This window comes from Erinaceus europaeus, chromosome 4 (assembly GCF_950295315.1).
Source record: "Erinaceus europaeus chromosome 4, mEriEur2.1, whole genome shotgun sequence".
Taxonomy (NCBI): Eukaryota; Metazoa; Chordata; class Mammalia; order Eulipotyphla; family Erinaceidae; genus Erinaceus; species Erinaceus europaeus.
This window is the reverse complement of record NC_080165.1, coordinates 53486806-53628817: the sequence shown is the minus strand read 5'-3', so window position 1 is coordinate 53628817 and position 142012 is coordinate 53486806. Positions and strand designations below refer to the sequence as shown.

Below are 142012 nucleotides of genomic sequence, written 5' to 3'. Positions count from 1 at the left end.
AAAGTTCATTCTTAGTTTTCCAACAGCTCTCATCCCTTCTTCTTGCACACACAATTCTTGACCCATCTCCTCAGGGTCAGTTTAAAATGGAGCCTGTTCACGGTTGTTTTCATAGAAAACAACCAGTGCCAGGGATGCAGGGAAAGAAGGTTGGAAGAAGGTGACAGTACAGTCTAGGTTCCACCAAAGATAGGTCAGGTGGAAATTCACAGAATCCAAATGAAAGGGCTGGTGGCTTCACAATGACATAGTCTGACTAAAAAGGGTTACAGTGGTCCCTCAGAGACTTTAAAGGGTATCTACTGGGCCAGTGTCAAACCCAACACTGGGAGAAGGATGGGGAGGATCAGGTAGGTGGTCCTGTGCAAAGTTTCACAATTCTTCCATGTTGGGGGAAAGCTTGAGGGCACCAAAGCCACTCAATTTGGCAGAAAAACTACTCGTGTTGGGAAGTCATAAAAATGCCACAGACACCAAGAAAGGCTACGAGGGGATGCACAGTTTCACAAAGCACAATGATCACAGACCATAGCGGTGGGGATCATGCTACTGACACAGAAACTACAAAATCCAAAAGCAGGGTAGAGTGGCCTTTTAGGGAGTAACTCTGTAGCAGTCATCCAAACTGGACCCCAGGTGAGACAACCTGGCGAGTTTCACGGAGCAGCTGACAACATTGGGGTCAGAGAGTGTCACACAAAAAGGACTTAAAACAAGCAGCTAGAAGAAGGGAATGGTAGGAAACTGCTCTTAGGCTTCCAGGGATCAAGGGTAATACTGGGGACTGGGTGGACAGATGCACAAGAAACAGCACCAGAGGTTTCCTGTTCAGCAGTCTTTTGGTGAGGGATCCAGAAGGCAGTTGGAGGGAGCAAAGATGGGGATCCTGATGGTGAGTCTCTGGAGGCTGGATCAGAAGAGCACACACTGTGCACCAGTGATAAAACACAACTCTGAATCCCAAACGAGGGAGGTGGTAGTGGACGGGGGTGGGCATCACTGACTGAGGGTGGTGGGTGAAATAGCCTCACAGTAGCCATCATAGGACTACAGGGAAATATATGGCCACCAGGGCCCAGAGGCTTCCTTCCAGCATGGATGGGAAGGCACAGTCTCACAGAGGAGGTCCATTGACGCCCGGGTGGTAGAAGGCACAGAGGTCTTCATATCGACAATGGCCCTTTGTGGCAAAGTGTCGGCAGACAGGGCGGCCAGATTTGTCTGTGAACAAGTAAAAAGTGGGAAGTTTAAAATTTGAATAAAAAATACAGATGTTAACAGAAAGCAGAGACAGAGAAGGCAGTCAATGTCTGTCTAACTTTCTACCACTTCCAGATATTTCAGAAGAGTTGTTATTTTCTAAGGGAGGAAACATTCAGGGTGACTCCTACTTCTAAAGGACAATGAACAGCCCAAAGAAGAAGTCAAGGATACTCTGGGAATTAGGTCATATAGGATTATGGGTATTAAATGTGCACAGGCATGAAAAAAAAAGACCTCACCTTCCACAAGCTGGGGTCCATCCTTGGGTGGGCAAGTATTCTTGATAACAGACCAGCTTTTGAGCCTTCGAGGATTTCTCTGCTCTTTGTGAAAGCCTCCCCTGGAGGGACCCCCATGGCCTGGTCCAGGAAAAGGAGGTTCAGCATTGACTCCCCACCAACCACGACCATATGGGCCAGCCCTGGGACCTAGGCCTCCCCGAAATGAGCCTCTACCCCGAGGAGGAGGTGGGAGACTCAGCAGCGGTGGAATCATTGGTCCCCTTGATTCTGGAGGACCTCTGTGAAAAACTGTAAAAAGTGAAAGACATGGAAAGGTAATCAATGGATAGCTTAATCGTGGTAAAGACCTGAATTCTTTTTTTTTTTTTTTTTACACTTTTCAGTAAAGAACAATGTACATAACAAAATACTCTACTTTCCAGTGCACAACTTAATTATCATGAGGTAAACCTACATTTCCACCACTCAAATGAAGGATAGTCTTATTAGCACTTCAGAAGTGCCCCACCTCCTTACTCACTCATGCTCTACTATCCTGGCTCTACCACCATAGGTTAGTTTTCATGCCTGTTTTTGAACTTCATATAAAAGGAATCAAATCATACAATCTGCATCCTTTAGTCTGGTTCAACACCATGTATGTGAGATTCATCCAGGTTGCCCAGAGAAAAGGTTTTTTTAAATTTTATTTTAATTAATGATAAGAGAGGGGCCAGGAAGTGGCCATAGGGTTAAGTGCACATAGTACGAAGTGCAAGGACCCACAGAAAGATCCCCGTTCCAGGTCCCAGTTCCCCACCTGTGGGGGGTGTGTGTCACTTCATAAGCAGTGAAGCAAATCCTCAGGTGTCTATCTCTCTCTTTTTAAAATTTATTTATTTATTTATTATTGGACAGAGACAGAGAGAATTTGAGAAGGAGAGAGATAGAGAGGCACCTGCCGGGGAACGGGTGGTGGTGCACTTGGTTGAACGCATATGTTATAGTCAAGGACCCGAGTTCAAGCCCCTGGTCCCCACCTGTAGGGGAAAAGCTTTGCAAGTGGTGAAGCAGTGCTGTAGGTGTCTCTCTATCTCTCTATATCCCCTACCGCCTCAATTTCTGGCTGTGTCTATCTAATAAATAAAGATTAAAAAAAAAGAGAGATAGGGAGTTGGGCGGTAGTGCAGCAGGCTAAGCACAGGTGGCGCAAAGTGCAAGGACCAGGTTAAGGATCCCAGTTCAAGCCCCCAGCTCCCCACCTGCAGGGGAGTCCCTTCACAGGTGTGAAGCAGGTTTGCAGGTGCCTATCTTTCTCTCCCCCTCTCTGTCTTCCCCTCCTCTCTCCATTTCTCTCTGTCCTATCCAACAACAACGACATTAACAATAGCTACAACAATAAAACAAGGACAATAAAAGGGAATATATAATAAATAAATATTAAAAAATAATTTTAAAAAAGAGAGAGAGAGCCCTGCAGCACTGCTTCACCACTTGTGAAGAGCTTTCCCCCCTATAGGTGGGGACCAGGGGCTCGAACCCAGATCCTTGTGCACTTAACCAAGTGTACCACCACTTGGCCCCTTTTTCTCTTTCTCTGTTTTTCCTTTCCCTCTAAATTTCTCTCTGTCCTATCCAATAAAATGGAAAAATAAAAAAAAAAAAAAAAGGTCACCAGGAGCAGTGGATTCCTAGTATAGGCATTGAGCCCCAGTGAGGCAAAAAACAAACAAACAAACAAAAAAAAACCCCTTGAGGCAAAAAAAAAGAAATATATATATATATATATATATATATAGAGAGAGAGAGAGAGAGAGAGAGAGAGAGAGAGAGAGATGGAGAGAGGAGAGAACCAGAGTACCATTCTGCAATGCCAGGAATCAAACTCAGTCTCTCATGCTTTTATGTCTAGCATTTTAGCCACTGTGCTACCTCTCAGGTCTCATGCTTATTAATTTTCATTGTAGTATAATATATGATTACATGCACAAAGAACAATCATTCTACTGACCATGGACATCTGCAGTTTCTGCTTTGGAGTTATAGTGAAAAGTGATGCTATGAATAGTTTTAATGCATGTTTTTTGCTACATATATGTGTGCATATTTGTTTACTAGAGCACTGCTCAGCTCTGGCTTATGGCAGTACTAGAAATTAAGTCTGGCACCTTGGAGCCTCAGGCATGAAAGCATGGCCTTAAATCTCATTCATGGGGAGTCTGGCGGTAGCACAGAGGGTTAAGCACACATGGCGCAAAGTGCAAGGACCTGAGGAAGGATCCCGGTTCGAGCCCCCAGCTCCCCACCTGTAGGGGCATTGCTTCACAGGCAATGAAGCAGGTCTAAGGTGTCTGTCTTTCTCTCCCCCTCTTCTCTCCATTCTATTCAACAATGACAACATCAATAACAACAACAATAACTACAACAATAAAATAAGGGCAACAAAATGGAATAAATATTAAAAAATATATCATTCATGTTGTAAAATGAGGGGACATCCCACCTTTTGAGGGCTGAATAGTAACTGGATTCTAAGGATATATCAAGTTTTCTTTATCTTTTTTTTTTTGTGTGCCTCCAGGGTTATTGCTGGGGCTTGGTGCCTGCACTACGAATTCACTGCTCCTGGAGGCCATTTGTCTTCTTTTGTTGCTCTTGTTGTCTATTGTTGTTGTTATAGTTGTTGGATAAGAAAGAGAGAAATGGAGAGAGGAGGGGAAGACAGAGAGGGGCAGAGAAAGATAGACACCTGCAGACCTGCTTCACCACTTGTGAAATGACCCCCCTGAAGGTGGGGAACCAGGGGCTCGAATCCGGATCCCTACACTGGTCCTTGCGCTTTGCACCATGTGCGATTAACCTGCTGCGCTACTGCCGGGCCCCCATTTTCTTTATCTTTATCCATTTGGATTGCTTCCACCTTTGATTATTGTTTATAATGCTGCTATAAACATGGATGTACAAATATCTCTTCAAAATACTCCTCAGTAGCTTAGGAGATAGTGAAATGGATAAAACATTGGATTGTTAAGCATGAGGTCTTTATTTGATCCTTGGCACTGTATATGCCAGAATGATGCTCTGGTTCTTTCTTTTCCACTAATTAATAAGTAAAAAAAGATTTTCATGTCTGAAGCTTGGAGGCCCCAGGTTCAAATTCCCAGTACCACCATAAACCAGAGTTGAGCAGTGTTCTGGTCTCTTTCATTAGTATATATATATAAAATTAACGAGAGCTCTGCTCAGCTCTGGTTTATGGTGGTACAGGGGACTAAACCTGGGACCTTAGAGTCTGTAGCATGAGAGTCGCTTTGCATAACCATTATGCTATCTTCCCCACCAAATAAATATTTTGAAAGAGATACTGCTTCACATTCTTTTCGATATATATGCCCACAAGTGAGATTGCTAGACTATATAGAATCTTTATTACTTTTTCTTAAATTTTACTTAGTGAGAGGCCAGAGCACTGCTCAGTTCTGGCTTATAGTGGTACTAGTGAATAAACCACAGTCAAAATTACAATAGCTTTACAATAAAGTCTTTATGTTCACAGTAAATCTTTGCATTTTAAGACTGATTGTAATGTCTCACTATGATCCTTACATTTTCACATAGTGGTATAGGATGTTTATTTACACACCATTATAGGGATTCTATCTAGGAATATATTGACTCTAGATCAATTTGGTAGGAATTTACATTTTGGGTGGGGGTAGATTGCATAACGATTATGCAAAAGAGACTTTCCTGCCTGAGTCCTAAATTCAATTCCACCACACACACCCCCACCCCATAAGCCAGAGCTGAGCAGTGCTCTGGTTAAAAAAAAAAAAAAAAAAGAATTAACATCTTTATAACACTGAATTTTTTAATCTTTCCCCAATGTTACTACACATCTCCCGATTCATTTAGGTACAAAATTCCTTTTAATTTTAAGTCTTTCCTGGATTTTACTGCCTCCCCTCTCCCCTTTTTCAGGACCCAATCCAAGGATCAAGATTCCTCCCTTCTCACCTGACTTGGGATCACCAGGCTTCCCATTGGTCATGGGGGGAGGGCCCAAAAGGCTGGGTGGTCCTAAGAAGAGACATGAAAATAAGATAATCAGAATAGTCTAAAGGATTGATGGTGGTACTTTCTGTTCTATTTCTTACTTTCTTAATCCACCAATAAGGTCAATTATATATGTCAGCAATTGTTGGAGGCTCTTCCCCCACCCCCCATCTCGATGTCCTTTCTTCTGCAGAGTTCTTATGGTTTGATAAACGTGGAGACTACTCCATCAAGAAGTCTTTTCAAATTGCTTTTAGATAATGACAACTTTCTCGTCTCTTCCGTGTACACCGTTGCAATCCAAACCACCACAAGTGATTACAGAAGTAATCCTCTCTTTAACTGCTGGCCAACGACATAGCTTTAGCCCCACATGGCAGAACGGTTAAGAGATGGAAGCCCATTCATCTTGCTTGTGAAAATCTGATCACAAATTGTCATCCCAGTCAGCGAATCTGACACCGCTCTAGGGCCCCTCTCCTCTGCCATTCTGCGGCTGCGCACACGGGCTCTTTATCCTCTCTCTTCTAGCTTATCTAGAAAGGTTTGGGGACCGGATTGGAGCTAAGGGTCCCAGCAGAAGCCTTCTCCTGGTTCGGGGTTGCACCTAGGACACTCCCCACGCCCCCACCTGCACCAGCGCGTGCGCCCTTCCTCCTTCCGTTAGCGCCCCCTCCTCTGCACCTCTTCAGCTCCTAACCCCTTGTCCAGACCTGCTGACAAGACAGGTGCACAGCCCTCCGGAGCTCCTTACCAATGGGACCCCCATCCTCCTCGTCTCCAGTCTCTTCCCGCTCGGTCAATCCGAGCTGCTGCTGCGGCGGCTGCTGCTGATTCTGCTTCTTTCGTTTCGGCATCGTGGTTGCGGCAATGGCTGCAGCGGGATTTGGAGGGCAGTGAGGAAGGGGCACGCTGGTATTCTGTTTCCGCTTCCGGGGGGCGACAGACAGTTAAGATTGAAGCTCCCGCCATTTCATTTCCGGCAGGTTGAGGGGACCCTTTGTGCGGCATTTTGACATAAGTCTCCTCTGCAAGGCGTTTTAGCAGCTGCAAACTTTCCCTTTGCTGCGCCTCTATAAAGGCTTAAAATAAATTCCACTTTTTTCTCTCACCGGACCTACACCCCCCCCACCCCCATACGCACAACCAGTTCCTCGCGGTGTTCACCTGCTCCCGGGCCAGAAGGCCAAAGAGAAGACTGTCGCATCCCGAAAGCGCCACATCCGGTTCCCGGTTACTATAGTAACAGCTGCAGGCACAACTTTCGATCTCATTCCAAAAGTCTTTCGCTCCTCGTCCGCGCTTGCACTGATGATCTGTCAACCTGCTCCTTATATACGTTCCTTCCAGGCCTCTGGGTCCCAGCAGGGCAGTGCCCAGGACACTTTATCCCGCCACCCTCCCCTCCGATCTCTGAGTCTGTCCCCAGTGGAGCTCATCAACTTGGGTTCACCCACTGGACGCACAGTCACGACTTTCCACTAAGGTCTAGTGAGAGCCTCGGTAAAGTCGCTTCTAGGAGTCCACGCCCCTCTCTCCCCCTAGGCGGTAGGCCCGCCCTCCTCAGGCCTCCCCCTCCAGGTGAGTGGTAGCTTCTCTCCCGCGCGCAAGGTGGTGATGACACGCGCCCCCCCTCCGCCGGCGGCGAGTTGGTAGCGCCCGTGACGAAGTTTGCCTAGTCCTCCCACGCGCGCCGCCTCTCCAGCCGCCGCGGCGACCTCGCCAAGCTACTGGCTCTCACGTGCCAGCAGCCCACTCCGCATCATCTCTCGTCTCGCTCCCAGAGGGAAGCGACTGCATTTCCCGCCGGCCGCCTTCCACCGGGGCTGCGGAGGAGAAGCGACTAGGCCCGCCCGCTGACGTCACCCTGTGGCTCCGCCCCCTGTAGGGTCCCGGGCCCTTGCGGCGGGGCTGCCCCGGGGGCGGGGGGCCGGAGTCAGTTGAGGCAGCGGAGCTCGGCGGAGGGTGGGCCAGGTGAGCTGGTCCAGGCCATGCCGAGGAAGAAGCCCTTCAGCGTGAAGCAGAAGAAGAAGCAGTTGCAGGACAAGCGCGAGCGGAAGCGAGGTCAGTGCGGGAGCCGGAGGAGGGGGCGGGGCTCAGACTCCCGCACATCTGGAAGGAGGGGTGTGCCGGCTGCGCCTCTGGGGGGCGTGGGAGGGGGTGCAGGCGGCGCGCGAGTGCGCGTGGGCGGCCGCGGAGGGGATTCCCTCGCTGCAGCCCCCTAGGTGCAGAGGACGTGGGGCAGGATGGAGAGTGGGGGAGGGGAATGCCTCCAGCACGAACGGGGCGCCGTCCCCACAGATCCCTGGAGCTGGAGGGAGCTCCCCCACCCCCACACACATCCGCGAGGGTCCTGGACAGGGTGGTTAGTAGGACAGGGCCTCAAAAGCATTGGTGGTGAGGTGACGGGGAACCAGCCGACCCGGGAGGGGGGCCTTTGGGTGCATTGGCGCTGGCGTCACTGGCTCCTGCACGCAGGGTTTCAAGATGGACTGCGATCCAGTTCCAACAGCCGCAGCGGGAGCCGGGAGCGGCGGGAGGAGCAGACGGACACCTCGGACGGGGAGTCTGTGACCCATCACATCCGCAGGCTCAACCAGCAACCAGCCCAGGGCCTGGGCCCTCGTGTCTATGACCCCAATCGGTGAGAGTGGTCTGGGGGAGCCGAGTCCGACTTTCCCGCCCACCCGGAAGTCGGAGCACTGGGGCAAAGTTAGTTGCTGGTGATAGAAGCTGGAATGCAGTCCTCTGCAGGCCACTACCCCCCCCCCCCCTTGAGGAAGGGCTGGAGGGGGCTATGAAGGGTGAATATTGCATGAAAGAGGGATTTGTGGAAGGCCGGCTCAGAGAAGACGTGGTGAAGAGCTTGAAGGAGAAAGCTTTGTGAAGTTGGCTGCCCAAGAGGGAGTTTGTAGTTACAGGTTACGATGGGTACTGTGGTCCCTGTACCCCTAGATACCGACTGCATTTTGAGCGAGACAGCCGAGAGGATGTGGAGAGGAGAAAGAGAGCTGCTCGGGAACAAGTTCTACAGCCAGTCAGTGCTGAATTGCTGGAGCTGGACATCCAAGAGGTCTATCAGCCAGACTCAGGTGAGTGGGAGCTCAGTCCCTGCATGCTTGGGACAGTAGCCAGTGGGGAGAATTTGGAAGAGTTAAGAACTGACTGTGAGGAAGGAGGGGTCTGGGATGCACCCTTGAGTCCTAAAACTGCCCTGAGATTTACTTGGACTTTTTTGTTTTTTCTAGTCCTGGACTTTCCCCGACGCCCTCCTTGGAACTATGAGATGACCAAGGAGCAATTAATGAACCAGGAGGAACGGAGCTTCCAGGACTATCTTGGGAAGATTCATGGGGCTCACACTTCTGAGAAACTCAGCTACTTTGAGCACAATTTGGAAGTAAGCATGGTGTGGGTGGAATCAGGGCTGCGGCATAGTGACCTGTGTTCATACTGAGGCCAGGCAAGAGGACTCTGGACTCAGGCTTTCTTCCACTGATTTTGTCTTTGCAGACATGGAGGCAGTTATGGCGGGTATTGGAGATGTCTGACATCATCTTGCTGATCACTGATATTCGACATCCAGTGAGTACTGGAGAATGAAGACTTCAGTCCTTTGTTCATAGGAGTTCCCATTCTGCCTTTGGCCAGCTGACTATCCCCTCCTTTACTTGCTTTGAAGAAAAACTTAACATCTTGTTCCCGGTCCACCAGTTTCATCCAATACAAAATCCCAATGTGGAGCTCTAGGGTATTCTAGCTAGACAGCTCGGGGCTTCCCCCTCCCTGACTACATCAGTTACCACAGGGATCAGCCTTACGCAGATTGCTAGGGTGGAGATTAAGGTTTGAGATTTTGCTCCTGGGTGGTCCTTGTATGAACCTGCTCTGCTACTTCACTGTTGTCCTCCAGTGGGAGAAAGGGAGATCTGTGAGGACACTTGTATAGCTGATCTCTAATAATACATACACAAACATTTCTGTGCAGACTCCCGAATATATATATGTGTGCACTGATGTATAGTAACACGTGCTCAACACATAAGCAGACATTTTCACGCCCATATATATATATGCACGTCTACATACAAAAAGGGAATGTTGATTTCTACCCGATGTCCATCCCAGCCTTTTACCCCAGTGTGCTAGGTGTCACTTTTTCCTTGTCTTGTTTTTTAGACTATTTCTGTTCCTAATTGAAACTTGTAAAAAAAAAAAAAAAACCCAGAGAGAAATGCACAGGTGTTACTTACCCCTACCTTGTTTCCAGTTTAGTTTGATTGATTTATGCTTTTGCCTCAGGATCTGCTACAACTAGGGTATTGTCTCTGAGAAGTATGTACTTGGTGATTTGGGGTGGGGGGGGGGACTGGAGGCAGAGTACTGTTGGTTGCCTTCTCATTGTTCTGTTTTCTTACAAACTTCACCCCAGGTTGTGAATTTCCCACCAGCATTTTATGAGTATGTGACTGGAGAACTTGGGTTGGCCCTGGTGCTGGTCCTGAACAAGGTGGATCTGGCTCCGCCAGCTCTTGTGGTTGCCTGGAAGCATTATTTTCATCAACACTACCCCCAACTCCACATCGTCCTTTTTACCTCTTTCCCGAGGGACCCCCGAGCCCCACAGGACCCTAGTGGCGGTGAGTGGGCAATGTGGAGGGCAGATGGTGATCAGGGCAGTAGGAGACAAAGATAACTAAAAGTCTTGTTGACAAAGGGGTGGCTCATTTTTGGCCAAAGATTACTGAGAAAGATGGCATGCATTAAGTCCCAAAGTGTGTGCTAATCATTTTGTGCCTTCATCTCAGTCTTGAAGAAAAGTCGGAGGCGGGGGAGAGGATGGACTCGGGCCCTGGGGCCAGAGCAGTTGCTGAGAGCTTGTGAAGCCATCACTGCAGGGAAAGGTATGTGCTCCTTAGATAAAGCTATAGAAGGGCACGGGGAATTCCTGAGCTCTGTTACATCTGTCTCCTTTTTCCAAAGTCAACTCCATTATGGACACAGGTGAGAGGCCAGGGGAAGGATTGAAGCAGGAGCAGACTGACATGGTGGGTTAAGAGAGGCTGCAGATAGAAGCCCTGTTGCCTTCAGTCTTCCCAGTACTTTCTAGGAATTCATACTGAGAAATGTGTGAGTAGACATTGGTAATAGCATAATGGTTATGCAAAGAGACTTATGCCTGGGGCTCCAAGTCCCAGGTTCAGTCCCTTGCACCATCAAAAGCCAGGACTGGTAAAAAGGAAAAAAAAAAGTAAAGTATGAGTCTAGTCTAGTTTATCTAGTGAAGGCTTGGGAATCAGCTGTGCAGTTTGGCACTTCCAACTCCAGAAGGCGCCGGGTACATTAGCAGTTCCATAAGCCTTGTCATCATCTGCAAGCTCTGCAGAGAACCTCTTCATCTTCTTTCCTCAACAGTGGACTTGAGCAGCTGGCGAGAGAAGATTGCCCGGGATGTGGCTGGGGCTACGTGGGGTAATGGCTCTGGGGAGGAGGAAGAAGAGGATGATGGGCCGGCAGTCCTGGTAGAGCAGCAGACTGACTCAGCGATGGAGCCGACCAGCCCAAACCAGGAACGCTACAAGGATGGAGTGGTGACCATTGGCTGTGTGGGTAAGGGAGCAGCAGTCATGTCTTGCAGAAGAAGAAAGTGGCCGGGACCCCTCTGGGTATAGGGTCTTGGAAGGCAAAGTGCTATATAGTAAAGTGATCATGGCGCTTCTGAATGAAATCCCACCTCTTCTCAGCTATAGTTGACTTTGAGCAAAAAAAAAAAAAAAATTTTTTAAGATTTTATTTATTTTTGAGAAAGATAGCAGGAGAGAGAAAGAACCAGACATCACTCTGGCACATGTGTTGCCAGGGATCAAACTCGGGACCTCATACTTTAAGAGTCCAAAGCTTTATCACTGTGCTACCTCCCAGACCACACAAGCAATTTTTAAAATTTTATTTATTTATTTTTGCCTCAGGGTTATTGCTGGGGCTCAGCGCCTGCACTACAAATCCACTGCTCCTGGAGGCCATTTTTCCCATTTTGTTGCCCTTGTTATTATTATTGTTGTCATAGCTGTTGTTGTTTGATAGGACAGAGAGAAATGGAGAGGGGAGGGGAAAACCGAGAGGGGGAGAGAACGGTAGACATCTGCAGACCTGCTTCACCCTTGTGAAACAGCCTACTTCAGGTGGGGAGCAGGGGGCTCGAACCGGGATCTTTATACCAACCCTTGCGCTTTGCGCTATATGTGCTTAACCTGCTGCACTATCACCTAACCTCCCAATTTTGAGCAGTTTTTTTTTACCTTCTCTAAATTTAAGTTACTTTGATTTTTTTTTTTTAATATCTTCTTTTTTTTTAATTAATTGATTTTATTTTTGAGAGAGAAGCAGAGAGAGAGACACACACACAGAAACACCAGAGCACTGCTCAGCTCTGGCTTGTGGTGGTGCAGGGGATTGAACCTGGGATTTAGAAGCCTCAGGCATGAGAGTCTGTTTGCATAACCATTATGCTGTCTCCCCTGCCCAAGTTACTTTGATTTTAAAAATGAGGATGGTGAGGTCAGCAGGTGGCTCACCCAGTAGAGAGCACACGTTACCATATATAAGGATCCAGGTTTAAGCACTTGGCAACCACATGAGGGTGACTGCCAGGGGACAACTTCACTAGTAGTGGAGTAGTATTGTAGGGTCTCTCCTCTCTCTGTCTCTCACCATGTATCTAGGTGGAAATAAGCAGTATGGTCACCAAGTAAAAAGGGATGGTACAGGAACTGAGCCCCAGTGATAACCCTAGCAAGCAATAACAATTAAAAAGTAAATTATAGTAAGAACTTAGATAGCATTAGTTTAGCTTTTTTTTTTTTAACATTTTTTATTTTGATGAAAGAGAAAGATATACAAGTCACCAGGACACTTTTTTTTTTTTTTTTTGCCTCCAAGGTTATTGTTGGGGTTGGGTGCCTACACTATGAATCCACTGCTCCTGGAGGCCATTTTTTCCCATATTGTTGCTATTGATGTTGTTGTTGGATAGGACAGAGAAGTCGAGAGAGGAGGGGAAGACAGGGGCGGGGAGGGGAAGACAGGGGAATGGGGAGAGAAAGATAGACACCTGCAGACCTGTTTTACTGCTTGTGAAGTGACTTCCCTGCAAGTAAGGAGCAAGGGGCTCGAACTGGGATCGTTACTCTGGTCCTTGAGCTTTGTGCCATGTGCGCTTAACCTGCTGCTCTGCCGCCCGATCCCCACCCATGGCACTGCTTAGCTTTGACTTATGGTGCTGCAGAGAATTGAACCTGGGATTTTGGAGCCTGAGGCATGAGGGTCTTTATATAACCACTATGTTACCTCCCCAGCCCATGTTAGTCCCCCACCTATATTACACCCATTAATTTTATTATCAAAGATACTCTTTGCCTAATTAAAAGATTTATCTCTGTTTTTGGTGAGAGAAAAAGGAATATACAATTAAGACCCATTTTGGATAAGAAAGGTGAGAGGTGTGGTCTGGGAGGTGGCACAGTAGATAAAGCATTGGACTCTCAAGCATGAAGTCCTGAGTTGAATCTCTGGCAGCACATGTAACAGAGTGGTAGCTGCTACTTTCTCTCTTCCTATCTTTCTCATTAATAAATGAATAGAATTGTTTTAAAAAAGAAAGGAAGAGAAAGAGGGTGGGGCCAGGTGGTAGTGCATCTGGTTAAGTGCTCACATTACAGTGAGCAAGGACCTGGGTGGTAGCACAGCAGGTTAAACGCATATGTTGCAAAGTGCAAGGACCCATATAAGGATCCTAGTTTGTGCCACTGGCTCCCCACCTGCAGGGAAGTCACTTCACAAGTGGTGAAGCAGGTCTGCAGGTGTCTGTCTCTCTCTCCTCTCTGTCTTCCCTTCGTCTCTTGATTTCTCTCTGTCCTATCCAACAATAACAATAACGACAACAACAAGGGCAACAAAGTGAGGGGGAAAAAAGGCCTTCAGGAACAGTGGATTCATAGTGCAGGCACCAAGCCCCAGTGATAACCCTCGAGGCAAAAAAAAAAAAAAGACAGAAGATAACATCAAAACTTTCTTCATTGCAGTAGGCGGCTCACTGGACCATGCACATGGCAAAGCAGTGCACTATCCAAATGAGCTGTCTTGTCACAGGTGCCTCATCCCTTTTTTTTTTTTATTGTTTTTTATTTGATAGAGAAATGGAGAGGGGAGGTGGAGATAGGGAGAGAGACAGACAGACCACTACAGACCTGCTTCTCCACTTGTGAAGCTTTCCCCTGGTAGGTGGGAACCAGGGGCTCAAACCCAGTTCCTTGTGCACTGTAGTGTGTGCACTTAACCAGGTGCGCCACCACTGCCTGCCCCCCCCTTTATTAAAGCTTTATTTTACTACATGTGAGAACGTTTCCAGTAAGAGAAGAGAGAGAAGCCAAAGCATCACTCTAGCACATTTGGCGCTGGAGATCAAACAGAATTTCAGTGATTATATTAAAGGGTTATGAAAAGGAGTAAAGAGTAACTGGAAGGGGCTGGGTGGTGGCGCACCTTCCCATCTGCAGGGGAGGAGCTTCATGAACAGTCAATCAAATGCTTCAGGTGTCTCTGTTCTCCTCCCCCACTCTCTTCCCCTTCCCTTCTCTTTCCCTTCTCAGTTTCTCTCTGAACTGTCAAATAAAAGAAGTGGGGGGTCAAGCAGTAGCACAGCGGGTTAAGCGCATGTGGTTTGCGAAGTGCAAAGACTTGCTTAAGAATCCTGGTTCAAGTCCCCGGCTCTCTATCTGCAGGGGTTGCTTCACAAGCAGTGAAGCAGGTCTGCAGGTGTCTCTCTGTCTTCTTCTGTCTCCATTTCTCTCTGTCCTATCCAACAACAACGAAATCAATAATAATAACCACAACAACGATAAAACAACAAGGGCAACAAAAGGGGGGGAAGCCTACAGGAGCAGTGTATTTGCACTGAGCCCCAGCAATATACCTGGAGGCAAAAAAAAAAGTGTGTGTGGGAGGTGGGGTGGGAGAAGAAAAAAATGTTCACTGGGAGCAGTGGATTCGTTGTGCAGGCACTGAGCCCTAGTGAAACCCTGAAAGCATTAAAAAAAAAAAAGACAGGTTTTTATAGTATCAGCTGGGAATACTGAGACAGGAAGATTGGAGGAGAGCAGGCTTGGAGGGGATGCATTATGGTATCAGAAATTGAATTTGAGAATCTTTTTTAAGTATCCCAAGCAGAGACAGGGCTATATATGACCTTGGGACTTGGGGGAAAGGATTATAGATTTGTATTTGAGAGGAATTTAAATTTGGGGAGCTATTGGCAGATAGTTTTCTTCTCCACTCCCCCCACCATAAACTTTTTTTTTTTAATTTCTTTTTTATTTAAGAAAGGATAAATTATCAAAACCGTAGGGTAGGAGGGGTACAACTCCACACAATTCCCACCACCCAATCTCCATATCCCATCCCCTCCCCTGATAGCTTTCCCATTCTCTATCCCTCTGGGAGCATGGACCCAGGGTCGTTGTGGGTTGCAGAAGGTGGAAGGTCTGGCTTCTGTAATTGCTTCCCCGCTGAACATGGACGTTGACTGGTCTCTGGGGAAGCGGAGCTCCAGGACTCATTGGTGGGGTCTTCAGTCCAGGGAAGCCTGGCCGGTATCCTGATGGCATCTGGCACCTGGTGGCTGAAAAGAGAGTTAACATACGAAGCCAAACAAATTGTTGAGTAATCGTGGACCCAAAGGTTGGAATAGTGGAGAGGAAGTGTTAGGGGGATACTCACTGCAAACTCTAGTGTACTTCTGCTTTCAGTTATATATTTTGCACTAGTTTATGGATACGTGTGAACATATGCTCTCTCTCACAGAACCTGGTCTATATCTAGGTTTTGGGACTTTGTTAGAAAGTGAATCACCTGGGATGGAATTAGAGAATACAATGAAAGGAAAGGTCTCACCTGAAAAATGAAGCTGAAGGGTTGTCATTCTACATGTGAAGTCTCTGGACACAGTCTGAGCTGAAGCATGTTGAGGTGGCAATCGTTGCGTTGATTAGGTTGCGACCGGCAGATGCAATATTATTTGATATGGATTGGGAGAGGCATGGGGGAAATATAGGCTCTATAGTGGAGATGTGAGGTTCTGCTGTCTTAGGGTTCAAAAAAACAATGGATAGTTAATGTTATAACATTATTTGGTAATTGGGTTAACTTTGAAAAGTCCTTTTGTTAGGGTTTGCTGTATAGTACCCAGTATCTTGTATATAGCTGTGCCATTGGTTGCTTCTGATCTACTTGGTCTAGGCTTTTGAGAGAGTCCGCATATCAAATACACAGCCTATATATTAAAAGACTCAGTCTGTATTTTAAAAACTTCAAGACATACAATTAATTTTCCCCCTCATATTAATTAGTGATTTATATGACTACACTTCACTAGGAGTGTACATAAACACCATTCCCACCACCAAAAGACTGTCCCACCCCACCCACCTACCCCCACACCCCATCGGCCCAGGAAGCTGCATATCTACCCCTCACCACAGGGTTTTTACTTTGGTGCCCTACTTTCAATTTAGTCAGGTCCTGCTTTTAGTTTCCCTTTCAGATCTTCTTTCTCAACTTCTGTTGATGAGTGGGATCATCCCATACTCATCTTTATCTTTCTGACTTAGCTCACTTAACATAATTCCTTCTAGCTCTGTCCAAGATGGGTCAGAGAAGGTGGGTTCATTGTTCTTGATAGCTTTTATTTATTTATTCCCTTTTGTTGCCCTTGTTTTATTGTAGTTATTGTTGTCGTTGTTGGATAGGACAGAGAGAAATGGAGAGAGGAGGGGAAGACAGAGAGGAGGAGAGAAAGATAGACACCTGCAGACCTGCTTCACCGCCTGCGAAGCGACTCCCCTGCAGGTGGGGAGCCGGGGTTCGAACCGGGATCCTTATGCTTATGCGGTCCTTGTGCTTTGTGCCACCTGCGCTTAACCCGCTGCGCTACAGCCCGACTCCCCACCATAAACTTTTTAAAAAGTATTTACGGGTGCTGGGCAGTGGTGCAGCGGGTTAAGCACACAAGGCGTGAAGCACAGGGACCTGCCTAAGGATCCTGGTTTGAGCCCCCGGCTCCCCACCTGCAGGGGGAGTCGCTTCACAGGAGGTGAAGCAGGTCTGCAGGTGTCTTTCTCTCCCCCTCTTTGTCTTCCCCTCCTCTCTCCATTTCTCTGTTCTACCCAACTACAATAACAGCAACAATAAACAACAAGAACAACAAAAGGGGAAATAATAGCCTCCAGAAGCAATGGATTCATGGTGCAGGCATATCCAGAGATAACCCTGGAGGCAAATAAAAAAAAATGTATTTACTTATTTATGACAAAAAGAACCAGAGCATCAATTTGGCATGTATGATGCCAGGGAACAAACTTGGGACCTCATACTCGAGAGTCCAATGCTTTATCTGCTGTGCTGCCTCCTAGGCTGCCTTTAAACTGGAACTTTTTATTTTATTATTTGCTTTTCATACCCCCCTTTTGTTGCCCTTGTTTTTATTGTTGTAGTTACTATTGTTGTTGTTGTTATTGATGTCATCGTTGTTGGATAGGACAGAGAGAAATGAAGACATAGAGGAAGAGAGAAAGACACCTGCAGACCTACTTCACTGCCCGTGAAGCGACTTCCCTGCAGGTGGGGTGCCGGGAACTTGAACCAGGATCCTTAAGTCGGTCCTTGCACTTCGTGCCACTTGCGTGCACTTAACCCGCTGTGCTATACCGCTTGACAACCCCTAGGCTGCCTTTAAAAAAAAAACAAACAGGGATCTGCTAAGCTCCAGCTGATAGTGGGGCCAGGGACTGAAAGTGAGACTCTCAGGCATAAGAGTCTTTTGCATAACCATTGTGCTGTCTCTCCAACTCTATAAATGTTATTTAAAGCTATGGGACTGGGTGAGATGTATAAGAGGAGGTAGGTGGGGAAGAGAAATTCAAATTGTATTTAGAGACTGGGCAAAGAAGAGGAAACCAAGAGAGTGTTCTAGAAATCAGATTAAAAAAAAAATCTTTGGCAGTGAAAGGAGGGCTCAAAAGGTCAAGTGTTATTGATAGGAGAAGTGAGATAAGAGCAGAGACTTAGGGGCCAGGCGTTGGCACAACTGATAGAACACTTAAATTACAGTGCACAAGGACCCAAGTTCAAGCCCCTGGTTCCCACCTGCAGGGGGAAAGCTTCACAAGTGGTGACGCAGGGCTGCAGGTGTCTCTCTGTCTCTCTCCCTCTCTATCACCCCTTCCCTCTCAATTTCTCTGTCTCTCTCCAAAAATAAATAAATAAGAGCAGAGAGTTGCTAAGCAGGCTTGGCAACATGAAGATCAGTTGTTTCCCTTGAGTGGAGAAGAAAAAGCCAGATTGTGGTAGACTGACCAGAAATGAGCCACAACATGGTGAAACCTCCCTCATTTAATATGGTATGGGAAAGGAGCCAGAATAACAGCATCTGTAGTTCCATTTGTGTAAGTTCAAAAGCTGTGAAATTGAGCAGTACCACTTAGAGATACACAGATCGTAAAAAAAAAAAAAAAAAAAAAAAAAAAAAACAGCAGTAGTGGAATCCCTTACAATTCAGGATAATGCTCACATGTGCAAAGGGAGAGAGGGTCATGATCAAAAAGGGACAGAAAGGTGAGCCAGAGAGCACATTTTCTTGTGTAAGGCTTTGGGTTTGATCCCAACATCAAATAAAAGCAAGAAGGGAGGTGGGGGTATAGCATAATGGTTATGCAAAGAGACTTTCATGCCTGAGGCTCTCAAGTCCCAGGTTCAATCCCCCACACCGCCATAAGCCAGAGCTGAGCAATGCTCTGGTTAAAAAAAAAAAAAAAGGAAGAAGACAAATCTAGAACATCATAAAAAATGACAGAGGAATGAAGGGGAGATAGCATAATGGTTATGCAAATAGTTCTCATGTCTGAAGCTCCAAAGTCCCAGGTTCAATCCCTTGCATCACCATAAGCCAGAGCTGAGCAGTGCTCTGGTGTTTCTTTCTGTCTATTTGCATCTGTCTCAAAAAAATTAAAATTAAATAAAAAATGACAGAGTGACTAAGATAACTTCCCCAGTAGGGCACCCAGCTTACATGCCTGAGGCTCTGGGTTCCATTTGTGGCATCACAGATGGCAAGGGGGGGTGGGGAGGGCTCCGTACATGATGGAGTTGCTCCTCTTTCTGTCTAAAAAAGAATGAAAAAAAAAAAAGATTTGAGCCTGAATGCAGCTCAGGAAGTGGTGCAATAAACTATTGAACTTACAGGCATCAAGTCCCTTGGCATTGTATGTACTAAAGTGATAGCTTGATTCTCCCTCTCCTCTCTCCTCTCCTCTCCTCTCCTCTCCTCTCCTCAACTCTCCTCTCCTCTCCTCTCCTCTCCTCTCCTCTCCTCTCCTCTCCTCTCCTCTCCTCTCCTCTCCTCTCATCAACACATAAATAAATCTTTAAAAAAGAATTGACCCTGGGAGAACACTCAGTGGTAACATAGCATGTGCATGAGAATCTAGGGATAATGGATATATCCACATATATATTTTATTTAATATATATATTTAATATAGTATGTCAGAGAGAGACCAGAGCATTGCTCTGATATGGACTTGGGTTCTCACACATGCAAGTCCTACATCTGCCATATGAAACACCACCCCATCTGTAAAATGACTTTCCAGGAAAAGGAGTGGAAGAGGGCTGGGAGCAGGAAGGTATGTAGCACTCCCATAGGGTGCCAGGGCTTGAACCTGGGTTATACACATGGCAAAACAACAAGGCAATTCCCTACTCAGTGATTCTTTGATTCCTGCCCCCTTTTTTTAAAAACCATTTTTTAACGAGGGAGAGAGATCCAGAGCATCACTGATCACCAGCCTGGTGTATTTGCTACCAGAACTTGATCTTGGGATCTCATATATACAAGCTCTGTGCTGCACTGCTAAGCCACCTCCCAGGCAGCTCAGTGCTCTTTTGAAAGGAGACGCTTTTGGTGTGTTGTGGAAAGAGCTCATTCAGCACAGTCCACATCTTTCCCAGTTGTCATTTCAGCTGCCCAAGAGCAAGTGCTGAGTAGGCAGAGTGGCAGTTGACAGTTTTGCTGGATGAGTAAGGTAGAGGGAAGAGCTAGGATTAGGAAGTTCGAAGTCTGTGGGAGGGACTTGGCTGTGGGGAATTATGGGCTCTTAAGTAAGAAGATCCAAGTTGGATCTTAAATCATGTTTCTGTACTATAGTAAGGGTCAAATTGTGAATGGAGTGGAGGGACCAGAATGATCTGAAAAGAGGAACTGTCAGGGCAGAGAGTGAAGTACTTATAATTAAAATTGTGAGATGTGCAGTGACAGGCCCCACATTTGCCCAAGGGAATAGATAGCTAAAGTGAGGTGAGGAAAACAGTCTTTGGAAGGATGTTTCTGAGGCTGAGCGGCCTACATGCTGACCAGGAGACTTGTGCAGACACTGGTCTTCCAGAATAAAGATGGTAGTCATGACCCCCCAGGGTTTTCCAGTATTGTCTCTAGAGAAGTTGTGATAATTAGGTATGTGTCTCACTGGAATTGTGCCCTATGTCTACTATAGACACAAAGCTACACAATTATAAAGTTGTGGTTTTTTTTTGTTTTGTTTTTTTTATCAGAGCACTGTTCAGCCTTGGCTTACGGTGGTATGGGGACTGAACCTGGAACTCTGTAGCCTCAGGCATGAGAGTCTGTTTGCGTAACCATTATGCTATCTACCCTCCCTCCAATTATAAAGATTTTTAAAAATATTTTATTTATGGAGGCCAGTGGTGGTGCACCTGGTTGAGCGCACATGTTACAATGCGCAAGGACTCATGTTTGAGCCCCTGATCCCCACCTGCAGGAGGAAAACTTTGTGAGTTGAAGTAGTGCTGTAGGTGTCTCTCTGTCCCTCCCTTTCTATCACCCTCTTGATTTCTGGCTGTCTCTCTCCAATTAATAAAGATAATATTTTTTTTTTAATTTGTTTAGTTGGGGTAGAGACAGAAATTGAAAGGGAAGTGGGAGAGGGAGAGAGACCGACACCTGCAGCCCTACTTCACCACTTGTGAAGCTTCCCCCCCAGGTGGGGACTGGAGGCTTGGACTTAGGTCCTGGTGCCTCGCTCTAATGTGTACAGTCAACCGGTTACAGTTTAGAGACTGATTTGTCATTTTTCAAGGCCATACCGCTTCCTTTATTTCTGAATCTTAGTTCCCCTTTGATCCATAGCTCCAACATCACTTCTTGCCCACTGCAAAATAAAAGCTAACAGATGGGGGCCAGAGCGCATGTGGTGTGAAGTGCAAGGACCTGCGCTAAGGATCCTGGTTGGAGCCCCTGGCTCCCCACCTGCAGGGGAGTCGCTTCACAGGCGGTGAAGTAGGTCTGCAGGTGTCTATCTTTCTCTCCCCCACTCTGTCTTTCCCTCCTTTCTCCATTTCTCTCTGTCCTATCCAACAATGACATCAATAACAAAAAATAATAATAATAATAATAAAAAACAAGGGAAACAAAAGGGAAAAATTTAAAAAAAAAGATGGCTGGGAGGTGGCAGGCCTAGTAGAGTGCACATGTTACAGTACACAAGAGCCTGGCTCCAAGCCCCCAGCCCCTGCCTGCAGTGGGGGAAGCTTCATAACTGGTGAGGCAATACTGTAGGTGCTTCTCTTTTTCCTATCTATCTCCCTCTCCTCTCACAATTTCTTTCTGTCTCTCTCCAAAGTAAATATTTTCTTAAAATGAAAAATTATTAAAAAAAAAAAAAAAAAGCTAACGTACATTTTCCTTACCTTTCTCAGGTTTCCCCAATGTGGGGAAGTCCTCACTGATCAATGGGCTGGTGGGAAGGAAGGTTGTCAGCGTCTCCAGAACCCCAGGCCACACCCGATACTTCCAGACCTACTTCCTCACTCCCACAGTGAAGCTTTGTGATTGCCCTGGCCTCATATTCCCTTCCCTTCTGCCCCGGCAGTTGCAGGTATGAAAGCAAAGGAAGCAGGGAGGGAGAGAACCTTCTGGTAGTAGGTGGAGGAAGATGCTGAGCACTCTTGTTTCTTTCAGGTTCTGGCGGGGATCTACCCCATTGCCCAAATCCAGGAGCCGTACACCGCCGTGGGCTACTTGGCCTCCCGAATCCCACTGCAGGTCCTGCTCCACCTGCGTCACCCAGAGGCCAAGGACCCCTCAGCAGAACACCCCTGGTGTGCTTGGGACATCTGTGAAGGTGGGTTTTATGATTTGGCTTCTTCCATTGCCCCTTATTCTGTCCTGCTTTGTCTCTGCTTAGAGGTTCTTATGTGGACAGAGCAGCTGGCTTGTCACCCCTAGATATCTGTCACAGGGCCAGCAAGACCTCCAACATGGAGAGTTCTGGAAGAAACTGAAAGGACTGTTATTGCAGTGGGTTGATGGTATGACTGGGTGTGATTGTTTCTCTCATTTCCCCTTCCAGCCTGGGCAGAGAAACGTGGTTATAAGACAGCCAAAGCAGCCCGAAATGATGTGTACAGAGCAGCCAATAGCCTCCTGAGGCTAGCAGTGGATGGTCGCCTCTGCCTGTGTTTTCACCCCCCAGGATACAGCAAACAGAAAGGTCGGTCAGAGCACCAGTGTGCTTCCTTAACCCCTGCTGTGGTGCAGGTAAGAGAATGTGGGCTTTGTGGTTGCTTGGAGCAAGGAGAAACCTGGTTTCTACCTGTTGGTCAGTGTTGTCACTTAGAATCTCTGATGAGTTTGCCTCATCTGCCCAGCCAGGGCAGTGGTTGTCCATTGGCAAGGTGGTGGTGGTAGACTGGAGTTAAGATGTGGCTGACTGGGAGTCGGGCAGTAGCGCAGCAGGTTAAGCACACGTGGCACAAAGCACAAGGACCAGCATAAGGATCCCGGTTTGAGCCCCCGGCTCCCCACCTGCAAGGGAGTCGCTTCACAGGCAGTGAAGCAGGTCTGCAAGTGTTTGTCTTTCTCTCCCCCTCTCTGTCTTCCTTTCCTCTCTCTGTCCTATCCAACAACGATGACATCAATAATTACAATAAGGGCAACAAAAAGGAATAAGTAAATAAATAAAAATTATTTTAAAAAGATGTGGCTGACTGAAAAAATTAATAAATGCCACCTTTCTGTGGCCTCCATTCTTGGTCTTGTTTTGGTTCCCCAGGCACCTGGGAGTCCCATCCAGAAACCTCGGAGCTGGTGATTTCACAAGGCAGAGTGGGGCCAGCAGGTGATGAGGAAGAGGAAGAAGAGGAAGAGCTGAGCAGCTCCTGTGAGGAGGAAGTTGAGGAGGACCGGGATGCAGATGAAGAGGGGGAAGGTGATGAAGACACCCCAACCTCAGTTCCAGGGTCCAGCCTGGCTGCTCGAAACCCTTATGCTCTGCTGGGTGAGGACGAGTGCTGAGTCCCTACCCAATGCCATCGTCTTCATCCACTTTGCTTTTGGACTGTCCTGGGAGTGTCTCCCCTCTGCTGCCCCATTTGTGAATAAAGATTGTCTGCTTTGTAGCCCCTTCCCCAAATGGACTGAGGTGAGAGCAGCTGTTTCAGCTGTGAGAGGTTTTTCTTTTCTTCTTGTGTACTACCTTTGACAAGAAAAAGTTCTCTTGGGAGTTAATTCAGTGGTTCTAAGTCCACAAAGCGTACTTTCCCTGCTTACTTTTACACTTACATTTTAGGATTCCCATATCAACATGAGAAGGAAAGGTCACTCCAGGCTTTTTCAGCCTAGTCCAAATCTAAGCTTGCTTTGCATTGGTGCAGCAGCCTTGTGTGCCCTCTGCTGCCAGACCTGGTTATACCATGAGTTTCTGGAAGAAGAAGCTGCTCGGCACAAATTGATACAACTCTTTTTTTTTTTTTTTTTTTTGCCACCAGGGCTGTTACTGGGGCTGGGTGCCTGTCCAACAAATCCACCACTTCAGGTGGCCATTTTTTCTTTCTTTCTTTTTTTTTTTTTAACTTGAACATAGAAATTGAGAGCAAGAGGTTACAGAAAGGGAGAGGATGGTCCGGGAGATGCCGCAGTGGCTGAGGCACTAGACTCTCAAGCATGAAGTCCTGAGTTCAGTCCCTGGCAGCACATGTACCAGAGTGATGTCTGGTTCTTTATTTCTCTCCTATCTTTCTCATGAATAAAGTCTTTAAAAAAGCAAAGAAAGGGAGAGGAAGAGACACCAGCAGCACTACTTTATCACACATGAAGCTTCCCACCTTATAGGTGGGGAGCAGGGGCTTGAACCTAGGTCCTTGTGCATGGTCATGTATATGCTTAACTGGGTGTACCACTGCATGGCCTCTGGTTTATCACTATTTTTTTTTTTTTTTTTAACCAGAGCACTGCTAAACTCTGGCTTGTGGTGTGGGTGGATTGAACCGGGGACTTTGGATCCTTAGGCATGAGAGTCTCTTTGCATATTCATTATGCTATCTACCCTCCACCATTGCTATTACTTTTATTATTACTATTATTTTTACCAGAGCACTACTCAGCTCTGTTTTATGGTGGTATAGGGGATTGAACCTGGAACCTCAGAGCTTCAGGCAGAGTCTGTTTGCATAATCATTATGCTATCTCCCCCACCCTGGTTTCCCTATTTATTATTTTTTTAATCTTTTATTCATTTATGATTAGATAGAAACAGAGAAATTGAGAGGGGAGAGGGAGATAGAGCAGCTGAGAGACACCTACAGCCCTGCTTCACCACTCATGAAGCTTTCCCCCTGCAGGTGGGTACCACAGACTTGAACCTGGGTCCTTGTACGCTGTAATGTGTGTGCTTATCCAGGTGCACCACCGCCTGGCCCCTTTTTCCTTTTTGTTTTACTAGAATACTTACCAGTTCTGGTTTATGGTGATGCTGGGGATTGAATCTGGGACGATTGGTGCCTCAGGCATGAAAGTCTTGTGTAACCATTATGTTGTCTTCCCAGCCATGGGTATGTAGTATAAATGACAATATATTCACTACCTCCATGTGAACAGACGTGTACACCCTGTTCACTGTTTGGGGCTTATACAGAGGCTCTCAATCACATTCACTCAAAATCATTAACAGCTGACACATGTGAAGGGAACTCAGCTCCCCCACTGCTTTTCTCTGTCACTCCCACTGGACACCTCCACACATACCATAATCACACTGCAAGTCTTACAGAGTTTCTTTCCAAGCCCCTTCCCCTAGGGAATCTGCACGTCTCTTTTTGTACACTTGAGACTACCCCCTGTAGCTCCTTCAATTCTACCTGTAAACTACCCCCTGTAGCTCCTTCAATTCTACCTGCAAACTACCCCCTGTAGCTCCTTCAATTCTACCTGCAAACTACCCCCTGTAGCTCCTTCAATTCTACCTGCAAACTACCCCCTGTAGCTCCTTCAATTCTACCTGCAAACTACCCCCTGTAGCTCCTTCAATTCTACCTGCAAACTACCCCCTGTAGCTCCTTCAATTCTACCTGCAACCACCTCCAAAGGTAGAAAAAGTAGGGTCTATAGTCTGAAATGTCTACAGTAGTCTTGTGGTCTGGGAGGTGGTGCAGTGAATGGAGCACTGGATTCTCAATCTTGAGGTCCGGAGTTCAATCCCCGGCATCACATGTACCAGATTGATGTCTGGTTCTTTTTCTTTCTGCCTATCTTTCTCATAAATAAATTCTTTTTTTTTTTTTAAATCTACAATAATCTCTCCAAAACAGTCCATATAGATGTTCTTCAGGTGACAGTTCATAGCCACATCAAACTACTGTAGCTGTTTCCCATGCAGTTGCTTTGTGCCCTCCCCTTTTTTTAATGTCCAAGTTTTCCTGACCACTTGGATGGGAATACTCTAAAATTTTATTTGTGTATTTTTTTATTGAGAGTACCAGGGTTTACTTCACTGGCACATGTAATGCCAAGGATTGAACTCAAGACTTCATGCTTGAAAGTCCAATGCTTTATTCACTGCTCTACTTCTCCAACCACTTTGCCCATTTTTTAAAAAAGGATTTATTGAGGAGGGGGTAGATAACAATGGTTATGTAAAGAAACAAGCCTGAGGCTTTGAAATCCCAGGTTAAATCCCCAGCACCATCAGCGGGAGCTCATCAGTGCTCTGGTTGAAAAAAATAAAGGGGGGGGTGCAGTGGGTTAAGTGCACATGGCTTGAAGCGCAAGGACCGGAGTAAGGATCCCAGTTTGAGCCTCCCACTCCCCACCTGCAGTGGAGTTGCTTCACAGGTGGTGAAGCCGGTCTGCAGGTGTCTATCTTTCTCTCCCCCTCTGTCTTCCCCTCCTCTCTCATTTCTCTCTGTCCTATCCAACAGTGACGACATCAATAACAACAACAATAATAACTACAACAATAAACGGGCAACAAAAGGGAATAAATAAATAAAATAAAATAAATAAATTTTTTTTTAAATAATTTTTTTCCATTTATTCCTTTTGCCCTTGTTTTATTGTTGTTGTTATTGATGTTGTTGGATAGGACAGAGAGAAATGGAGAGAGGAAGGGAAGACAGAGAGGGGGAGAGACAGACACCTGCAGACCTGCTTCACTGCCTGTGAAGCGACTCCCTTGCAGGTGGGGAGCTGGGGGCTCGAACCGGGATCCTTCTGCCTGTCCTTGCAGTTTGTGCCACGTGCACTTAATCCGCTGAGCTACCGCCTGACTCCCATAAATAAAATTTAAAAAAAAAAAAGGCTTGTCTTGACAAGGACAGCACTCAGTCATTCATACTGCAGTCATCTGAAATGTACAATTGGTTTAGCTGGGAGTGCTTGTCTGTCTTTCATTTTTATTTTGCCTCTAGGGTTATCACTGGGGCTTGTTGCCTGCACTTTGAATCCACTGCTCCTGGGGGCTACTTTTTCCCTTTTAGTTGCCCTTGTTGTTTATCATTATTGTTGTTGTTGTTATTTCTGTCATTGTTGGATAGGACAGAAAGAAATCAAAAGGAGGGGAAGACAGAGAGGGGGAGAGAAAGATAGGTAAAGATATAGACCTGCTTTAACTTGCAAAGTGAACCCCCTGCACGTGGGGAGCTGGGGGCTGGAACTGGGATCCTTACTCCAGTCCTTGTACTTTGCACCGTGTGCACTTAACCCGATGTGCTATCGCCCGACTCCCAGAGTGTCTTTCTTACCAGTGTCCCCCCAAGTCCTTGCTTTCTAGTTCTCTCCCTTACAGCTTAGTTTTGGAAACTGCTATCTTTGCTTCACTCTTAACCACCAAAGCCTTGATCAACAAACACACCAGCTCTCTCATCCTACTGTAGTCTAGGTTTCCATGTAGGGACATGAGTCCTCGCTTCTTATCCCTTCACCCCTTGGTTCTGCAGCAAAGTGGAGGGGGCCTCACTTTTGCCTCTCCTGTCCTCCATAAGGCACACACACCCTTTGTATTGTGAATAGACCTAGTGAGGAGCTGCAGGACCGTCTTAGTTGTTCCCCCTACTCCATAGCTCCCTGTACCCCTTCATACCAAGTACCCATACTTTCATTTTTTTTCAGATTATTTATTAGAAAGGTAGGAGAAGAGGGAAAAAGAACCAGACAGTAATTACTCTAATACATGTGCTTCCAGGGTTGATTTGAACCCAGGAACTCCTGCTTGAGAGTCTAATGCTTTATCTACTGTCTGCCTCCGAGACTATTGCACCTTCTACCTCCCAGACCATTGCACCTTCATTCTTGCTGCTGGATTTTAGAGCTAGAATTTATTATTATTATTATTATTATTTTACCAGCGCGCTGTTCAGCTCTGGCTTATGGTAGTGCGGGATTTAGCCTGGGACTTGGAGTTTTCGGCATGAGAATCTGTTTGCATAACCATTTTGCCATCTACCCTCTTTCCTAGAGCTAGAATTTTTCTTTTTTCATTTTTTCATTATCTTTATTTAGTGAACAGAGACAGCAAGAAATAGAGAGGGAAGGGGATGATAGAGAGGGAGAGAGACAGACACCTGCAGCCCTGCTTCACCACTAGCAAAGCTTTTCCCCCTACAGGTGGGGACTGGGGGCTCGAACCCAGGTCCTTGTGCCACCCCCTGGCCCCAAGAGCTAGAATTTTTTAAGGGCTATGATTCTCCTAGGCAGTGTGGGCATTGAGCAAACCAAGACCAAATGAAGGGTCTGGCAATTAGGAGACTCCGCAGTGGATTCACCTGTTCTCTAAAAGGAGCTGAGACTCAGTATTATGAGATGCAGTGGGTGAGTTGGGCAGTAGCATAGTGGGCTAAGCACACGTGACACAAAGCACAAGAGATGCAGTGGCTAGAAAGCAAGGAGGCTAGTTTCCTCCCTTGGAACTGGTACCGTTTCCCTTGGAAGCAGTCAAGGACTTTCCTCGAGGGAAAGTAAAAGTGAAACTGACTTTTTTTTAAAAAAAATATTTATTTTTTGTTGCCCTTGCTTTTTATTGTAGTAGTTGTTGTTACTGATGTCGTTGTTGTTGGATAGGACAGAGAGAAATAGAGAAGGGGAAGATGGGGAGAGAAAGATAAGACACCTGTAGACCTGCTTCACTGTTTGTGAAGCGACTCCCCTGCAGGTGGGGAGCCAGGGGCTGGAACCTGGATCTTTACGCCGGTCCTTGTGCTTTGGGCCACTTGGCGCTTAACCCGCTGCACTACTGCCCAACTCCCTGTTGCCCTTTTTTTTTTTTTTAACTGTTGTAGTTATTGTTGTTGATGTCGTTGGTGCTGGATAGGACAGAGAGAAATGCAGAGAGGAGGTGAAGACGGAGGGGGAGAGAAAGACACCTGCAGACCTGCTTCACCACTTGTGAAGCAACGCCCCTGCAGATGGGAAGCCCGGGGCTCGAACCTGGATCCTTACACCAGGTCCTTGTGCTTCGCGCCACGTGCGCTTAACCTGCTGCTACTGCCCGACTCCCTTTCTTTTTCTTTTTACCAAAGCACTGATCAGCTCTAGTTTATGGTGTTGCGAGCATTGAACCTGGGATCATTATGCAAAACTGACTTCTGTGTAGGTATTTTAAGACTTCTAGGCCAGAATTTCTTGCTTAAGCACAGAGGTAGTGTTTGAACTTTCTTGAAAAGTAAAAAGTGTCCTGTGCCCCAGCCATCCTCTACTCTTCCAGAACTGCCAGAACTCACCTAGCACAGAGCTGCCAATGTAAAGTCCAAATCTAGAATAAAACTGACCTGACCACACTTCCAGTTCTCCATATGAGAGTCTGCGCTTCTGTCCCCATCACTCTCATCCCCTAGTCACACTGCAAGAAGGACCTCTTGGGAGTCGGGGGATAGTGCAGCGGGTTAAGCCGTAGGTGGTGTGAAGCACAAGGACCGGGCGTAAGGATCTGGGTTTGAGCCCCCAGCTCCCCACCTGCAGGGGAGTCACTTCACAGGCAGTGAAGCAGGTCTGCAGGTGTCTATCTTTCTCTCCCCCTCTCTGTCTTCCCCTCCTCTCTCCATTTTTCTCTGTCCTATCTAACAACGACGACATCAATAGCAACAACAATAAAAAACAAGGGCAACAAAAGGGAAAATAAATATAAAAAAATTTTTTTTTAAAGAAGGACCTCTTTTGCTGACATCCCAACTGAGAAAAAAAAAGAGGGGCCTGATGGTGGCTCACCTGGTTGAGTGAACATGATACAATGCACAAGGACCAGGGTTCAAGCCCCCGGTCCCCACCTGCAGGGGAAAAGTGTTGCTAGTGGTACTGCAGGTGTCTCTTTGTCATTCTCCTCTATCTCCCCTTCCCTCTCAGTTTCTGGCTGTCTCTATACAATAAATAAAGATGATAAAAATTAAAAAGAGAGAATAAGAGGAAGAGGAGCTGTGCTTTGGGTTACCAGAATCAGTCATTTTTTAGGCTAAGCTGAAAGATTGTTACAAGAGCAAATTCTCAATTGCACTGTAGGAAAGAAGCCTTGTTTATTCTGAGCAAATCTGCAGAGCTCAAAGTAGATGATCTCTAGAGGGTCTGGATCAGACAGCCTTCTGTAGTGAGACCAACTGTTTAACCATAACTGACGGAATGAATGCCCAGGATGAATTTTAACCTGGTATAGTGGGTTAGGCCCTGGAGTAGAGAGGAAAGTCCAGGTCCAAGAACATAAAAGGAGACTGGGTTCAGTTTTTAGCACTAGAGGATCTTCAGGCAGGAAAACCTGAACTGGAGAGGACACTGTATAGACTGGAGTTTCACATCTGTAAGTACAGATGACTGGCTGGGATTTTGCTTCAGTCCTCTTGAAATGAAAAATCTATAGGCTCCTGGTGGACGCCCACTTCTGCATTTTAGCATCTGAGTGGCTAGTTCTGATGGTAGCCAACCTGCTCTCAACTTTGTCAGCAGCTTGATTGATATTGTTTCCTTTTTTTAAAAAATATTTATTTCCTTTTGTTGCCCTTTTTCAAAATTTATTTAAGAAAGGGGACATTAATAAAACCATAGGATAAGAGGGGTACAGCTCCACACAATTTCCACCACCCAATCTCCATATCCCATTCCCTCCCCTGATAGCTTTCCCATTCTCTATCCCTCTGGAGTATGGACCCAGGGTCCTTGTGGGTTGCAGAAGGTGGAAGGTCTGGCTTCTGTAATTGCTTCCCTGCTGAACATGGGCGTTGACTGGTCGATTCATACTCCCAGTCTGCCTCTCTCCCTAGTAGGGTGGGTCTCTGGGGAAGCGGAGCTCCAGGACACATTGGAGGGGTCGTCAGTCCAGGGAAGTCTGGTCGGCATCATGCTGGCATCCGGAACCTGGTGGCTGAAAAGAGTTAACATACAAAGCCAAACAAATTGTTGAACAATCATGGACCAATCATGGAATAATCATGGCTGATGAAGTGTTGGGGGGTACTCCGTGCAGACTCTTGTGTACTTCTGCTTTCAGGCACATATTTTCCCTGGTTTATGGGCATGTGTGAATATATGCTCTATCTCAGGGGACCTGGTGGACCACCTGGAATGGAATTAGAGAATACTATGAAAGGAAAGGTCTCACCCGAGTGATGAAGCTGAAGGGTTGTCATTCTACACCTGAAGTCTCTGGACACAGTCTGAAGTGAAGCATGCTGGGTGGCACTCATGTTTTTTTTTTTTTTTTAATTGTAGTTGTCGGTGCTGGATAGGACAGAGAGAAATAGAAAGAGGAGGGGAAGACAGGGGGAGGGAAAGATAAAACACCTGTAGACCTACTTCACTGCTTGTGAAGCGACTCCCCTGCAGGTGGGGAGCCGGGGGCTCCAACTGGGATCCTTATAGGGGTCCTTGCTCTTTGTGCTATGTGCACTTAACCCGATACGCTACCGCCTGACTTCTCGATGGACATTGTTTCTAAACAATCAGCTTGTGCCGCGCCGAGTATGAAAGCTATAAAAGCTGTGTGCCAGGACGAACCGCGCAGGTCAAAAGTATCTCCCTGGGGGGAGTCGGGCTGTAGCGCAGCGGGTTAAGCGCAGGTGGCGCAAAGCACAAGGACCGGCATAAGGATCCTGGTTCGAACCCCGGCTCCCCACCTGCAGGGGAGTCGCTTCACAAGTGGTGAAGCAGGTCTGCAGGTGTCTTTCTCTCCCCTCTCTGTCTTCCCCTCCTCTCTCCATTTCTCTCTGTCCTATCCAACAACGACAACAACAATAATAACTACAACAATAAAACAACAAGGGCAACAAAAGGGAATAAATAAAATAAATATTTAAAAAAATTAAAAAAAAAAAGTATCTCCCTGCCCTCCACGTGGTATTGGCCTTAAACTCGTCCTTTGGATCTGCTACATCTTAGAGTTGTAACCTTCAGAGCTGTTCCTCGGATATTTCCGTAAAACCGTGTCCCACCTATTGTCCTGGTAACTTCAGTCTCATTACAGAAGAGAAAACTTCAGAATGAAGGAGTTGGGCGTCCACTGGTCCTAGAGGCATTGCCTATGATATTTTAAAATGTAGGTGGGAGGGAGCCGGTGGTGGCGTACTCAGTTCTAAGTGCATATGTTACCTGGACTTGTGTTCCAGCCCCTGCTCCCCACCTAGGGGGGTAGTTTAACCAGCAGTGAAGCAGGTGTCTAGGTGTTGGTATATTTCCTCACTGTTCAAATTCCCTTGCTTCTGCAGGCACATGGAGATGACCTCCCTCATATTTGTTGCTTCTCCCATCTTCCCAAGGACACACCCTTTGGTCTTGAGAAACTAGCAGCTGGGCAGTCTGAGCCAAAGGCTAGGAAGTGGCCGTCCCATACTTCTCTACATAGCAACTAGCCATCCCCACACCAATTATAGGATTTTTGCCTTAGAATAAGTAGTGGCTATGATTCAAATGGGAGGTTTGAGGGTTAGGATCCTCTTCCATGGGATCTTCCATGTTTTCTTTTTCAAAATAGTTTATTTTTTGCTTTTCCCCCTTTTGTTGCTCTTATTGTTTTATTGTTGTTGTAGTAGTTATTGTTGCTGTTACTGATGTCATTGTTGGATAGGACAGAGAGAAATGGAGAGGAGGGGAAGACAGAAAGGGAGGAGAAAGACACCTGCAGACCTGCTTCACGGCCTGTGAAGTGACTCCCCTGTAGGTGTGGAGCCGGGGCTCGAACCGGGATCCTTACACTGGTCCTTGTGCTTCGTGCCACATGCACTTAACCCGCTGTGCTACAGCCCGACTCCCATATTTCTTTTATTTAAAATAAAATAAATATAGAATTCTCTAAGAAAGCTTATGCCCTTGCAGAAAGCCTTGGAGCTTGAGTTCCTAATGGGCCTTATACTGAGGAAGCAAGGCCAAGGGGCACTGGAGTCAGCGTCCTGGAAATAGGAGTTGCTTAGTGGGGCCAAGCAGTCTATGGAAACCAGGAAATCCTTGAATTGGGGGAATACAAGGTTGTAAGGACAAAGAGAGAGTAGCCATTGTCAGAGAAACAGAAATAGACAAGCAGAAAAATGGAAAAATTAAGAACTGAAATGGTCACAGAACAGAATCATACAAAGTTAAACATAATTAAGCTTTATTTATTTAGAAGATGGGTGAATTCATGACTGGTGACTGGAGCTTTGAGGCTGCACTTTCTCCTCAGGAAAGCTGGCTGGAAGAGGGTGGACTATGTTTCGCAGAGGCTGTGGTGATTTACTGAGATCTAGGGAGATAAGTAGCGTTAGTTTGGTTATTATTTTTTTTTCTTTTGGCACCTTTCACAGGAGCCCAGAACTCCCTTATTTGTCCTCATTTCTACACTCATTATCCCTAACCTCTAGCGGTAGGGTAGCTTCCCCATTTTTTTAAAAAAATATTTTATTTATTTATTAATGAGAAAGATAGGAGAGAGAGAGAGAGAACTAGACATCACTCTGGTACATGTGCTGTTGGGGATTGAACTCAGGACCTCATACTTGAGAGTCTAGTGCCTTAGGCACTACACCACCTCCCGGACCACTTCCCCATTTTTCTCTACACATCTCACCTGCCTGGTTCCCCAACTGGGCTTCAGGCCGATCTCCCCAGAGTAGATGTTCAGGATCGTTGAGAAATCGTTGGCTGCGTTGGCATGTTAAGCAAGTCTGCACTGTCCAGCGCTGTCCCTTGCAGCCTGGGTAAAGGTAGGGGAAAGGAAGAAAGTGCCCAGGGTCAAATAAGAGAGGTCTCTTGCATCCAATTTTGCCTTCAGGACTTTTCCACTTAGTAATTCTACCTTTCCCCCACTAGGAATGCAAATATGATGGTGTCAGGTCCCTGCACAAACTATAACTTCTTGGTACTAATCTTTTAGTCCAGGGCCCAGATTGTGGTTCACCTGGTAGAGTGCACATGTTACTACACATAATGACCCAGGTTCAAGTGCTGGGGTCCCTAGCTGGAGGGGGTTGCTTCATTAGTGGAGCAGTGCTGTAGGTGTTTCTCCTCTCACCCTCTATCAAAAAGAAAAAGGCTGGGCGGAGGGTAGATAGCATAATGATTCTGCAAAGAGACTCTCATGCCTGAGGCTCCAAAGTCCCAGGTTCAACCTTCTGCACCCGAACACCACCGTAAACCAGACTGATTAGTGTTCTGGTATTAAAAAAAAAAAAAAAAAAAGCTACTGGAAACAGTGGAGCACTAAGGCCCAGCAATAACTCAAGTGCATAAGAACACACACACACAATCAGTGCCCAACTTCGCAGCAAGATTCTTTAAGATGTGCTATTTCTGTCTCGAACCTATTTTGCCTTCTAATTTGAAATTTCAGCCTCCTGATCACTCCTTTCCTTGACAACACAATTTAAGGATTCCTCACACATGCCTAGAATTTATATATATCCCACTCCCTCTACTTATCACGAATCTTGCCACTGAAATCAGTAACGTAACATTTTATTCCTCCAATTATAACATCTACATCTTTATAAGCTATATTGGTGGGAGTCAGGCGGTAGCGCAGCCGGTTAAGAGCACACAGAGCAAAGCGCAGGGGCCAGTTTAAGGATCCCGGTTGGAGCCCCCGGCTCCTCACCTGCAGGGGAGTCGCTTCACAAGCGGTGAAGCAGGTCTGCAGGTGTCTATCTTTCTCTTCCCCTCTCTGTTTTCCCCTCCTCTCTCCATTTCTCTCTGTCCTATCCAACAACGATGACAACAATAACAACAATAATAAAACAAGGGCAACAAAAAGGAAATAAATATTTAAACTATATTGCTTCTTAGTTTGTCCAGTGAGATCATGTCAACAAGAAGTGAATACTGAGTGAATTAATAGGAGGACTGTCTTCCACGAGATCAAACAACATGTTTTGCATGGTGGCACTGCCTCTGATAGTCTAAAGGCAACATCTTTTCCCCACTGTCAGTTACGGTGGGAAAGCCAAGCGCCAAGTTGAGTGGAGTCGCATCTTCAGAGCAGGAGAAAGCGGCTCCGGCACGTCCTACAATGTCACCCAACTAAAGCGAGAAGCCGCCGCCTCCCTCGGCCGAGCACTCACGTCTCTGGCGCTGCGTGCAGGTCAGGCCCGGGATAAGGAGGGAAGAGCAGCCACGGCAGAGAGTCCTCTTCACCGAGGGGTCTCTGCGGGCAGAGAAAAGGGTGATCGGGCCTCGCGCCCCGGCCCCACCCTCCCAGCCCCGCCGGGCGCCAGTCTCACCGCCGCAGGACGAGCCGCTTCGCGATGGTCCTCTCCGTGTGGCAGTAAAACCTCGCCAGCGCCTGGTTCTCCGGGTTCTGTGCGAGGACGCAGTGGGCGGCCTGAGGCAGGAGTGTGGTCACCAGCGGGCAGCTGCACCCGGCCGCCCTCCGCGCTCGCACCCGCACCCCGGAGACTCACCTGGTAAAGAAAACTAAGTCTTTGGAAGGCCTCGCGGTCCTTCACCGACCCCGCCATCTGCACCGCGAAGGCTCCGCTCTGTCCGTGGCTCCGCCCCGCCCCAGCGTCCGCGCACAGCTTTCTGGGAAGTGTAGTTCCTGTGTCCGAGCAGCGGCGGCCAAAGCCCCTACTCTGGTGCCACCCAGAGACTTCAATCCCATCGCAGCTCTGAGTCCTTCGAACTGTTTTATTTTCTTTCTGATCTTCAAGAGTGATCAGTTATACTACCTAGAGAATGGTGCAGTGGGGCCAAGTGGTGGTGCACCTGCTTGAGCGAACATATTACAATACGCAAGGACCAGGGATTGAGCCCCTGGTGCCCACCTGCGGGGCGAAAGCTTTGAGTGGTGAAACAGGGTTGCAGGTGTCTCTCTCCCTATCTTCCCCTCTTCTCAATTTTTGGCTGTCTCCACCCAGAAAGATAAATTATGGTGGAGCTAAGAGAGAGAGAGAGAGAGAGGGAGTGTGTGTGTGTGTGTGTGTGTGTAATATTTTCCGAGATTGGTCTCTACGCAGACAGTATATGGCGGTAAGGGCCAAGGAGATGGAATAATGGCTATGCAAAAAAGACTCGTGCCAGAAGTTCCTACTTAGGTTCAAAATCCCAGTACCACCATAAAGCAGGACTGAGTAGTGTTTTTATTTATTTTTTTAAAAAGGGGAGGATGGTTATTTACTTATAATTAAACAATTTACATGCAGCTAGATCGTCTATCCTACTCTTTTGAAGCCAAAGGTAGATGTCTGTATTTACAGACATAAAGAACAGAGGTTAAACAAAACAAAAAGCAAAAACGCAAGAGTGAGCCTGGGAAGGTAGCACAGTGGTTTAAACAATAGATTTTTGTGCATGAGGCTCAGCTCCCAGAAAGTTAAGCTAGAATTGAACAGTGCTCTGATGGGGTAGAATATTTAAAAGGACCACAAGGCAAACAGAGAGAGAAATAGCACTTCTGGCCCTGAGAAAAATCTTTTATCAGAAAACAGTGAATGGCTTACCAAGTCTTTTCCACCTACCAAAAAGACATTGCCTGTTACACAATGCTATATATATTACCAGAACACTGCTCAGCTCTAGCTTATGGTGGTACAGGGGATTGAACCTGGGACTTTGGAGCCTCAGGCATGAGAGTCTCTTTGCATAACCATTATGCTATCTCCCCCTGGCCCTTGTTCATAAACTCTTTTACAGTTGCATCCCAGCCCTAACACATTCATTTCACCAATCTCCCATTTGTTTGACATCCTGTGTTGACTGCTGTGTCATAGTGAATGACCATGAATTCCTTTTAAAAAATTAATCTATTGGTTTAAATGTCTGTTTCCTCTCTGTCCCAGGACCTCATTCTGTATTTCATTATCCCCAGGCCAACTCTTTCAGATATATAGAGTCACCACAGAACCAGAACCTTCCCCAGTTGGCACATCCATGTGAATCTTTTCAAAATTTTTTTTTGTGGTCCAGGAGGTGGTGCAGTGGATTCTCAACCATGAGGTCCTGAGTTCAATCCCCGGCAGCAAATGTACCATAGTGATATCTAGTTTTCTTTCTCATGAATAAATAAATTATTTAAAAAATATATATATAGATGCCCATGGGCAGGGATAGATAACATGATGGTTATGCAAAGAGACTCTCATGGCTGAGGCTCTGAAGTCTCAGGTTCAGTCTTCCCCACCACCACTGTAAGCCAGGGCTAAGCAGTGCTTTGGGGAGAGGGGGAAAAAAAAAAATATATATATATATATATATATATATATATATATATATGCCTAGAACAACCCGACTTCAGTCAATTCAGAATGTGTTAACACCAGTAATTTTTACACACTGACAAAGGTTGTTGTCAAATCATCACACAACACAGATCACTTCAGTGGATCCTTTGTTCCATATTATGTTTACCATCCAAAGCATTTTTCCACAAAGAACCACAGTCAAGGCACAAAGGTAAGAGGAGAGTCTGGACAAAGTCCTGTTGAGGTGGTAGGAGAAACTGAGACACCCTTAAACTGCAGTTTCTTGTCCCAAACGTCTGTAAACTGCTGATCACCCAAGTAGCAGATAATCTAAGTCATCTTAATCTGGTTTGGCATGCAGTGCTTGACCTGTGTTTGGACAACAAAAGTACCTTACTGGTTGTTTATTTTGGCCTAAAAATTAATTAAAAATGATTTACATTCTCTGGTAGAGAAAGTGGCAGAAGGTGAGTGGTAGGAACAATCAACAGATTGGCTCTTGTGAAGGCTAGGTCCAAGGCCAGAAGCACACTGACAAAAAAGAAATTACTGATCTGGCCTTTACCACACACACATTCTCTTCTACCCTGTCTGAGGGTGAGGAAGACTCCATTTATTTTTTCCCTCTCTAGTTTATATACCTTACTCAGGTAACAAAGCTGACAATTTGGGACTAGCTACTTACTCAGTAACATTCTCTAAGGATTTTGAGTAGAAATACTTTCCTCTGTCCTCTAATACCGATTCTTTTCTTCCCAAGTTCCCTTGGGAACACAGTGACAGACTATTTTGTAGGATCTCTGGCACCTCACCTACGGAGAGGAGTAAGGTGACTGACTTCTTGGAGACAATCAGTTATTAGGAACAGGTGATAAGTCAGCTCTGTTGAAGACTGAGGCTGGGACCTAGATATTCCTCTCCTTTCTCCTCACTCTCTCCTCCCTACACCTCTACCTTTGACCAATCCTACCTACACCTATGGCAATCAAAGAAATATCTCTCCTCTCCTATATTCTTTAGGTATCAGTTCCTATAGCTTTTCCAGACCTTCCTTCTCACGTTCTTGATACCCTCAGAAAATGCCCTCCACTTCTAGGCCTATAAAAACAACTGTGGTTCATCATGATTCAATCTAGAGGCACAACAGATTGAATTCTCAATAGTGTTATTCTGGGTCAAAGAACCTCTTCCGGGATGTAGAGGGGCTTGAGCAACTCAAACCCTCCCATAGACATTTTATTCTTGGAAAAGCTCTCCTTCCCCAACCTATTCTTGAGCAGTAGAAACCCTGATGGACCTCAGGGAAGATGACCCCCTGGAAACCAGCTCTCCACTCTGATAGGAGGGAGATTCAGTTGTGTCCAGTCCTTTCCCCACCCCCACACACAAACCATTCGAGAAACCAATGTGTTTCTCCTAGACGGTTCAGACTTGGAGCCAGGTAGACATGAAGACATTCCAGCAGGTCACAGGAAGGAAGGACCACAGCTCTTTTGACCCTTCTTTTAGCCCAATTATTACCATGTCTCTGCCTGTCACTCCCAATCTGTTGGGGGCCTGATGGTAAGTGGTGCAGCATTCTTCCGACCAGCCCGAATGCCTGGGTAGAAGAGAGGCCAAAGTTTCTCAGTAAAAGTATCAGTGAAGGTGTAGATATGAGAACGATCTGTGACGTTGTAAAAGGATAGCGTGCCGGCCTCATAGTCTAGGAATATGCCCACCCGCTTAGGTTTCACCTTGATGTGCAAAGGGGTAAAAGGTGTGGTGGTGGCGGCATATTTGTCCCCATTCCATAGCCGTACCCGCCAGTAGCCAGTCTCAGGGAGTGGAGTCAGTTCACCCTTCCTGCTCACAGAGTCCCGGCAGACTCCCACTGCCCAGTGGGTCTTGTCACCCACTTCCACCTCCCAGTAGTGTCGACCTGAGGTGAAACCCTCAGTTGCCAGGACGCAAGGGTAGAAGGTGAAACGCCGTGGTGTATCGGGGAGATCCCGTAGTCTGGTTTCCACAAACTTGACACTCTTCCGGTCTTCTGACAGGACTAAGTTAGGATGAGCAGTCTCAGGGTCGAGGGTCACATCCGCTGGCGGGAGAAGCCAGAGTGGGGAGCTAGATGAGGATGGGAATAGCTAAATGTCCCTGCCTCTCTCTTTCAGCCTGCCTTTATAGAGCCTGTTCTCTTAGAGGTACGTAGAAAACCATGGTTTGGCCTACTTCCCCAATCTGTGGTATCACGAAAGGAGAGGAATAATGGCTTCATTTGTCACTCTGGCCCTAAAAAATAAAGCTAATAATCTTGGCTCGCAAGGGTTGATGCCTTAGCTTTTGTGTGATCTTCCTGCTATCCACCTCTGATATCTCACCTCAATATTCTCATGTTATATGGAGGGAAGTACAAGACACAGTCAAAGGACCAGAAAGAATACAGAATAAGAAGGCATTATGGTCAAGAGGTAGAGTGATTGTATATCTTTTTTCCTGACACAGTACTAGTTTGTGACTATTTTCTTTGAGAAATTATTATTAGGACACTCCCTTATATTCTCAGGAAGGAATGAAGCAGTTTAAGCAAATTATTTAATGTCTAGAGATGATGAGAGAGAAAGGGAGGGGGGATGGGATAAATGGAAGCCCAAATATAGTAGGATCTAAAGACTTTCTTCTCTCTCCCAATTCACTCTGCTAGTTTCCTTAAGGGAACAACTCACCAATTAGTTGTTTAAGAATTTTCCTTAGGGCAAAGTACTGTCGGGGAAAACTGCTGAAGTTTTTTTCCAGCTCTATGGATACTGATGTCACCTCCATGGTTTTCACCTTCTCACATCTAGGAGGGTAGAGAGAGAGGAGGAGAAAGGGCAAGGTCAGGGTAAGCTCCAGTAGGGAATATTTAGATGTTGACACCTTTAAGGTAGAAACCAATTTTTTTTTCTAGCTTCATATGCTCTTTTCTTCTTCCCTGATGATAGATTTTTTTTTTTTTTTTGAGGGGGGTTGGAGAGCAGTCTATAGAAAAATCACAGTCCCTTGAACAGATCCTTAAGAATGACTCTCAGGTGGTCTGGGAGGTGGCGCAGTGATAAAGCTTAGGACTCTAAGCATGAGGTCCTGAGTTTGATCCCCAGCAGCATATGTGCCAGAGTGATGTCTGGTTCTTTCTCTCTCCTCCTAGCTTTCTCATTAATAAATAAATAAAATCTTAAAAAAAAAAAAAGCTGCCAAAGTTTAAAAAAAGAAAAAGAAAATTAGAGAGGCTTAAAATACTAGTTCAAACATTAAAAAAAAAAATGACTCAGGGGGCCAGGTGGCTATTTGCCCGGTAAAGTGCAAACAATACAGTGCGCAAGGACCCAGGCTTAGGCCCCTGGTCCCCACCTGCAGGGGGAAAGCTTCATAAGTGGTGTTAACAGTGCTGCAGGACGCTCTCTGTCTCTTCCCCCCACCTCAAGTCTTTTAATTATCTTTATTTGTTGGATAGAGACAGTCAGAAATTGAGAGGGGAGGAGGAGATAGAAAGGAAAGAGATGGAGAGACACCTGCATCACTGCTTCACCACTTGCAAAGCTTTCCCCCTGCAGGTGGGGACAGGGGCTCAAACTGGGTCCTTGTGCATTGTAACATGTGTGCTCAACAAGGTACATCACCTGGCCCCTCTCTCTTCCTCTCTATCTCCTCCTTTTCTCAATCTCTATCCAATGTATAAATAAAAATGTTCTTTCTTTTTTTTAAAGAATGACTCAAAATAAGAACAGAAAGGGAAACACAAAGCAGAACTTGGAGTGGGTTTGGAGTATTGCACCAAAGTAAAAGACTCTGGGGGGAGGGTGGATTCTCAGGTCCACCGCAGGGGACTGGGGGTGGGGAACAGTCCTTATGTGGTGAGAATGGTGTTAAAATATATATCTAGGTGGTAGCGCAGCGGTTAAGCGCAGGTGGTGCAAAGCACAAGGACCGGCATAAGGGTCTCGGTTCAAGCCCCCGGCTCCCCACCTGCAGGGGAGTCGCTTCACAAGCGGTGAAGCAGGTCTGCAGGTGTCTATCTTTCTCTCTTCCTGTCTCCCCCTCCCCTCTCCATTTCTCTCTGTCCTATCCAACAACAAAGCATCAATAACAACAACAATAATGACTACAACAATAAAACAACAAGGGCAAAAACAAAGGGAAAATAAATTAATTAATTAAAAAAATATATATATATACATCTAGGGAATCGGGCGGTAGCGCAGCGGGTTAAGTGCAGGTGGCACAAAGCGCAAGGACCGGCGGAAGGATCCCGGTTCGAGCCCCTGGCTCCCCACCTGCAGGGGAGTCGCTTCACAGGCGGTGAAGCAGGTCTGCAGGTGTCTATCTTTCTCTTCCCCTCTCTGTCTTCCCCTCCTCTCTCCATTTCTCTCTGTCCTATCCAACAATGACATCAATTACAACAACAATAATAACTACAACAATAGAACAAGGGTAACAAAATAGGATAAATAAATAAATATAAAAAATTAAAAAAATATATATATACATCTTAAAAGAATCTTGGGGGAGAGCATAATGGTTATAAAAACTTTTTCATGCCTGATGCTCTGAGGTCTCAGGTTCAATCCCTAGCACCACCATAAAGTCAGAGCTGAGCCATGTTCTGGTCTCTTGTCTCTCCCTCTCTCTGAACTGCTCGCTAAAATAAAATAAAATATTTAAAGAAAATAACTATCACAACTTTCGGGGGGGGGGGACTGTATTATTTCATGCAAACACATGATTACAGTCTGTGTTCTTTACTGACCCAAATATGTCTTCCTCCCATCTTGCTTGGACACAATTATAGGTACAGATAAGATCTGTTTCTACATTTTCTTGGTATCTTCTTCCTTCCTTCTCAAGGAAGACTTGATGCTCAAACAGGAAAAGGTAAGGGACTATTACCCCTAGTGGTTTGCCCTCTAACTGGCCTCATAGACACAAAGGACATTCTTCCATATTCTACCCATACAACATAATCTTCCCATCCTTGCTTCCCCAGTTCCTTACTGTACTCAAGTCTGTAAGCTAAGACCTAACTCACTCAAAGAGATAAAAGAATCACTTACTTTTCCAGGGTATTTTTGACATCCTAGAGGGAAGGAGAAAAGAAAGCAATATTGGTCCTGGTTCAAGGGTGCTAGAAGCAAAACATCCCCCCTACTCCCCAAAGTTTTAGATTTATAAAGTAGGTGCAGGTCCCACTAAGGGTTACAATGCAAAGGGTCCAAACAGATCTGAGTCTATGTCTCCTAATCTGCTTCCCACTTTAAACTTTTGATAGTTATGACTCTCAAGATGATTTCTTGTGTGTTTATCTTTGCTGATCAAGGGCACTGGGAGCTCAACGCAAGGGGCAGGGATTGTCTGCTTTTTACTCCTCCCACCAAGTACTGACCACACAACTACTTCTTGGAAATTAGTACAGATAGCTCCAGACTGGTGTCACAGGAATGAACGAGACTTTTCTATTGTGACACTGGCTCTAAGTATTAATAGTGTGCCAAACTTGACTTGTGAGTACATGGGGTCCAGAGTAAAAAGACAAATCTCTTTAATGTACAAGGCAAGGACCCAGGTTTAAGCCCCCAGTCCCCACCTGCAGGGGAGAAACTCCATGAGGTGAAGCAGTGCTACAGGTGCCCTCTTCTTTCTTTTTTAAAAAATATTTTATTTATGCACTGTTTATTGGATAGAGATAGAAAGAGATAAACAGAGGCAGAGAAGATAGAAAAAGACACACACGCACACGCACACGCACACACACGCAGCACTTCCTTTACCACTCATCAAGCTTTTCCACTGCATGTAGGGACCAGGTGCTTGAACCTGGATCCTTGTTCATGGTAACATGCACATTCAACTAGGTGTGCCACTGCCTGGCCCCAGTGCCTCTTTCTCTCTTCTCTTCCTCTCTCAATTTATATCTGTCCTATAAAACAAATAAACTAAAAAAAAAAAAAAGGAAAGAAATTAAATATTTATCTATATAAAAAGTAGATGCCAAGCAATACATAACATGCAGATAAGGCACAACAAGGTCTCTGATTCAAATGCTGGTAATTTGATATTTTACAATAAGAAGTTTCCTAGGGTGGGGGTAAATAGCATAATGGTTATGCAAAGAGATTCTAATGCCTGAGACTCCAAAAGTCCCAGGTTCAATCCCCTGCACCATCATAAACCAGAGCTGAATAGTGCTCTGGTTATAAAAAAAAGAAATGTTTCCTACACTCTTGCTATCACTGTTCATCTGCTTAAGAGAACAAATCATCTCAAATATTTAGAAACATTTTTAGAAATAACATTTATTTATTCAGAGAAAGACAGGAGGAAAGAGAGAAAGAACCAGACATCACTCTGGTACATGTACTGCTGGGGAATTAAACTTGGGACCTAATGGCTGAGAATCCAATGCTTTATCCACTGTGCCACCCCCCAGACCACTAGAAGCACTATTTACATCTTCAAAGAAATGCATTATTTCAAGTATCATTCAACCTACATTTCTATTCTTTTCATGTACTAGTACATCAAGTTCTAGGACTCAAAATAATGGTAACTGGAGGCTGGCGGTGGTGCCTCAGAGAAGCCTTTCTGTAGAGAAAGCTCCTTTAAGTATATCTGGAATAAAAAATTGAATTTAGAGGAACGGAAGAGTGAACATCCTAAACTGACAGAATGGCCTGTGAGGGGCAGGGGTGGTGCACCAGTTAAGTACATACAGTACTACCATGCACAAGGACCAGGGTTTGAAACCCCTGCTCTGCACTTGCAGCAGGGATGCTTCACAAGTGGTGAAGTAGGTCTGCAGGTGTATTTATCTATGACCCTCTTTATCTCTCCCTTCCCTCTCAATTTCTCTCTGTCCTATCAAAAAAGAAAAAAAGAAAAAGGCCTCCAGGATTCATATTACATTTAGCTCAAGCGATAACCATGGAGGTTAAAAAAGAAAAAAAAAGTACACACAAAACACCATTCAGAATGGCCTCTGTAAACCTAAGCTGTGACTGATTGTGGGGCTATGTAGGGATAAAGCCCGAACCTTAAGCATCTCGAAGCCAGACTGTAAGCACTTGCCCTCCACTTCTGCAGCCAAGTGGGCCAGGTCCCGGCGTTTGTCTCCGAGGTGAGCAGCATTTTCTCGGAGGCGTTGTAAAATGTCTTGTTCCTCCTCTTCTAGTCGTGAAAGCAACATCTGCTGTTCTTCATCTAGTCGTCTGTGAAGCTCTTCAAATTCCTTTAAGATCTGTTGTCGGCGACTCTCCACTAATCTCTGAGGAAAGAAGAGTATTATGTTTAGCTGGGCCAGAGGGACATGAATGCCTTTATGCTCCCAGCACATACATGAATTAATATAGATTTCTAGTGCCACTAGAAGTAACAGGACAATTGTGTTTCCCTCCACTGGAATTTCCCTTTCTTAGAGAACAGTCACTGTAACCTCTAGAGATAACCTGGAAGCAAAGATCATAGGAGAAATAAACATTAAAGATATACCCAACGAAAAGGTGATATCAAAATATATCAAGAACTCACACAACTCAGTAACAAAAATCAAGCAGCTCTGCTCTAAGTCACGATGTATCACTTCACATCTGAGTTATTTTTGCTTCTTTTGTAGATCTGTACCAGTTCTGCATAGATGCTTGATATCAGTCCCTTGCCTGATATGTGATGTGCAAATATCTTCTCCCATTTACTTGGTTGTCTGGTTATCCTTGTGTAGTTTGCTTTCAACGTGTAGAAGTTTTTAGTTTTATGTAATCCCATTTATTTACTCTTGCTTTCATTTCCCATGCCCAGGGGATTGTCCTCAAATACATCTTTGATGTGAAGGTCCTGCAAAGTTTAGTTTCACCAATATTTTCTTCTATTAATTTAGATCTATTATCTAGATCTTTAATCCATCTTGATTTGACATTGGTGTATGGTTTCTATATGTGGTCGGCCAATTTTCCTAGCACCATCTGTAACGTGTGCGCTTAACCAGATGCACCACCACTGGGTCAGCACCATCAGTTAAGAGACCTTCTTTACCCCAATGAATGGTTTTGGCACCTCTGTCATATATTTTGCAGTTATCATGAATAGTATGTCTAACTTACAATATCTATAAGAGTCTTTTACAATATCTATAAGATTCACCAACATTCAACTGTGTCACTCTATTTTGCTTTTCACTTTCCTGTGTCTATTTTTCCCTATTTTTGTGTTCCTGGTTCTATTCTAATATTGATCATGTCATTAAAAGATGGAATTCCTTTGCTTCTTTCCTTGTGGGACTTCTCTCAGTAATTCTTTTTTTTTTTTTTTAAATATTTACTTTTTCCCTTTTATTGCCCTGGTTTTATTGTTGTAGTTACTATTGTTGTTATTGATGTTGTTGGATAGGATAGAGAGAAATGGAGAGAGGAGGGCAAGACAGAGAGGGGGAAAGAAAGACATCTGCAGACCTGCTTCATGGCCTGTGAAGGGACCTCCCTGCAGGTGGTGAGCTGGGGGGTCGAACAAGGATCCTTATGTCGGTCCGTGAGCTTAACTTACTGCGCTACTGCCCAACTCCCCTCAGTAATTCTTTTAAGTCAGGTTTGATAGTGGCAAATTCCTTTGGTTTCTGAATGTTTTAAAAGATTTATTGTTTCTCTCTCATACTTGAAGTTTAGCAAGATACAGAATTTGTCACTGACAATTCTTATCTTTTAATACTTTGAATATGCCATTCCAGTCCCTCCTTGCCTCTAGGGTTTGTGATGAGAAATCTGATGACAGCCTGATAGTTCTATCTTTGTGACTTTATCCCTTTCCCTGGCAGTCTGCAATATATATATTTTGTTGCCCTTGTTTTTTTTATTGTTGTAGTTACTATTGTTGTTGTTATTGATGTCATCATTGTTGAATAGGACAGAGAAATGGAGAGAGGAGAGGAAGACAGAGGGGAAAGGAAGATAGACAGCTGCAGACCCGCTTTACCGCTGTGAAACGACTTCTCTGAGGTGGGGAGCCCGGGGCTCAAACCCGGATCCTTATGGGCCCTTGCGCCATGTGCGCTTAACCTGTTGCACGCCGTCAGACTCTTAGTCTGCAATATTTCTTTCTCATCTCTGGTTTTGGATAGCTTTATAATATCTTGGTGTGTGATTTTGGATTCAAAAATTTAGTTGTGTGTTCATTCAACTTCTTGGATTTTATTTTTAACATTGCTCAGGTATGAATATTTTTCCTTCTTTAAAATGTTGTAATTATCTCTATTTATTGGATACAGATGGTCAGAAATTGAGAGGGAAGTGGGAGTCGGGAAGAGAAACAGAGAGACACCTACAGCACTGCTTCACCACATTAAACTTTCTCCTGCAGGTGGGGACTGGGGGCTTGAACCCAGGTCCTTGTACATTTTAAGATGTGTGCTTAACCAGGTGCACCACTAGCCCCAGGTATGGATAATTTTCTGCTAAAATTTCTTTGAATATGTTTTCTACCTCTCTCTCCTTCCTTAGTGATACCAGTATCTCTGATATTCATCTTTCTGATGAAATCTGCTATTTCAGAGAGAAGTGCTACATTTTTGTTTCCACTCCAAGAAATTTCAGTTCAAAGTATGGCAGTTGTGTCTTCTAGAGTTGATATATATATATATATATATTTTCAATATTTATTTATTCCCTTTTGTTGCTCTTGTTGCTTTATTGTAGTTATTACTGTTGTTGTTGAATAGAACAGAGAGAACTGGAGAGATGAGGGGAAGACAGAGAGGGGGAGAGAAAGATAGACACCTGCAGACCTGCTTCACAGCTTGTGAAGCGACTCCCCTGCAGGTGGGGAGCCAGGGGCTCAAACCAGGATCCTTATGCTGGTCCTTGTGCTTTGCGCCACGTGCACTTAACCCACTGCGCCACTGCCTAACTCCCTTAGTGTTGATATTCCTTTTTTTATAATTTTTAAAATATTTATTCTTTTATTTCCTTTTTGTTGCCCTTGTTGTCGATGTCATTGTTGTTGGATAGGACAGAGAGAAATGGAGAGAGGAGGGGAAGACAGAGAATGGGAGAGAAAGATAGACACCTGCAGACCTGCTTCACCGCCTGTGAAGCGACTCCCCTGCAGGTGGGGAGCCAGGGGCTCGAACTGGGAACCTTACGGCGGTCGTTGCTCTTTGCGCCACATGCGCTTAACCTGCTGCACTACCACCTGACTCCCAGTGTTGATATTCTTTCCACCACCTGATTAAGTCTACTTCCGAGGCCTCTTACCTCAATTGTATTCAAAGTGTCCTTCAGGCCCTGCAGTGTTTTTTTCTTTTGATTATTTTTTAACTTTTTAAAAATATTTATTTTCCCTTTTGTTGTCCCCCCCTTTTTACTACTGTTTAGTTCTCTTTGTTGTTGTAATTGATATCGTTGTTGTTAGATAGGATAGAGAGAAATGGAGAGAGAGAAGGGGAAGACAGAGAGGGGGAGAGACACCTGTAGACCTGCTTCACCACAAAGCGACTCCCCTGCAGGTGGGGAGCCAGGGGCTCAAACCCGGATCCTTACGCCAGTCCTTGCACTTTGCGCCACCTGCGCTTAACCTGCTGCACTACCGTCCAACTCCTGCAGTTCTTTTTTTCTGTATTCTGTAATTCTTTTGTAAAATGATCACTGAGTTCTTGAATGTTAACTTTAATTTCTTGTTGTGATTTTATAATGAGTTTTCTGAATTGTCATTTTTTTTTAGATCCCTGTCCGTCTGGTCATTTGGCTTTTCTGTCATTGCCATCTATATTTCTGTGTTCACACTTACTGTTCTTTTCTTGTTGTGCCAGCAGCAGGCGCTAAAGTGTTTGATTTCCCTTTTTTTAAAAAAAATTTTTGTTTATTTTTATTTATTAATTTCCCTGTTGTTGCCCTTGTTGTCTTTTTATTGTAGTTATTGTTGTTGTTATTGATGTTGTCATTGATAGGACAGAGAAATGGAGAGAGGATAGGAAGAGAGGGGGAGAGAAAGATAGACACCTGCAGGCCTGCTTCACTGCCTGTGAAGCGACTCCCCTGCAGGTGGGGAGCCGGGGGCTCGAACTGGGATCCTTACACCGGTCCTTGTGCTTTGGTCCATGTGTGCTTAACTCGCTGTGCTAATGCCCAACTCCCTTGATTTCCCTTTTTATATATCTTGGTGGAAAAGGAGAGATTTTATCCTGAGTGAACAGGCCAGATCAGTGTCCCTGATGCCCATATAGGGTCTTTCTGCTGCTGTTCCAGCCTCTGTGAGGCAACAGCATTGGAAACACAAGAAGTCACAGCTATAAACTGTTTTTCTTTTTTAAAAATATTTATTTATTCCCTTTTTTTTGTTGTTGTTGCCCTTGTTTTATTGTTGTGGTTATTCATGTTGTTGTTATTGATGTCATTGTTGTTGGATAGGACAGAGAGAAATGGAGAGAGGAGGGGAAGACAGAGGGGGAGAGAAAGATAGACACCTGCAGACCTGCTTCACTGCCTGTGAAGTAACTCCCCTGCAGGAGGGGAGCTGGGGGGCTTGAACTGGGATTCTTAGGCCCGTCCTTGCACTTTGCGGCACGTGCGCTTAACCTGCTGTGCTACCGCCCAACTCCCAGGTTATTTTTTAACAGTTCTTTGTTGCTTAAACTTGGAAGGATCAACATGCCTTTGGCCCGAGATTTGCTGCACCTGTCCCTGGACAAAGAAAAGAAAAAGCATAAAAAGAAATGACTGGTTCAAAGCCCAAATTCTTACTTTATGGATGTGAAATGTCCAGATTGCTACAAGATCACCACGGTTTTCGGCCACGTGCAGACGGTGGTTCTCTGTGCTGTGCCAGCCGACGGGAGGCAAGGCCAGACTCACAGAAGGGTGTTCGTTTAGAAGAAGCAGCACTAATGACCAGGCAACTCCCAGAATTTGTGTTACATCGCCGAAAGCCTTATCAGTTTAGTAATTCGATCAGTATAGTGTAATTACGTTTAATTTTATAAGGTATACAATAATCTCCTATTTTGGTGTCAGTTTTTCAATAAAGTTTTGACTATGGGCAAAAAAAAAAAAAAAAAAAGGTTAAACAAAAGCAAAATCCTGAGGATCCAAAGTCCCAGGTTCAATCCCCCACACCACCAGAAGTGAGAGATGAGCAGTGTTCTGGTAAACAAAATAAATAAAACATATATTAAAAAAGAAAGAAAAGTACATTTATGTACTTTGAAAACAATCACTTTAATTGGCTTTGTAGAGTTCAAAACTTACTGTTCAACTGTCAACTGTACCTAATTTTTAAAAAATTTATTTTTATTTATTACTGGATAGAGATAGAAATTGAGACGGGGAGGGGAGATTGAGAGGGAGATTAATAGAGAGATACCTACAGCCCTGCTTCACCACTTGTGAAGCTTCCCCCTGCAGGTAGGGACCAGGGGCTTGAATCCGGGTCCTTGTGCACTGTAGTGTGTTCACTTACACAGGTGAGCCACTGCCTGAACCCAACTGTACCTATTTTTTTCAGAAATTAGTAAAAAAAAAAAAAAAGAAAAAAGAAAACAAAAGAAAAAACCACTAACACTAAACTGTATCCTTCCTTTCTTTTAAATTATCTTTATTTATGGAATAGAGCCAGTCAGAAATCAAGAGGGAAGGGGGAGATAAAGAGGAAAAGAGATTAACACTACTTCACCACTCACAAAGCTTTTGCCCCTGCAGGTGGGGACCGGGGGCTTGAACCCGGCTCCTTGTGCATTGTAACATGTGCACTCAACCAGGTGCACCATCACCCAGCTCCTTAATTGAATTTTTCTTAGAGTTTCACTAAGAGCTAAGCTGTAATATGAGTCAACATTAGTATATAACTGTCACAGTATGAATTTATATTTATGACTTGGTTGATGATATCATGTCTAAGGATACAAAGATAAAATCATAGATCTTTTAGGATAGTCATGATCAAATATATACACATTAGACTTCACGAAAATTACTTTTCTTGGGGACCAGGTAGTGGTGTATCTGATTCAAGCACCTGGTCCCCACGTGCAGGGGGAAGGCTTTACAAGTGGTAAAGCAGGGCTGTATGTGTCTGTCTCTTCTGTTCCTATCTCCCCATCCCATTCAATTTCTGTCTCTATCCAGTAAGTAAATAAAAATATTTTTAAAATTAATTTTCAGTGGTGGTACCCTCAGTTTAATGCACACGCTACCATGTGCAAGGACCAAGACTCACATGTGGGGGCCGGGGAAGAACATTCCACAAGTGATGAAGCAAGTCTGCAGGTTTGTGACTCTCTCCCTCTCCCCTTTCAATTTGTCTTATTAAATAAAGGAAGACAAAATAATAATAATAAAAGGAAAAATTGACTGCCAGGAATCAAGTGTGCAGGCACTGAGCCCCATCAATAAATCTGGTGGCAAAAAAAAAAAAGGATTTTGTTTTCTGTATGCTGTTATACTATATCTAGGCACAATAAAGTCTTCACAAAACAATGTAGACAGGTAATTTTATCTGCAGTTTTTATTTCACCACAGTTACTTAATAATTACTAATTAATTTTGGGGTCATCTCTTGACTTCACTGCTCCAGGCTGACTTTTTCAGATAGAGTGACAGAGAGGGAGAGGGAGGAAAAGAAACCACAACATAGAACTTTCTTTAATGCAGCAGAGTCAGGCCTTGAACCCAGGAAGAATATATATAGCAAAGCAACACACCATCCAACTGAGCTATTTTGTAGGCCCCCAAACTCTTTCATTCCCTCCCAACTTCATCACTTTTCCTCCCTTCTTCCCCCCACCCAAGAGCACTGCTCTACTCTAGCTTATGGTGGTGTGAGTGATTGAACCTGGACTTGGAGCCTCAGGCATGAGTCTCTTTGCATAGCCGGTATGCTATCTAACCCCGCTTTTCTTTCTCTTTATACTGCCACTGGGATTGTCGGTAGGGCTCAGTGCCTGCACAATGAATCTACTGTTCATGGTGGCCATTTCTTTCTTTCTTCCTTTTTGCCTCCAGGTTATCCTCAGTGCTTACACTATGAACCCCCTGCTCTCAGAGGCTATTTTTTCCATTGTTGTTGCTGTTGTTGGATAGGACAGAGAGAAATGGAGAGAAGAGGAGAAGACAGAGAGGGGGAGAGAAAGATAGACACCTGCAGACCTGTTTCATCGATTGTGAAACAATCCCCTCAGGTGAGGAGCCAGGGGCTCAAACTGGTATCCTTGCGTAGGTCCTTGAGCTCCGCGCTATGTGTGCTTAACTGGGTGCACTACCAGCCCAACCCCCATTTTCTTTTATTTGATAGGACATAGAAATTGAGAAGGGAAGGGGGCCCAGGGGAGGCACACCGGTTTAAGCTCACATAGTATGAAGTGCAAGGACCCCAGCAAAGATCCCAGTACCCCACTCCCCATCTGCAGGGGCGTGGCCTTACAAACTGTGAAGCTGGGCTTTAGGTGTTTACTTTTCTCTCCCTCTCTATCTCCCCCTCCTCTCAATTTCTCTCTCTCTCTCATCCAATAAAATGGAAAAAAGATGGCTGCCAGGAGCAGGGGATTCGTAGTGCTAGCACCGACCTCCAGTGATAACCCTGGAGGCAAAACAGAAAAGAAGGTAAGTGGTCTGACACCAATGCCCTGCTTCACTACTAAGGGTTATTGCTGGGGTTCAGGGTGCAACGAATTCACTGCTGCTGACAGTTGATTTTTCTTTATTAGACAAGACAGAAAGAAATTGAGGGGAGGGGGAGATAAAGACACCTGCAGATCTGTTCCGTTGCTGGTGAAGCTCCCCATCTGCAGGTGGGGAGCGGGATGGGGGCTTAAAATCAGGTCCTTGTGCATGGTACTTGTGTGTTCAACTGGGCCTTCCTTTCAGTATCATGTTATTGAGGAAATGCTGATTTATAGGACTGTTGTTACAAGGGTACATTTCCCCAAGGTTTGTTTTTTTAAATATATTTTTGAAAGAGAGAGAGTCACTAAAACACTTTTCAGCTCTGGCTTATGGTGGTGTATGGAATTTAACCTGGGACATTGGAGGTTCAAACATAAGAGACTCTTAGCAAAACCATTTTGCTATTTTCTCTGCCTCACCTAGATTTTTTACATTACTTAAAAATAGTTGTGTTTTTCATTTTACCAGAGCGCTATCCAGCTCTGGCTTACGGTGATTCCAAGGTATGAGAGTTCAATTAAGCAGAAGCTTCTTAGAAGTCTCAGGTATGACAATTTTTTTCATAACCTATCTCATAAGCCTTAAAAGACTATAGGTGGGGGCTGAGTGGTAGCACAGTCAGTAAAGTGCACATGGCACAAAGGGCAAGGACCTGCGTAAAGATCCCGGTTCGAGCCCCTGGCTTCCCACCTGCAGAGGGGTCACTTCACAAGTGGTGAAGCAGGTCTGCAGGTGTCTGTCTTTCTCTTCCCCTCTCTGTCTTCTCATCCTCTCTCTAGATTTCTCTCTGTCCTATCCAACAATGACACCAATGACACCAATAACAACAATAACAACAACAACAATGATAAACAAAGGCAACAAAAGGGAAAAAATAGCCTCCAGGAACAGTGAATTTGTGCAGGCACCAAGCCCCAGTGACAACTCTGGAGGGGTTAAAAAAAAAAAAAAAGACTGTAAGTGGCACCTGAAATGTAATTGACACTATAAATGAGCCAGGGATCAACTCTTAGCTTCAAGCATGCTAAGAAGCATGCAGCATGTATTCTATTTTTCTTTTTCCTTCTTTTTTTTTTTTTAACCAGAGCACAGTTTAGCCCTGGCTTATGGTGGTGTAGAAAATTGAATCTGGGACTCTGGAGCCTCAGGCATGAGAGTCTCTTTGCATAATCATCATTATGCTATCTACTCCTGCCCAGCATGCATTCTAGTCATCTCTCCAACTCCAGCTAATTTACATTTATTTGAAAAAAAAAGTTTAAAAAATATTTTATTTATTAATTAATGAAAGAGATAGGAGAGAGAAAGAACCAGATATCACTCTGGTATATGTGCTGCCAAGGATTGAACTCGAAATCTCATGCTTGAGAGTCCACTGCCTTATCCACTGTGTCATCTCCCAGACCATGAAAAAAAAAAATTTTTTTTAAATTTAGGTTAAAAATTCTTTAGAGGGCGCAAGGATGGGCGTGAAGATCCCGGTTCGAGCCCCAGCTCCCCACCTACATGATAGTCGCTTCACAGGCAGTAAAGCAGGTCTGCAGGTGTCTATCTTTCTCTCCCCCTTTCTGTCTACCCCTCTTTGCTCCATTTCTCTCTGTCCTATCTAACAATGACGACATCAATAACAACAATAACTACAACAACAATAAAAAAGAGAAAAAAAACAAGGGCAATAAAAGGGAAAATAAATATTTAAAAAATTCTTTAGAGGGAGTTGGGCAGTAGTGCAACGGGTTAAATGAAGGTGGTGCAAAATGCAAGGACTGGCATAAAGATCCTAGTTTTAACCCCTGGCTCCCCACCCGCAGGAGAGTCGCTTCACAAGCGATGAAGCAGGTTTTCAGGTGTTTATCTTTCTCTGGCCCTCCCCTCTCCATTTCTCTCTGTCCTATCCAACAACGACATCAATAACAACAACAATAATAACTACAACAATAAAACAAGGGCAACAAGACATTAAATAAAGAAATGTTCAACCCCCCTTCCCACCACCATAAGCCAGAGATGAGCAGGGCTCTGGTAAAAATAAATAAATAAAGAAATAAAAAGTAAGCTTTATGGGCTGGGGAGACAGCACAATGGTTATGCAAAGAGCCTTTCATGTCTGAGGCTCCAAAAGTACCAAATGCAATCACCAGCACCACCATAAACTAGACCCAGAGCACTGCTCTGGTAAAATAACTAAATTAAAAAAAAAAAAAAAAGAGGGAGAGAGAATAAACTTATTTTCAAGTATTTCAAATTTCTCAAGGTTCAATCCCAGGTACCAGCATACTAAACTGAGCAGTGGATAGCGTGCTGCTTTGTCAAGTATACAACCTAGATTTGATCCTAGACTGTATTGCAGTTGAAGAAGTTTCCATGCTGTGGTCTCTCTGCCTTTCTTTTCTTTTAGACTCCAGGGTTATTACTGGGCTGGATGCCTGCACTATGAATCCACTGCTCCTGGTGGTCATTTTTTCCTTCTATTTTATTCGACAAAATAGAGAGAAATTGAGAGGGGAAGGGGAGACTGGGAGAGAAAGACAGACATCTGAAGACCTGTTTCTTTGCTCCTCAAGTGTCCTGGCTGCAGGTGGGAAGCGGAGGCCCAAACCCTGGTCCTTCCACACAGGACTATGTGCACTTAATTGGCTGTGGTTCCGCCCGGCCCCACTTAAAAAAATTTTTTTTAATTAATATTTATTTATTTACTTATTCCCTTTTGTTGCCCTTGTTTTATTGTTGTTGCTATTGATGTCGTCGTTGCTGGGTAGGACAGAGAGATGGAGAGAGGAAGGGAAGACAGAGGGGGGGAGAGAAAGACACCTGCAGACCTCCTTCATCACTTGTGAAGTGACTCCCCTGCAGGTGTGGAGCCCGGGCTCGAACTGGGATCCTTATGCCGGTCCTTCTACTTCTACACCTGCAATTAACCTACTGCGCTACTGCCTGACTCCCTTAATTTTTAAAAAATAAGTTATTTATTCCCTTTTGTTGCCCTTGTTTTATTGTTGTAGTTATTATTGTTGTTGTTGATATCGCTGTTGTTGGATAGGACAGAGAACCATGGAGAGAAGAGGGGAAGGCTGAGGGGGAGAGAAAGATAGACACCTGCAGACCTGCTTCACCACTTGTGAAGCAAGTCCCCTGCAGGTGGGAAACTGGGGGCTTGAACCGGGATCCTTACCCTGGTCCTTGCACTTTGCACCACGTGCACTTAACCTGCTGTGCTACCCCGCTCCTGGATTTTCTTTTTTAATGAGCTCAAATTTCTGTTTTAAATATATATATTTAAATTTTTAAAATATTTATTTTCCCTTTTGTTGTCCTTATTTTTTATTGTTGTAGTTATTTCTGTTGTTGTTATTGATGTCATCGTTGTTGGATAGGACAGAGAGAAATGGAGAGAGGAGGGGGAGAGAAAGACAGACACCTGAAGACCTGCTTCACTGTTTGTGAAGCGACTCCCCTGCAGGTGGGGAGCCGGGGGTTCGAACCAGGATCTTTCCACTGGTCCTTGCGATTTGCACCACATGCACTTAAACTGCTGTGCTACCACCTGACTCCCTTTAAATATTTTTATTTATTTATTATTGGATAGAGACAGAAATAAATTGAGAGGAGAGGGGAAGATAGAGACAGAGACACCTGCAGTTCTGCTTCACTTCTTGTGAAGCTTCCCCCCTACAGGTGGGGATGGGGGCTTGAACCTGGGTCCTTGTGCACTGTAATGTGTGTGCTTAACCAGGTGCACTACCACCTGGCTCCATGAGCTCAAATTTCTACCCTGAACTGGCAGCTATGCTTTTTGTGCCAAGCCATTATCTATTTTCTCTACTTAACTGTAAGATAGAGGAGGGCAGGAACTGTATTTGCTCATTGTCCCCCAATATTTATTTTTTGTCTTTTATATATATTTATTTTCCCTTTTGTTGCCCTTTAAAAAAAAAAAAAGATTTAGATAGGACAGAGAGAAATGGAAAGAGATGGAGAAGACAGAGGGAGAGAAAGATAAGACACCTTCAGACCTGCTTCACTGCTTGTGAAGCGACTCCCCTTTAGGTGGTGAGCCGGGGGCTCAAACCGGGATCCTTACGCCAGTCCTTGCACTTCGTGCCACATAGCTTAACCCGCTGCACTACCACGTGACTCCCGCCCCCCAATATTTATTGATACACTCAGAACTAATACTGTTGCTATATACTTGCTATATGAGATGGGACCAGACACTTATCCAAGTCCCATTTCCTCCAGTATAACAAGGGGGTGGTAATCCTTACTTTAGAGGTGTCTTAAATACACCATTGCCAAAGAAGATTTCTAGGTGGTCCAGGAGGTGGCATGGTGAATAAAGCATTAGACTTTAATGCTTGAGGTATTAAAGTCACATGTACCAGAGTGATGTCTGATTCTTTCTTTCTCTGTTCCTAGCTTCCTCATTAATAAATAAAACCTTTAAAAAACAAAAAGGGTGAGGGTAGATGGCATAATGGTTATGCAAAGGGACTCTCATGCCTGAGGCTCCAAAATACCAGGTTCTATCCCCTGCATCACCATGAGCCAGAGCTGAGCAGTTCTCTGGTATTAAAAAAAAAAAAAAAAAAAACCAAGAACGGGGAGGGGGGGAGAGTTGGGCAGTAGTGCAGTGGGTTAAGTGCAAGTGATGCAAAGCTCAAGGGACGGTGGAAGGCTATCTGTTTGAGCCCCCTGGCTCCCCACCTGCAGGGGAGTCGCTTCACTGGTGGTGAAGCAGGTCTGCAGGTGTCTGTCTTTCTCTCCCCGTCTTCCCCTCCTCTCTCCATGTCTCTCTGTCCTATCCAACAATGAATAACATTATCAACAACAATAATAACCACAACAAGGCTACAACTACAAGGGCAACAAAAAGGGGGGAAAAAAGTGACCTCCAGGAGCAGTGGATTTATGGCGCAGGCACTGAGCCCCAACAATAACCCCGGAGGCAAAAAAAAAAAAAGGGAGTTGGGTGGTAGCGCAGCGGATTAAGCGCACATGGAGCAAAGTGCAAAGACTGTCGGAAGGATCCCGGTTCCCCCTCTCCATTTCTCTGTCCTATCCAACAACAATGACATCAGTAACAACAATAACTACAACAATAAAACAACAAGGACAACAAAAGGGAAAAAAAAAAAAAGTCTTCCTTAGAGCTTCAATCTGGACCCCAAGACCTAAAGAATCCCAAGACCTAAAATAGCCATGTAAATTTGGAATGTCGTAGACACCCAGTGAATTAATGCACAGACAAGTTAGCATAAATGCTAATGTTAATATGCACTGTCCAATAGAATATGTCAGTTACCAATGTAACATGTTACAAATATGGTAAGATATAAAATAGATGTAAAACTATATGACAGTTAGGAAAGTTAATTTCATTTTTTTTTGTTTTTTTTTTTAACACCAGAGCACTGCCCAACTCTGGCTCATGGTGGTGCAGGGGATTGAACCTGGGGCTTCAGAGCCTCTGGTGTGAGAGTCTCTTTGCATAACTATTATGTTATCTCCCCCTGCCCAGGAAAGTTAATTTCGAAGAGTGGTTGGAAGTGGCTTTCCTCTAGCTTGAGGATTTGATAGTGTCCTATAGTCAGAAAGTGGGGAGGAGAGCAAATTAGAAATGAACAAACGGGAGTTGGGTGGTAACGCAGCGGGTAAAGCTCACATGGCACAAAGCGCAAGGATCAGCATAAACATCCCAGTTAGAGCCTCCAGCTCCCCATCTGCAAGGAAGTTACTTCACAGGCGGTGAAGCAGGTCTACAGGTGTCTATCTTTCTCTCCTCCTCTGTCTTACCTCCTTTCTCCATTTCCGTCTGTCCTAACAATGACAACATCAACAACAACAATAACTACAACAACAATTAAAGAAAAACAAGGGCAACAAAAGGGAAAATAAATAAATATTAAAAAAAAAGAGGGGGTCGGGTGGTGGCGCAGTGGGTTAAGCGCATGCGGCGCAAAGCACAGGGACTGGCGTAAGGATCCCGGTTCGAGCCCCCGGCTCCCCACCTGCAAGGGAGTCGCTTCACAGGCGGTGAAGCAGGTCTGCAGGTGTCTATCTTTCTCTCCCCTTCTCTGTCTTCCCCTCCTCTCTCCATTTCTCTCTGTCCTATCCAACAAAGAATTGCGTCAACAAGGGCAATAATAATAACCACAACGAAGCTACAACAAGGGCGACAAAAGGGGGAAAAAAAAATGGCCTCCAGGAGCGGTGGATTCATGGTGCAGGCACCGAGCCCAGCAATAACCCTGGAGGAGGAAGAAAAAAAAAAAAAAAGAAATGAACAATCATCATCTAATATACTTGAGTTTACCTAAATTAGGAGATTGTCGTCCTAATGTCTCTAGGCAGGTGCAATTGTTCAGAAAGCTCTTGGTCAACTACATTTCCCTTCCTCCCCAGTAAACCTTCTAAATTTTCTTCCCTACAGTCTTCTCTAAGAAACGCTCATCCCTACACTCAGCAGAGAATTTTTTTCCCCTATTTTACAAAGAAAAGTCCAACAGGCATAAAATCTCAACACCCCAGATATAAGGTGTTTTTTCGGTCCTTCACCTCATCCATTTCCTCAGTACTTAACTCTTAATAAGCAATTTAAGTACAATGTTTAAAGACAATCAAATCTAACAAAATACCATTTTTTCTTTTTAATATTTAATTCATTTATTGGAAAGACAGAGAAATTGAGGGGGGAGGAAGATAGGGAGGGAGGGAGGGAGAGAGAGAGACCAGCAGCTCTGCTTTAGCATTCATGAACTTCTCCCTGTAAGTGGGGACTAGACATACTGTGCTCTATTTGCTGTAACACCACCCAGCCCCTCATCATTTTTTAAAAAAGAACACTTTCCTAATGAATCCAAACTAGGGGATTAAATACTGTATGTATGGTTGTTTGGTTAATAGCCCTTAGAGCAGTCCAAATGGGATTACCTGCCTTTACCTTTAGCTCACCAGGCTTCTTCTCCTCAGAGGACTTGCAGCGGTTGATCTCCTGTAGCTTCTGTTCCAGGGGTTCTAGGCACTTCTGCAGTTTTTCCTGAGAGAAAGTGGGAGAGGTGGCATTCGGGTTGGCTAGGATACCCTTTATTATTATTTTTGCCTCCAAGGTTATTGCTGGGGCTCAAAGCTTGTGAAGCATCCCCCCTATAGGGTAGGGAGAGACTCAAACCCAGATCCTTTCATGGGTCCTTGTACTTAGTACTGTGTGCACTTAACTGGATGTGCTACCACTCAAATCCCCACTTTTAATTTTTAATTTCCCCTTTTGTTGCCCTTGTTGTTTTTATTGTTGTAGTTATTGTTGTTGTTGGATAGGATAGAGAGAAATGGAGAGAGGAGGGGAAGACAGAGAGGGGGAGAGAAAGATAGACACCTGCAGAATTGCTTCACTGCTTGTGAAGCAACTCCCATGCAGGTGGGGAGCCGGGGGCTCGAACTGGGATCCTTATTCCGGTCGTTGTGCTTTGTGCCATGTGCGCTTAACCCGCTGCACTACCGCCCGACTCCCTTAAATCTTGTTTTTAAGATTTTATTTATTTTTTCCCCCAGAGCATTGCTCAGCTCTGGCTTATGGTGGTGATGAGGATTGAACCTGGGATCTCAAAGCTTCAGGGATGGAAGACTCTTCGCTTAAGAACTATGCTACTTGCAGGGGTAGACAGCATAATGGTTATGCAAACAGACTCTCATGCCTGAGGCTCCAAAGTCCCAGGTTCGGTCCCATTCTTCTTCTAGCGTTTGCCCTTCTTCCGTAGCCAACAGCTTCTTCCATTCAGGTTGAGCCTGATGTAAAGTTTCGAGACCTCCTTTGAATCTGGAGAGGTGGCAGTCGTTGACTATGTGGGTCATAGTCTGTCTGTAGCCGCAGGGGCAGTTCGGGTCGTCTCTGTTTGGTCCCCTGCACCACCATAAGCAGAGCTAAGCAGTGCTCTGCTGGCGTAAGGATCCTGTTTCGAGCCCCTGGCTCCCCGCCTGCAGGGGAGTCGCTTCACAGGCAGTGAAGCAGGTCTGCAGGTGTCTGTCTTTCTCTCCCCCCGTCTTCCCCTCCTCTCTCCATTTCTCTCTGTCCTATCCAACAACAATGACATCAATAACAACAACAATAATAATAACTACAACAATAAAAAGGGCAGCAAAAGGGAATAAATTAAAAAAAAAACTATGCTACCTCCCCAGCACCTCCATGATTTTATTTTTTTTAAATTTTCTTTCTTTTTTTTAATTATTTTATGTATTCCCTTTTGTTGCCCTTTTTTTTTGTTTTAGTTGATGTTGTTGGATAGGACAGAGAGAAATGGATAGAGGAGGGGAAGACAGAGAGAGGGAGAGAAAGACAGACATTTGCAGACCTGCTTTACTGCCTGTGAAGCGACTCCCCCTGTAGGTGGGGTGCTGGGGGCTCAAACTGGAATCCTTACTCTTTGCGCCACCTGTGCTTAACCCACTGCGCTATAAAGTACCCTAGAAATTTCCAAGACACTAAAATTCTTAGTGTCTGTACCCTGGGGGGGGAGGGGTGGCACAGTGAGTAGATAACAAACTTGCAAGCATAAGGTCCTGAGTCCAGTCCTCAGAATAGATTATATGCCAGAATGATGCTCTTTTTCTGTCTCTACCCACCCCAATAATAAGTGAATAAATCGGTATTCCTCCCTTCTTCAAGACAGAAAGGCAAAGGGGGATGGTGGGAAAAAGAAAGGGACCACAGCACCAAAGCTTCCTTCAATGCAGTGGGGACCAGCCTGTACTGGGCTCATGCATATGGCTAAGTAGCACACTATCCAAAGGAGCTATTTCACCGTACCAATTGCTATGTTGTTGCTCATTTATCCTGGGTCTCAGTCGTGACCTAAATCAGATGCTACGTTATTCACTATCTGGAGAAGTGCAATAAGACAGGCTCAGTTTAGTTTGGTGGGGATTAGTTTCCCTTTCCCAACAAAGAGAATAAATGGGGTGCCTTGAACAGAGGGAGATGATGAAGAAACCATATCATTTTTCAGTTTTTCCTAAGTTTCTCCATGTGATTTCTCTCATTTACATTGAAAAAAAAAAAAGACAGGACAGAGGTGGTGGGAAACGAGCTCAATCAGTAGAGCACTGACCTCTGCACCTGAGGTTCTCAGTCTGATCTCCAGCATTTCATGAATCAGTGTAGTGGTCTGGTTTTCTTTCTCCTTCTCTGTCTCATGTGAAACTCTAATATGTAACAAATAAAAATACATATATTTATAAAGATGTGAGCTGGTGAAATAGCTCACTTGGATAGTACACTGCTTTGCTATTTGCACGATCAGGATCAAGCTCAGCCCCGCCACACTGAAGGAAGCATTGGTGTTGTGGTCTCTTTCATAATTCTCTCTGACTCTCTACCTGTTTCTCTCTAAAACAAAACAAAAACACCTTACATTCCAAGACTACAATACTATTCTCTCTCTCTCTTTCCCTTTGCCACTAGGGTTATCTCTGGGGTTCGGTGCCTGTACCATGAATCCACTGCTCCGGACAGTGGATTTTTTTTTCTTTTTCTTTTTATTTTATTTGACAGGACTGAGAGAAACAGAGAGAAGGGAGAGACAGGGAGGGAGACAGACACCTGCAGACCTGCTTCACCTTTTGTGAAGTGCTCCCCCTACAGGTGGGGAACGGGGGCTTGAATCTGGGTACTTGTGACAGGTGCCCATAACCAGGTGCTCTACCAACCAGCCCCAACTACATATATTCTTATGCATAACAAAAAGTAATTTTGGGAAGGCGGGCAGTAGCACAGTGGGTTAAGGATCCTGGTTCGAGCCCCCGGCTGCCCACCTGCAGGGGAGTCACTTCACAGGCAGTGAAGCAGGTCTGCATGTTTCTATCTTTCTCTCCCCCTCTGTCTTCTTCTCCTTTCTCCATTTCTCTCTGTCCTGTCCAACAGCGACGACATCAATAACAACTACAACAACAGTGAAAAACAACAAGGGCAACAAAAAGGGAAAATAAATAAATATATATAAAAAAAGTAACTTGGGACTGGTAAAATAGCTCACTTGGATAGTAGACTACATTACCATGTGCATCAGTGACCCAAGTTCAAGCCTGGCCTCCATGTATTGAAAGCTTTGGTGCTGTGGTCTCTTCCACGTCCTATTTACCAGAAAAAAACATCCTAGAGCAGTAAAGGCCTTTCTTTCCCATTCTCCACCCCACCCCCCCCACACAGAAATTTTGGGATATTTCTCACTACTCCTCTCATCCTGTTTGAGGGTAACTAATCAGGCATACTGTGTACTCTCTGAATGCGTGTAGTTCTATAAAATGAGAACCAGGTATCTAAGGTGGTAGGGGTGGGGACACAGACCCTTGGTGAGGGGAGTGGTGAGAAACTATACTCATGGAAAACAAATGAAACCATGTACCAGCATAGAGAGAGAGAGAGAGCGAGAACCAGATATAGACTTTCTTTTTTTCTTTTTTTTTACCAGATCACTGTTCAACTCTGTCTTATGGTGGTGGTGGGGATTGAACCTGGGACTTTGAAGCCTCAGGCATGAGAATCTGTTTGCATAACCATTATGCTATCTACCCTCCACCCGATATAGACTCTGTCAGGAACTTTTTTCTGATCCCAGAGGATCCCTTCTTCTCTGTGTTCTATTTTCACTTAAAAATATATTATAGTGGGGCTGGGTGATGGCACACCTGGCTGAGTGCACAGGTTACAATGCTCATGGACCCAGGTTCGAGCCCTCAGTCCCCGCCTGCAGGGGAAAGCTTTGTGAGTGGTGAAGCAGTGCTGCAGAAGTCTTTCTGTCTCTCTCCCTCTCTGACAACCCTTCCCCTTTCCATTTTTGGCTGTCTCTAATAAATAAAGATAATTGAATAAGATTATTAGTGATCTAATACTCATTTTTTACAAGGTTATAAGATTACAGAAGTATTATTTTCATACTGTATCCACCATCAAAGTTCTGTGACCACTCCCTCCACCACTATAACTTCCACAGCTCTCACAAAGTCTTAGGTTTTTACTTCTTTTTTAAAAAATTAATTTTATTTATTTATTCCCTTTTGTTGCCCTTGTAGTTATTATTGTTATTGATGTCGTCGTTGTTGGATAGGACAGAGAGAAATGGAGAGAGGAGGGGAAGACAGAGAGGGGGAGAGAAAGACAGACACCTGCAGACCTGCTTCACCACTTGTGAAGCGACTCCCCTACAGGTGGGGAGCTGGGGGCTCCAACAGGGATCCTTACTCCGGTCCTTGCGTTTTGCGCCATGTGCACTTAACCTGCTGCGCTACAGCCTGACTCCTAAGCTTTTACTTCTTGCTCCACTGCTGACAATGTGTGTGTGGATGGCTCCCTACCTTATACTCCTGTGTGGCATCATCCAGTGGCACGACAGCATGGGCCCGGTGGGTGTGGGAAATTGCACATATCAAACATACAGCCTCCTGGTCCTCATAGCAGAAGAGGCTGAGGGCCTCTTGGTGCTGGGGGCAGAGGTTCTCATCCCGGATCTTCCGCTTGACAGTCTGGAGTTGTTTGGCAATTTCCACCATACTGCCCAGTTGTCGATTAGGTCGGAGACTGCGGTAACGGGATGTTTTTCGACAGACAGGACAAGGAAAATCCCTCTCAAGGTCCTCCCACCAACGGGTAATACAAGCTTTGCAGAAGTTGTGTCCACACTCGATGATGACAGGATCCTTCAGATACTCCAGGCAAACAGAACAACTCGCTTCCACCTGTAAGTTCTCCAGAGCAGCAGCTGTGGAGGCTGCAGAGGCCCCAGCCTCTATCAGACTTGTCTCAGCCATTATTTAACTTGGGGTTAGGGAGAGGGCAGAGAAAAGTAAATGTTAGCTGCCTGACATTTATAACCAAATTATAACTTCAGATTTGCCCCCATCTTAATATTTTACATTTCCTTTCCCACTGGATTCAGTCTCTCCTTTGTTTCTCCGTTTTCAAAGCTTGTTACTCCCAGTCATCAGTCTGTTTTTTCTCTTCAGCAAACTGACACACATTATCTACTATGGCTTGCCTCTGTTTTCTCATCAGTATCAGTGGCCCCTTCAGCTCTATGCCAGAAAATTTCTGACTCTAGCTCATTCCATACAAATCTTAGAACCAGAAAGTCTTGATCAATGTATCCCTAGTTTAATATGTTTTCCTTTCTCTTTGCCTCCAGGGTTATCGCTGGGGCTTGGTGACAGCACTATGAATCCATTGCTCCTGGAGACCATTTTTCCCATTTTGTTGCCCTTGTAGTTGTTATAGCTGTTGCTGCCGTTGGAAAGGACAGAGAGAAATCGAGAGAGAAGATGGGAAGACAGAAAGGAGGAAAGATAGACACCTGCAGATCTGCTTCACTGGCGCCTTTGAAGTGACACCTCTGCAGATGGGGAGCCGGGAGCTGGAACCCAAATTCTTACACTGGTCCTTGCACTTAGTGCCATGTGCACTTAACCCACTGCGCTACTGCCCAGGCCCAATTTGGTATATATTTCTAACAGAGAAAGAAGACTGAGAAAATGAGATGTTTCATAAAAGTTAAGCACTAATACTTCTTAAATTAGGTATCTCATGATATAACTTTTTTTTTGCCTCCAGGGTTATTATAGCTGAGACTTGGTGCACTATTAATCCACCATTTCCCCCCATTTTTGTTGTCCTTGTTGTTATTGGGTAGGACAGAGAGAAATCGAGAGTGGTGGGAAGTCAGAGAGAAAGAAACCTGCAGACCTGCTTTACTGCTTGTGAAGCAACTCACCCCTGCAGGTGGGGAGCTGGGGCCTCGAACCGGGATCCTTATGCCAGTCCTTGCGCTTTGCACCACCTGTGCTTAATCCGCTGCGCTACCACCCGACTCCCAAAAAGGGATCCTTATGCTGGTCCTTGTGCTTCTCGCCATGTGCGCTTAACCTGGGGCACTACTGCACAACGCCCAACTTTTTTTTTTTCTTTTTAAACTAAAGAATCACTCAGCTCTGGCTATTGGTGGTGCTAAGGATGGAACTTGGGACTTCATGTATGCAAATTCCATGTGCTACTGTTGTGCATTTTCCTTTTCTTTTTTTAAATAAAAATGTTATCTTTATTTCTTTTTTAAACCTTTATTTATTTGCCTTCAGGTTATCACTGGGGCTTGGTGCCTGCACTACGAATCCACACTGCTCCTGGAGGTCATTTTTCCCATTTTGTTGCCCTTTTGTCATTATTGTTGTTGTCATCGCTGACATTGTTGTTGGATATGACAGAGAGAAATTGAGAGAGGAGGGGAGACAGAAAGGGGGAGTGAAAGATAGACACCTGCAGACCTGCTTCACCACTTGTGAAGCGACCCCCTCTGCAGGTAGGGAGCCGGGGCTGGAACCAGAATCCTTGAGCCGGTCCTTGTGCTTTGTGTCATGTGTGCTTAACCTGCTGCGCCCCCACCCAACCCCTATCTTTATTGGATAGAGACAGCAAGAAATTGAGAGGGAAGGGGGGTGAGACACACACACACACACACACACACACACACACACACACACACACACACACACACACACCCCTGCAGCATTGCTTCACCACTCGTGAAGCTTTCCCCCTGCAGGTGGGGACCTGGGTCCTTGCACACTGTAACATGTGCTCTCAACCTGGTCCTGTGCATTTGCCTTGTAAGTTAATGTACTTCAAAGTTTAATGTTCACACCTATGGACATCTAATCTTTGACAAAGGTGCCCAGACTATTAAATGGGGAAAGCAGAGTCTCTTCAACAAACGGTGTTGGAAAAAATGGGTTGAAACATGCAGAAGAATGAAACTGAACCACTATACAAAAGTAACTGAACCACAAATACAAAAGTAAATTCCAAGTGGATCAAGGACTTGGATGTTAGACCACAAACTATCAGATACTTAGAGGAAAATATTGGCAAAACTCTTTTCCGCATAAATTTTAAAGACATCTTCAATGAAATGAATCCAATTAAAGAAGACTAAGACAAACATAAACCTATGGGACTACATCAAATTAAAAAACTTCTTCACAGCTAAATAAACTACTACCCAAACCAAGAAACCCCTCACAGAATGGGAGAAGATCTTTACATGCCATACATCAGACAAGAGGCTAATAACCAGAATATATAAAGAACTTGCAAATCTCAACAAGACAACAAATAACCCCATCCAAAAATGGGGGGAAGAGAGGCAGACTTGGAGTATGGACCGACCAGTCAACGCCCATGTTCAGCGGGGAAGCAATTACAGAAGCCAGACCTTCTACCTTCTGCAACCCACAATGACCCTGGGTCCATGCTCCCAGAGGGATAGAGAATGGGAAAGCTATCGGGGGAGGGGTGGGATATGGAGATTGGGCAGTGGGAATTGTGTGGAGTTGTACCCCTCCTACCCTATAAAAAATAAATAAATAAAAAATGGGGGGAGGACATGGACAGAATATTCACCACAGAAGAGATCCAAAAGGCCGAGAAACACATGAAAAAATACTCCAAGTCTCTGAATGTCAGAGAAATGCAAAACAAGACAATGAGATATCACTTCACACCTGTGAGAATGTCATACATCAGAAAAGGTAACAGCAGCAAATGCTGGAGAGGGTGTGGGGAAAAGGAACCCTCCTACATTGCTGGTGGGAATGTCAATTGGTCCAACCTCTGTGGAGAACAGTCTGGAGAACTCTCAGAAGGCTAGAAATGGACCTACCCTATGATCCTGCAATTCCTCTCCTGGGGATATATCCTAAGGAACCCAACACACCCATCCAAAAAGATCTGTGTACACATATGTTCTTGGCAGCACAATTTGTAATAGCCAAAACCTGGAAGCAAGCCAGGTGTCCAACAACAGATGAGTGGCTGAGCAAGTTGTGGTATAAATATATATATATATATGAATACTACTCAGCTATTAACAATGGTGACTTAACCGTTTTCAGCCGATCTTAGATGGACCTTGAAAAATTCATGTCAAGTAAAGTAAGTCAGAAACAGAAGGATGAATATGGGATGATCTCACTCTCAGGCAGAAGTTGAAAAACAAGATCAGAAAAGAAAACACAAGTAGAACCTGAACTGGAATTGGCATATTGCACCAAAGTAAAAGACTCTGGGGTGGGTGGGTGGGTGGGGAGAATACAGGTCCAAGAAGGATGACAGAGGACCTAGTGGGGGTTGTATTGTTATATGGAAAACTGGGAAATGTTAGGCATGTACAAACTATTGTATTTACTGTTGAATGTAAAACATGAATTCCCCAATAAATAAATAAAAAAGTTTAATGTTACAGAAAATCTTTACTACAGTAGTATTCCATTGGAGCCTAAGCTTGTTCTTCTGCCACTGTTCTCTCACTCTTTTAAATGATATAAATGGAAGTAATTAGGTCAGGATAACTTTTTAGGAAGTTTGATATTATTCTTGCTTTTAACAGGTTAGCCTTGAGAAAGCATTCCCTCTTGGAATGAAAAGACTCACATATTATTTCTTTTCTAATTATCTTCATTTAGACATTTGGAAGTGCTGACAAATGATAATTCGTGGTAACATACTTAGTATGTTCATACTGTAACATACTGAAGAGTATGTTACCAAGTCCAGGCCAAAAAGGAGGTCAGTAAACGTCTATTCTAAATATTCAGCAGTGACTAGAATCTTGCCAAATTGCTGTGTTAACTAATTCTTTGGATGCTCTTTGTTTTCAACTAAAAGGTTATGAAATGGTTGGTAATTAAGAGAAATAGGAAATCAAAATCTCAAAGGAAGCTTCAAAAATGGGATAGCAAAGAGACATAAAATGTCCTCATCCATTCTTAAAACATTGCCACTTTCATTTATGAAATAACTGAGTTTTCTATCCCTATAGCCTTTTTCCTCTTACCTGCCTTCCCTCCTCTTCCCACTAAGGGGTCCAGCAGAAGGAAAGAATTTAGGTCTATGTGCTGAGAGAAATGGTTATGTAATGAGTTGGGTTAACAATTATTATTTCCAGGTGGGGGGGGAGGAGGGATAACTAGCATAATAGTTATGCAAAGGCTCATGCCTCAGGCTCCCAGGTCCCATCCTCCAAACCACCACATGCCAGAGCTGAGTAGTGTACTGGTTAAAATAAATAAATAAAACAATTATTTCTGACTATATTGATAACACACGTACAAAGTTTAATTTGGAGTAGAAAGTGATAATTTGGACCAAGCTTCTGCCTGGTCCAGAAGAGTCAACTTTTGACTACTGACCCTGCCACTTCCCCAGCCTAGAAATCAGATGTCCTTCCGATTTGAGATGAATTAAATTGTATGCAGTTAGGCAGAGATCAGGAAGGATCTAAATTAGCGATGTGAAAAAGAAACCGGTGAAAGCTTAGGTTAATATGGCAAAGAAAGGCCGGCAAAATAATTCACCTGGAGAGTGCACGACTTTTAGCCTGGTCCCTGCAGCATTGGAGGGCGCTTTGGTTTCTCTCTCTCTTTGAAAAAGTTAAAAAAAAAAAAGGGGGGGGGCAAGGTTAGATAGCATTATGGTTATGCAAAGAGACTCATGCCTTAGGCTCCAAAGTGTAGGTTCAATCCCCCACATCACCATAAACCAGAGCTGAGCAGTGCTCTGGTTAAAAAAAATTAAAATGAATAAACAGTGTGTGTGTGTGTGTGTGTGTGTGTGTGTGAGAGAGAGAGAGAGAGAGAGAGAGAGAGAGACGGAGCTCACAGCCACAGCGAGCCTGTCTTAGTAGAGGGGCAAACTTCGGGGTCGTCCTCATTTAGTGTCTGCCACTATCCCGGGTCCCACCTTACTTAGCATCCTCTCCCCGGCGTGGTTCACATCTCAGTCCCACCCCGTCTCCATCTTCTCCCATGGGATGCTGAGGCCCGGGGGGAGAGAATGGCGGGGAGGGAGGGATGTGTCCAGGTGAGGAGGAGGCGTGACGTTAAGGCAGGCAGCCCGCCGCTCTCCCGCCGCTCAGACCTGCCGTGTCGGCGCCAGAGCTTCCCGGGGAAGGCGAGCGGGTCGGGGAGCAGCGGGGTAGCCAAGCAACGCCGGACGCGCTGACGTCGCCGGGGCGGCAAAACGTCCGCTCCGGCCCGGGGCGGGCGGAGGCAGCTGTGGTTACGTGCTGGGGGCCAGTGACGCAGTCGCGGGGTGGTGGGACACGGCGCGCGGAGCCGGCCGGCGGGGACAGGCCCCAGGGCCCGGGCGCGAGATGGGAGCAGAACGTACCTTCCCGGCTTCGGGTCCGGGAGTGCGGGGCGCGGAGCCGCCGGAGCGCAGCCTCCCTCCTTCCTCCTCCCCCCGCCCCCGCGCCGCAGCGCGCACACAATACTCGCCGGAAGCGGAAGCCGCGCGGAGGGGCTCTTGTCACTGGAAGCTGGGCTGCTGGAGGGCGGTTGGCTGCTGCGGTGCATACAGGTGCCTGCGGAAGAGGGAAGGAGGGCGGCCGCAGGTGAGACCCAGCAGGAGAAGCCAAGGGCAAGAAGGACCCGGGGGGGGGGGGGCGGTGGGGGCAGGTGGCTAAAATGCGGCCTTCAGATGGTCGGAGGAATCCTCGGGAGAATGAAAGCCGCGCATGCGCGTGGCTAAACGCTGAAGCTCGTTGCCCTCAGGGCGCGAATGGCAGCGGACCCGCGAGGCGGCCTTGGGCTGCATCTGCCGGGCGCCGCAGGTCTGAGATGGGCTCCGCAATCTTTGGGGCGGGGCTGGGGCGGGGCAGGGGCGTGTGCGGACTTTGAGCTTCTCTGAGCCTCTTTTTGGGCCAGTTATGAGGAACGGTGACTAGTTGAGACTGCGGCCAATAACGAGGCGGACCTGATGGTATCAGCTGGCACGTCACTTCCGTATTAGTTGGGGTTTAGCCTTTGACATTGCAGCTCTGAGTTCTCCCCGTCTAGGGCTTTCTAGGCTCTTCGCCTTGCCCCTGCTAGACGGACTTCTTTATTTTTTATTTAAAAAAATACTCCTTTTTGTTTTATTGTTGTAATTATTATTGTTGTTGATGTCACCGTTGTTGGATAGGACAGAGAGAAATGAAGAGAGGAGGGGAAGACAGAGGGGGAGAGGAAGATAGACACCTGAAGACCGGCTTCACTGCCTGTGAAGCGACTCCCCTGCATATTTGGAGCCTAAGGGTCGAACCGGGATCCTTACCGGTCCTTGCGCTTGGCGCCACCTGCGCTTAACCCGCTGCGCTACCACCTGACTCCCGCTAGACGGGCTTCTAAATACACCTGTCTTCCTGCCGCTGCAGGGGGAGCCCGGAGAGAGCTGGTACCGCGATTCTGCTGGCACGGGGTCTTCTCACAGCAAGCACACCTCAAACACCTTAACTGGGTTTTCTTCCCTCCTTTCTTTATTTTTTTCTTTCTTGTTGTTCTTTCTCCGTTTTATTCTGTAGGACAGAGAGAAATTGAGAGAGAGAGATAGACACCTACAAACCTGCAGGTGGGGAGCGGGGGCTTGAACTTGAGTGGGCCCTTGCACTTAGTACTGTGTGCATTTAACCGGGTGCGCCCCTTCCTGGCCCCTGGTATGTGTTCTTTCTATTTGGGGATTGTCGCTTGAGTTTCTCAGCAAGAGTGAATGGTGCCTGTGTGGAGACTTCCAGACTTTTGGTTTATACTTCCTTGCTTTTGACTTTGGAAGAAGAGGGCCAAGCAGTGGTACTTGGGAGAAGTCCTCTGCTAGAGGTGATGGAGGATGGAGAGGAATTAGTGCTAGGACCAGTCTGACAGCTGCCTGAGATGGCCTGCCGTTTCTTCTCTCCTCCTTAAACTCATGGCCTCCAGAATGCTGACAAAAGAGATGATCAGATTTTAGTGGAGGTTAAGAGGACACGGCAAGCTATTCATTGCCATGTAGATGTTGCGGTGCTGTTTATAATCACTATGCAGTATTTAATTTCTCATCTTGGGAACCGGAAGACTTGAAGACATTACCACATACTATAGTTATTAAGATTTAGAACCCCTAGTGGTAAATACCACAGGCCTTTCTTTTTTTTTTTTAATTTTTTTTATATTTATTTTAATTTATTTATTCCCTTTTGTTGCCCTTGTTGTTTTATTGTTGTAGTTATTATTGTTGTCATTGTTGTTGGATAGGACAGAGAGAAATGGAGAGGGGAGGGGGAAGACAGAGAGAGGGAGAGAAAGATAGACACCTGCAGACCTGCTTCACCACCTGTGAAGTGACTCCCCTGCAGGTGGGGAGCCAGGGCTTGAACCAGGATCCTTATGCGGGTCCTTGTGCTTAGTGCCACCGGCGCTTAACCCGCTGCGCTACAGCCCGACTCCCAGGCCTTTCTTAAGACTGGGAAGATAGGGAGTCGGGATGTAGCGCAGCGGGTTAAGCGCAGGTGGCGCAAAGCACAAGGACCGGCATAAGGATCCCGGTTCGAACCCCGGCTCCCCACCTGCAGGGGAGTCGCTTCACAGGCGGTGAAGCAGATCTGCAGGTGTCTGTCTTTCTCTCCTCCTCTCTGTCTTCCCCTCCTCTCTCCATTTCTCTCTTTCCTATCCAACAACGACAACAACAATAATAACTACAACAATAAAACAAGGGCAACAAAAGGGAGTAAATAAATAAAATAAATATAAAAAAAAAAAAGACTGGGCAGATAGCATAATGGTTATGCAAAAAAAACTTTCACACCTGGGGCACCAAAGGTCCCAGATTCATCACCAGTGCTCTGAGGGATGTAATATGTATATACATGTACGTGTATATATATTCAGAAGAGTTGGAAAGAGCCAGACATTTCACTGGCACATGTGATACTAGGGATTGAACTCAGGACCCCAACTTGAGAGTCCTACACTTTATCCTTTGTGTCACCTCTTAAGTCATCTTATATAATCTTTTAGTTAATTTATTAAGATTGTAAATAACTAACTTGAAAGATTTCTTTTTGTGGGCCGGTGATAGCGCATCTGGTTAAGCACACATGGTGTGAAGCATAAGAGGGGCATAAGGATCCTGGTTTTAGCCCCCCCCACCTGTGGGGGGGGCACGGAAGGTGAAGCAGGTCTGCAGGTGCCTATCTTTCCCCATCTCTGTCTTCCCCTCCTCTCTCGATTTCTCTCTGTTCAACAACAGCAATGGCAACAATAACAACAACGAGGGTAACAACAAGGGCAACAAAATGAAAAACAGCCTCCAGGAGCAGTGGATTGTGGTGGAGTAACGGGAGCCCCATCAATAACCCTAGAGGCAAAAAAAAAAAAAAAAAAAAGATTTTTTAATTTTTCTTGACAGAGCGCTGCTCAATCCTAGTTTGTGGTGATGCTAGGGATTGACTTTGGGAGCTCAGAGCCTCCAGAGTGAAAGTCTTTTGCATAACCAGTATGCTATACCCCCATGCAAAAGAGTCAATCCAACAGTTATTATTTTTTTATATTTTATTTTTAGAAAGATGCAGAGAGAGAGAGAGAAACACCAGAGCACTGCTCAGCTCTGGCCTATGATGGTGCAGGGGATTGAACCTGGGACTTTGGAGCTTCAGGCTTGAGTCTCTCTTTCCATAACTGTTATGCTATCTCCCCTGCCCTCAATCCAACAGTTATCCTAGATATAGATAGTATAGGTCCTGCAGATTTTATTGTTTTGTACTTTTTATTTATTAATTTTAATTATTTTGTATTTATTGGATAGAGACAGCCAGAAATCGAGAGGGATGTGGGGAGAGAGAGGGAGAGAGACAGAGAGAGACACCAGCAGCCCTGCTTCCACTTGTAAAGCTTTCCGCCTGCAGGTGGGGACCAGGAGCTTGAACCGGGTTGTGGACTCTGTGTGCGCTTAACTAAGTGCGCCACCACCCGGCCCCTTGTTTTGTACTTTAAAACTGATTTCTTTATTATTTTTCAATTGTCTATTTATGTGATATTTGCTAGAAACAGCCAGAAATCAAGAGGGAAGGGTGATAGAGAAAGAGAGAGACAGAGAGACACCTGCAGCCTTGCTTCACCATTGGTGAAGTTTTCCTCCTGCAGGTGGGGACCAGGGGCTGGAACCTGGGTCCTTATGCATTGTAACATGTGTCACCACCTGGCCCCTTATTATTTTTAAATAATAGTTTCTCATCTCTCTTTTCTTATTTTTAAATCTTTATTTATGGGATAGAGATAGTGAGACATTGATGGGGGAGGAAGTAATAGAGAGGGAGACAGAGAGACACCAGCAGTGCTTCACCACTTGCAAAGCTTTCCCCCGCAGGTGGAAACCTGAGGCTTGAACCTGGGTCCTTGTGCATAGTAACTTGTGTACTCAACCAGGTTCGCCAACACCAAGCCCCTAAAGCTGATTTCTTGTGTGTGAGAGAGATTACTCCCTGGCTGATAGTGCTAAGGGAAGGAAAAAGACTGAGGAGATTACATAAGTGGCTATGCAAAAACTTTAATTTCTGAGACCCCCAAAGTCCCAGGTTCAATCCTCAGCACCACCACAAACCAGAGGTGAGTAGTACTTTAGTAAAAATAATAGTGATAAAATAAATCATGTACTGGGGGGGGGGAGTCATCTTTGCCTTGTTGTACTGAGACATGATAAATAGATCTCTATTCTCCCTGCCAGTTTCAGAACAAGAGAAGGAAACAGTAGTAACTGATGAAAATCCCACTTTTAGGAGTTTTGTTTATTTGTTGTTCATGATTGGGGATTAACTGCACTGGGCTGCCTTTTTTCAGATTGGGAGAAAGGGAGACACACCACAGCACTGGAGTTTCCCCCACGGCCCTAGTACTTCCATGTGGGGTGTTAGGTTGTGAGCGTGGCAATATAGGCATGCTCCCAGGTATACTATTTCATGGATGCACGAACCATTGTGAGTTTTATGAAAATGTTTGGATTTTTTTTTTTTATGTTAGTCACCAGAGTACTGCTCAGCTGTGGTTTGTGGTGGTGCAGGGGATTGAACCTTAGACTTTGGAGCCTCAGCCATGAGAGTCTCTAAGAGAACTCTCTAGCTAAGCTATCATATGGCTAGGCGCAGATAAGAAATCATCTCTTGTGGTCCAGGAGGTGGTGCCGTGGTAAAGCTTTGGACTCTCAAGCATGAGGTCCTGAGTTCGATCCCCATCAGCATAAGTGCCAGAATGATGTCTGGTTCTTTTTCCTCCTATCTTTCTCATAAATAAATAAAATCTTTTTTTTAATCATCTCTTTTATTTATTTTTTTTAACATTTATTTATTCCCTTTTGTTGCCCTTGTAGTTATTATAATTGTTGTTAATTGACATCGTTATTGTTAGGTAGGACAGAGAGAAATGGAGAGAGGAGTGGTCCGGGTGGTGACTCAGTGGATAAAGTGTTGGACTTTCTAGCATGAGGTTCCGAGTTCCATCCCTGGCAACACGTGCCAGAGTGATGTCTGGTTCTTTCTCTCCTCCTGTCCTTCTCATTAATGAATAAATAAATAAATGAAGAAAGAAAGAAAGAGAGAAAGGAAGAAAGAAAGAAAGAAAGAAAGAAAGGAAAGAAAAGTAAAAGAAATGGAGAAAGGAGGGAAGGCAGAGGGAGGGAGAGAAAGACACCTTCAGACCTGCTTCACCACTTGTGAAGTGACTCCCCTGCAGGTGGGGGGCCGGAACTAGAGAGAGAAAAAGAGATACCTGCAGCACTGCGCCACTGCTGTGAAGCTTCTTCCTGCACGTGGGGGCTGGGGGCTCGAACCGGGATCCTTACACTGGTCTTTGTGCTTTGTGCACGTGTGCACTTTACCCAGAAATCATCTCTTCTTTTTTTTTTTTTTTGCTTGTTTATATATAATTTGTCACACATGTAATCTATCCAACTTTGTAAATACAATAGTTTGTACATGCATAACATTCCCCAGATTCCCATTTAACAATACAACCCCCACTATGTCATTCATCATCTTTCATGGACCTGTATTCTCCCCACCCACCCACCCACCCCAGAGTCTTTTACTTTGGTGTAATACTCCAATTTCATTTCAGGTTCGACTTGTGTTTTCTTTTCTAATCTTGTTTTTTAACTTCGGGCTGAGAGTGAGATCATCCCATATTCATCCTTCTGTTTCTGACTTATTTCACTCAACATGATTTTTTCAAGGTCCATCCAAGATCGGCTGAAAACAGTGAAGTCACCATTTTTTACAGCTGAGTAGTATTCCATTGTGTATATATACCACAACTTGCTCAGCCACTCATCTGTTGTTGGACACCTGGGTAGAAATCATCTCTTCTACTTGAAGATTTGAAAAGGAAAAGCAGAAGAGGTTGGTCCATGCCTGCTCAACCCCATTCTCAAAGTCCTCTGCATAGGGAGCTGGACAGTGTCTTACTTGGTTGAGCACACATGTTACCATGTACAAGGACCCAGGTTCAAGCCCCCAGCCCCCACATGCAGGAGGAAGCTTCACAGCAGTGGCGCAGTGCTGCAGGTATCTCTTTTTCGCTCTCTAGTGCCTGCTCCCCTCCTAGTTTCTCTGTGTCTTATCAAATAATGTAAATAAATAAATAAATAAATAAATCCTCTGGTTAGGTCAGTTTTATTGAGATATAATTGATATACAGCACTGTATCAGTTTAAGTTTTACAGCATAATTAATTAATATTACACAGTAATTGCAAGTTTAGTTAACACCATAGACCCATTAAAAAAAAAGTGGTCATGGAGGTGGCACAGTGGATATAGCATTGGATTCTCAAGCATGAGGCCATGAGTTCAATCCCCTGCAGCACATGTACCAGAGTGATGATGTCTGGTTCCCCCCCATCTTTCTCATTAATAAATAAATTATTAAAAATCAAATGAAAAAAAGAAAAGAAAATGTTATTTTCCTTGTGATGACAATTAGTATTGTATAGCAGTGCTAGGTTTCAGGACCAGATGCCAGGACCCTGAGCTCTACCAAATCTCAGGGATGAGAGATAAATGAAAGGAAGTCTGGAGTGGTGGGCACATGTTGTACATCTGTCAATGAGATTCTGTCTTGTGTCTTGTGGACAGCTCCTTTCCTTTATTTATTGGGTATGTATATGTACAGCTGTGTCAAGTTTCAACGTCTTAAAAGTGTGCATAAACATTTTAAGGGCCTAGAAATAGGATAATCTCTTCTAGTATGTAAACCACTCTATATGAGACTCTGTTATCTCCAACTCAGTAACGATAACAGATTTTGTCTACTCTGCAAATCCTGACCTTACCCCAAGGATGTAGGCGTAATTCAGGGATATCAGATAAGGTAGGCTTCTTTTAGCCTGGAAGGCCTTTTGACAACTATCTGTGTTAACTCTGATATAGCCAAAAAAAAAAAAAAAAAAAATATATATATATATATATATATATATATATATGTATAATTTTATTTTAGTATTATTTAAAATTTTTTATCATATTTATTTGATTATTAGATAGAGACAGCCAGAAATCTAGAGGGAAGGGGATGATAGACAGGAGAGAGACAGATACCTGCAGCACTGCTTCACCACTCGTGAAGCTTTCTCCCTGCAGATGGGGACTGGGGGCTCGAACCTGGGTCCTTGTGCACTGTAACATGTGCACTCAACCAGATGCGCCACCACCCAGCTCCCAATATATAGAGCTCCCAAAATATATATATTTTGTAGTGCTCAGTAAAAAAACAGGGACATAGTAGCTAAACTTGAAAATATCTGATGACTAAAAGCAGAATAATCTGAACAACAACATAGTGATGAAAGTAATTAAAACCTGTAGAATGGGGCCAGCTGGTGGATCACCTGGTTAAGTGCACACATTACAATGCACAAGACCCAGGTTCAAGTCCCTGTTCCCCACCTGCAGGGGGAAAGCTTCATGAGTGGTAAAGCAGGGCTGTAGGTATCTCCCTCTCTCCCTCCCCCTCTCAGTTTCTCTCTGTCTCTATCCAATAATAAAATAAATGAATACATAAAAAACTTAAAAATAAAATAAAGCATTGGTCTGGAAGGTAGAGCAGTGAATGAAGTGTTGGACTCTCAAGCATGAGGTCTTGAATTCAATCCCTGACAGCACCTGTACCAGAGTGATGTCTGGTTCTTTCTCCTCCTATCTTTCTCACTGATAAATAAGTAAAATCTTAAACAAAAAACAAAAAAAACCCCAAAAAACAGAATATGAATACCTATGAGTCCATATGGATTAAACAACAATAACAAAAACAACTTGGAGTCGGGTGGTGGTGGCGGCACAGCAGGTTAAGCACACATAGCGTGAAGCACAGGGGCCAGCGTAAAGATCCTGGTTCAAGCCTCTGGCTCTCCATCTGCAGGGGAGTCGCTTCACAGGTGGTGAAGCAGGTCTGCAGGTGTCTATCTTTCTCTCCCCCTCTCTGTCTTCCCCTCCTCTCTCCATTTCTCTCTGTCCTGACCAACAATGAAGACAGCAACAACAAAACAATAACTACAACAGTGACGATAAACAACAAGTGCAACAAAAGGGGAGAAAATTTTTTTAAAATTAAAAAAAAAAACTTAAGAAAGTAAAGTGAAAAATGTGAGGTGGGGAAAGAGACAGGTCTTTATTTTAGGAAGACTAACCAGAAGTCATACTGGGTAGGGCAAGTGACAAAACATCAGCCAGTCAGAAAGCTTAGAGGGACAGCAAAGAATGAGGCAGCCAAAGGGGACAATGTGAATGACAACCTACTTAGCTTTGAGTGCATAGAAAGCTCTGTGCACATAAGAAGGTTATTCCTGCTTAGGAAAGGCTGCAGTGAGACAGTGGCCTGGGAGATGACCCAGCGGATAGATCACTGCACTTAGAAGCAAGCATCAAATTCTGAGCTCTGTGTGTCAGGGCGATGTGCCGGTGCTCTCCACTCTCAGAGGTTGAACATACTTTCATGCCTGAGTCCCCAGAGGTTCCACGTGCAATCTCTAGCCTTGCTTTAAACCAGAACTGAGCACTGCTCTGGTAAGATATAAAAATAAAGAAGAAAAAGAAAAAACTGGAGATATTTGAAGCTTCACACTACAAGGGAAAGAGACTCCATGGTGTTAGTATAGACCACATAAAACCATCACCGTCTTGCCCCCAGGAGAGAGGAATTGGAATCTAGATCTGCTATAATAGATTGTTTCACATGTGAAGTTATGTTTTTCTTTTTTAAAAAAGTTTTTTTTTTTTTTTTTTTTTGTGGTCCAGGAGGTGGCGCAGTGATAACACTTTGGACTCTCAAACATGAGGTTCTGAGTTCGATCCCCAGCAGCACATGTGCCAGTGATGTCTAGTTCTTTCTCTCTCCTCCTGTCTTTCTCATAACTAAATAAAATATTTTTTTAAATGTTTAAAAAAAATAAAAGAAGTTTTTGATGAGGGAATGGATCCTCTTTATCTCCCCCCCCCTTTTAGGTCTCAGTGGGAGATTGCAGGACTTAGAAGCATGAGATCTCGATTTCGCTCACTGATTCTGAATGTGCCAGAGTGATGCTCTGATGTGTTCTTGCCCCCCCTCATATTAATAGAGAAATAAACCTAAAAAAAACTTCATAGTGCTTGTTTCTTTGTTTATCTGCTTTGTTTCTTTATAGTGCACATATAGCTGAATTCATCTAATGTTTGTCTTTCTCCTTGGGCTTACTTTTTCTCTACATAATCCCCTTGGGTTCCTTCCATTTTGGATTGCTGGAGATATAAACGCCAAAGACACAGCTCTTGAAACTAATAATAGACAAACTGGACTTTATTGAAATTAAAAACTTATTTGTGGAGCAGGGGAGACAGCATAATGGCAATGCAAAAGACTTTCATGCCTGAGGCTCTGAGGTGCCAGGTACTTATGTGTGAATGACAATATTAAAGTGATAGCAGGCTAGGATGGTATATTTTAAAAACACCTGGCAAAATAATAGCATTACTTAGAATATGCAAAGAACTCTTTTTTTTTTATTTCTTTATTGGGGAATTAATGTTTTACATTCAACATTAAATACAATAGTTTGTACATACATAACATTCCCCAGTTTCCCATTTAACAATACAACCCCCACTATGTCATTCATCATCCTTCATGGACCTGTATTCTCCCCACCCACCCACTCCCACCCCAGAGTCTTTTACTTTGGTGCGATATGCCAATTACATTTCAGGTTCTACTTGTGTTTTCGTTTCTCATCTTGTTTTTCAACTTCTGCCTGAGCAAAGAACTCTTAAAAGCTCAGTAAGAAAATGGACTAGGTGGTGGCAAAGCGGGTTGAGTGCACACATTGCAGTGCACAAGCATCCAGGTTCAAGCCTCTGGTCCCCACCTATAGGGGGAAGCTTCATGAGTGGTGAAGCAGTGCTGCAGGTGTGTATCTCGCTTTTCAATCACTTCCCTACAAAACAGCAAAACAAAACAAAAAAACAGAAATCAGGGCCAGGTAGTGGCACACCCAGTAGAGTATATGTGTTACATTCACAGGGACCCAGTCCCAGTCGGGGGGGACTTCAGATGCAGTGGAGCAGTGCTGTAGTTGTTTCACTTTTCTTTCCCTCTTTTATTAAAAACAAACAAACTCCTGGAGGGGTGGAGTCCTGCAGGCACCAAACCCCAGCAATAACTAACTCTGTTAGCAAAGAAATGAGGGTGATGACTCAACTAATAAAGCACATACATTACCAGGTGTGAAGAATAAACCTGGGGTAAGTTTTACAAGAGGGGGAGTGTGGTACTGGAGGTGTTTTTCTTTCTATCTTGCTATCAAAAAGGAGACAAAAAGGGAGGTTGGGCGGTAGCACAGTTGGTTAATCACACATGGTGCAAAGTGCAAGGACTGGTGTGAGGATCCCAGTTCAAACACTGCGGCTCCCCACCTGCAGGAGGCTTGCTTCACAGGTGGTGAAGCAGGTCTGCAGGTGTCTATCTTTCTCTCCCCCTCTCTGTCTTCCCCTCCTCTCTCCATTTCTCTCTGTCCTATCCAACAACAATGACATCAGTAACATCAACAATAATAATAACCACAACAGTGATAAAACAAGTGTAACAAAAGGGGGGGGAGACAAAAAAGGGGGAAAATGGCTTCCAAGAGTGCTGGTGTCATGTATACATTCAGTGATAGCCCTGCTGGTAAATAAAAAATCAGGAGCCAGTATAAGGAGTTCAGAGATGTTGATAGATACCTCACCAAAGTGGGGGGTGTGGGCGGTGACACTCCAGGTTAAATGCACATAGTACAAAATGCAAGGACCCACTCAAAGATCCCGGTTCAAGCCTCGGCTCCCCAGCTGCAGGGGATTCGCTTCACAAGCGTTGAAGCAGGTCAGCAGGTGTTTATCTCTATCCGCTCCTTTATCAATTTCTCTCTGGCCAATCCAGTTATAAAAAAACAACAACACACACAAAAGTGGCCACCAAGAGCAGGGGATTTGTAGTGCCAGCATGGAGCCCCAATGATAACCCTGGTGACAAAAAAACAAAACAAACTCACCAAAGAAGATACAGATGGCAAGCAATATGGAAAGATGTTCCCCAACATATGTCATCAAGAAAAGGCAAATTAAAACAACAGCAAGGTGCCACTTCACACAGCTGAAATGATCTGAATGCAGAACAGAAGCAGGTGAGTTGTGTGAAATAAACTTACATTATGTTAAGCTGCCAAGTTTGTGTTAACACAGAGCAATACAAAAGCACCAAGATCATTATATGAGAGCCAATTCTGTGCATCAGCAATACACAATCATGATCCCATTAATGACTGGAGGGTTGGAGAGCTGTGCCTTGGTAGTGTGCAGGACCTGCATGTGAAAGGTTCCTTTGGCACTACCAATGGTCAGGCAAAGTGGTTCTCTAGCTAAACACAAAGTAATAGCTTCAGAAAGAAATACCTAGAAAAAATGAACATCTACGAAATGGTGAAATCCTGAAAATAAAGGAAATTAACAGGGCCAGGCGGTGGCACACCTGGATTAGCGCATACTATAGTGTGCAAGGACGGGTGTGTGTTTGGGGGGTGGTGAAGGGGGGGGTGGTTCAAGCCCCTGGTCCTTACCTGCAGGGGAAAAGCTTCATGACTGGTAAAATAGTGTTGCAGGTGTCTCTCTGTCTCTCCCCCTCTTATTTCCCCTCCCCTCTCAATATCTCTCTGTCTCTGTCCAATAATAAATAAATAAAATTTAAAAAAATATTGAGATAGTTTGTGTCCATTCAGTATTGTGAAGATGACAATATTCTCTTTGAGCTACAGATTCAACGCTATCTCAATACAATTTCAGCTAACTTTGTAGTTGAGAAACTGATCCTAAATTCATATGGAAATGCAAGAGAACCAAAGTAGACAAAATAATCTTGAATGACAGAATTAAAAATAAAAGATTTGTTACAGTGAGAGATACACAGAGAAAGACCTGCTCAGCTCTGGCTGTTGGTGGTGCTGGGGATTGAATCTAGGAACTTGGATCCTCAGGCCAGAAGTTCTTTTGCATAACCATTATGCTATCTCCCCAATCCTTGAGTGACATCATTCACATTTCCTGATTTAAGAAATTGATGGGGACCAGGTGGTAGTGCAGTGGGTTAAGCACACAGGGTGCAAAGCACAAAGAATGGCATAATAATCCCTGTTCGAGCCCCTGGCTCCCTACTTGCAGGGGGGTTGCTTCACAGGAAGTGAAGCAGGTCTGTAGGAGTCTTTCTCTCCCCCTCTGTCTTCCTGTTTTCTCTCGATCTCTCTGTCCTATCCAACGACAGCAATAACACAATAATAATAACAATAAACAACAAGGGAAAAGGTTTAAAATAGTCTTCAGGGGAGTTGGGCGGTAGGGCAGCGGGGTAAGCGCAGGTGGGACAAAGCACAAGGACTGGACCAGCATAAGGATCCCAGTTCGAACCCCCAGCTCCCCACCTGCAGGGGAGTTGCTTCACAGTCGTTGAAGCAGGTCTGCAGGTGTCTTTCTCTCCCCCTCTGTCTTCCCCTCCTCTCTCCATCTCTCTGTCCTATCCAACAACGACGACATCAACAACAACAATTACAACAATAAAAAAGGGCAACAAAAGGGAAAGAATGAATAAATAAATATTTTTTAAAAAGTTAAAAAAAAAAAGCCTCCAGAAGCAGTGGATTCACAGGCACGGAGCCCCAGCAATAACCCTGGAGGCAAAAAAAGGAAGAAATTTACTACAAAGTGCAAAGCTAAGAGTCCTCAAAACTGTGCTCTAACTAGAACTATTGGCTTCTGACTGCCTCAGATGTTTGCTTTCTGCTACGGATCACCTGTTTCTTGGCTTCCGAAGGAGGTGACTATGCACAGTAAAGCATGGGACAATAAAAGAATGGTGGTGAAGCCTCCTGCTGTGTCAGGGAGTGCTTATTGCCATCTTTGCCAATGAGTGTGGCCCCTTGAGATAAGATAGAGTGGAGTGGGGTGTGAAGGTGAGATTACATAATGAGAGGTAGGTGTAGGCTTGGATCCTCCTGCCCTTTTACCTTATTATTTGTCACTTGGGATACCTTGTTTGCACTTCTTTGTCCTAAGTTTTCTGGTATCTCTGGAACACTATTCCTATTGGTCAGGATACTTACAGTTTGGGTAGAATAGTATGTTTGAGGCCACATGGTGAAGCAGAGTGTATTGAAATTAATGGCAACTGTACCAAGCTCCTCCAGGCCACCCATAAATTCTAAACCTAACCCCTTATTCCTCTTGGTGCTTGTAAAAGCCCTGGCAGATTGAAAGCCAGCTTCTGGTGTTTATTAAAGTCCTGACAGTCTTTATGACCTCTGCCCATCTCTTAGTCCTTGTATGCACAATTATGAATCATTTTTTGTCAGCTTTATCTATAAAAGGAAAGTCTTACAGCACATCAAGGCCCAGAAACTTTTTGGCATTAGCTGATTTTGGGTCTGTTGCGCCAGAAATAAAAACTTTTCCAGTAACCTCTAGGTGTCGTGACTTTGTTTACCAATTCCCAGTTTTACAATAGTATCTGTCAGGGCTCTTGTACACATTAATGTCTTAGAAAAAGTTTGCAAAAAGGATGACAGAGAACCTAGTGGGGGTTGTATTGTTATATGGAAAACTGGGAAATGTTATGCATGCACAAACTATTGTATTTACTGTTGAATGTAAAATATTAATTCCTCAGTAAAGAAATAAAAAAAAAGCAGTTTGACACATGGACTCGGAAAAAAGAAAACAAATTGTCTTTGTGAACTATGTTGTTTATTATTGCGAGGGTGTAGACATAGAACTTTGATGGGGCAGTATGGAACTATATCCTGTAATCTTACAATCTTGTAAACCACTATTAATCACAAATTAACAAATAGCTTGGCAGTTTGTAATAGCCAAAACCTGGAAGCAACCTAGGTGTCCAATAACAGATGAGTGACTGAGTAAGTTATGGTACACAACGGAATACAACTCAGCTATTAAAAATGGTGACAACAAATAACCCCATCCAAAAATGGGGAGAGGACATGGACAGAATATTCACCACAGAAGAGATCCAAAAGGTCGAGAAACACATGAAAAAATGCTCCAAGTCTCTGAATGTCAGAGAAATGCAAATAAAGACAATGAGATACCACTTCACTCCTGTGAGAATGTCATACATCAGAAAAGGTGACAGCAGCAAATGCTGGAGAGGGTGTTGGGGTCAAAGGAACCCTCCTACACTGCTGGTGGGAATGTCAATTGGTCCAACCTCTGTGGAGAACAGTCTGGAGAACTCTCAGAAGGCTAGAAATGGACCTACCCTATGATCCTGCAATTTCTCTCCTGTGGATAGATCCTAAGGAACCCAACATATCCATCCAAAAAGATCTGTGTACACATATGTTCTTGGCAGCACAATTTGTAATAGCCAAAACCTGGAAGCAACCCAGGTGTCCAACAACAGATGAGTGGCTGAGCAAGTTGTATATATGTATGTATATATATATATATATATATATATACACAATGGAATACTACTTAGATATAAAAAATGGTGACTTCACCGTTTTCAGCTGCTCTTGGATGGACCTTGAAAAATTCATGTTATGTGAAATAAGTCAGAAACAGAAGGATGAATATGGGATGATCTCACTCTCAGGCCGAAGTTGAAAAACAAGATCAGAAAAGAAAACACAAGTAGAACCTGAAATGGAATTGGCGTATTGCACCCAAGTAAAAGACTCTGGGGTGGGTGGGTGGGTGGGGAGAATACAGGTCCATGAAGGATTCAGAGGACATAGTGGGGGTTGTATTGTTATATGGGAAACTGGGGAATGTTATGCATGTACAAACTATTGTACTTACTGTTGAATGTAAAACATTAATTCCCCAATAAAAAAATCAGAAAAAAAATAATTAAAAAAATAAAATAAGAAAAAAAGAAACAGAAGGATGAATATGGGGTGATTTCACTCTCAGGTACAAGATCATAAAAGAAAATACAAGTAGAACTTGAACTGGAATTGGCGTATTGCACCAAAGTAAAAGACTCTGGGCTGGGTGGGTGGGGAGAATACAGATCCAAGGATGACAGAGGACCTAATGGGGGTTGTATTGTTATATGGAAAACTGGGTAATGTTATGCATGTACAAAATACTGTATTTACTGTTGAATGTGAAACATTAATTCCCCAATAAAGAAATTAAAAAAATAAAAATTAAATTTAAAAAATAAAAAAAAGAAAATACTAAGAGCACATCTTCTAAATTATTTTGTTTAGCAATTTTCTATGGATACTTCATGTGCTTTTGAAGCATGCTCATTCTACTGGTGCTGAATGCATTTTTCCATATATATCAATTAAGCAGTTTTTTTTAATAAAAAAAACCCTCAAATTTATTAGATTTATCCACAGTCAGCAATGGTGATCTTCTTGCTGGTCTTGCCATTCTTGGAGCCCAAACCCTCCATGGCCTGCACAATGTTCATGCCCTCCTTCACTCTGCCGAAGACCACATGCTTGCCATCCAACCAGTCGGTCTTAGCAGTGCAGATGAAGAACTGGGAACCGTTTGTGTTGGGTCCAGCATTTGCCATTGACAAGATGCCTGGGTCTGTATGCTTCAGGATGAAATTCTCATCCTCAAATTTCTCTCCATAGATAGACTTGCCTCCGGTGCCATGAAGTCACCACCCTGGCACATAAATTCAGGGATAACTCTGTGAAAGCAGGAACCCTTATAACCAAACCCTTTCTCTCCAGTGCTCAGGGCGCGAAAGTTTTCTGCGGTCTTCGGAACTTTGTCTGCAATCAGCTCGAAGGAGACACGGCCCAGGGGCTCGCGGTCGACGGCGATGTCGAAGAACACGGTGGGGTTGACCATGGCTGTAGGACGTTAGCGGCAAGTAGGTGAAGGCGTCTGCAAGGCCAATTAAGCACCTCTTGTCTATATTTTCTCTGTCTTTACTAAGTGATTTTCTTCCCCAGACCACAACCATGTTTGTTTTTTGAGCTAATAAACAATCTATATTAAAACAATAAAAATAAATAAAATAAAAATGGCGAATTCACCTACTTTGCCTCATTTTGGAGCTTGAAGGAATCATGTTACATGAGATAAGCCAGAAATGGATGAATATGAGATAATTTCATTCATAGAAGTTGAAAAATAAGAACAGAAAAAGCAGAACTTGAACTGGAGTTGTATTGCGCCAAAGTAAAAGACTGAGAAATGTTACACATGTACAAACTACTGTATTTTAGTGTTGACTGTAAACCATTAAACTCCCCCGCCCCCGTAAAGAAAAAATAATAGCTCGTTTAAAAAAGTTCGAGTAGTGTTTTATTTATTTTGCTAAAAAACATTTGGTGGTCAGAGAGGTCAACTCATTTTCTATCCCCTCCAACATTTACTACTAAATGTAGTAGCAGACTGGACTAGAAACCAGATCTCCAGCTAGCAAGTCCAGTGTTTTTTTTTTCTATGAAAAGTACATTCTTTGTGGTCGGGGAGATGGCGCAGTGGATGAAGCATTGGACTCTCAAGCATGAGGTCCTGAGTTCGATCCCCAGTAGCACATGTACCAGAAAGATGTCTGAGTCCTTCTCTCTCCTCCTATCTTTTTCATAGATAAATAAATAAATAATAAATAAAATGTTTTTAAAAAGTACATTCTTGTTAAGTAATGTGTAGAGTGTATGCATAAGTTGAGATATATTAAGTTCTTAGAACACTGAGATTATAGCGGCAGACTAAATGAATGCAGAGCTACACACTCTTTTGATTTACCCCATGTGGATATTTTTTAAATACTTATTTTATTTATTCCCTTTTGTTGCTCTTGTTGTTTTATTGTTATAGTTATTATTGTCATTGTTGGATAGGACAGAGAGAAATGGAGAGAGGAGGGGAAGACAAGAGAGGGGAAGAGGAAGACACCTGCTTCACCGCTTGTGAAGTGACTCCTGCAGGTGGGGAGCCAGGGCTCGAACCGGGATCCTTACGCCGGTCCTTGCGCTGATCCTGCGCTTAACCCACTGCACTGCAGGCGGACTGCACCATGTGGATATTTAGCCTATGCACCTGGTAGAGAATTGCCTTTCTCAGGTGATGTGGGGACATAGAGCCTAAGACTGCATTTCCCTCTTTGTGTTTACTTTTCTGGCAGTTAAGACAGAGGCTGCAATTGCCGTTTCTCCTCCCCTTCACATTTCTAAGCTAATAGGCCCAAGACAATGGTGCAAAAAGGTACAGCTGTCAATTTTGTAGCGGCGCTGGAGGCGGCGACCCGCAGGCGCTTCGGAGACGCCGAGAGGAGCGCGACCTCCGGCCGCCGCCTCCCCTAACCCCTGCGGTCTCCCTGCTTCTCGGTGCCGTGGGCGGGACTCCGCGGGCCTGGGCGCCCTGCCGCCACCCGGACTGGCTCCCGCGGCCGCACCCCGCCCTCTGCGCCCCGCGCTAGGCCGCCCGCCTACCAGCCCGCAGCCCCCGACCGCGCACGTCCCTGGATCCAGGGCCGGGGCCGGAGCCGGAGCCGGAGCCGGAGCCGGAGCCGGAGCCGGGCCTAGGCGGGCAGCGTCCCCATGGCCGTGGTGGTCGGCAGCTGCGGCGTAGGCAAGTCAGCGCTCACCATCCACTTCATCCAGTCTTTGTGGCGGATTACGACCCAACCATTGAGGATTCTTATACTAAGCAGTGATAGATGACAGAGCTGCCCGGCTAGATATTCTGGATACAGCAGGACAGGAAGTTTGGAGCTATGAGAGAACAGTACATGAGAACTGGTAAGGGTTTCCTGTTGGTTTTTTCAGTCACAGAAAGAGGCAGTTTTGAAGAAATCTATGTTTCAAAGACAAATTATCAGAGTGAAGGACCATGATGAGTTCCCAATGATTTTAATTGGTAATAAAGCAGATTTGGATCATCAAAGACAGGTAACACAGGGAGAAGGACAGCAGCTGGCACGGCAACTGAAAGTAACATACATGGAGGCCTCAGCAAAGATCAGGATGAATGCAGATCAGGCTTTCCATGATCTTGTCAAAGTTATCAGGAAATTTCAAGAGCAGGAATGTCCCCCTTCACCAGAGCCAACTAGGAAATAAAAAGATAAGAAAGGCTGCCATTGTGTCATTTTCTAAGAATCCTTTGAATCGTACCTCGCGACTGTCAGGAAAAGCCCTGATCTCTTCTCCTCCTAACCATCATATGTCGGTCGACCTTCCTAGCCTTAGACAAATGGTCACCATGGTAGCCTTAGAACCAGAAACTGGCATCTTCTTTCCATGAAGTGAATTCTATGATCATCTCAAGACAGACATAATGGAAACACTAAGGCTGCTTCGAAGATTATCTGATTATTCTTTAAGATACTTATATGTATACTCAGACATGCTTCTTCTTCCTCTTTTTCTTCTTCTTCTTCTTCTTTTCCTTCTCCTTCTTTTCTTCTTCTTCTTCTTCTTCTTCTTCTTCTTCTTCTTCTTCTTCTTCTTCTTCTTCTTCTTCTTCTTCTCCTCCTCCTCCTCCTCCTCCTCCTCCTCCTCCTCCTCCTCCTCCTCCTCCTCCTCCTCCTCCTCCTCCTCCTCCTCCTCCTCTTCTTCTTCTTCTTCTTCTTCTTCTTCTTCTCCTCTTCTTCTTCTTCATCTTCTTCTTTTCTTCTTCTTCCTTTTTTTTAAGGGTTCATATTTTAATAGGGAAGAATCAGTTGTTTGCTAAACTGAAGTCCTATATTGTGAAATAATTTTTAACTTCTGGAATCATATTGCCTACTGATAGTCTGTAACGCTAGAAGAAGAAGTACCGTGCGCTAACCGATTGCGCCACTGGAGCTCCAACCTACTGATAGTCTGTATAGAAGCATAAAGAGGTTTTTTTTTAAAATGTGAACTTTTGCCTCTGTCGAAAATTTTGATGTCAACTTTAGTTATCCTTAAATACACTGAATTGAACCCACAAAAGGGAGACATCTTAGACCTTTCCTGATGCTACAGTCTTTGTTTTTCAATGGCCAGAATATCAAAATGCTTATTGTATTTGTAGATTAAAAAGTACTTATAGATCATTTATTATTATTATTACTGTTAAAGATGATAATATTCTTTGTGGCCAAATATTTGGACTCATTCTGGACTTAGGTGTTTCAGTGTTCTTAATTTTTTTTTAAATTTAACTCTTTTCACAGCCTTGCTAAGAGTAAAAATAACTAAATTTCTGTCCATCTTCCTTTTCAAGTATTTCTGGATAAGAGATTAAACAAAACTAATTCTTTTTTGTCTGTAATATAAAATGTGAAATTGATCTTTTCAGGGTCAGAGATGATGAATGTTTTTGCTATATACTTTTATACATTATTTTCTTAACTAGTTTACAAGTATTTTTTTATGTTTGTAAGCAAGTATGCTTTCACAGCATACCTTGTGTATATGTAAAGAAAAATATTTAATTCTCACTGTTCACTTTTAACTGACAAAAAGAAAAAAAAGTGGAAACTACAGAAACTCTGGTAGAACTTTACTTACTTGTTTGGTCCCAGTTGGACCCACCTCTGGTCATTCACGTAATACCTGAGGAAGTTTCCCAGTGAAGTACCACAGGATAAGAACCTGCAGTCACTCTCAACACCCCTAACCAGATGTCAGCCCTTATATCCAGTAGTCACTGTGAACCTCTGACTTGACAGTCTCCCTGTGGATGGCTTCTGATCTTGTCTTTCACTCTGTGGATTGTGTTTCAACAGTTTGAAAGCATGTTCCTGATTTGGAGCTAGCCAGTGGTATCTCATAGTTGTCACTTTATTGAAACAGCTCCGTGAGTTTATAAAGCCTGCCCTTATATTACTTCAGGTGCTAGAATTCAAATCGATCTGTTATCACAACTCAAAAAAAATAGGTACAGCTGTCTCAGGGCTGATATATACCAGGCACTAGGCACTAGTTCTCCCCTTTTTTAAAATATTTATTTTATTTATTCCCTTTTGTTGCCCTTGTTGTTTTATTGTTGTAGTTATTATTGTTGTTGTCGTTGTTGGATAGGACAGAGAGAAATGGAGAGAGGAGGGGAAGACAGAGGGGGAAAGAAAGATAGACACCTGCAGACCTGCTTCACCGCCTGTGAAGGGACTCCCCTGCAGGTGGGGAGCCGGGGTTCGAACCTGGATCCTTATGCCGGTCCTTGTGCTTTGCGCCACCTGCGCTTAACCAGCTGTGCTACAGCCCGACTCCCATTCTCCCCTTTCTTTACCCATGCCAAGGCCTCAGATAAGGAAGATGTATAGCAATTATGTGAAAGATTGCCTTTGTCTGTTTCTGCCTACTTTGTAATAGTGAAACAAACCTGCTCCCTCCACCCATTTGGGGAGGGGGACCTCAATAAAACTGTGCTTTTCAAAGGTGTGGGGCTAACTTCCTGGAGTGATCTGGAGTCTCCTACACACCAGTATAATAAAACTCCTCTCTGGCTCCCCACCTACAGGGGCAGTTGCTTCACAGACAACGAAGCAGGTCTGCAGATGTTTTTCTCTCCCACTCTCTGTCTTCTCCTCCTCTCTCCATTTCTCTCTGCCTTATCCAACAACAATGACAGCAATAACAACAATAATAATAACAGTGATAAACAACAAGGGCAACAAAAGGGAAAAAATAGCCTCCAGGAGCAGTGGGTTTGTAGTGCAGGCACTGAGTCCCAGCAATAATCCTGGAGGCAAAAAAGAAAATCCCTAGAAACTCCACCCCACTTAGGTCATTGTCTGAATAGGGACTACACACTTACCCTACCTCTGACTTTTTTCAGGGTAGTGGCCACTTGCTACACTTGCTTATCTGTCTCTCAGGAAATGTCAAGGCAAATCAGATTCTTATGACAAGAATGCACCACTTTTCAGGTCTGAGTCTAGCATAATGCAAATAAAATATGACTTCTCAAAAAGCAAATAACGACTTCTGTGATCATAATTCTCCAGAAAGGTATTTGATTTGCCTTCTCTTCTGTTCTTTTTTTTTTTTTTTTAAGATTAAAAAATATTTATTTCTTTATTGTGGAATTAATGTTTTACATTCAACAGTAAATACAATAGTTTGTACATGCATAACATTCCCCAGTTTCCCATTTAACAAAACAACCCCCACTAGGTCCTCTGTCATCCTTCTTGGACCTGTATTCTCCCCACCCACCCACCCCAGAGTCTTTTACTTTGGTGCAATACGCCAATTCCATTTCAGGTTCTACTTGTGTTTTCTTTTCTGATCTTGTTTTTCAACTTCGGCCTGAGAGTGAGATCATCCCATATTCATCCTTCTGTTTCTGACTTATTTCACTCAACATGATTTTTTCAAGGTCCATCCAAGATCGGCTGAAAACGGTGAAGTCACCATTTTTTACAGCTGAGTAGTATTCCATTGTGTATATAGACCACAACTTGCTCAGCCACTCATCTGTTGTTGGACACCTGGCTTGCTTCCAGGTTTTGGCTATTACAAATTGTGCTGCCAAGAACATATGTGTACACAGATCTTTTTGGATGGATATGTTGGGTTCCTTAGGATCTATCCACAGGAGAGAAATTGCAGGATCATAGGGTAGGTCCATTTCTAGCCTTCTGAGAGTTCTCCAGACTGTTCTCCACAGAGGTTGGACCAATTGACATTCCCACCAGCAGTGTAGGAGGCTTCCTTTGACCCCACACCCTCTCCAGCATTTGCTGCTGTCACCTTTTCTGATGTATGACATTCTCACAGGAATGAAGTGATATCTCATTGTTGTGTTTATTTGCATTTCTCTTACAATCAGAGACTTGGAGTATTTTTTCATGTATTTCTTGGCCTTTTGAATCTCTTCTGTGGTGAATATTCTGTCCATGTCCTCCCCCCATTTTTGGATGGGGTTATTTGTTGTCTTGTTGTTGAGTTTGGCAAGCTCTTTATATATGTTGGTTATTAAACTCTTGTCTGATGTATGGCATGTAAAGATCTTCTCCCATTCTGTGAGGGGTTTCTTGGTTTGGGTAGTGGTTTCTTTTGCTGTGAAGAAGCTTTTTAATTTGATGTAGTCCCATAGGTTTATACTTGCCTTAGTCTTCTTTGTAATTGGATTCATTTCATTGAAAATGTCTTTAAAATTTATGCGGAAAAGAGTTCTGCCTATATTTTCCTCTAAGTATCTGATAGTTTCTGGTCTAACATCCAAGTCCTTGATCCACTTGGAATTTACTTTTGTATTTGGTGAAATACAGTGATTCAGTTTCATTCTTCTGCATGTTTCAACCCATTGTTTCCAACACCATTTGTTGAAGAGACTCTGCTTTCCCCATGTGATAGTCTGGGCACTTTTGTCAAAGATTAGGTGTCCATAGGTGTGGAGGCTTTCCTCTTGATTTCTGACTGTCTCTATCCAACAAATAAAGAAAATAAAAATTGTTTATTTCTCTGTCTCTGCCTCTTTTTCTCTGTAAAGGAAAAACATGGGAGCTGGGCAGTAGCCTCAAGTATTTTTAAGTATTAAGCCATCAGCTTAATATGTGACTTCCATCTGGACCAGCTCTGGGCTGCAGGCTGGTGTGGTGCTGCCTTAACCATGTGGGACAGAAGGCTGGTTTCTGCTTGCCTCGATTTCCCATGCTCTTGGTAAACCAACCTCAGGAGGATTTCCCAGTCATAGCATCCCCCACACACACACACACCCCGCCCGCCCGTATCTCCAGCTCACAGACATAGAATCTCCACCCCCTTTCTTTCCCCGCCCAGCCACTTCTATTGCAGTGGTGCACAACTTTACACCACCACAGTAGCTCTGGTTGGGGGGGTTCAGGATACTGTGTGTGCCATTCGATGGCGCCGCTGGGAAAATCTTGGGGCCAGTCTTATTGAGGCGATGCTGTTCTTGCTGATCCTCCTCTTCTCGTTCTTGAGGTTCCCAGTGGAGACCGGAGCCAGTGAGTAGGACCTGGAGGTGGAGGGAGGTGGAAGGGCGGGGAAGGGGAGGTAGTTGAAAGGATTGCAAAGGAGGGAGTCCGGCAGTAAAATAAATAAATATTAAAAAAAAGAAGAAGAAGAATTGCAAAAGAAACCCAGTGGGGACTGAAAGACTTCAAATTGAAACCTCTGGACACCTCGAAGTTGATGAGAAGCTTCACAAAAAGTGCTGCGGGCCCCTTTCCCCTCTCCTCCCTTCTCCTTTACCCTTTCTTATTAATTTCTGTCCAGAGAGAGAGAGAGGAGATAGAGGAGAGGTGGGGCAATACCATAATAGTAATGCAAAAGGACTGTCATGCCTGAAGCCTCAAAATTCCAGGCTTAATCCCTGGCACCACAAGCCAGAGCTGAGCAGTACTCCGACAATTAAAAAAAAAAAAATGAGGCAGTAGCAGGTGTGGATTTCTGGGAGAAGAAGTTGAGAGGGTCAAAAGGAGGTGTTCCAAAAATAATTGCCTATATTAGCTTCTGTACCCTGCTTGCTTGCAGGTTTTTGCCTTTATAACCAGCTGTGTAACAAGGGCTAACAGTGCTCTCTGAACAGCGCCTCTCTGGGAGACAGTCCCAGGCCAGGAAATAAAGACTCTCAAAATTAGACTTTGGTCTCAAGTTGTCTTCCTTGCCTGTATCCCACAACAGTTTCTGCAAAACACTCTCACCCCCAACTTAGATCCTTTTTTTTTTTTTCATTATGCACCCTAATGCCCTTTCCACCCACTTCCTATCCTTCCTTCCCCAGAATACTTTGTTTTGTTTCAATACACCATACCCAGTCCAGGTTTCACTTTGTGTTTTCCCTTCCTATTATTGTTTTTAAATTTCACTTATAAGTGAAATCATTCAGTTTTGTCCTTCTCTTGTTTAATCTCACTTAGTGAGATTCCTTTAAGTTCCATCCAAGATGAGGCAAAGGATATGACTATCATTTTTAAAATATTTATTTATTTATTTATTCTCTTTTGCTGCACTTATTGTTTTAGTTATTCTTGTTGTCATTGTTGGATAGGACAGAGAGAAAAGGAGAGAGATGGGGAAGACAGAGAGGGGGAGAGAAAGATAGACACCTGCAGACCTACTTCACCACTTGTGAAGCAACCCCCCTGCAGGTGGGGAGCTGGAGGCTCGAACCAGGATCCTTACGCTGGTCCTTGCACTTGACTTTATCATTTTTAGTAGCTGAGTAACATTATATATATTGGCCACTCATCTGTCATTGGACATCTGGATTGTTTCCAAGTTTGGCCTATTATGAATTGTGCTGCTATGAACCTAGATGTACAGAGATTTCCTTGGATAGGTATTTTTGTTTGGCTAAATTACATGCTGTAGGTCCATTTCTAGTTTTCTTTTCTTTCTTTCTTTTTTTTTTTTTTACCTTTTTATTACTTTTATTTTTGCAAATTCATGTGTTTATTTATCAGCTTAATTACCTGTAGTTCCATCCATTTTGTTCCAAATGATACAATCACATTTTTGTTTTGTTTTGTTTTGTAATGTTTCTTTAAACATATGTCCTGTAACTTCATCTAGTTGAGCATTTATCAATAGCTTGCTTCCATGTTTTGGCTATTATGAATAGGGCAGATATTAACATCATGGTGTGTATATTGTTTCAGATTAGTATTTTCATGTCCTTTAGATGTACGCCTAGGAGTCCTCTCTTTTTATTTCTTTATTGGAGGATTAATGTTTTACAGTTGACAGTAAATACAATTGTTTGTACATGCATAACACTTCTCATTTTTCCACACAACAATACAACACCCACTAGGGCCTTTGCCATCCTGTTCCAGGCCCTGAACTATTTCCAGTGTTCTGAGAAATCTCCAAAGTGTTTTTTCTGCGAGGATCAGACCCATTTGGATTTCCACCCAGAGTGTAGGTTCTTTATCCCCCACATCCTTGCCAACATTTATTGTTTCCTTATATGTTCTTTGGTATATTTATTGTGTATTTAAATGGATGACATTCTTACAGGTATAAAGTGATATCTCATTATTCATTAATATATTTTTCTTTTAAAAAAGATTTTATTTATTAATTAATGAGAAAGATAGGAGGAGAGAGAGAGAGAAAGAACCAGACATCACTCTGCTACATGTATGGCTGGGGATTGAACTCAGGACTTAATGCTTGAGACTCTAATGCTGTATCCACTGCCCTACCTCTCAGACCACTTGTCTTTATTCTTTTATTTATTTTTTATCTTTTTAAAAATATTTTATTTCTTTTCCCTTTTGTTGCCCTTGTTTTTTTTAATTTTTGTATTATTTATTTTCTCTTTTGTTGCTCTTGTTTAATTGTTGTTGTAGTTATTGTTGTTGTTGTTGATCTCATTGTTGGATAGGACAGAGAGAAATAGAAAGAGAAGGGGAAGACAGAGGGGGAGAGAAAGATAGACACCTGCAGACCTGCTTCACCACCTGTGAAGTGACTACCCAGCAGGTACGGAGCCAGACGCTTGAACTGGGATCCTTACACTGGTCCTTGCACTTTGCGCCACCTGCACTTAACCCGCTGCGCTACCGCCCTGCCCCCTTAATTTCTCTCTTTCTTTTTCCCTTTCTTCCTTCCTTCCTTCCTTCCTTCCTTCCTTCCTTCCTTCCTTCCTTCCTTCCTTCCTTCTTTCCTTCCTTTCTCTCTCTCTCTCTCTTTCTGTCTTTCTTTCTCGTGGACATTGTTTTCCCATTTTGTTGCCCATGTTGTGGTTGTTGTTGCCATTGTTGTTATAGCTGTTGGATAGGACAGAGAGAATTCAAGAGAGGAGGGGAAGACAGAGCTGGTAGGGAGCTGGGGGCTCCAATTGGGATCCTTACGCAGGTCCTTGCGCTTTGTACCATGTGCGCTTAACCCTTTGCGCCACCGCCCAACTCCCCTTTTTTCTTTATATTTTATTTGATAGGACAGAGAAATTGAGAAGGGAGAGGGGGATGGAGAGGGAGATAAGAAGACACCTGAGGGCGGAGGGTAGATAGCATAATAGTTATTCAAAGAAACCCTCGTGCTTGAGGCTCCAAAGTCTCAGGGTCAAACTCCTACACCACCATAAGCTAGAGTTGAGCAGTGTTCTGGTAAAAAAAAAAAAAAAAAGATACCTGGGGTGGGGGAGATAGCATAGTGGTATGCAAAACAGACTCTCTCATGTCTGAGGGTGGGAGGTCCCTGGTTCAATCCCTCACACCATCATAAGCCAAAGCTAAGCAGTGCTCTGGTAAAAAGAAAGAAAGACACCTGCAGACTGCTTCACTGTGAAGTTTCCTTCATGCATGTGTGGAGCAGGGGCTCAAATCTGGTTTCTTGAGCATGTCAGCATGTGTAGTTAACAGGTGCTCAACTGCCCAGCCCCCCGTGTCACTCTTTTGATTCCACATGAGTGAAACTATCCAGTAGTTGTCTTTCACTACTTATTGCACTAAGCATAATCACCTCCATTTTGTCCCCAAGGAGACAATATCTTCTTTTTTTATTTATTGCGGAGTAGTATTTCTTGAAGTATATATCCCATAACTTTATTATTTTATTTGTGATTAATAGTAGGTTACAAGATTGTGAAATTATAGGGTATAGTTCTACACCACACCCACCACCAGAGTTCTGTATCCTCACCCTCTTACCTCCCAAAGATAACCACTATAGTTGTCATAAGTCTTAAAGACCATTTGCTTACTTCTGTTTTCTTTTTCCCTAAGTATATGTGTCTCCGTCCTCTAAATTCCATATATGAGGGAAACCATATAGTTGTCTTTCATCTCTTTACTTATTACTAAGCATAATCGCAACCAGTTCCATCCATTTTGACCCAAAGGGCACATTATCATTTTTTTAATTGCATAGTAGTATTCCATAGGATATATATTCCATAACTTCTTTTTAAAAATATTTTACTTATTTATTAATGAGAAAGACAGGAGAGAGAGAGAAAGAATTGAACATCACTCTGGTACTTGTGCTGCCGGGGACTAAATTTGGGAGCTCATGCTTGAGAGTCCAATGCCTTATCTACTGCGCCACCTCCTGGAATGCTTCCATAGCTTCTTTATCTAGTCATCTGTAGATGGGCATTTAGACTTCCTTCACTCTTTGGCTATTGTGAATAATGCAGCTGTGAACATAGGGGTGCATATGTCCAATTAGTATTTCAATGTCCTTTGGATAAATGTCTATAAGTGTGGTGTTGTGGGATCATAAGGCATTTCCATTTTTATTTGTTTAAGGACTCAAACGGTTTTCCAAAAAGGCTGCACTAATTTGCATTCTCACTAACAGTGTGACAGTTCCTTTTTCTCTGTAACCTCATCTAAACCTGTTACTTCTTGTTTTGTTGATATTGGCCATCCTCACAGGTATGAAGTGTGTTTTTTTTTTTTTTTTTTTTTACTAGAGCACTGCTCAGCTCTGGTTTATGATAGTGCAGGGGATTGAATCTGGGGGGGACTTTGGAGCCTCAGGCATGAAAGTCTGTTTGCATTACCATTATTCTATCTATCCCTGCCCAAATTTAATATCATAGTAATTTAAAAATATTTATTTTATTTAAAAAATGTACTTGATAGGATAGAGAGAACTTGAGAGGGGGAGGGGAGATAGATTGAGAGTAAGAGAGACACCTGTAGATCTGCTTCACCACTCATGAAAGTTCTCCCTGCAGGTGGGAACTGGGGGTTTGACTGAGAAGCTCTGGGCCACCCAGTTCTAATATTTTACTATTCCATTTCCCTTGCACATGGTAATGTGTGTGTTCTACTAGCTGTGCTACCTACCACCCAGCCCTGTTCTAATATTCGATCTGTGTATAACCTTCTGAACTTAATGTCTTCTTCTTCTTATTATTATTATTACCAGAGCACTGCTCTACTCTGTGTTATGGTGGTTATACAGGATCTTAGAGCCTCAGGCATGAGAATATGTTTGCATAACCATTATAATATCTCTTCCATGATGAAGTTAGTGTCTGACCTAACTGTTAATAGTGGGAGAAAATTTTGCTTCGGGAAATTTATCATCAGCTTATTTGATAGTAATATGAAGCTTGAGGGAGTTAGATTGTGGTTGCATGAACTTCACTGTGTTTTCTGCTCTTGTTCTAGTTATCTAGTCTGGAAGGGGTATGGTGTTCTTTGTCATTTCTTCTTCTAGCGTTTGCCCTTCTTCCGTAGCCAGTCAACAGCGTCAGGTTGAGCCTGATGTAAAGTTTTGAGACCTCCTTTGAATCTGGAGAGGTGGCAGTCGTTGACTATGTGGGTCATAGTCTGTCTGGAGCCGCAGGGGCAGTTTGGGTCGTCTCTGGCTCCCCAGCGATGGAACATAGAGGCGCACCGGCCATGGCCTGTTCGATAGCGATTGAGGAGGGCCCAATCATAACGTGCTAGGTCAAAGCCGGCTTGACGCTTGCAGGGGTCTGTGATGAGGTGTTTGTTCTTTACCTCAGCTGACTGCCAACTCTGTTTCCAAGAGTCTGGAACAGAGAAGTTCAGTGTAGGCGTAGGGGACCAGATTGGGTGATGAGACGTCAAGCATTGGACAGGGTGGGCGAAGATATCCGCGTATATTGGCAGGTCCGGTCGACCGTAGACGTGGGAAATGAACTTAGATGATGCCGCATCCCGACGAATATCTGGCGGGGCGATCTTGCTAAGAACTGGCAGCCATGGATCCGGGGTGGAACGGATAGTTCCAGCAATTATCCTCATGGAGGAATATAATTTGGAATCGACCAAGTGGAGACGTCTTTTCTGGGTGGAGGGTAGAGAGCATAATGGTTATGCAAAGAGACTCTCATGCCTGAGGCTCCAAAGTCCCAGGTTCAATCCCCCGCACCATCATAAACCAGAGCTGAGCAGTGCTCTGGTAAAAAAAAAAAGTCTCTTCTCTTTAAGCTTAAAATGCATGTGGGCCTGCAATCTTTCTAGTAGTACTAGCTTCATTATTACTTGTTGAGCCTGAACATATCCTTAATCCTTAAATGTGACTGAGAATCTAAGGTGTGAATATGCTTTAATTAAAACAAGGGGTGTGTTACTTGGGAGATGGTTCTGTGGCTGAAGCATTGGACTTGGAAGCATGAGGTCCTGAATTCAATTCTTTCTCCCCTACCTCATTGCATGTGTCAGGTGGTGCTTTGGTTTTTTTTCTCTCCCCTTCTCTCTCTCTCTCACCCTTGTATTAATATAATGTATATTTATACATATATATCAAAAATTTAAGTGAGGGGAAAAAGAAGGAAGTCTTCATGAAACCTATTCCAATGGTTCCATGGTTCTATGGGTTGAATCAACATTTATGTATTGTTTCACTGGACTTTCTTGTACATATTTAGTGTGTTATTTGAATTCATTTATGAAGAAGATTGTTGTGTAATTATCTTTCCATTGGCTTATGGTGTGTATTCTGTCTCTTCTGTTACAAACACATAAATACACAGGGACATACACACCGGTTCCCTCATAAATTGGGAACTAGGTAATTCCTCAGTAATCTTGCAGCTGACTGACGCACTGTTTCTGGTTCCTACTTTAGGATCACATTCTCTGCAGTATTTCTATTCAGCTGTATCTGAGCCAGTCCCAGGAGTCCCTGCATTCTCTGCCTTTGGCTATGTGGATGACCAACGCTTTATCCACTATGACAGTGTGGGGATGAAGGCAAAATCTCATGCTCTGTGGTTGAAGGAGGGGCCAAGCTACTTTGACGATGAGACCAAGATCTTTACAAGTCGGATGAAGTTATTCCACCTAAATTTGAGGAATTTGCAGCAATACTACAACCAAACCATTACCCATAGTCTGAACAAAGCATTGAAACAAAAGCAAGCAGGTAGGTGCCTGGGAAAAAGAAAGGAAAAACAATACTCCCACCTTACCCCTCTCCCAGGGCAGAAGGCCCTCTCAAAATTATTTCCATAGGGTCAAGTGGAGTGGGTAAATAGAATGAAGGCTACTCTAGTCTGGTCATAAGGTGGGTGGGTCTTTTTGATAATAATCAGTCAGTCAAATCAATCAACCAATTCAGTAGTTTCATTGGGTCATGAATACATGCTTAACATTTGTTTTCTGGGTGCTGAAAACACCTTATTGACACTATGAGATATACCCAGAGATGCCTAAGAGCAGAACCTCTAACATGTCAAAAGAGAAGGTGAGAAATAGTTTACCAAAGTTCACAAGACACCCAGTGGTCAGAGAATGTCTCATGAATGAGATATACTTTTGTACCTGATGGATATGCATTATTTGGGTTGATGAGGAAAACAAAAGTGGTCCCAACTAATAAGAAATCAGGGCACAGTGTGGGGTGAGATTTGACATTGCAAGTTTAGTAATTTTTTTAAAATTGGGGAGATTAGTGGTTTACAGTTGACAGTAAATACAGTAGTTGGTACATATGTAACATTTCTCAGTTAAAAAATTTTTTAATTATCTTTATTTATTGGATAGAAACAGCCAGAAATCAAGAGGGAAGGGGGTGATAGAGAGGGAGAGAGAGACAGAAAGACACCTGTAGCCCTGCTTCGCCACTCATGAAGCTTTCCCCTTGCAGGTGGGGATGGGGGGCTCGAACTCGCATCCTTGCACATTGTACTACATGCACTCAACCAGGTGCACCACCACCCGGCCCCTCATTTCTCAGTTTTTTTGCACAGTACTCTGCTACCCTCCCCATCCTCCTCCAGTCTCATGCTCCAGGAGCTAAATCCACCTCTTACACACACCAGAGTCTTTTACTTTGGCGCAGTACACCAAATTCAGTACAAGTTCTGCTTTGTATTTCCCCCCATTTAATGATTTGTAACATGTGTGCTCAACCAGGTGTGCCACCACCTGGCCCCAATAATTTGTAATTGTTACGCCCAGAGGTTCGAGTCTCGATCTCACTCAAAGAAGACCAGAATCACATGCAATAGCAAGAGCCTTTATTAGCAAGCTTAAGCTTGGGCCGCCAACAACCTTCTACGCAAGGGGAGAGGGAAGAGTCTGCGACTCCAGTAATTTTTCATCCCACCTTTATTTTTTTAATATTTTATTTTATTTTATTTTATTTTATTTTATTTTATTTTATTTTATTTTTTCCTCCAGGGTTATTGCTGGGCTCAGTGCCTGCACATGAATCCACCGCTCCTGGAGGCCATTTTTTCCCCCTTTTGTTGCCCTTGTTGTTGTAGCCTCATTGTGGTTATTATTATTGCCATTGTCGATGTCGTTTGTTGTTGGATAGGACAGAGAGAAATGGAGAGAGGAGGAGAAGACAGAGAGGGGGGAGAGAAAGACAGACACCTGCAGACCTGCTTCACCGCCTTTGAAGCGACTCCCCTGCAGGTGAGGAGCCGGGGGCTCGAACCGGGATCCTTAAACCGGCCCCTGCGCTTTGCACCACATGTCCTTAACCCACTGCGCCACCACCCAACCCCCTCATCCCACCTTTTTATAGTTATGGTACAGGTGGGAATGTTTATACGGAACAAGGAACAGTTGGTTTCAGGTCAACGTCTGTTCTCCTTTCTTAATATTCAGGGACTTTCCTGCTCGTCTCTGATTGGTTGGGTTTAGGTGGAACTTTTTGTTAACTCAGGGTGGGGCTGAGGTCATCATACCTTTTCTCTGGCCCCCTCAGTAATTAATGTCTTCTCTGCTGGGAACTGTTGGAATGGTTTGCAAAGGGTCTTAAATGTCAAATCAAAACATCAACCAGTAAGAGGTACAAATAGAGTTGAATAGTGAGGTTGCTCAGGTTTTCATCAATTCATACATATAGGAGCATGGAGTCAACCACATATGTCTATGATAGACACGACATATTCCCTGCCTTCTCAGAGCTCAGAGTGGAATAGGAGAGAGATGATACACAGTGATATTTGGTAGAGTGTGTTAAGTGTTGAATTAGAAACTTGACCAAGTAGTCTGTGGTTGCCCAGAGGAAAGTGTAATTAATCCACACTGGAGTCATCTCAGAGTTATTTACTTTGAAATTCATAATTTTTTTAGAAACTTAAAGTTGTTTTACATTTTTCATTACCCTAATGTCTTCTCAGGCTTCCATAAAAAAATTCTCCAGACTTAAGCAACAGAAATTTATTTATTTTCTGACTGTCCTAGAGGCTAGAAAGTCAAGGTCTGGCAGGATTTCCTTAGTATGTGCACATGGAGTATCCTCTCTTCTTTTTAATTTTTTAATTTTTTAAAAAATTTATTTCTTTATTGGGGAATTAATGTTTCACATTCAACAGTAATACAATAGTTTGTACATGCATAACATTCCCCAGTTTCCCATTTAACAATACAACCCACACTATGTCATTTATCATCCTTCATGGACCTGTATTCTCCCCACCCACACACCCCAGAGTCTTTTACTTTGGTGAGATATGCCAATTTACATTCAGGTTCTACTCGTGTTTTCCTTTCTGATCTTGTTTTTCAACTTCTGCCTGAGAGTGAGATCATCCATATTCATCCTTCTGTTTCTGACTTATTTCACATAACATGAATTTTTCAAGGTCCATCCAAGATCGGCTGAAAATGGTGAAGTCACCATTTTTTACAGTTGAGTAGTATTCCATTGTGTATATACACCACAACTTGCTCAGCCACTCATCTGTTGTTGGACACCTGGGTTGCTTCCAGGTTTTGGCTATTACAAATTGTGCTGCCAAGAACATATGTGTACACAGATCTTTTTGGATGGATGTGTTGGGTTCCTTAGGATCTATCCCCAGGAAAGGAATTGCAGGGTCATAGGGTAGGTCCATTTCTAGCCTTCTGAGAGTTCTCCAGACTGTTCTCCACAGAGGCTGGACCAGATGACATTCCCACCAGCAGTGTAGGAGGGTTCCTTTGACCCCACAACCTCTCCAGCATTTGCTGCTGTTACCTTTTCTGATGTATGACATTCTCACAGGAGTGAAGTGATATCTCATTGTTGTCTTGATTTGCATTTCTCTGACAATCAGAGACTTGGAGAATTTTTTCATGTATTTCTTGGCCTTTTGGATCTCTTCTGTGGTGAATATTCTGTCCATGTCCTCTCCCTATTTTTGGATGGGGTTATTTGTTGTCTTGTTGTTGAGTCTGGCAAGCTCTTTATATATGTTGGTTATTAAACACTTTATATATATATATATATATTTTTTTAATTAATTAATTATTGGATAGAGATAGACAGAAATTGAGAGGGGAGGGGGAAATAGAGAGGGAGAGAGACATCTGCAGCCCTGCTTCACCACTCGTGAAGCCTTCCCCCTGCAGATGGGGACCAGGGGCTTGAACCTGGGTCCTTGTGCACTTTAATGTGTGCACTTAACCAAGTGCGCCACCGCCTGGCCCCCGGTTATTAAACTCTTATCTGATGTATGGCATGTAAAGATCTTCTCCCATTCTGTGAGGGGTCTCTTGGTTTCGGTAGTGGTTTCTTTTGCTATGAAGAAGCTTTTTAGTTTGATGTAGTCCCATAGGTTTATGCTTGCCTTAGTCTTCTTTGTAATTGGATTTGTTTCATTGAAAATGTCTTTAAAATTTATGCAGAAAAGAGTTTTGTCAATATTTTCCTCTAAGTATCTGATAGTTTGTGGTCTAACATCCAAGTCCTTGATCCACTTGGAATTTACTTTTGTATTTGGTGAAATACAGTGGTTCAGTTTCATTCTTCTGCATGTTTCAACCCATTGTTTCCAACACCATTTGTTGAAGAGACTCTGCTTTCCCCATTTAATAGTCTGGGCACCTTTGTCAAAGATTAGATGTCCATAGGTGTGGGGCCTCATTTCTGGACTCTCAATTCTATTCTACTGGTCAGTGTGTCTATTCATGTTCCAGTACCAAGCAGTTTTTTTTTTTTTTTTTTTTTTTTGCTCAACTGGGTATGCCAGTGCCTGGTCCTATTTTATTTTATTATTACTGACTGTTATGGGTTAAATCAGAGTGTTGTTGAGACAACTCTCCTCCCCCCACACCCACACACCACCACCACCACCACCACCACCACCACCACCACCACCACCACACTTATTCTACTTTGTGCCCCATTTTATACAGTTGGGGTCCTAGTATACCAAGCAGTTTTGATGACAATGGCCCTATAATACAGTTTGAAATCTGGGAGTGTGATGCCTCCGGTTTTGTTCTTTTTTCTCAAGATTGTTTTGGCAATTCTAGGTTTTTTCTGGTTCCAGATAAATATTTGTAGCATTTGTTCTATTCTCCTAAAAAATGTGCTTGGGATCTTGATGGGGATAGCATTAAATTTGTAGATGGCTCTGGGTAATATATTCATTTTGATGATGTTAATTCTTCCAACCCATGAACATGGAATATCTTTCCACTTCTTTGTGTCTTTTTCAATTTCTTTGAGTAGTGACTCATAATTTTCAGCATACAAGTCTATCACTTCTTTGGTTAGATTTACTCCTAGATATTTTATTGTTTTTGTTGCTATGGTAAAAGGAATTGATTTCTGGATTTCAATTTCTTCTAACTTAGTGTTTGCATAGAGGAATGCCACTGACTTTTGAATGTTAATCTTATAGCCTGACACATTACTGTATTGCCTGATGATTTCTAAAAGCTTCTTGCTGGATTCCTTAGGTTTTTCCATGTATACTATCATGTCATCTGCAAATAAGGAGAGTTTGACTTCTTCTCTTCCAGTCTGTATCCCTTTAATTCCTTGCTCCTGCCTGATTGCTATGGCAAGAACTTCCAAGACTATGTTGAATAGTAATGGTGATAGTGGGCAGCCCTGTCTAGTACCTGATCTTAGTGGAAATGCTTCCAGTTTTTCACCATTGAGTATGATGTTGGCTGTAGGTTTGCTATATACAGACTCCACTATCTTCAGGAATTTTCCATCTATTCCCATTTTTTGTAGTGTTTTGACTATAAAGGGGTGTTGGATTTTGTCAAAGGCTTTCTCTGCATCTATTGATATGACCATGTGGTTTTTGGTCTTGCTTTTGTTGATGTGGTGGATCACATTGATTGATTTACGTATATTAAACCAAGCTTGCATGCCTGGGATAAACCCCACTTGGTCATGATGAACAATCTTTTTGATATACTGCTGTATCCGGTTGGCTAGAATTTTGTTCAATATTTTCGCATCTATGTTCATCAGAGATATTGGTCTGTAGTTTTCTTTTTTGGTTGTGTCCCTGTCTGCTTTTGGTATCAGGGTGATGTTGGCTTCATAGAAGCTGGCAGGGAGTATTCCAGTGTCTTCAATCTTCTGGAAGACTTTTAAAAGTAGAGGTATTAGTTCTTCTTTGAAAGTTTTGTAGAATTCATTTGTAAAACCATCTGGTCCAGGACTTTTATTTTTGGGAAGATTTTTGATAACTGTTTCAATTTCATTAGCTATGATGGGCCTGTTCATGTTATCCACTTCCTCTTTACTTAGTTTTGGAAGTTGGTAGGTATCTAGGAAATCGTCCATTTCTTCCAGGTTCTCTAGCTTGGTGGCATATAGTTGTTCATATAAGCCTCGCTTGATATGTTGAATTTCTGCGGTGTCTGTTGTGATATCTCCTCTTTCATTTACTACCAATTTATTTGGGTCTTCTCCCTTTTTTGTTTTGTGAGTCTGGCTAAAGGTTTGTTGATTTTGTTTACTCTTTTGAAGAACCAACATTTACTTTCGTTGATCTTTTGTATGGTTTTCTTATTCTCAATGTTATTTATTTCTGCCCTAACTTTAGTGATTTCTGTCCTTCTGGTTGCTTTAGGGTTCCTTTGTTGTTCTTCTTCTAGGTCTTTAAGATGTGCAATCAGGCTGTTTATTTGTGCTTTTTCTTGTTTCCTAATGTGTGCTTGTATAGCTATGAACTTCCCTCTTAGGACTGCTTTAGCTGTGTCCCAAATATTTTGATAGCTTGTGTCTTCATTTTCATTGAACTCTCGAAACATTTTGATTTCTTCCTTGATTTCCTCTTTGACCCAGAAGTTGTTAAGAAGTGTACTGTTGAGCTTCCATATTTTGGGACTGTTACTAATCTTTTGTTGATTGTTAAGTGTTAGTTTAATTCCACTGTGGTCTGAGAAGATGCTTGGGATGATTTCAGTGCTCTTGAATTGGCTGATGCTGTCTTTGTGGCCTAATATATGGTCTATCCTTGAGAATGACCCATGTGGATTTGAGTAAAATGTGTATTCCAGTTTCTTGGGATGAATGACTCTGAAAATGTCCAGTAGTTCTAGTTTAACTATCTCTTCATTTAGCTCCCTTAAGTCTTTATTGATTTTCTGCCTGGATGATCTGTCAAATTGAGAGAGGGGGTGTTGAAGTCCCCTACTATGATTGTGTTACTGTTAATATATTGCTGTAGCTCTTTCAGTGGAAGTTTGATGTATTTAGATGGTTTCTCATTGGGTGCATAGATGTTAATAATTGTTAAATCCTCTTGATTGACTGATCCTCTGAGCATTAAGTAGTGTCCATTCCTATCTTTTTTAATCTTATCTATTTTAAATTCTATCATGTCAGATATGAGAATAGCTGCTCCTGCCCTTTTTTGTGGGCCATTGGCTTGTATGATAGTTTTCCATCCTTTCACTTTAAGTCTGTGTTTGTCTTGTTGAGTTAGGTGAGTTTCCTGTAGACAACATATTGTTGGGTTGTGTTTTCTGACCCATCTTCCTACTCTGTGTCTTTTAATAGGTGAATTCAGGCCATTGACATTTATTGATATCAAAGACTGAAGATATTTTAATGCCATTCTTGTAGAGTTTTAGAGTGTTTTGATATATGTTCTATTTGTGGTGGTCTGATTGTTTATAGGAGACCTTTCAGAACTTCTTTCAGGGCAGGCTTGGTGATAGTTGATTCCTTCAACTGTTGCTTGTCTGAGAAGGTTTTGATGCCTCCATCTAATCTGAATAACAGTCTAGCAGGATATAGTATTCTTGGTTGAAAGCCTTTCTCATTGAGCACTCGATAGATATCTTGCCATTCTCTTCTGGCCTGTAGTGTTTGTATGGAGAAGTCTGCTGCTAATATTATGGGGTTTCCTTTGTAGGTGACTCTTTGTTTTTCTCTTGCAACCTTCAGGATCCTTTGTTTATCCTTATTCCTTTCCATTCTAAGTATGACATGTCTTGGTGTCTTTAGGTCTGGGTTAATTCTGTTTGGGACCCTGTGGGCTTCTTGAATCTTTATGTCTTTGATGTTGTCTAGACTAGAGAAGTTTTCAGCTATTATGGCCTGGAAAATGCTTTCTTCCTCTCCTTCTCTTTCTTCCTCTGGTATGCCAATAATGGGTATATTGTTTCTTTTGAAGTCATCCCATAGGACTCTGTTGTTGTTTTCAGCATCTATTAATCTCTTTTTGAGATCTCTTACTTTTTTTTTAGTTGTCTCTAATTCATCCTCGATCTTGCTAATTCTGTCTTCAGCCTCATTGATTCTATTCTCTCTGCCCTCTACTGTTTTCTGGAGTTCATCTATTTTGTTGCCCTGTTCTGATACTGTTTTAGCTTGTTCAACTAGTTGCATTCTTAGCTCAGCGATTTCAGCTTTCAGCTAATAACGATGAGATAATTAGTATTTTCTTCCATAGTCTCATTTGTTGTTCCTGTATTTCTGATTACAATTTTTTCAAATTCTTTACTCACTCCTGTTATTATTTCCTTAGGTAATGTTGGATGTTGAACTCGTTATTTTGTGCTTCACCCTCTGGAGGACTTTTAGTTGGACTCTTGTCCTGGTTCGATTCTCCAATATTTCTTCTTGTTTTAGCCATTTTATATAATATGTTATGAGTTCCCTTTATCAGTACTTTTCAAATTACTGATCACTATTGCCTGGATTGACTTGTGTCTAAGTAAGTTAATTAAGGGGTTCACAGTGGTGGAAGTTAACAGTTGTTTCAATAGTATTTTAATCCCTGAGTTGGAGCTCAGTGGTTTAAAAGCCTCTTTTTTTTTTTTATTCCCTGTAGGCTATGGGAGCCTGAGGGCTTTTAAACTATCGATAGGCTTCAGCTTAATCACTGACTCCTGACCAAGAGATAAAGTAGGGTGTGGCAGAGATAATCCAGTGCTTATGCAAAGAGACTTTCACAGCCCCTCAACTATGCCACGTCGGTATAGGTCTTCTCCTGAATTTTCTGGTTAGATCTCTGTCCCCTGGTGTCCCTCCCTGTCGCTGCTGCAGATTCTGAGGGCAGTAGCAGTGGAGACTCAGAGTTGCACTTGGTGAGTCTCTGGCGAGTCAGTCCTCTCCTCCCTTCAGCTGTCCCCTTGTTGGTGGAGCAGACTGGAGGTGTGTGTCAACTGATAAACTGTTGGACTGTTAGCAGTCACTTAATCTCTCCTTACACTTCTCTCTCCTCTCTGTCATCAGCCACATGTGTTTGTACTCACCGGTGATTTAATGGATTCCTGTGGTCATTCTAGTTCTGTCTTGTTTTGGTCCGGGTGGTCTCCTTTGGTATTCCTAGTTGATCCAGAGAGGAGAGGAGAGAAAGCGATTTGCTGCTGCTCGTACTCCACCTCTGGATTTTTTATTTAATTTAATTATTATTATTATTTTTTACCAGAGCACTGCTCATCTCCGGCTTATAGTGGTGCAGGGGATTGAATCTGGGACATTGGAGCCTCAGGCATGAGAGTGTGATTGCATAACTATTATGTTATCTGCCCTCTCCCCCCCTTTTTAAAACCATATTTTATTTATTTATCATTGGATAGAGACAGAGAGAAATTAAAGGAGAGGAGGAGATAGGGAGAGAGATAAAGACCCTGTTTCACCACTTGTGAAGCTTCCCCTCTGCAGGTGGCCACCAGGGACTTGAACCTGGGTCATTCCACACTATAATGTGAGCATTTAACCAGGTGTGCCACCATCTGGCTCCTCCTCTCTCCCTTTTAAAGTGTTACCAGAAAGGCCAGTGGTGGTCCACCTGGTTGAATGCACATGTTATAAAATGTCACCAATTACATTAGACTAGTGCTTGATCTTCATCACTTCATTGTTTTCTTAATATTTAATTATTTATTGGATACCTATAGAAAGAAATTGAGAAGAAAGGGGAAACAGAGAGGAAAAGATACCTGCAGCACTGTTTCACCACTCATGAAGCTCCCTTGCTGCAGGTGGGGACTTGAACCTGGGTTCTTGTGCATGGTAGTATGTGTGCTCAACCATGTGCACCATCACCAAGCTCTCTTCACTTTATTACTTTAAATGCCTCTTACAATTGCCAAAACAATCACTTGAGGGCTTGACCCTCAAGTGGTGATGTTGGCAGACATAGTTCAGTACATATTATTCAAGGAAAACTATTTCTTTTTGACACCAGAGCGCTGCTCAACTCTGGCTTATGGTGGTGCAGGGGATGGGGGTGGTGGGGTGGGGGTGGTATTGAACCTAGGACTTTGGAGCCTCAGGTGTGAGAGTCTCTTTGCATAATCATTATGCTATCTACCCCCACCTATCCATGAAAACTGTACAGAATACTTTGTAATGCTGTGATTCTGTTTGCAAGAATGTGTAGCTATGTATAGGAGATCTATAATTATAATTACAGCCTAACTCTTCATTTACACAAGAACCGTGGAGGTTGAATAACTTGCCTAGTCATGGCAAAACTAAAGTCTGTAACTCCCTTTCAGTGTTTTTATTTTTTATTTTATTATTATTATTTTTTTCAGTGTTGTTTTACCAGAGTTTTTTTTTTTTTTTTTTTACTAGAGCACTGCTCATCTCTGGTTTAGGGTGATGCAGGGGGTTGAACCTGGGAGTTTGGAGCTTCAGGTGGTAGATTCTCTTTGCATAACCATTATGCTACCCCTGCCCCAGAGCACTTCTCAGTACTGGCTTATGGTGGTACAGAGAGTTGAACCTGAGATTTTGAGGTCCCAGACAAGTCTTTTTGCATAACCACTATGCTATCTCCCTTGCCCACTTTTAATGTACTCTTCCTCATCCTCCACCCTCTTCCTACCAGAGCACTGTTCAGCTCTGGTTTATGGTGTTGTGGGGGAATTGAACCTGGGACCTTAGAGCCTCAGGCATAAAAATCTTTTGCATAATTGGTACAGGTGCCGCCACGCGAGCTGCTTGACACGGTACCAGCTTCGCAGGAAGTTCAGCACAGATGTACTCTCCAGGCCAAACTGAAACTATCTCGCCTTTTGCCATGTATAGGGTTTGGGATTAAGCTCTGTGTGGTTTTAGTAATCCTTACCTATGGCCAGGCTCAGAGCCTGACCATTAATAAAAGAAATGACAAAACCTGCACCGCACTCTATGAGATTGATCATAATGGAACAAGCAATATCAGTAATGCAGACTTTTTCAGGAGACTCCAAGAGGAAGAATTGTTTTCCCCTTTGTTTAATTGTACAAAGCTATGTAATTTTACTAAAGAGGTTCAGAATATGACAATTGGCCAATTATGAAAGAGTTACTTGCACCTCTTGTCACCCTAGCACCCACACCACAGGTAGAAAAGGTTAGAGGAAAATATAGAGAACTGTGGTTTCCCCCAAAATGTAAGGGCCCTTATCAACCGCCCCCATCTACTGATGCTTTTCTTCCATTTACAGGTATCTATGATGAATACCATAGTCATGTGGTTAACATTAAGGGCAAGTGGGTTGAGGTTAATAAGTTACCATTTATCAATAGACTAGCAGGGTCCCGTCCCCCTTGGTGTTTGCTTTTCTGAGAAAAGAAAGTTGCTACCATTAGGCAGGTTAATAAGCACTATGAAAGGCAGGGATGTGACATCTATTGCTTACCTGAAACAGAAGAGTTCATAAATAGACAGAGATATTAATGGAGATACTATAAACAAGATAATTTACTTCGTAGAAACTGACCTTTTAGAAACAATAGATGCTTTACAGAAAACTCATGATATTTCAAGAAGCTTGCTCAAGAAAAATAAGTTATAATTTATAGATCAATAGGTAACAATAAGAGTTTATATTATTAACTGCTAAAATAAAGAAATGAATTTTATGGTAAATAGCTGTGCAAAGAATTCTCCAAAAATAATGAACGTATGTGTATCTGGGTGAAAAACATATAAAAGTAAAGCTCTGCAAAGAGAAAGCAGAGATGCCTCTTTCCTGCTCTTGAAGCAGTTGACGTGTCTCTCATCTCATTTGTGCCGATACCCCTCATCCTTTGGGGACCCTAGTAACCTGTTATGGCCCCTGGCACATAACCACTATGCTCTTTCCCTAGGCCCCTTTGTACTTTAAAAAAAAAAAAAATTATTTATTCCCTTTTGTTATCCTTGTTGTTTTATTGTTGTAGTTATTATTGTTGTAGTTATTATTTTTGTTGTTATTGATGTCATTGTTGTTGCATAGGACAGAGAGAAATGGAGAAAGGAGGGAGAGATGGAGAGGGGGAGAGAAAGACAGACACTTGCAGACCTGCTTTACCACCTGTGAAGAGAACCCTCTGCAGGTGGAGAGCTGGGGCCTTGAACTGGGATCCTTACACCAGTCCTTGTGCTTTGTGCCCTGTGCTGAACCCGTTGCGCTAACGCCCGACTCGCAGTACTTTGTTGTTGTTGTTGTTTTGCCTTTTTTAAAAAAAATATTTATTTGTTTATTTTTATTTATTCCTTTTGTTGCCCTTATTATTTTGTTGTTGTAGTTATTATTGATGTCATTGTTGTTGGATAGGACAGAGAGAAATGGAGAGAGGAGGGGAAGACAGAGAGGGGGAGAGAAAGACAGACACCTGCAGACCTACTTCACCGCCTGTGAAGCGACTCCCCTGCAGGTGGGGAGCCGAGGGCTCGAACCGGGATCCTTCCGCTGGTCCTTGTGCTTAGCACCACCTGCGCTTAACCCGCTGTGCTACCGCCCGACTCCCTTGCCTTTTTTTAAAAAATTTATTTCTTTATTGGGGAATTAAATGTTTTACATTCAACAGTAAATACAATAGTTTGTACATGCATTAACATTCCCCAGTTTCCCATTTAACAATTATTTTGCCTTTTTTAACTAGAACATTGCTCAGCTCTGGTTTCTGGACTGAAATTGAGACTTTTAGTACCTCAGGCATGAAAGTATTTTGAATATGAACATCACTGTTGTTTTTTTTAAAAATTAATTAATTAACTAATTAATTAATTTACCAGAGCACAGCTTAGCTGTGGTTTATGGTGGTGCAAGGGATTGAATCTGAGACTTTGGAGTGTCAGGCAGGAGAGTCTCTTTCCTTTTCTTTTCTTTTCTTTTTTTTAAATAGAAGTATTGAGTTCTTTTTATTTTATTTTATTTATTTATTCCCTTTTGCTACCCTTGTTGTTTTTTATTGTTGTAGTTGTTATTGTTGTCATTGTTGGGTAGGACAGAGAGAAATGGAGAGGGGAGGGGGAAGATAGAGAGAGAGAGAAAGATAGACACCTGCAGACCTGCTTCACCGCTTGTGAAGCGACCCCCTGCAGGTGGGGAGCCAGGCCTCGAACCAGGATCCTTACGCGGGTCCTTGTGCTTAGCGCCACCTGCGCTTAACCCGCTGCGCTACAGCCTGACTCCCGAGAGTCTCTTTTCATAAGCATTATGCTATCTACCCCTGCCCTCCTTAGCACTTTTTCTTTCTTTCTTTTTTTGTATTTATTTTACTTTATTTATAAAATAGAAATATTGACAAGACCATAGAATAAGAGGGGTTCATTTCCACACAGTTCCCACCACCAGAACTCCATTTCCCATCCCTTCCCTTGATAGCTTAGTATTTTTTTCAACACATTCAGGGACAGAGCATAGTCCACTGTAGATCTAATAGCATGTAAAGTTGATCAGAACTAAGTGATCATACCACTTTGTCTAGAATATTAATACCTCCTAAGAAGAAGAAAAAAGGCAGGAGGTGTGGGGGAATAGAGACCACTCATGGAGAGGTCTTGAAGGCACATTCTCATGTTAATGACACTGTTTTCCTGGGACTGAACAGATGCCCACACCCTCCAGTTCACTTACGGCTGTGAGCTCCTGGACAATGGTAGTACTATAGGATACTGGCGGTATGGTTATGATGGTGATGACTACCTGAATTTGGATATGAACCTTCTGCAATACATACCACTGTCACCCATGGCTCACTACACCAAGCAGAAATGGGAACACAACAGGAAGGACTTCATAGAGAGAGACAAGATCTATTTGGAGAAAGAGTGCATCCTGTGGCTTCGAAGATACTTGGAGTGTGGAGGGGAGAGCTTGAATCGCACAGGTAATTACCCACATAGTCCACTCACTCAGCTCTTCCCCTACTTCCAGCTTGGGCTAGTTCTCTCTGAGAATGTGAGTGGGGGTCTCCCCAGAGGTGATCCAGATACCAGTGTAGCGTATTTAGACTTCTAGACTACAGCCGGTGAGGCCAGTGTGTTAGGACTGCTTCCTCACTAGCCAGTGTGGATTTGGGGAAGCTCCCATCTTTAGTCTTCTGGGCAGTGACATCTTACCATTCTTCTTCTCTTTCTCCTTCTCTTTCTCCTTCTCTTTCTCCTTCTCCTCCTCCTCCTTCTTCTTTTAAATTTATTATTTATTTATTTTGTCTCCAGAGTTATTGCTGGGGCTTGGTGCCCACACTCCTGGAGGCTATTTTTTCCCTTATGTTGCCCTTGTTGTTTATTGTTGTTGTTATTATTGTTGTTGATCTTGCTGTCATTGTTGTTGGATAAGACAGAGAGAAATCGAGAGAGGAGGGGAAGACAGGGGGGAGAGGTGGTCCAGGAGGTGGCACAGTGGGTAAAGCATTGGACTCTCAAGCATGAGGTCCTGAGTTCAATCCCTGGCAGCACATGTACCAGAGTGATGTCTGGCTCTTTCTCTCTCCTCCTATTTTTCTCATTAATAAATAAAATTTAAAAAAAAGGGGGGGGGGAGAGAAAGACAGGCACTTGCAGACCTGCTTCACTGCTTTGAAGCAACCTCCCCAGCAGGTGGGGAGCTGGGGGCTTGAACCGGAATCCTTCAGCCAGTCCTTGCACTTTGTGCCATGTGCACTTAACCTGCTGTGCTACCCATCTCACATTCGTTTTAGGCTTCCCTAGGGTGAAATTACTCTTAAGAGAGCTTTTAGGCTCTGGGGGGTGGGGCAGGTTACATATCTGATCGTTTCCTACTAGGCACACACTTGTGAGTGCCCATTAACAATTATCTGGAGAAATTGACCAATGACTTTAAGAGGGTAGAGAATCTAGAAATGATTCTTGTCCCATGTAGGACTGTGTTTCCACACCCTTGTTTTGGACCTGCTTTGCTTAGTGCTGATTCTGTCTATGATCAGAAAGAAGACAATCCTGACTCACTTTGGTTAGCAATGAAATTATCAGTAGCTTTGGTGTCTTGTACTTAGATTAGGTGCTACTTAACAGATTTTTGCCTGAGCCCTCCCTGCTTTGACTCTCACAGATCCCCCCAAAACACACATGACCCACCGCTCCATCTCAAGTCATGGAGTCATCTTGAAGTGCTGGGCCCTGGGCTTCTATCCTGCAGAGATCACCCTGATCTGGCAGCGGGATGGGGAAGACCTGACTCAGGACACGGAGTTTGCGGAGACCAGGCCTGGAGGGGATGAAACCTTCCAGAAGTGGGCAGCTGTGGTGGTACCTTCTGGAGAGGAGCAGAGATACACCTGCCATGTGCAGCATGAGGGGCTGCCTGAGCCCATCATTCTGAGAGTGGGTAAGGAGGGGAATGTGGGCACAAAGTCTCTTTCAAGGGAATCAGAAGTGCTTCTGGAGCCCTTTAACAGGGTTGGGGCTAGGGCCTTGGGGGTTAGACCGTCACCTTCTTTTTCTTTTCTTTTTTTTTTTTTTCACTTTTTTTTTTTATTTAAGAAAGGATTAATTAACAAAACCATAGGGTAGGAGGGGTACGATTCCACACAATTCCCACCACCCAATCTCCATATCCCACATTCTCCCCAGTAGCTTTCCCATTCTCTATCCCTCTGGGAGCATGGACCCAGGGTCATTGAGGGTTGCAGAAGGTAGAAGGTCTGGCTTCTGTAATTGCTTCCTCGCTGAACATGGGCGTTGACTGGTCGGTCCATACTCCCAGTCTGCCTCTCTCTTTCCCCAGTAGGGTGGGTCTCTGGGGAAGCGGAGCTCCAGGACACATTGGTGGGGTCTTCAATCCAGGGAAGCCTGGCTAGTATCCTGATGGCATCTGGAACCTGGTGACTGAAAAGAGAGTTAACATACAAAGCCAAACAAATTGTTGAGCAATCATGGACCCAAAGGTTGGAATAGTGGAGAGGAAGTGTTAGGGAGGGTACTCACTGCAAACTCTAGTGTACTTCTGCTTTCTTACTTTGGTGCCACCTTCTTTTTCTTTCCCAGAAATACCTCCTCCATTCACCAGCTCCATCCTGAACATTATTATCGGCTTGGTTCTGTTTGTGGTGATAGGAGTTGTGTTGATTGGAATTATGGTGAGGAGGAAGAAATACTTAGGTAAGGAAAGCAATTGGGTGATGTATATTTTCCTTATTTTATTTTATTTTTTCACTGCCACCAGGTTGTTGTTGTTGTCACTCAGGTTCTTGTTGTTGCCTGCACAGTAAATTCACCTCTACTGGTGGCTATTATTCCTTTTCTCCTGCTTCTTTTCTGAGAGGACAGAGAGAAATTGAGGGGGAGAGCACTTGCTTCTCCACTTGTGAAATCTCTCCCCTGCAGGTGGGGGCTGCGAGCTTGCACCTTGTGCACAGCAATGTGTGTGCTCAACTGTGTGTACCAGGTGTACCAGTGCCCAGCCCCATGTTTCTCTTCTTTGGCTGATGGGTTTCAAGCCCCATGTAGAGGTTTGTCCTGCCACGACATCAATAACAACAATAATAATAGCTACAACAACAATAAAAAACAAGGGCAACAAAAGGGACAATAAATAAAGCTTATAAAAATACACCAACACATGGTGTGACTGTATTACAATGAGACTTTATGAACAGAAACAGAGAGATGACCGGTAGAGTCTATAGGTGATATTTGCCTATCCAGAGTTCCAAGGAACAAACATACATATTAATACTTCCAAGTCAGTTCTAGCTACCTATATAGTTCCTTTTCCATCTTTAAAAAGTCATTATACTCTGTAAATGTATGAGATGTGTTCAAAAACATCTGTTTTACTGATTTTTCTCACAACCTCATGTATTGATACTTGTTTTCTGATAGCTGTTTTGTGTCTGATGATAGACCACTTCTGTGGCTAGAATGTTTGCATATAACATCAGTGCCCTCACTGAGGGTGGCATATTACAATCTTATATGACTTGAACCTTCAATATGTGAATGGAAGATTCTCAGAATTCTTAATATACATTATCTCACCCTATCCTATATTTTATCTAAAAATTGAAAAATTATAGACATTTTTGACAATACCATGAGACTTCTCATGTCAATTTTGCTTATACTACAGTGTCTCAAAGATTTCTAACTCACATATGAACAAGCACGCACACACACACACACACACACGTAAACTCTAACTGGACCAAGGACTTGGATTGGATGTTATACCAGAAACTATCAAATACTTAGAGGAAAATATTTGCAGCACTCTTTTCCATCAAAATTTTATAGGCATCTTCAATGATAACAAACTCAGTTGCAAGGAAGGCAAACATAAATAAACAAGCCAGGGAGATGGCAAAAACAAAACAAAACAAAACAAAACAACCCTGTACAACAGAAGAAACAATGACCAAAACCAAGAGACTTTTTACAGAATGGAAGAAGATATCTACATGCTTCACATCAGACAAAAAGGCTAATAATCAAACTATATAAAGAGTTCACCAAACTCAGCAATAAAAAGGCAAATGATCCCACCCCAAAATGGGGAGAGGATAGGAACAGAATATTCACCAAGGAAAAGATCCAAAAGGATAACAAACATGAAAAAATGCTCTAAGTCACTGATTTTCAGAGAAATGAAAATAGAGACTACAGTGAGATTCCATTTCACTCCTGTGAGAATGTCATTCAACAGAAAGGGCAACAAGAACAAATACTGGAGAGGTTGTGGGAACTCTCCTGCACTGCTGTTGGGAATGTAAATTGGCCCATCCCCTGTGAAGAGCAGTCTGGAGAACTCTCAGAAGTCCAGAAATAGACCTACTCTATGACCCTAAAATTCTCCCCCTGGCAATATATGCCAAGGAGCACCCCCCATCTCTTTTCTTATTGATGTTTTCTGATCCTTGCTGGATTGTCAGTCAAAGTTCTAGAAACTTTCCTGTGGTCCATCAACTAGCAAGTTCCACTAGCTCTCATGACTCAATTTCTTCCTTTACCTATCACAGATGTTTCCTTTCCACAGGTAGAAAAGATGGAGATAGGGGCCAGGTGGTGGCGTACCTGGTTGAGCGCACATGTTATAATACACAAGGACCCAGGTTCGCGGCCCTGGTCCCCACCTGCAGGGGGAAAGCTTTGTGAGTGGTGAAACAGGGATGCAGGTGTCTTTGTTTCTCTTTCCCTCTCTATCTCCCCCTACCCTCTCAATTTCTGACTGTCTCTATCCAATAAATAAAGATAATAAAAAAATAAACAATAAAATAATTTGGAAAAAAAAAGATGGAGATACACCCACGCTGCAGATAAGGATTAAAGTCAATCCCTGAAATTCTGGGGGTGGAGGGGTATATGTGAGTCTATGGAGGAGCTCACTCACCCCAATGGTTCTTTTTTTTTTTTAAATATTTATTTACTTATTTATTTTCTCTTTTCTTACCCTTGTTGTTTTTCATTATTGTAGTTATTGATGCCATTGTTAGATAGGACAGAGAGAAATGGAGCGAGGAGGGGAAGACAGAGAGGGGGAGATAAAGACAGATACCTACAGACTTGCTTTACCACCTGTGGAGCGACTCCCCTGCAGTTGGGGAGCCAGGGGCTTGAACCGGGATCTTTGCGCCTGTCCTTGTTCTTTGCACCACGTTCGCTTAACCCGCTGCGCTACTGCCTGACTCCCTATCCCAATGGTTCTTTAGTTTCACGTCCTGTGAACTCTCACCAGATTGTCTTGCTCTTCTTCAGGTACTGAGATGTATCTTGTACATCTCAGGAATCCTAAAGGTAGGACCCAGGAGGCCTGGAGTGGAGAAGGGATGAGGCAGGGTGGACATTGCTAAGTTATGGGGAGTCTGGTTTGGACGTTAGAGCTTTTGATGGACTGTTTGGAATGTTACCACTTATAGTGACTGACCTTAATTTGTGATTATTTTCTTCTGTAGTGTGAGGCATTGTATGGGACCAAGTGATGTCGGATTTGTTCACCTCCTATCCTGCACTGTGACTTCATGTTCTTCTGATACTTTTTTTCTGCAAAGAGCATCTGAGTGTGCCTATGTTTCTAGTGTATAATGTGAGAAAGTGAGGAGAATGATGAACTCTCTGCCACTGTCCTCCCTCACCTCAACACACACAACGACCTGTGTTCTCTTAACCTGATGACTTCCCTGTTCCAGCATAGGTGGGGATGGACTATTTCCATCCTTGTCTCAAATTCCTGTTGCATGGAGCTTCTAATGCTTTACTGCAAATAAACATCTGAACATGAGTTTGTTTCTTGTTATTTTCATGAGGTGAGGCTGGTGGATTAAAGGGAGGGAAGAGTCTTAAATATGAAATGAATGAATCACTGAGAAACTTCTAGAACATCACTTTTTGGTGTGAACAATGGAAGCCAAATTTTCTAGTTGAAGTACACACACACACACACACACACACACACACACACACACACACACACCTAATTTTATTTCAGGGTAAGTCTTTAATTTTTAAAAAATTTGAGATAGACACATAGGGCACTGGTCAGCTCTGTTTTTTTTTTTTTTTTCACCAGAGCACTACTCAGCTCTGGCTTATGGTGATGTGGGGGAATGAACCGAGGACATTATAGTCACAGGCATGAGAGTCTCTTTGCATACCATTATGCTATCTACCCCTGCCTGCTCTGTTTTTTTTTTTTTTTTAAATTTTTTTAATTCTTTATTTATTGGCTAGAGACAGCCAGAAATTGAGAGGGAAGGGAGAGATAGAGAAGAAGAGAGACAGGGTCCAGGCAGTGGTGCACCTGGGTAAGCACTCATGTTACAGAGCACAAGGATGAAGGTTCAAGCCCCTGGTCCCCACCTGCTGGGGGAAAGCTTCACGAGTAGTGAACCAGGGCTGCAGGTGGCTTTCTGTCTCTCTCCCTCTCTATCTTTCCCCTCCCCTCTCAATTTCTCTCTGTGTCTAACTAGTAAATAAATAAATTAATTAAATTAAATAAAAAGAGAAGACTCTCGCAAAGCTTTCCCCCTGTATACAACTGTGTGGGGACCAGGGGCCTGAACCTGGGTCCTTGCACATTGTAATATGTGCGCTCACCAGGTGCATCACCACCTGGCCCCCAGCTCAGCTCTGGTTTATGGTGGTACTAGGGATTGAACCTGGGACAGCAGAGCGTCAGACATGGAAGTCTCTTGTTAATAGCCGTTATGCTATCTCCCCAGCCCAAGTCTTTAATTTTTTTAAATGGAATAATATTGTGTTATAACATATATGTTACATATCTCTCCCTTCCCTACCAACTTCTCTGTCTCTCTCCAATAAATAAATAAATATACATTTAAAATTTTAAAAAATTTTTACCAGAGCACTGCTCATCTCTGGTTTATGGTGGTGCAGGGAATTGAACCTGGGACTTTGGAGCCTCAGGCATGAAGTCTCTTTATATAACCACTATGCTATCTACCCTCTGCCATATATGTAATATTTCTGTTCCCAATTATTTATTTATTTATAAAGTGGAAGTATTGACAAGACCATAAGATAAGAGGGGTACAATTCCACACAATTCCTACCACCAGAACTCTGTATCCAATCCCCTCCCTTGAAAACTTTACTATTCTTTATCCCTCTGGCAGTATGGACCCAGGATCATTATGGGGTACAGAAGGTGGGAGGTCTGGCTTCTGTAACTTCTTCCCGGTTGAACATGGGCATTGACAGGTCAATCCATGCTCCCAGCCTGTCTCTCTCTTTCCCTAGTCGGGTAGGGGCCTGGGAAGGCGGGGTTCCAGGACACATTGGTGGGGTCATCTACCCAGGGAAGTCAGTTGGCATCATGATAGCATCTGAAACCTGGTGGCTGAAAAAGAGTTAAGATGTAAGGCAGAACAAATTGTTGACTAATCATGAAACTAAAGACAAGAATATTGCAGATGAAGCTGTGAGGTCTCCATTTTGGAAAAAGCTAGTAGGTCTATTTTAGGTATGTTCCATCGCTGGGGAGCCAGAGACGACCCGAACTGCCCCTGCGGCTACAGACAGACTATGACCCACATAGTCAACGACTGCCACCTCTCCAGATTCAAAGGAGGTCTCGAAACTTTACATCAGGCTCAACCTGACGCTGTTGACTGGCTACGGAAGAAGGGCAAACGCTAGAAGAAGAAGAAGGTATATTCCAAGGGGCCCATGACCTTACTAGTTTTTGCCTGAGTCTGACATCTAACATGCAGGTGGACTAAGTTATTTTCTGGGGAGATGGTGTCATAATTGGAAAAAAGGACTAGAGAGCTGGATCAGGAAAGAGTAGCTCCCAAGTATGGGAAAAGTATATAAATATTGTTAACTGTAAATCCCATAGATTTGATCTGAGGCCATAGTCAGCACAGGAGCCTATGTAACCTCTGCATCCCTGTAGGTCTGAGCTGGCATTCTGTGGTCACGTCTAGGAACATTCCAGGCTGCACTAATTTCAGGACCCATCATCCTCAAGTGATAGGTAAAATATGTTGTCCAACTTCCCTTTAGAGAATGGAACATTCCCTACTCTTATTTATCCACATTGAGGGCTAGGTCCTATAGGGGCCCACAAAATGGTCCATTATGTTATTCTTGATGGAGATGACCAGTGACAGTGGTGAGATGGATCCACTAGAGGTCTAGGCCCATCATGTCTGTGTGGGAACCTCAGGGCTCCCTGACCAGGGCCCCAGGTGATAGGATGGCCTGATAGTGACTAAAGAGTCATCATTAAAGTATGCCAGTCTCTTGCCCTTATTCAGCTTTTGTAGTCCTTACTTTGTATGACAAGGTTAGCTTTGGAGTGATTGAGGGATGTGGAATAGGAAACAGGTGAGGAGGGTATCTAGGTCTAAGAAACTATTTCATTAGGTACTCTATGGTGTCTTTTTTTTTTAATTTTTATTTTATTTATTTATTCCCTTTTGTTGCCCTTGTTGTTTTATTGTGGTAGTTATTATTGTTGTTGTCGTTGTTGGATAGGACAGAGAGAAATGGAGAGAGGAGGGGAAGACAGAGAGGAGGAGAGAAAGACAGACACCTGCAGATCTGCTTCACCGCCTGTGAAGCGACTCCCCTGCAGGTGGGGAGCCGGGGTTAGAACCGGGATCCTTATGCCGGTCCTTGTGCTTTGCGCCACCTGCGCTTAACCCGCTGCGCTACAGCCCGACTCCCTCTATGGTGTCTTTATAGGTCTTTCTGCTTGCTTGCTACATTTATTGACTCACCGCAAAATATTGTGCACTTTTGCTTTAAGGTATATGCTTTCCCCTAACTTATGGATACAAGTACGTAAGCCTTATCTCATGGACCCTGGTCTATATCTAGGTTTTGAGGTTTGTTAAGGAGTGTACCACCTGAACTGGAATTAAGGAGTCCTATGAGCTAGGAAAGGTCTCACCCGAGTAATGAGGTTGAAGGGTTGACATTCCACTCCTGAGGTCTCTGTATGTAGTCTGAAGTGAAACATGCTGAGGTGGTACTGGTTGCATTGACTGGGTTGAGATCAACAGATGCAGTATCAGTTGGTATGTATTGGGAGAAGCATGAAGGAAAGTGATCCCCACCCTAGAGGTTTCAGGACTGGGAGAAATATGGGCTTTATAGAGAAAGGGGAAGGTTCCTGCTGTCTTGAGGTTAAAGAAGGCAATGGTTAGTTATAGCTATATCCAAATTATTTGGCAATTGGGTTCATTTTGCAAATCCCATTGTTAGGATTTGACGTAGCATACAAGACCTTACTATAATTTATGTTCTTTTATGCTATGTACATATATTTGTATTTTATAAAGGAACACCACCAGTTGCTTCTGTTCTCCCTGGTCTAAGCCTTTAGGAGATTGAATATTTCAAAGAACCAGTCATTATTAGAAATGTATTAAAAATTTGATCTCAATGTTAAAATTCAATCTGATTGCCAATTTGAAGTCTTAAGTGCTTAGATTGAAGGAACATATACTGAGAGCTATGGTTTATGCATCAAAAAGTTTGAGACGGGGGCTGGGTGGTGGCACACCTGGTTGAGAGCACACGTTACAATGCGCAAGGACCCAGGTTCGAGCCCCTAGTCCCCACCTGCAGGGGGAAAGCTTCACAAGTGGTGAAGCAGGGCTGCAGGTGTCTCTCTGTCTCTCACTCTCTCTCTCCCTCCCTTCCCTCTCAATTTCTGACTGTCTCTATCCAATAAATCAATAAAGATAATAAAAAAATTAAAAAAAAGAAGTTCTCTTTGGAAGAGAATCTAAAAAAAAAGTTTGAGACATTCAATCTATTTTCATATATACATATTTTTTAAAGAAATAACTATAAGACATCTTCTCTTAGCCCACCATAAATGTACACTATTCTAGTCTAACAATCAACAAAAAAGCAAACTAAAACACCTCACACTTGTGAGAATAACTATTTTTTGAAAGGCCAGGATTGACAAGCATTGCAAAAGATATAGAAAAAAAGGAGCTCTTCAACACTGTTGGTGGGGCTGTAAATTCGTGCAACTATTTGTTGGTATTCTTCGTGTTGGTTTGGTCCTCTTCCTCCTACCTCTGAGAGAAATGGCTTGGCCCTTGCTAGTTTCCCACCCCTCTTCTTCCCCGCCCCCTATGCTAAGGATGTCCAGAGTCCCAGCAGCAGCAGTAGAGAGAGAATTATGGGGAAGCACATGGTGTGGTGATTTGCCCGCTCATGAATAAAGATTAAACTGCAGCTTCTCAGCCCAGCTGTGTGTCCCCAGTCTCTGTCTACCACCACGACGCTAGCCCAGCCAGCTGGAGCCCCTGAACTTAACAACAACTATTTCTTAATTTTTTAAAAAATTATTTTTATTTATTTTCCCTTTCGTTGCCCTTGTTGTTGTTGATGTTTTCGTTGTTGGATAGGACAGAGATAAATGGAGAGAGGAGGGGAAGACAGAGGAGGAGAGAAAGAGAGACACCTGCAGACCTGCTTCACCGCCTGTGAGGTGACTCCCCTGCAGGTGGGGAGCCAGGACTCGAACCGGGATCGTTATACTAGTCCTTGCACTTTGTGGCACCTGTGCTTAACTCGCTGGGCCATTGCTCGACCCCCTTTAATTTGTTTTAATGAGAGAAAGATACACAGAGAGATAGAGACCCAAGCTCTAGCTTATGGTGGTGCTGGGGATTGAACCTGGGACCTTAGAGCCTCAGCATGAAAGTTTGTTTGCCCCATGTTCAGTGGGGAAGCAACTACAGAAGCCAGACCTTCAACCTTCTGCAACCCACAATGATCTTGGGTCCATACTCCCAGAGGGTTAAAGAATAGGAAAACTATCAGGGGAGGGGATGGGATACAAAGTTCTGGTGGTGGGAACTGTGTGAAGTTGTACCCCTCTTATCCTATAGTTTAGTTAGTGTTTCCTTTTTATAAATAAGAAATTAAAAAAAAAGTCTGTTTGCATAACGATTATACTGTCTCCCCAGCCCTGGTGCAATCATTATGGAACTGAGCCCCAGCAATAACCCTGGAGGCAAAGAAACTAAAAACAAAAACTTTGATAACATACTGGTTATCAAAGAAACTGTCATACCTGAGGCTTCAAAGTCCCAGGTTCAATCCCTTGTACCACCATCAGCCAGAGCTAAGCAGTAGAAGGGCGGGGGGAGAAAGAGAAAGAGACACAGAGAGGAACTAGGAGGGCCAGGAAACTCGGGGCTTCTCATTCTTTAAGGCCTATATGCACCTGTCTCCATTCTATCCTTGCATTGCTTCAATAATGCCCTATCTGTCTGAAACCTGATGAAATCTGATTTCTTTTAATATTAAAAATTTTAAATTATCTTTATTTATTGAATATAGACAGTCAGAAATTGAGAGAGAAGCGGGAGATATAGTGGAAGACACACACACACACACACACACATACACACACACACACACACACACACACACACACACACACACACACACACACACACCTGTAGCACTACTTTACCACTCTCAAAGTTTTTCCCTTGCAGGTGGGGACTGAGGGCTCAAACCTGGGTCCTTGTGCATTGTAATATGTGAGCTCAACCAGGTGTGCCAGCACCCAGCTCCAAAGTCTCTGATTCTTTTTTTTTTTTTCATTTGTTGTTGTTTTTGTTATTGCCATTTCTGTTGTTGGACAGGACAGAGAGAAACCGAGAGGAGAGGGAGAGAGAAATGAGACATCTGCAGACCTACATCACTGTTTGTAAAGCAACCCCCCTGCAAATGGGGAGCCAGGGGCTTGAACTGGGATCCTTGTGGGTGTCCTTGCTGCTTTGTACTATTTGTGCTTAACCTGGTGTGCCACCACACAGCCCCCCCCAATCTCCGATTCTTCACCCTGATATTCATTTGTGACCTGATCAGCAGGGCACCAAAGGGGACCGCTAGAGCCCTTACCCTTCTTCACCCACAATAATATCACATGGGAATACCATAGCACTGGGGTAAGTTTCAGTGTTGTGGGATCTCTCAAAAATAGTAATAATAATAATAATAATAATCAGGGAGTCAGGTGGTAGCGCAGCTGGTTAAGCACAGGTGGCGCCAAGCGCAACGACCAGCATAAGGATCCTAAGGATCCTGGTTCAAGTCCCTGGATCCCCACCTGCAGGGGAGTTGCTTCACAAGCGGTGAAATTCTCTCCCCCTCTCTGTTTTCCCCTCTTCTCTCCATTTCTCTCTGTCCTATCCACCAATGACAACATCAATAATGACAACAGTAACAATAACTACAGCAATAGAACAACAAGGGTAACAAAAGGGAAAATAAATAAATAAAAAATATATATACACAGAGGCACATATAATTGCATATTCACATGTATATATATTATTCTATTATATATTTTTGCACATACATATACACATGAGTAAATATTATTCAGCCATGAGAAAGAAGGAAAAGAAGGAAAAGAAGGCTTTTGCAAAAAGTGCCTGAAACTTGATGGCATTATAGTAAGTGAAATAAGTTAGAATGAAAGAGACACACATTGGACAATATTTAGGTAGATTAGCTATATAGATGGGGGATATGAAGGATATATGTGAAATCCTTTCAAGGCAAGTGCAGATTATGTATTCAGGACCCTCTGCTTCTCACTTCTCTTCAAGGAAACATCCATCAACAAACTATTGTGAAAGTGTGACAAATACAAATGACCAACAAGTGTGACAGACTGAGATGGGGCCAGCAGTAACGGGAAGAGCATGCGTGAGCATCTTGTTTTCCTCCAGACACAAAGGGACAATTGCATCTGCAAAAAGGCCTGTGAAACTGAAAGGATTGGGTATACTCAAGTAAACATTTACATCTTATGTGACATGTATATGTGTGTGTGTGTGTGTGTGTATGTGTGTGTATGTGTGTGTGTGTGTGTGTGTATGTGTGTGTGTGTTAATGTGACAGCTGGGGGAGAAATGGATTCTAAAGATTCAAAATCCTGTTTAAGTTCAGCTAGCAAGGGACAAAACGTTACTTCTTTCAAGGGGATAGTCCACTTGCTGTATGTTTCTTTCTTTCCTACCTTTCCAATAAACTCACTCTTTTTATTGCTCATGTGTGGAAATTATAATTATTTTTTAAAGATTTCATTTATTTATTAATAAGAAAGATAGCAGGGTAGAGAGAAAGAACCAGATGTAACTCTGGTACATGTGGCCCCAGGGACTGAACTCAGCATATTTTTTAATTTTTAAAAAATATTTATTTATTTTATTTATTCCCTTGTTGTCTTATTGTTGTAGTTATTATTGTTATCACTGTTGTTGTTTGATAGGACAGAGAGAAATGGAGAGAGGAGGGGAAGACAGAGAGGGGGAGAGAAAGACAGACACCTGCAGACCTGCTTCACCGCCTGTAAAGCGACTCCCCTGCAGGTGGGGAGCCGGGGCTCGAACCGGGATCCTTACACCAGTCCTTGTGCTTTGTGCCACCTGCGCTTAACCCGCTGCGCTACAGCCCGACTCCCTGTACTCAGCATATTATGTTGGAGAGTCCAATGCTTTATCCACTGCACCACCTCCTGGACCACAAAATTCGTATTCCAATTATACAGGAAAAACCCATAGCAAGCTGGTAATAATATCACATTCATGTGAAATCTAAACAGGCTAAATTTCTAGAAACAAGAGTAGATTGCTATTTATCAGCAGCTGGGGATGGAGGGAATGTGGAGATAATAATAAGGTGCAAACTTCTAGTTTGTTAATCTATTTATTTTTTATTTTTTATTATTTATTTTTTCCTTTTGTTGCCCTTGTTTTATTGTTGTTGTAGTTATTGATGTCATTGTTGTTGGATAGGACAGAGAGAAATGGAGAGAGGAGGAGAAGACAGAGAGGGGGAAAGAAAGAGAGACACCTGCAGACCTGCTTCACTGCCTGTGAAGTGACCCTCCTGCAGGTGGGGAACTGGGGGCTTAAATGGGATCTTTACGACAGTCCTTGTGCTTCAGGCTATGTGTGCTTAACCTGCTGCGCCACCGCCTGTTTTATATTCTTCTTCGTTCCTAGTTTTCTTAGTTTGGTGTCCAGGTTCTTATTTTCAATGTGAAGTAGGCATTATTACTTGGAAAAGAGGAAACTAAGTACTAAAGACAACCCAGTCCCACCTTTCCTGGAATGGCAAAGTCGATCAGGGAAAAGAAGACAAGTTAGTGTGTAAAGTAGGTGCTGGTGGGCAGGGTAACCTAGTCATTCCATTTTCTCACATTACATTATAGGAACGTAGATACAGGGGATCAAGTGGTGGTGCACACAGCTGAGCACATGTCACAGTGCACAAGGACCCTGGTTCAAACCGGTGGGTCCTACCTGCTGGGGGGTGAGGGGGAGTTTCAGGAGTGATGAAGCAGTGCTGCAGGTGTCTGTTTCTATCTATTTCCTGCTCTCCTCTCAATTTCTCTATGTCATATCAAATAAAAGAAAGGGAAAAAAGAAGACATACAGACAGATTGAAATGACATTTGCAGAAAGTGAATCAGTGGATTTTAAAAGTCACAAAGTAAGAACATGAAGAAATGTACCATGACTCAGTCCCATGGAGGACACTGTGAAAGAAAAATAAGGTCAATTTTGTTGAGTCAAATTAATAATAACATTTTGAACAAACCACCACATAGTTAAAATGTTCTGTTCAAAGAATTGTCACAATTCAGTTCTATCTTCTCTGCCCCAAAGTCTCATTTCAGGTCTCTTCACCTTTGGTATCTGTGAGAGACACATCAGAGCGCTGGGCACTATCACTGTCTGGAGGACAACAACAACAAAAAGATGATATGATCAGAGTTAATAGATGAGACTAAAAGAGGAATTATGGGGTGTGATATTCCTATGGATTTTCCAAGTACATTATCCTAAGGGTTTCAGGGACCACACATTCACAATCCTTAGGTGCAGCCTGAATGGGGCTCTCCCCTTTTTCACCTGCAGGAAGAAAACATTACACAAGTGGTCAGGGAGATGACTGGGTCATGAGATTCTCGAGAAACCCTATGGGATGGACCATAGGGAACTTTCCAGACGGCTGAGTTAAGTGCATATATGTCTTCTTCCCCTTTCAATTTCTCTCTGTTCTATCCAATAAAAAATGGCTGCCAGGATCAGTGGTGTCATAGTGCTGGCATGCAGTGCCAGTGATAACTCTGGAAGCAAAGTAAAATAAAGTAGGCATTTTCCAGATGTGTAACAATAGACGCAGGATAGGATAAAAAATGAAATAGAGGAGGCTAGATAGTATAAGGGTTATGCAAAGAGACTTTCATGCCTGAGGCTTCAAAGTCCCAGGTTCAGTCTCCTGCACCATAAGCCAGAGCTGAACAGTACTCTCATTAAAAAAAAAAAAAAAAAAGATGGCATAAGGGTCCCGGTTTGAGCCCCCGGCTCCCCACCTGCAGGGGAGTCGCTTCACAGGCGGTGAAGCAGGTCTGCAGCTGTCTCTCTTTCTCTCCTGCTCTCTGTCTTCCCCTCCTCTCTCCATTTCTCTCTGTCCTATCCAACAATGACGACAACAATAATAGCTACAACAATAAAACAACAAGGGCAATAAAAGGGAATAAATAAATATAAAAAGAAAGAAAGAAAGGAGATGGCAACAACAATCCTACAAATCAACATTTTCTCTTTTTTAAAAATTATTATCTTTTTATTTATGTATTGGATAGAGACAGCCAGAAATCAAGAGGGAAGGGAATGATAGAGATGGAGAGAGATATCTGCAGCACTGATTCACCACTCACAAAACATTCTGCCTGCAGGTGGGAACTGGGGGATCAAACCCCGGTACTTGAGCATTGTAACATTTGTGTTCAACCCAGGTGTGCCACCACCCCGCCCCAACATCTTCTCAATAAATTTACACTGGGGTTAGGAAGTAAAAATTAAAAAGAAAAATAAAGGGGGAAAATGTTTTTGTAGGGGGGGAAGCTTCAGGAGCAATGAAGCAATGCTGCAGGTCTGTCTCTATCTCTATCTCTCTCTTGTGCTCTGTCTTCCCTTCTCTCTCAATTTATTTGTCTTAATAAAGAAGAATGAAAGAATGAACGAGAGGAAGAAAAGACAGCTACCAAATGCTTTCACTTATGTATGGAATGTAGATAACAAAAGTAAGCAGCCAGGAGTCCAGCGGTAATGCAGCGGGTTGCCAAGCGCAACGACTCTGCATAAGATCTTAAGGATCCCGGCTCGAGCCCCCGGCTCCCCACCTGCAGGGGAGTCGCTTCACAAGCGCTGAAGCAGGTGTGCAGGTGTCTATCTTTCTCTCCCCCTCTCTGTCTTCCCCTCCTCTCTCCATTTCTCTCTGTCCTATCTAACAACAACAACAATGATAACTACAACAACAATAGAAAGGGAAAATAAATAAAAATTTAAAAATAAAAGTAAGCAGGTTTGCAAAAAAAAAAATAGGACATTATTTCTTTTTTCTTTCTTCTTTTATTTTTTTTAAAAGAAAATATTTATTTATTTATTGGACAGAGACAACCAGAAATCAAGAAGGAAAGGGGAGATAGAGAGGAAGAGAGACAGAGAGACACCTGCAGCCCTGCTTCACCACTCGCAAAGCTTTCCCCCTGCAGGTGGGGACCGGGGACTTGAACCCAGGTCCTTGCGCATTGTAACATGTGCGCTCAACCAGGTGCGCCACCACCCAGCCCCGGACACTATTTCTTATACTCTGAAAAATTTGAAGGCTATCAGAGCAAAGGGGGTGGATTGCAGGAACATCAGTGGTGGGTACAGTGAGTTATACCCACAGTGTATATCTAAAATGTTCTTAGTTTTTAGTCTATCCCCCCAAATACTGTGGGATTCATAGGTTGATGTGTATTAAAACTATCTTCTTATGGGATCACGGATTTGTCTATATAGATCTTACACATATCCTCAAATGCAGCATGCCCAAGAAGCTCTAATTAATGTGCATTTCAATGTCTAGCGTATTTAAATATTAAAAACACAATTTATCATACCAAGATAAAAATTGGCTACAACTTAAACAACAACAACAAAAAAAGATGGTTACAAGAGTTAATCCTTGTCTATATTATATTGGGACTGGATTATTATTAAGACTTTATGTATAACATATAAAACAAAAGAGGATTATATAAAAACATACAGAATCATACAATAAGAAAGAAATTAAAAGTATCACAGAAATGAACAATTGAAGAGGTTTAATAGAACACTAAATTTTAACTTCCACAAGATAATATAAATGGAAAACAAATGGAAAGCAAGATAGAACTATAGGAATATCAGGCTATCAGGGCCAGGTGGTGGCGCACCTGGTTGAGTGTGCAAGGAGTCAGGTTTGAGTCCCTGGTCCCCACCTGCAGGGGAAAGCTTTGCGAGTGGTGAAGCAGGGCTGCAGGTGTCTCTCTGTCTCTCTCCCTATCTCCCCCTCCCCTCTCAGTTTCTGGCTGTCTCTATCCAAAAATTATAAAGGTAATTTAAAAATAAAAAAAAAGAATATCAGGCTCTTGGGAGTCGGGCAGTAGCAGCGGGTTAAGCACAAGTGGGGCGAAGCGCAAGGACCGGCTAAGGATCCCAGTTGGAGCTTGCAGGGGAGTAGCTTCACAGGTGGTGAAGCAGGTCTGTAGGTGTTTATCTTTCTCTCCCCTTCTCTGTCTTCCCCTCCTCTCTCCATTTCTCTTTCCTATCTAACAATGATAACATCAATAACAACAACAATAACAACTACAACAATAAAAAACAAGGGCAACAAAAGGGAAATAAATACATTAAAAAAGAATATCAGGCTATCAATTAATCAAGGGCCTTCAACAAGTTAATAAAGAATGAAGAGAACTAGGAGATACTCAGTTGTAAAGTATAGGACTTGCATATTTGAATGAAGATTGGAACAAATGTGGAACTGAGCAGTGGCTGGACCACAGCATGGCTGGCATGGGCTGGAACTACAACCTCCCTCTAAATTCAATTATTGCTAGTGCCATGTTGGTACTAGCTGTTCTTCATTGATCTACTAATGCCTCCCTGACAGACAAGAAAAATCTGCAGCAGTTACAAGAAAATCTACCTGCTTTTCCAAATATAACCACTGGGTGGCACCAAACACCAGTATGGTGTCCAGAAAGCCCTCTGATCAGAGCAATAGTCCTGGGCACCATCTCAATACATGATACTGAATCAATCTGATACAGTATCAGACAGCTGACTCCCAGTCTAGGGGGAAATGCCATTGCTGAGACCAGGCAAAACATTAAAAAACAAAACAAAAAAACAAACAAAAAACTACCACCTTTAAGTTTCATACCCAACATTTGAAAGCCTACAATTTTCTTTCAATTTAGTCACAGTTGGGATTTCTTTAGTTAGGAAGAGCCTGATTTAATTAAAAAAAAAAAAAAAGGACACTTCTGGGGTTGATAGCATAATGGTTATGCAAATAGATTTTCATGCCTGAGGCTCCAAAGTCCCAGGTTCAATCCTCTGCACCAACATAAACCAGAGCTGAGCAGTGCTCTGGTAAAAGATAAAATAAAATAAAATAAAATAAAACCTTAAAAAAATCTGTTAAAAAGAAAAAAAAGGACACTTCTAAAGGCCCTTAGTTTCGATGCTCAATATTCAAGTCTGGGGACCTGTCAGAATACACACTTCAAATTTTACTTCATGTGTTGATTCCACCTGATATACAGGTTGTGGAGTTATCTTCTGTAAAGGAAGAACCTACTCCCTCAGAGCAGAAAGAAAACGGCCTTCTAAGCTGCTTTTTTTTTCACATGGGGACTCCTAGGATCCCAGAGCAGGGCCTATTCTGGCTACAGACTCACCTTTGGAGAAGAGAAGGATAGAGGTCATGTGGAGGAGGCCAGGGCACCTGTTTACTTACCTCCTTGAGAAAGGGAAACTGAAAGTAAAGCCAATTCTTGTGAAAACCTGACTGGATTTCTCAGACAGCAACCTCACAGCAGCTGTCTTAAATAACTGATCCCTGGTTTTTATAAAGCTGATTTTGTGTCTCACAATAAAATGCATTATTAATAGACTAAAATGAAAAAAAAACAAAACCAAATATCTTATCAGAAAAATATCTTAGTAGTGCTCTGGAGTCACAAGGGAACTCCCAGATTTTTTCTCTTTTTTATTCTTGCCCTCAGGGTTATTATTTCTGGGGTTCAGTGCCTGCACTACAAAGCCACTGCTTCTGGTGGCCAGTTTTTCAAATTTTTTTTTCCAAAAATTTTTTTATGTATTCAATAGGACAGAGAGAAATTGAGAGACGAGGGGGAGAGTGTCTACAAATTATTTAAGTTTTCTCTGCTTTGAGTTTTCTTTAGCTTCCAACAGAAAAATTATAATATTAAATAAGGCGGAGAAATGATTTCATGTAGTAACTGTTTAAAGTGTATGCCGAGGTGGCGGAGCCAAGATGGCCAGTTGGAGACAACTCCTGGTGTGAGCTCTGCAAGGAAGCTGCTTTTAACCTGGGAATCTCAGCCACCTGGTTCCAGGTGATACCAACCCGACTTCCTTGGGTAGGGGACCCCACCATGTGTCTTGGAGCCCTGACTCCCCAGAGCCCTGCCCTACTAGGGAAAGAGAGAGACAGGTTGGAAGTATGGATTGACCTGCCAACGCCCACGTTCAGCAAGGAAGCAATTACAGAAGCCAGACCTTCCACTTTCTACACACCACAATGATCCTGGATCCATACTCCCAGAGGGATAAAGAATAAGGAAGGTTTCAAGGGAGGGGGTTGGATATGGAGCTCTTGGCCATGGGCAATATGTGGAAATATACCCCTCTTATCCTATGGTCTTGTCAATGTTTTCATTTTATAAATAAAAAAAAAAGTGTATGCAGATAAATACACATGTTCTCAGAGAAAAACAGAAAATTATTATCAAGGGATATAAAAGATCAATTCAAGAAAGGAAAAGTAGTCATAGTATACTAAATGCTCAGTATATGACATGACTATCATAACGCAAATACTGCACAGTGACCTAAACAAACTTATAATGTAATTGTATTGGAAGGATTGGGATGTGTACAAGAAGGGCTGAAGCAATGAACTAACAATGAAAAACATAAGAATTATAAGCATGGTATTTAGACACATAGCAGTAACAACTGAAGATTTTCATTTTATTTTATTTTGCCTTCAAGGTTATTGCTGGGGCTCGGTGCTGACCCTATGAATCCCACCACTTCCGCCATTTTTTCTATCTTTTTTTTTTTAAGAAGTACACTAGAGTTTTTTTTTAAACTAGAGTTTTTTTTTTTTTTTTTTTTTAGAAGTGCACTAGAGTTTGCAGTGAGTACACCCTTAACACTTCCTCTCCACTATTCCAACCTTTGGGTCCATGATTGCTCAACGATTTGTTTGGCTTCGTATGTTAACTCTCTTTTCAGCCACCAGGTGCCAGATGCCATCAGGATGCTGGCCAGGCTTCCCTGGACTGAAGACCCCACCAATGTGTCCAGGAGCTCTGCTTCCCCAGAGACCCACCCTACTAGAGAAAGAGAGAGGCAGACTGGGAGTATGGACCAACCAGTCAACGCCCGTGTTCAGCGGGGAAGCAATTACAGAAGCCAGACCTTCCACCTTCTGCAACCCACAATGACCCTGGGTCCATGCTCCCAGAGGGATAGAGAATGGGAAAGCTATCAGGGGAGGGGATGGGATATGGAGATTGGGTGGTGGGAATTGTGTGGAGTTGTACCCCTGCTACCTTATGGTTTTGTTAATTTATCCTTTCTTAAATAAAAAATAAATAAAAAAAAACAACTTTTTTTTAAAGTTTTTTTTTTTTTTTCCTCCAGGGTTATTGCTGGGCTTGGTGCCTACACCATGAATCCACCGCTCCTGGAGGCCATTTTTTCCCCCTTTTGTTGCCCTTGTTGTTGTAGCCTCATTGTGGTTATTATTATTGCCATTGTTGATGTTGTTCGTTGTTGGATAGGACAGAGAGAAATGGAGAGAGGAGGGGAAGATAGAGAGGGGGAGAGAAAGATAGACACCTGCAGACCTGCTTCACCGCCTGTGAAGTGACTCCCCTGCAGGTGGGGAGCCAGGGGCTCCAACTGGGATCCTTAGCCGGTCCTTGTGCTTTGCGCCACATGCGCTTAACCCACTGTGCCACCACCCAACCCCCCATTTTTTCCATCTTATTGGATAGGACAGAGAGAAATTGAGAGAGGAGGGGGAGATAGGGAGAGAGACAGAGAGACATTTGGCAGATCTGCTTCACTGCTAGTGAAGCTTATGAAATGGAAAATCTATAGGCTCCTGGTGGATGCCCACTTTTACATTCCAGCATTAGTGCTCTGGCAAAAACAAACAAACTAGTTTTTGTTTTTGTTTGTTTGTTTGATTTGCCAGAGCACTGATCAGAGAAAGGACCTGGGTTCGAGCCCCTGCTCCCCACCTGCAGGGGGAAAGCTTTTGCAAGTGGTGAAGCAGTGTTGCAGGCATCTCTCCGTCTCTATCATCCCCTTCCCTCTTGATTTCTGGCTGTCTCTATCCAATAAATAAATAAAGATAATGAAAAAAAAAAGAACTTAAATGCCCAACTTCTCCTCAGTTTTCCTCCCTTCACTCTTCTGAGTTTGAGTCCTCAAACATGCTGCAACCGATTTGGGAAAAAAAAATCTGTTCATTGAGGTTTCTGCCTAAATTGTCCTTTGCTTTGGTTTTTCGAGACCATCAGTGAGATCATCCAGTAGTCATTCTTTTCCTTCTCGCTTACGTCACTCAACATGATTCCTTCTATTTCCATCCATCTTGGTTTTGCTTGTATGTGGAATATAGGTAATTGGAACATGTGAACTTGCGGAAAAAAACAAAAAGTGACCCAGACTTTATGAGAACTGTGGTGGTTATCACTGGGAGAGTGGGGGCACAGAACTTTGGTGGTGGGTGAGGTGTAGAACTACACTCTGTGATCGTATCGTCTTGTAAACCACTATTAAATCACTAATCAGCTTTTAAATTGCCACCAGGGTTACCACTGGGGCTCAGTGCCTGCACCACGAATCACTGCTCCCAGTGGCCATTTCCCTCCTTTTATTTTCTAGGACAGAGAGAAATTGAGAAGGAAGGAGAGGGAGAGAGGGAGAGAAAGAGAGAGAGATGGAGCACTGCTTCAATGCTCGTGAAGCTTTCCCCTTGTAGGTGGGGACCAGGGTGTTCAATCTAGGTCGTTGCACATGGTGATATGTGCATTCTACTGGGTATGCCACTGCCTGGCCCCAATTAAAAAATTAATGTTAAATTAAAAAAATATTGGGATATTTAAAAAATAAATGAAAATGAGCAAAATTCTAGTCATAAACATATCTATTCTACATCATATGATCTTAAGGAAATGCAATGAAAACAACAGTGACATGCCATTACACACCTATCACAGTGGCCTAATTGCAAAAACTAATACAGTAGGGCTGGGTTATACAAAAGACTTTCATGCCTGAGGCTCTGAGGTCTCAGCTTCACTCCCCAGAGCTGAACAGTGCTCTGGTCAACAAACAAACAAACAAACAATACAGTAGTAACACTTGATCTGCTGGGGATATGTTCCAAGACCCAAGAAAATCTCTGAAATAGCGTTCTTCAAGCACATACCTATCTATGATATCAATAAATATCAATAACTTAGACACAGATTAAAAATAACATTTTGATAGTAAGATAGAACAATTAACATACTGTGGTAAGGTTGTGTGAATATGGTCTATCTAAATACGTAAAAAATTCGAATCCCAGTTAACCATGGAAATTAAAAATAGAGCTAAGAGGAAACTGCTGTACTACCCAGGGCTGACCAGCATGTGGTACAAACCCTCACTTGCTGTCAGGAATATAAAATAACACAAATACTATGGAAGGGGCTTGGCAGTTTCTTATAAAATTAAATACAGACTTGATAAAACCTGTTAACACTTTCCTTGATATTTACCAAACTCATTTGAAAATTTAGGTTTGCGATATCAATAACAACAACAATAAAACAACAATGGCAACAAAAGGAAATAAATATTTTTTAAAAAAAGGGAGTGGGGTGGTAGCGCAGTGGGTTAAACGCACGTGGCGCAAAATGCAAGGACTGGCGTAAGGATCCTGGTTCGAGCCCCGTGGTCGCTTCACAAGCAGTGAAGGAGGTCTGCAGGTGTCTTATCTTTCTCTCCCCCTCTGTCTTCCCCTCCTCTCTCCATTTCTCTCTGTCTTATCCAACAATGACGATATCAATAACAACAACAATAATAACTACAACAATAAGATAACATGGGCAACAAAAGGAAATAAACAAATATAAAAAAAGAACATTTAGGTTTGTACAAAGACTTGTCTTCATATGTTTATAGTAAAACATCTTTTTAGTAGGGGTTGCGAATAGTGACTTCCTTCTAAAGATGCAATGTGGAAAGGGACAAAGGAGAAGTGGAACTGTTAGGGGAAGGTAAGAACCAGAGAATTCTACCTGGGCCCAGAGCTTCTGTCCAGCAACCTTTGTTTTGCCCCTCACTGAGAGGAAAAGAATCAGGATCACCTGAGAAAGTCAGGCCTTGTTTCCCTTACCAGCAAGAGAAGGGAAAGGAAGGATGACACTTGGAAGCTGTTAATAGGTGTGAGTGTGACTTAGAAAAGAAGTGGGGAGTCCAGCAGTAGCGCAGCGGGTTAAGCGCAGGTGGCACAAAGCGCAAGGACCAGCATAAGGACCCCGTTCCAGCCCCTGGCTCCCCACCAGCAGGGGAGTCACTTCACAGGCAGTGAAGCAGGTGTGTTTTTCGCCAACTCTCTGTCTTCCCCTCCTCTCTCCATTTCTCTCTGTCCTATCTAACGACATCAATAATAAATACAACAATAAAACAACAAGGGCAACAAAAGGGAATAAATAAATAAATATATTTTTAAAAATCTTAAAAAAAAAAGTGAAGGTAGGCCCTTAGACGTTCATCAAAGCCTAACTCCCATTCCCATTTTGGGCTTCTTGCCCATATGTCAATCTGCAAATATTCTCTCACTTATCTTGAATAAAAGCTTAAAAATGCCTGCAAATCATGCTTTTCTCTCCAATTCTCTGGTGATCTTTAGCATGATGAATTTATAACTATGAAGGAGAGCCATCTCAGCCTCCTTACCCCTCAACAGAATTTCATAGGGAGAAACTGGGAAACACAACACAACCTCCAGCCAGGTATAAAGGTTAACCCCACCAGGGATGATAAAGTGGATATGTACATGTAGCCTGATATGTTGTGTTGAGAATGGCTCTGCCTGTTTTAAGTCTTTTCAGAACTTTACTCACCCAGACTCAAATTAAGGTATCCTCTGCTTCTCTCTCTCACTCTCTCTCTCTCTCTCTCTCTCTCTCGTCAAGAAATCAGGTCATTAAGAACAACAAGAATGAGAAAGCACCATGGCCACAGAAACCTTAAAGAAACATCATTCAGACTTTACTTAATGTTGTATCTGGATAGGACCTTCAATTAAAAGAAAATCTAAGGGAGTCTGGCATTAGCACAGCAGGTTAAGCGCACGTGGAGCAAAGTGCAAGGACCTGCGTTAAGGATCCCTGTTGGAGTCCCCGGATCCTCACCTGCAGGGGAGTCACTTCACAAGCGGTGAAGCAGGTCTGCAGGTATCTATCTTTCTCTCCCCTTCTCTGTCTTCCCCTCCTCTCTCCATTTCTCTCTGTCCTATCTAACAATGACAACATCAGTAACAACAACAATAGTAACTAAAATAACAATAATGACAAGGACAACAAAAGGGAAAATAAATAAATAAATATTAAAAAAAAAAAAAAAGAAAATCCAGGGAGTCGGGTGGTAGTGCAGCGGGTTAAGTGCACGTGGCTCAAAGCCCAAGGACCGGCCTAAGGATCCGGTTCCAGCCCCCAGCTCCCCACCTGCAGGGGAGTTGCTTCACAAGCAGTGAAGCATGTCTGCAGGTGTCCTTTTCGCCCCCTTTCTGTCTTCCCCTCCTCTCTTCATTTCTCTCTGTTCTATCCAACAACGACAATAACAATAATAACTATAACAATAAAACAACAAGAGCAACAAAAGGGAATAAATATTAAAAAAAAATCTTATTACAGTATGGCTTTTTTTTTTTTTTTTTTGCCTCCAGGATTATCAGTGGGGCTCTGTGCCTGCACTAGGAATTCACTGCTCCTGGAGGCCATTTTTTAATTTTTATTTTTTGGATAGGATACAGAGAAATTGAGAGAGGAGGGGAAGAGAGGGAGGGAGAAAGATAAACACGTACAAACCTGCTTCAGCTTGCACTTCGTACTATGTGTACTTAACCTGATGTGCCATAACTACATGGTATGGCATTTATTTACTTTTAATTTTTTATTATTATATTAATTTATTTATTGGATAGAGACTGCCAGAAATTGAGAGGGAAGGTGGAGCTAGAGAGGGAGAGATAGAGAGACACCTACAGCCCTGCTTTACCACTTGTGAAGTTTTCCCCCTGCAGGTGGGGACTGGGAGAAAACTTGCGCAATTGGTCCTTGCGCATTGTCACATGTGCACTCAAACAGGCGCACCACCACGTGGCCCGGGCATGGCTTTTATAAGAGCGCATTTATATTGCTTCATTGGCTGTACAAATGAGTGATATGAGAGGATAGCTATAGGGGATACTGACTGTGGGACACACAGGAATTCTATACCAATGGTAAAAATTTTATGTGTATTTCTAATTCTAACATAAAAAATATTTACTTAAAAAGTAGTTCTTTTTTAAAAAAGATTTTAATTGTCTTTATTGGATAGAGACAGCCAGAAATTGAGAGGGTAGGGGAGACAGAGAGGGAGAGAGAAAGAGAGACACCTGCAGCACTGCTTCACCACTTGCAAAGCTTTCCCCCTGCAGGTGGGACCCAGGGGCTCGAACCTGGGTCCTTGAGCAGTGTAAGATGTGCGCTAAGCCAGGTGAGCCACCACCCGGCCCCAAAGAGTAGTTCTTGTGGTCTGGGAGGTGGTGCAGTGGATAAAGCACTGGATTCTAAAGCATAAGGTTCCAAATTCTATTCCCAGCAGCACATGTACCAGAGTGATGTCTGGTTTTTTCTCTCTCTTATTTTTCTCATGAATAAACAATAAAGTAGGGGGCAGGGTGGTAGCACAGCAGGTTAAGCACTCATGGTGCAAAGTGCAAGGATCAGTGTAAGGATCCTGGTTCGAGCCCCCGGCTCCCCACCTGTGCGGGGTGGGGGTGGGGGTGGGGGTCCGCTTCAAAATCGGTGAAGCAGGTCTGCAGGTGTCTATCTTTCTCTCTCCCTCTCTGTTTTCCCCTCCTCCATTTCTCTCTGTCCTATCCAACAACAATGAAAGCAATAATAACAACAACAGCAATAAACAACAACAACAAAAAACATAGTCCTCAAGTGGCTGGGTGGTGGGGTACCTAGTAGAGTGCACATACTACCATGCATAATGACTTGGGTACCTACCTGTGGGGAGAAGTGGCAAAGCAGTGCAGGTCTCAGTCTCTCTCTCTCTCTCTTTTTTTTTTTTGCCTCCAGGGTTATTGCTGGGGCTCAGTGCCTGCACCATGAATCAATCCACTGCTCCTGGAGGCCATTTTCCCCCCTTTTTGTTGCCCTTGTTGTTGTAGCCTTGTTGTGGTTATTATTGTTGTTGATGTCTTTCGTTGTTGGATAGGACAGAGAGAAATGGAGAGAGAGGAGGGGAAGACAGAGAGGGGGAGAGAAAGATAGACACCTGCAGACCTGCTTCACTGCTTGTGAAGCTACTCCCCTGCAGGTGGGGAGCCAGGGGCTGCAACCGGGATCTTCACACTGGTCCTTGCGCTTTGCGCCACATGCGCTCAACCGGCTGTGCTACCGCCCAACCCCTCCCTTCTTTCATCCATCAAAAGAAGAAGCAGAAGCCAGGTGGTGACACACTTGTAGAGTATACATGCTATAATGATCAAGGACCTTGATTCAACCCCTTGGTCCCTACCTGCAGGGTGGAAGCTTCATGAGTGATGAAGCAGTTTTGCAGGTGACTCTTTCTTTTTCCTTCTCTATCCCCCCTTCCCTCTCAATCCCTCTCTGTCTTTATCCAAGAAATGAATAAATAAAAATTAATTTTAAAAGGAGGAGGATGATGACAACTACCACCAGAAATAGTGAAGCCATGCAGGCAGTGGGACCCAGAAATAACTCTCATGGCAAAAATAAAGTAAAATAAAATAAAATACATAAAATCCCACAGATTAGGAATATGAAACAGAAGAATTAAATTCTGTCTTAATAATACATGAGGATGAGGGGGGAGTCAGGTGGTAGCACAGCAGGTTAAGCTCAAGTGGTGCAAAGCAACAAGGACCAGCATAAGGATCCGGGTTTGAGCCCCTGGCTCCCCACCTGCAGGCGGTGAAGCAGGTCTGCAGGTGTCTATCTTTCTCTCCCCCTCTCTGTCTTCCCCTCTTCTCTCCATTTCTCTCTGTCCTATTCAACAACGATGACATCAATAACTACAACAATAAAACAACAAGGGCAACAAAAAAGAACAAATAAATATAAAAAAATAATACATGTGGGGACACAAAACTTTGGTGGTGGGTGTGGTATGGAATTACACATTCTACTCTTACAATTTTGTAACCCACTATTAGTTACAAATAAAAAATGAGAGAAAAGAACACATGAAGCAGGGCAGGGATAGACAGCATAATGTTTATGCAAAAGAGACTCTCATGCCTGAGACTCTGAAGTCCCAGGTTCAGTCCCCTACATCATCATAAGCCAGAGCCAATAAATGCTCTGTTAAAAAAAAGAAAAGAGAATGAAACATAGAATGCTGGTAATTGTTGAAGTGGTTCGTATTTCCTTTCTATACTTTGGCATAGGTTTGAAAACAGTCACAGCAATTTTAGGGAGTCAGGTGGTAGCGCAGCGGGTTAAGCGCACGTGGCGCAAAGCGCAAGGACCAGCGCAAGGATCCCAGTTTGAGCTCCCGGCTCCCCACCTGCAGGGGAGTCGCTTCACAGGCGGTGAAGCAGGTCTGCAGGTGTCTGTCTTTCTCTCCCCCTCTCTGTCTTCCTCTCCTCTCTCCAGTTCTCTCTGTCCTATCCAACAATGACATCAATAACAACAACAATAATAACTATAACAATAAAAAACAACAAGGGCAACAAAAGGGAACAACAACAACAAAAAAAGATTCCGTGGTTCGGGAGGTGGGGCAGTGGTAAAGCTTTGGACTCTCAAGCATGAGGCTGCGAGTTTGATCCCCGGCAGCACATGTGCCAGAGTGATGTCTGGTTCTTTCTCTCTCCTCCTGTCTTTCTCATAAATAAATGAAAAATTTTCTTAAAAAAAGATTTAAATTTTAAAGTTAAGTTTCTCCAGGATTTTTTTTTAAAGATTTGTTTGTTTAATATGAGAATGAGAAATGAGAAAATGGCATGGGGGATGGGGCTGCGGGGGGTGGGGGTGGGCGGTAGTGTAGACACCAGAAATCTGCTAGGCTCTGGAATAGGTGGTATTGGTAGTATCTACAGCAATTATGGCCACTGACTTGCAAGCTGGTGTTCTAACAGGTTGAGCTATCTCCTAGGGCTCGAAGTCAATTTCTTATTGTTCACTATATATCTTCACTAACTTTTGAATTAAAAGACATAAAATCCTAAATTTGTGAAATCAAGACCAAAGGGACTGGGTTTGAACTGGGGGAAGGGCGTGGCCATAGATTGATGACTTTGTCTGAACTTACTTCCAGCAACTGGAATGTGAGTCTGGAGACAAAAGAAAAGGGGTGCCAATGAGATAGCTCACCTGGGGGGTGCCTGCTTTGCCATAGGTGAGATTCAGGTTGAAGCCCAGCCCCTACTGCACTGGGGGAATATTTAGTACTGTGATAACTTCCCCCACCCCTCTCTCCCTTGCTCTCTCTCTCAGCAAATGGCAACTGCAGCTGTGGCAGTGACGCCTCAGGGACAAAAACAAAAAGACAGACTCAGAGACTTAAATTTCTACCTTTTTCTGAAGCTGTACCTCCTATTACAATGGACAGCAGCTAAGACCCCTTAATGGCCAGCTTCTAAAGGGAGCACTCTTAACAGTATTAAGAACTTAAAATTTATGAATGTCATATATATTTAATATTTATTTATTCCCTTTTGTTGCCTTTGTTGTTTTATTGCTGTAGTTACTATTGTTGTTGTTACTGATGTTGTTGTTGTTGGATAGGACAGAGAGAAATGGAGAGAGGAGGGGAAGACAGAGAGGGAGAGAGAAAGACACCTGCAGACCTGCTTTACCACTTGTGAAGCAACTCCCCTGCAGGCGGGTGTTGTGCTAGCTGAGAGAGAGAGAGAGAGAGAGAGAGATGACCAGGGACTCATGGCTGAGCTGGGAAGCAGTATCTCTTTATTGACGAACGGGGATGTGGTTCAACAATCTAATCTCTTCTAATCACAACACAATTCTGTCCTACATCTCTCCTGAGGCAGAAGAGTCAGGAACAAGGAAGTATGTAGGATAGGGGGCAGGGAGAAGGGAAAAGCGTGAACCAGTGAGGATTAAACCAATGTCCCAGAGGCAAGGGAGTGCTTAGTTGACAGTGGTTATGTAAATAGAATACATCCTAAGTAATACAAGCGAACCTAATGTGATGGTCAAAACAGAAAGTCTTATAAGCAGGATTTAGAAGCATACCAACAGGCGGGGAGCTGGGGGCTCGAACTGGGATCCTTATGCAGGTCCTTGTGCTTCGCGTCACCTGACTCCCAGAATTTCATATTTTAATTCAGTAAATACACTATGTAAAAGTCATTTGGGTCTGGGAGGTGGCACAGTGGATAAAGCACTGGACTCTCAAGCTTGAGGTCCTGAGTTCAGTCCCTGGCAGCACATGTACCAGAATGATGTCTGGTTCTTTCTCTCTCTCCTCCTATATTTCTCATTAGTACATTGAAAAAAAAGGGATCTAAAAGTCAACTGTAGAGGACAGTCTCTAGATCTTTATGAGGTCCAACAAGAGCTGCTCAAAGAACATAATTACTAGGTCAAAGCAAAAAATAAGGAGTGTAAGCAAGGCATTTATTCCTTTACAAAAGGGTGTGCTGCCAACAGTGGCCATCAGGCAGCAGCGGGCCCCCTTTAGCCTTCTCCCATCTTTTATACCTGACGCAGAACTGTCTCCTCCACCCCTGGGCTGGACTTCAGAGCTCACAATCTCCCCATTGCCTATATAAGGAAAGGAGGAAGATTTCGGGGTGTCTCTTTCCTTCTCCGGCAGGGTGTCCTCCAGGGGAAAGGTAACGGGCTGGTTCTTTCTCATTCACGACAGGGGTGACACGAAGTAAAAGACACCAGGGGACTCTGAGCGTGAATCTAGAATCTGAGTCCTTAGAGTCCCAGAATCCTAGAGTCCGTTTATTAGCAAAATTGACATGAGTTAAATAGAAAAGCAATGGAGGTAATTATTGTTGCAATATGACAGAAATTACAGGTTTCTTAACAGTCAGCATGCCCCTAAGGTAGGGGGTTGGTATGACAGGAATTGATGAGATACAAGACAGTTATTTTCCATAACACAAGCAACTTAATTATCCAAAGGTATTTGAGAGAAGCATAGGGGTTAAACCTGTAGGGTGAGACAGAAAGAAGATGGATATCAAAAGGCCATATAGTTTGGAATTTCTCTTGTCTGGGGTCTGAGGTGTGTGATGAAGTGTGTGATAAGGTGTGTTCTTCTGTGATCAGAAGGTGACTTTGAATAAGTGAATCTGTGGCCATGTGGCCTGCA

At 43.6% G+C, this 142012-nt stretch overlaps 5 protein-coding genes, 1 long non-coding RNA gene and 3 pseudogenes across 18 annotated transcripts in view; 5 read left to right on the top strand and 4 right to left on the bottom strand.

The window, feature by feature from the left end:
- The window catches only part of PRR3 (proline rich 3), a 10503-nt gene extending 3475 nt beyond the window's left edge, over positions 1-7028 (bottom strand). For 2 of the 3 annotated variants that reach the window (XM_007532290.3, XM_060189377.1), the window contains exons 1-4: positions 6295-7028; positions 5502-5564; positions 1503-1793; positions 1-1221 (exon numbers count right to left, since the gene is read on the bottom strand). The exon at positions 1-1221 is cut by the window's left edge. In XM_007532290.3, the coding sequence (XP_007532352.1) occupies positions 1115-1221; positions 1503-1793; positions 5502-5564; positions 6295-6397 (564 nt within the window). In that variant the 5' untranslated portion in view covers positions 6398-7028 and the 3' untranslated portion in view covers positions 1-1114. The remainder of the gene's footprint in view (positions 1222-1502; positions 1794-5501; positions 5565-6294) is intronic. The other variant, XM_060189378.1, reaches the window with a different exon arrangement.
- A 192-nt stretch (positions 7029-7220) lies between these two features.
- Positions 7221-23114, top strand: GNL1 (G protein nucleolar 1 (putative)). Of its 2 annotated transcripts, none has more exons than XM_007532288.3 (12): positions 7221-7604; positions 8019-8184; positions 8496-8632; positions 8789-8940; positions 9054-9125; positions 9973-10180; positions 10349-10444; positions 10956-11150; positions 21366-21544; positions 21628-21790; positions 22019-22159; positions 22721-23114. In XM_007532288.3, the coding sequence occupies exons 1-12, from the start codon at positions 7532-7534 to the stop codon at positions 22960-22962; spliced, it is 1824 nt and encodes a 607-aa protein (XP_007532350.1). In that variant the 5' UTR covers positions 7221-7531; the 3' UTR covers positions 22963-23114. The 2 variants fall into 2 exon arrangements, with proteins under 2 accessions (XP_007532350.1, XP_060045359.1); XM_060189376.1 differs by having other exon boundaries at positions 22019-22206; positions 22721-22793.
- Positions 23115-32486: 9372 nt separating this feature from the next.
- RPP21 (ribonuclease P/MRP subunit p21) lies at positions 32487-34940 on the bottom strand. 2 transcript variants are annotated; one of them, XM_016192215.2, is made up of 5 exons: positions 34785-34940; positions 34605-34705; positions 34446-34528; positions 32957-33082; positions 32487-32632 (listed from the first exon to the last, which is right to left on the bottom strand). In XM_016192215.2, exons 1-5 carry the CDS (start codon positions 34839-34841, stop codon positions 32529-32531), a joined length of 471 nt encoding a protein of 156 aa, XP_016047701.1. In that variant the 5' UTR covers positions 34842-34940; the 3' UTR covers positions 32487-32528. The 2 variants fall into 2 exon arrangements, with proteins under 2 accessions (XP_016047701.1, XP_016047702.1); XM_016192216.2 differs by having other exon boundaries at positions 34605-34681; positions 34785-34868.
- A 1752-nt stretch (positions 34941-36692) lies between these two features.
- Positions 36693-68528, bottom strand: TRIM39 (tripartite motif containing 39). Of its 6 annotated transcripts, XM_060189399.1 has the most exons (8): positions 68421-68528; positions 62564-63023; positions 58158-58253; positions 43612-43842; positions 41636-41658; positions 39272-39387; positions 38366-38646; positions 36693-38163 (listed from the first exon to the last, which is right to left on the bottom strand). In XM_060189399.1, the coding sequence occupies exons 2-8, from the start codon at positions 63014-63016 to the stop codon at positions 37915-37917; spliced, it is 1449 nt and encodes a 482-aa protein (XP_060045382.1). In that variant the 5' UTR covers positions 63017-63023; positions 68421-68528; the 3' UTR covers positions 36693-37914. The 6 variants fall into 6 exon arrangements, with proteins under 6 accessions (XP_060045382.1, XP_060045379.1, XP_060045384.1 ...); XM_060189396.1 differs by having other exon boundaries at positions 37962-38646; XM_060189401.1 differs by lacking the exon at positions 38366-38646 and having other exon boundaries at positions 37962-38163.
- Positions 48209-48500, top strand: LOC132538179 (small ribosomal subunit protein eS27-like; annotated as a pseudogene).
- Positions 68529-83287: 14759 nt separating the features above from the next.
- On the bottom strand, positions 83288-84666 carry LOC103121755 (peptidyl-prolyl cis-trans isomerase A-like; annotated as a pseudogene).
- A 1456-nt stretch (positions 84667-86122) lies between these two features.
- LOC103121787 (ras-related protein R-Ras2-like) lies at positions 86123-86973 on the top strand (annotated as a pseudogene).
- LOC103121786 (patr class I histocompatibility antigen, A-5 alpha chain) lies at positions 86193-117039 on the top strand. Of its 4 annotated transcripts, none has more exons than XM_016192202.2 (6): positions 86193-86323; positions 98024-98320; positions 111413-111691; positions 112876-113151; positions 113811-113924; positions 116714-117039. In XM_016192202.2, exons 1-6 carry the CDS (start codon positions 86299-86301, stop codon positions 116716-116718), a joined length of 996 nt encoding a protein of 331 aa, XP_016047688.1. In that variant the 5' UTR covers positions 86193-86298; the 3' UTR covers positions 116719-117039. The 4 variants fall into 4 exon arrangements, with proteins under 4 accessions (XP_016047688.1, XP_060045358.1, XP_016047689.1 ...); XM_016192203.2 differs by lacking the exon at positions 86193-86323 and adding an exon at positions 91289-91467 and having other exon boundaries at positions 112963-113151; XM_016192201.2 differs by lacking the exon at positions 86193-86323 and adding an exon at positions 91290-91467.
- Positions 117040-118796: 1757 nt separating this feature from the next.
- Positions 118797-124318, top strand: LOC132538063 (uncharacterized). Its single transcript, XR_009549476.1, has 2 exons — positions 118797-118928; positions 123878-124318. It is a non-coding gene; the product is annotated as an uncharacterized LOC132538063 (long non-coding RNA).
- The last annotated feature ends 17694 nt before the right edge of the window (positions 124319-142012 follow it).

Coding starts and splice junctions, on each gene's coding strand:
- RPP21 (XM_016192215.2), bottom strand. CDS start 34,841: ATGGCGGGGTCGGTGAAGGACCGCGAGGCCTTCCAAAGACTTAGTTTT. Junction 33,083..34,445: donor CTGCACGCAGCGCCAGAGAC/GTGAGTGCTCGG, acceptor ACCTTTACCCAG/GCTGCAAGGGACAGCGCTGG. Junction 32,633..32,956: donor CCAGTTGGGGAACCAGGCAG/GTGAGATGTGTA, acceptor TTATCTCCCTAG/ATCTCAGTAAATCACCACAG.
- GNL1 (XM_007532288.3), top strand. CDS start 7,532: ATGCCGAGGAAGAAGCCCTTCAGCGTGAAGCAGAAGAAGAAGCAGTTG. Junction 8,633..8,788: donor GGTCTATCAGCCAGACTCAG/GTGAGTGGGAGC, acceptor TGTTTTTTCTAG/TCCTGGACTTTCCCCGACGC. Junction 11,151..21,365: donor GGTGACCATTGGCTGTGTGG/GTAAGGGAGCAG, acceptor TACCTTTCTCAG/GTTTCCCCAATGTGGGGAAG.
- TRIM39 (XM_060189396.1), bottom strand. CDS start 63,016: ATGGCTGAGACAAGTCTGATAGAGGCTGGGGCCTCTGCAGCCTCCACA. Junction 41,659..43,611: donor CTGGCTTCGAGATGCTTAAG/GTTCGGGCTTTA, acceptor CCTTCCCTCTAG/GATGTCAAAAATACCCTGGA. Junction 39,388..41,635: donor GTCAAAAATACCCTGGAAAA/GTAAGTGATTCT, acceptor CTACCCTCCTAG/ATGTGAGAAGGTGAAAACCA.
- LOC103121786 (XM_016192201.2), top strand. CDS start 91,407: ATGCTGTTCTTGCTGATCCTCCTCTTCTCGTTCTTGAGGTTCCCAGTG. Junction 91,468..98,023: donor CCCAGTGGAGACCGGAGCCA/GTGAGTAGGACC, acceptor TTCCTACTTTAG/GATCACATTCTCTGCAGTAT. Junction 113,152..113,810: donor GCCCATCATTCTGAGAGTGG/GTAAGGAGGGGA, acceptor TTTCTTTCCCAG/AAATACCTCCTCCATTCACC.